This window comes from Lacerta agilis, chromosome 12, assembly GCF_009819535.1.
Source record: "Lacerta agilis isolate rLacAgi1 chromosome 12, rLacAgi1.pri, whole genome shotgun sequence".
Lineage (NCBI taxonomy): Eukaryota > Metazoa > Chordata > Lepidosauria > Squamata > Lacertidae > Lacerta > Lacerta agilis.
In genome coordinates, this window is record NC_046323.1 from 23,241,038 (window position 1) to 23,385,216 (window position 144,179).

The 144,179-nt window shown below is 41.4% G+C and overlaps 3 protein-coding genes, 1 long non-coding RNA gene and 1 other non-coding gene across 14 annotated transcripts; 2 read left to right on the forward strand and 3 right to left on the reverse strand.

Annotated features, from left to right (window-relative positions):
* Window positions 1-14,536: 14,536 nt before the first annotated feature.
* On the forward strand, window positions 14,537-46,848 carry FAM126A (family with sequence similarity 126 member A). 8 transcript variants are annotated; one of them, XR_004427658.1, is made up of 12 exons: window positions 14,537-14,684; window positions 27,024-27,103; window positions 28,353-28,454; window positions 29,394-29,573; window positions 31,825-31,905; window positions 33,219-33,334; window positions 33,544-33,639; window positions 36,165-36,281; window positions 37,618-37,705; window positions 38,983-39,142; window positions 40,782-40,948; window positions 44,743-44,841. XR_004427658.1 is itself a non-coding variant. In XM_033165277.1 (12 exons), the coding sequence occupies exons 2-11, from the start codon at window positions 27,053-27,055 to the stop codon at window positions 40,853-40,855; spliced, it is 1,065 nt and encodes a 354-aa protein (XP_033021168.1). In that variant the 5' UTR covers window positions 14,537-14,684; window positions 27,024-27,052; the 3' UTR covers window positions 40,856-40,857; window positions 45,900-46,006. The 8 variants fall into 8 exon arrangements, 7 of the variants coding, with proteins under 7 accessions (XP_033021168.1, XP_033021167.1, XP_033021162.1 ...); XM_033165277.1 differs by lacking the exon at window positions 44,743-44,841 and adding an exon at window positions 45,900-46,006 and having other exon boundaries at window positions 40,782-40,857; XM_033165276.1 differs by having other exon boundaries at window positions 40,782-40,857.
* LOC117055628 lies at window positions 39,744-72,272 on the reverse strand. Of its 3 annotated transcripts, XR_004427659.1 has the most exons (5): window positions 72,257-72,272; window positions 68,976-69,031; window positions 67,769-67,876; window positions 40,733-40,842; window positions 39,744-39,786 (listed from the first exon to the last, which is right to left on the reverse strand). It is a non-coding gene; the product is annotated as an uncharacterized LOC117055628 (long non-coding RNA). The 3 variants fall into 3 exon arrangements; XR_004427661.1 differs by lacking the exon at window positions 39,744-39,786 and having other exon boundaries at window positions 40,760-40,842; window positions 67,769-67,882; XR_004427660.1 differs by lacking the exons at window positions 39,744-39,786; window positions 40,733-40,842 and adding an exon at window positions 67,092-67,160.
* LOC117056221 lies at window positions 68,818-68,907 on the reverse strand. The gene has a single exon (XR_004427714.1). It is a non-coding gene; the product is annotated as a small nucleolar RNA SNORD93 (small nucleolar RNA).
* Window positions 72,273-72,551: 279 nt separating the features above from the next.
* On the forward strand, window positions 72,552-78,654 carry TOMM7 (translocase of outer mitochondrial membrane 7). Its single transcript, XM_033165278.1, has 3 exons — window positions 72,552-72,746; window positions 74,460-74,508; window positions 78,415-78,654. Exons 1-3 carry the CDS (start codon window positions 72,644-72,646, stop codon window positions 78,428-78,430), a joined length of 168 nt encoding a protein of 55 aa, XP_033021169.1. The 5' UTR covers window positions 72,552-72,643; the 3' UTR covers window positions 78,431-78,654.
* A 3,950-nt stretch (window positions 78,655-82,604) lies between these two features.
* On the reverse strand, window positions 82,605-84,908 carry IL6 (interleukin 6). The gene is made up of 3 exons (XM_033166228.1): window positions 84,774-84,908; window positions 84,115-84,252; window positions 82,605-83,072 (listed from the first exon to the last, which is right to left on the reverse strand). Exons 1-3 carry the CDS (start codon window positions 84,849-84,851, stop codon window positions 82,905-82,907), a joined length of 384 nt encoding a protein of 127 aa, XP_033022119.1. The 5' UTR covers window positions 84,852-84,908; the 3' UTR covers window positions 82,605-82,904.
* Window positions 84,909-144,179: the final 59,271 nt, after the last annotated feature.

Below are 144,179 nucleotides of genomic sequence, written 5' to 3' on the forward strand. Positions count from 1 at the left end.
GCTTCTTGGGAGGAAAGCAATGACAAACCTAGACAGCATCTTAAAAAGCAGAGACATCACCTTGCCGACTAAGGTCCGTATAGTTAAAGCTATGGTTTTCCCAGTAGTAATGTATGGAAGTGAGAGCTGGATCATAACGAAGGCTGATCGCAAAAGAATGGATGCTTTTGAATTATGGTGCTGGAGGAGACTCTTGAGAGTCCCATGGACTGCAAAAAGATCAAACTTATCCATCCTTAAAGAAATCAGCCCTGAGTGCTCACTGGAAGGACAGATCCTGAAGCTGAGGCTCCAGTCCTTTGGCCACCTCATGAGAAGAGAAGACTCCCTAGAAAAGACCCTGATGTTGGGAAAGATGGAGGGCACAAGGAGAAGGGGACGACAGAGGATGAGATGGTTGGACAGTGTTCTCGAAGCGACTAGCATGAGTTTGGCCAAACTGCGGGAGGCAGTGAAAGATAGGGGTGCCTGGCGTGCTCTGGTCCATGGGGTCACGAAGAGTCGGACACGACTGAACGACTGAACAACAACAAAATCCCACTGTGTTCAGTAGGACTTGCTCTTAGGTGCATGTAATTGTAGCCTATAGTTGAATGTTTAGGGTGCAACTGCTCCTTCAAAAAAGCAGAGCATTTAAAGTTAAAGGCATTTTATTCTGGAAACATACCCTCATTCAATTGTTTGTTTTATCAATAACCAGTGTTTTTTTCTGGGGGCACGCAGGGGTACGCATACCCCTAAACATTTTGTAAATCTTTGTACTTTTGTCCATTTACTGTATTTATTTTTCCTGATTTGAACCATAGCTGTCAACTTTTCCCTTTTCTTGCGAGGAATCCTATTCTGAATAAGGGAATTTCCCTTAAAAAAGGGAAAAGTTGACAGCTATGATTTGAACTATAAAACAGTGATTTTATTGAGTCAAAATGGGAGTACCCCTAAACATTTTTTTTAAAAGCACTCAATAACAAACTACAAACACGTATATACCAATGATCAGGGTAATGCCTTTGGATGGAAATTAGTTGGCAGCTCTCTCCTCTTGGCTCTGTTCAGTCTCAAGCTGGTCACACAGGCCTTCACACATGTGCAAGGTCTTAGAGACAAATATTCCTCAAGCTAAAAATAGGGACAAAAGGTTGGGGGAGGATTGCCCTTCAGTAAGCAGCACAGTGCCGGTGTTGGTGGGGGAAATAATATTCAGACAAAAGTGGCCAGAGTCTGTAAAAAGGAAATAATGGAGATAGCTCTGTGATTATACCATAGCCTACATTTAAAGCACTCATGCACCACTTCAACTGTCATGAATGGCTTCCCCACAAAGAAACCTGGGAACTGTAGTTTGATAAGGGTACTGACCTCACAGAGCTACAACCCCTAGTACCTTTAGTAAACAAACTATACTTCTCAGGACCTCCAAGTGATATTAAACTACTTCATATGCATAGTGCGAATGAGAGCTTTATCACTACATTAGTTAATCACTAGCATGTAGTGGCTAAATTGAATCATTAGTTAGTCACTATCATATGGTGGCTGTGTTCAGGGATTTCCCTGAATGTAAGATGTGGGAAACCCAGGATTGAGGCAGCGGCGTGCATGCAACCCTCACTCCCTGTGTCCCTGGGTACAAATAGTGTGAAGGACTGAAGAGGGTCTTTATGCACATTCAACGTGCTTTTTAAAACCCTTCAGATCTTCATGCTAATGATGCAAAGCATTGAAGAGCAGGTGTTTGAGGTATTGCTTGCTTGTATGCCCCTGGATTCATCCCCAGTCTTCCACATCACAAAATAAGTTGCGTTCAGTAAAGCTTACACCCACGTGTAGGACAATTGATACAGGACATGCATTTATGATTAGCTTAGAGCTGATCTATATACACACGACAGATCATATAGTAAATCTGCTCCTGAACTATGGGGGTGGGGAGAGAGCACTGTTTGTTGTAATTTTTCTTTGTGGGGGCAGTCCTCAAAGTGTTGGTTAGGACCTTTAAAGCACTAAATCAGGCTTCCTCAACCTCGGCCCTCCAGATGTTTTTGGCCTACAACTCCCATGATCCCTAGTTAGCAGGACCAGTGGTCAGAGATGATGGGAATTGTAGTCTCAAAACATCTGGCGGGCCAAGGTTGAGGAACCCTGCACTAAATGGTCTAGGATAGTTTAAGGACTTCCTCCTTTCATAGGAACTCTGCTCTTCCTCTGGTCTTCAGCTGAATTTCTGTTTCCTGAACATTTCAGTTTAAGATGAGTTTGCCCAGACAGGGTTTTTTTTATAAGTCTGGGTTTTTATATCACCTCTTAGGTTTCAGAAGCGTGTCTGTTCTCTTGCTCCTTGCCTTCCAACAGTCTGAAGAAATGCTTGCGTTCTGGAAGTCATTTTTGCAGGGGCTCCCAATGCGGCCCTGTTTTCTCTTTGCTCTTTTAGTTGATTTTGTTGCTGACATTCTGCTGCTTGTTTTAATCATTACACCTGTTTTATTACTTGGTGTTATGTACAAGTTGCTGTGAAGGGATTCTAATAGATGCTGGCACTCCCCACTTGATGCAACATGTTGACAGATAAGGAAGCTTCGGGAGATGAAAGGTTAGCATCTGAGAGCATTCTTGCTGGGTCCCAGCAGGAAGGAGGAGGAGGAGGGATAATGGAGCTACCAAGGAGAAATATAGATAAAGGAAGCCAGAGTGTTTTAGAGAACAAGGGGAGAGATTTATCCAGGGAGGAGGAAGTAAAGGGAAAAGAGGTGAGCTGCAAAAGGAATATGGGCTGCCTCAGCAGGGGCAAGAAGAGGAGAAAGAGGAAGAGTCTGTCTAGGGTTGTCATCCCTAGTGGTGAGCCAGAGAGAAAGGTGGAAAAGCAGGCAGGAGAGGACACTGTACCAAAAGAGCCAGGATAAGAACTGAGTAAGAGAAGGCAGGGCATAGAAACCAAAGCAGAGTGGAGTGCTGTGACAAAAGGTGGCAACGGAGCTCTCTGAGTCAGTTCCCCACCAGAGGGTGCTCTGAGTACAAGAAACCACCTGGGGTTCTGAGCATTTCTGGATCCAGAAGTGGGACCAGAAGCAGAGCTGACAATTAATTATATCTTTGTTAACCATTTTCAGCGTAAGGCAAAACAGAAAGGCAGAATGTAAGCAACTTTCGAATTCTGCTCCTGCTTCCTAGTGGTCTGTGGGGGATCAACTGAGGATGAAGGGGTTTTGTGGCTTTGTTCCCTCTTGTGGTGCACTGGGCGTAGAGGGTTAAACTTTCTCACCCAGCACACTGCAAGGGGTGAAGATCAGGCTCTCCCCTCTGTGCACATCATCTGAGGACTGGGAAGGGTGTGGCTGGGTGTGTGTGGCTTTGGCAAGGACAGGCCAGAGGCCTAGGAATCGGCCAGATTAGGCCTATGGGAGTTCCCCATGCCTAGTTTTGGTAAACATGGTCTGTCTTTTTATTCAACAAATGAATTCTTTATTTCCTTTCAGGTGCAGTTGTTTCTCTCATTGTGTTTCAAAAACACAGGAGGATTTGGAAAATCAACAATTCAAGCAATGGCAAGCGTGCATATAATTTTCTCCTCTGTAATATTTAGGGTGGCTTACTGGATACTTCTGGTGGTGAATGGAGAAATATAAAATGCCATGTCCAGGTAAATTAGGAGGGAGATAGAAAGAAGTAAGAAAACCAGGAGTCTAAACAAACACACAGCAAAGCAGGGGCTTCAGGCGTCCAGTATTTTATGGGAGGGATTTGGGCACATACTGGGAACTGTAGGTTTGCACAGTTAAAAGTGGATTAAATCACTGTTGCCCTGGTACAGCAAATCCACTTTAAAGTGGCATGGAAACACACTGAAAAGTGTGGAATGAAAAAATGCTGAACAGCAAGCCATATAAACACTCTGCTAGTGAATCAGGATGAACACTCATTGTTGCATAACCTGGCCACAAATAAATCTCAACGAATGCTCAATAAAGACAAGATATAATCTAACCTCTGTGTAAGTTTTGTGCAAGCAAATCAGGATGAATGCTCAATAACTAGCTTATCTGGATAAGCCCTGTATAAAAAATCTGGGACACTAAGACAAGTGTGAACAAACCTGACTTTGTCCATTGCACTATAAAGTCCAGCTGTTCCCTCCACAAACTCTCCCTTCCTCATCTGAAAGAAATAGAATTGCCAAACATCTCATGCAATAATACTAACATGCCTCCGGTGCTATCATGTATATGCAACACCATAAGTGAAATCTAATCTACCTAAATTGAAAGCGGCCATGTGATTGCCCGTAGATTGCTTGTTTCCCGCCTCCATTTTCTCTAACTTTCTCTGCCCATTCTTTGCACCAGGTAGGATATGCAAAGTGCTGCTTCTTGCAAAACCTCCTGAACAGGAAGTGGGAAGCAAGGATGCCACCCAAGTGAAACATGGTATTTCTGTGATGCTTTTGGCCAACCCTGCACTGCAGTGCTGGGTTACCCAAAAGGGCACCTTTTTTTCTAGAAGAAAACCACTGGTTACAGTCAACAAAAAAGAAACACAACTGTAAACAACAACCAAAGACGGGTGTTTGCAGGCTTTTTCAATGGTGTTTCAAATATACGCAATTTCACTTAAACGTGCGGTGTCTTGGAACGTAACCCACGGATAAATTGGGAGTTGCCTGTATACATCCTGGCAAAGTACCAGTTTCTATGCCATACCCTGCTCATCTATTGCAAGAAACATAATCAGTAGTTCTCAGGTTCAAGTTAAGGGACATTTACCAACTACTACGGTATGTATTGTGGATTCCATAAAGATGGTAGTGCAAGCACTTGTTGCCTGCCTATAGTGTTCGTGTATGCAATAAAGTTCCACCATATTCCATTAAAAAATGTCTTTGGAAGCTAGATGTCCTGTACCTGTGTCTTCCTTTATACAACTATTTCTTCCTGTTGTTGACCCAGCTTTGTTTTTGCTTTTGTATTTGCTTTTGAGCAACGCTTTGACACTGTTATATTCAGTTTCATGGTGTATTTTTTCACTTGCCATATAATATTAGAGCAGTAACATTTATAGCACTGGAATAAATAGACTTTGCTAGTATCAGATGCCTTGCAGCAGATTTCCTGCAAGGTTCCATTAATCTGAGAACAGCTATTGTTTCTGTTCTCTAGTGTTGCAAACATTATCCTTTAATTATATAAGATTCTGGCATGGGTTTGGTTTTGGGTTTTTTTGTTAAGTGTCGTTTAAATTACCCTGCCAGATTTGACTTGATCATAAATTTGAAGTTTTGCAAAGCAGAATTTGGCAAACATTAAGGCTGATAGTTATTTCAGGATTTTTGTCTGTCTGTCTTGTTAGGTTCAGTGAACGAATACAGTATAAACATATAAGCATGTTTTAAATATCTGGCAACGTAAGTGGGATTGTGACCCCCTTGAGACCTGTCAATGTAAACCAGTTAGAAATATACTGTTCGTTAATTTATTTATTATTAAATTTATATCCTACCTGTCCTCCAAGGAGCTCAAGGTGGCACAAGTGAGTCTCCCCTTCCCCATTTTATCCTCACAACAACCCTGTAAAGAAGTAGGTTAGGCTGAAATACAGTGATAGCCCAGGTCCTAGCCCAACACACTAACCATATACAGTATACTACATCACTGGCGTGATGTTGTTAAAGTTCTCAGTATTTGTTATGATAATTTTTCCATAAGCTTTGATGACATAAGCTTTGATGACATGTATCATTCAAACCATGGTTTGCTGATCTGGACATCAGGTAAAATGATGGCTTGACAAACTAGGAAGCGTTGTATAAAACCACGGAATGAGGAGAGTGTAATGTGGACACTATTACACAATATTGCATACATGAGCAGCAAGATGAATCAACAATAAACTGTTGTATGGACATATGGCCCTATGTCGGAATATGGGGAGATATGGCAACCTATGGGGGGTTATTTTGCACAAAAGCTCAACAACTTTGGGCAAAACTGGGGGGGGGGAATTGCTCCCCCCGCCCCCAAAAAGCATGCGTATTATGGAAGCATGCATAGAACTTACAACAGTACTATGCATGTTTACTCAGAAGTACATTCCTCTCTGTTCATGAGACTTACTCCTAGGTACACATGTTTAGGATTGCAGCCTTAGTCCCTATGCTACACCAGCTCTCATTGCCAGCTGTTTTTAAATGGGCAAAATTCCATTTTCACAGCCAGAAAAACAGCTTAACAGTGGACTGAAACTACAAGAAGAAACTAGATCTTCCAACCCTTTCCATCTATTGTCAAACTAACCTTAAAATACTTGTAAATGCTTCGGAAGGAACTGGTTGGACTGCTTTCCTTTTCTGGAATACTAAATCCACTGATATTTTAATCAGCATTGTTGGCTAGTGGAATACTGTAAAGTAAACATTGCCCCCTTCTGGAAATCTGAATCAGACCTCATAAGCATAGATGGAAGCATCATATACTACAGTAGTAAGCACCTCTGATTCGCTTTTAACTTTGGCCGGCCAAGGCTGTGTACCAGATATGTACACCATACATTTAAAGCACATTATTTTCCCTCAAGGATTCCAGGAACTGTAGTTTTTCCCTCACAGAGCTACAATTCCCAGTATCCTTAACAAACTATAGTTCCCAGGATTCCTTAGGGGAAGTCATGAATGGCATTCAGTTGCCTTTATTTGGAGTAAAGCCTTTGAAATTAGTGGACCTAATTTAGTGGTGTTAATTGATTTCATTGGGTCTACTTTGAGTAAAAAAATAGTTGAAAACCTCCCCATGTGTTTTAACTGTATGGTGTGTATGCAGCCTATGTCTCTGACTGACTCCGAAGCGCTTGCTGTTTGTGTTCATGCCCTGCTTGCCGACTTTCCCTAGCTCTCTTTAAGTTTTTGAGCTCACCTAATCACTGAGGGATCACCATTACGCTTTGACATGTAGAATTTTTGGCTTTGCCCTGCTGGTTCTTGGATCCTTGTGTTTTCTTTTTGTTGATTTTCAGATTGTTTATTTGAATTCTGTTCTTTTTTTTTACATATTTTTGTTCAAAGGTCATTGAAGTTGCTTGATAACTCTCAGGTGGATATCACCTGGAACTAGTGATCTGTTAATTTTTAATTTGTCAGTAATATCCAGATGATAACTTCGCTTTAATTTCCTGTGTAAACTCTCAACTTGTGGATGGCAAATAATGGTGGTAGGTTTCTTGGGTTGTGAGAAGGGACTGGAAGGTCTTCCCACTGAGTCTAGTTTTGCTGGATCCAAATTTGCAGCTCAATAACATCAAAACAGTTTGTAATAAATGTTGCAAAAACTACACAAACAGCTCCATCCTGATTCCCCAAACCTGCTCCTAGAAGAGCAGGCTGCAGAATGCCTTAAAACAGTGGTCCCCAAACTAAGGCCTGGGGGCTGGATGTGGCCCAAACATCTTATAAATCCAGCCCGCAGATGGTCCAGGAATCAGCATGTTTTTACATGAGTAGAATGTGTCCTTTAATTTAAAATGCATCTCTGGGTTATTTGTAGGGCCTGCCTGGTGTTTTTACATGAGTAGAATGTGTGCTTTTATTAAAAATGCATCTCTGGTTATTTGTGGGGCATAGGAATTCTTCCCCCCCCCCAATATAGTCTGGCCCCCCACAAGGTATGAGGGACTGTGGACCGGCCCCCTGCTGAAAAAGTTTGCTGACCCCTGCCTTAAAACATATCTTTCAACATTTTTCCGATGAAAAACAGGGACATCTTAAAGATAAGCGGGACGTTCCAGGATCACATGAGAAACTGGGACAGCTTCTGTAAATCAGGGATGTCCCTGGAAAATAGGGACACTTGGAGGGTCTGCCAGCAGTGCCAGCCACAAAATGGCTGCCATGGGGGCATGGCATAACAGAAAATGGCTGCCATGTTTAAAAGCACAGAAAGAGACACAACCACAAAATGGCACGGGCATGCCTATTATATTCACCTGTTTGGAAGGTAGGGTGGGTGTTGAATAAAATGTGATTGTGTTTAAGGGATCATATTCAACACAGGAAAAGCCAGGGATTGAAGAGGAAAAGCCGTCTCCTGTCCATTGCAGGTTTTTGAGGAGATAATCTGCTGAGCATGATAGGAGGTACCAGTGGGTGTACTGGTGCCTATGGGTGCCTTGTTGGCAGTTTCTGGGTGGCACTTCATTTCTTAATCACCCCAGACTCCCATCCTGGGGCAAGGGGTTGGTGGGAAACCAGAGAACATTATTGGAAATTTATGTAGTGGCTCAACACTGAGTAAAGAATGCTTGAAAGGGGTCCATCGTGGACCTGGTTGAAGCACCGCCAACTGCCTGAGGGCGTTAACAGCATCTTGGTGGAGGGATCTTAAATTAGGAAAATAGTGCAAGGGGAAAGGATAAATGTGGTTTTTTTTTCTTTGCTTTGTTTTGCGAATAGCAGTATAGTCTGAGCCAGATTTTTCTGATGCTTAGAAGGTAGTTCATCAGCAGTAGCCTACTTGAAAATTGATGGCATTCTCTTTGCACGACAGAGAAAAGGGAGCAGAGAAATCTGCTAGATATGTTCCAAAATTATTTCTTTCCCAGTGTACTTTCATTAAATATAACTCTGTACTTCTTGACCCTGGCTGGCTTCTGAAATTATTCACTATGAAGATCTGTTTTTTGTGTTGTTTTTTTTTTGCCATGGAAAAGCACTGAAGTTTTTTGTATCCTGTGTTGAAAAGCCCCAGCTGTTATGGCTGGAAAATTAAATAGTAGACTGTAACAATGAAAGGCAACACGTAGACCAATACAGGGGTTAATTAGTTGTTGAATTGGAAAATTAAATAAGCAAGAGCAAGACTATATTACATAATTATCCAGTAGTGCATACACTAACACTAAACTGTTGCATTAAAACTTTTATTGCCAAATAAAAGCGTTAGTTAAGCAGAAGTTTATGAAAGTTTGCACCTTTAGATACTGAAATTCTATGGAGGCTGTTGTAAGATGATAAACTGCTGTATAGATAAGGAGAGGTGAGTAATGAATGTTTAAAAAATAAACTACAGAAAACTGGCAATAGAAATGTGTATGATTTTTTTTGAAAAAATGCACATTACATGTATTCTATGGAAAATGAATACTGTATTTCCCCTTAATTTCTCTCTCTCTCTCTCTCTCTCACACACACACACACAGAGAGAGAGAGAGAGAGAGAGAGAGAGAGAGAGAGAGAGAGAGAGGAATGAGTTCCAAGAAGGAGACACCCAGGTCAGGAGAAAAGTTGTAGGCAAGTTACAACTTTTCTGCTCCTGTGTCATATATTAAATTGAACCAGTAATGACTCATCCAATCCTTGCTAATCCTCCCTACTGCAAGTTAGGTGCATGTAGAAAATTAATGAATACTATTTTAAATCTTTAGGGCATTTTCGTGTAAGATCAGTTATATAAAAACTCTTTTGGGTTATGTATACCCTTGGTTATAATATATGACAAGTTTTAAAATGTTAATATTGTATCAAAAGATTTAAATTAAAAATTGACTTTATTTTTTTTAAGGCCACCCACCTTTCAGGGGGTTTTTTTGTATGAAAAACCAAAATCACTATCATTATGTGTTAAAGAAATCCATGATGGGAGATGCCAGATGGTTCTTCTTGATGATTGATTTAGTAAGCCTATAATCATCTATTCCCCCCCCCCATTTTTAAAGATCCTAGGAAGAGATTTCATACATAGAACTGTCAGCTGGTAGGGGGAGGGCCCCTGAGTGGCCAAAACCAAGCATACAAAAATATCAAAGGAAGGATGATTAATCACATGACTTTCCTGTTAATTTTTTTTAGTAAACATTCAAAAGTCCGGCACAGTTTCCATTGCTAAGAACAAGATGATCCTAAGAGTGTTCAGCAGTAAACACCGTTGCTACTGAACAATTCAACTTTTAAGTACTCGTACAGCCATGTTCTACATATTGTTACAGCTCTGGGGTTACAGAGTTTGGGGGTGCAAAGGCACTCATAAGTGCTAGAATATAATTTAGATTATACAGTGGGTGGCACTGTGGTCTAAACCACTGAAACTAGGGCTTGCCGATCGGAAGGTCGGCGGTTCGAATCCCTGCGATGGGGTGAGCTCCCATTGCTCAGTCCTAGCTCCTGTCCACCTAGCAGTTCGAAAGCACATCAAGTGCAAGTAGATAAATAGGTACCACTCCAGCGGGAAGGTACAAGGCGTTTCTGTGCGCTGCTCTGGTTCGCCAGAAGCGGCTTAGTCATGCTGGCCATATGACCTGGAAGCTGTACACTGGCTCCCTCGGCCAATAAAGTGATAAAGCCAAATGCCTGCCTAATTACCGGCTTCCTGACATGTGCATGTTAGTTGCTGTTTATTTTATTGCATTTATATCTTTCTTCCAAGGAACTCAAGGAAGCATAGAGTGGAAACTGAGTGTTGGCTCTTAAAATCAAAAAGTTGGCAGAACACCTTTTAAAGTGATCCCAAATGAGAACGAAAAGGAACACAACTTTGGCAAGGGAAGGCAAGCAGACAATAAGGAATTAAAAAAGGGCTCAGAGAACATATGGATGAAAACATTACGACCAACAATAACAATCCTTTAAATATATTATTAGTAGGAGCCCAGTAGCAGAGGCAGTAGGATGGCAGTAGAATTAAAAGTGTGCTAAAGGAATAAAAGGAGATTGCAAAGAAATTGAATTATTTGCATTTGTTTTCATTGTGGAAAACAGGGCAGAAGCCTGTGCCTGAACTGATGCATCTGGAAGGAAATCTGAAAGACTTAGGCAAATAGTGGTGATGAGAGATGCCTTATTGATAACTCAAAACTAACAATTCACCAGGTCTAGATGGTATCTACCCAACAGTTCTTGAATAACCTTAGATGTGAAATTTTTGATCTTCTAACCAAAATATATATAACTTGTTCCTGATATTGACATCCATACTTGAATGTAACACAAATTCTTCAAAAGAGATTTGAGAGAGGGGTGGGAATTGAAGAAGAAGAGGAAGAGTTTGGATTTGATATCCCGCTTTTCACTACCCAAAGGAGTCTCAAAGCGGCTAACATTCTCCTTTCCCTTCCTCCCCCACAACAAACACTCTGTGAGGTGAGTGGGGCTGAGAGACTTCAGAGAAGTGTGACTAGCCCAAGGTCACCCAAGGTCAAATTGAGGAAAGTCAGCATGGGTTTCTGAAAAATAAGTCATGTCAGACCAATCTGATCTCATTTTTTTGACAGAATTACAAGCCTGGTAGATGAAGGGAACGCTGTGGATGTAGCCTATCTTGATTTCAGCAAGGCCTTTGACAAGGTGCCCCATGATGTTCTTGTAAAGAAGCTGGTAAAATGTGGGCTGGACAAGGCTACCATTCAGTGGATTTGTAACTGGCTGACTGACCGAACACAAAGGGTACTCATTAACAGGATGGGTGACACCTGGCTTGAGAGCAGTACATGTGAAAAGGATCTAGGAGTCTTGGTAGACCATAAACTTGACATGAGTCAACAGTGTGATGCAGCAGCTAAAAAAGCCAATGCAATTCTGGGCTGCATCAATAGGAGTATAGCATCTAGATCAAGGGAAGTAATAGTACCACTGTATTCCGCTCTGGTCAGACGTCACCTGGAATACTGTGTCCAGTTCTGGGCACCACAGTTCAAGAAGGATACTGACAATCTGGAACGTGTCCAGAGAAGGGCAACCAAAATGGTCAAAGGCCTGGAAACGATGCCTTATGAGGAACGGCTTAGGGAGCTGGGTATGTTTAGCCTGGAGAAGAGAAGGTTAAGGGGTGATATGATAGCCAGGTTCAAATATATAAAAGGATGTCATATAGAGGAGGGTGAAAGGTTGTTTTCTGCTGCTCCAGAGAGGTGGACACGGGGCAATGGATTCAAACTACAAGAAAGAAGATTCCACCTAAACATTAGGAAGAACTTCCTGACAGTAAGAGCTGTCCGACAGTGGAATTTGCTGCCAAGGAGTGTGGTGGAGTCTCCTTCTTTGGAGGTCTTTAAGCGGAGGCTTGACAGCCATCTGTCAGGAATGCTTTGATGGTGTTTCCTGCTTGGCAGGGGGTTGGACTGGATGGCCCTGGTGGTCTCTTCCAACTCTATGATTCTATGAAATCACAGGCTACTTACATTAACAAGTGTTCTGAGAAAACTGGTCGGAACCATGATTAAATATACAAATTGCCAAGCATATAGAAGAACAAGTATTGCTGAAGAACAGTGGAATGTCCTGTGTTCATGTCCTTGTGGGCTTTCAGTAGGGATATGGTTTGCCTCCATGATAACAGGAGGACTAGATAGGCTGACCCAATAGGGTTCTTCTTAGGTTCTTATGCATATAATAATCCCCTCTCCACTTTGTCCTCACACAAACCCTTTGGGTTAGGGTTAGGGTAAGGCTGAGGGATGGCGACAGACACAAGGTCACCAGCAAGCTTGATGGCTGAGTGTGAATTTGAACCTGGGTTTCTGCAGCCCTGGTGTGACATTGTAACTACTGCATGACGTGTGTCTTCTTGGGGGTTTGCCTTGATCCATCATTGCCACTGGAGGTCCAGGTGGCTTTGGTGGCTAGGAACATCTACCAGCTACCAGTTCATCAGCTACAGCTGTTCCTGGGCAGAGATAATTTCCCTGCAGTGATTGACAAGCTGGTACAGTGGTACCTCAGGTTACATACGCTTCAGGTTACATATGCTTCAGGTTACATACTCCACTTTGCTTCAGGATAAGAACAGAAATTGTGCTCTGGCGGCTCAGCAGCAGCGGGAGATCCCATTAGCTAAAGTGGTGCTTCAGGTTAAGAACAGTTTCAGGTTAAGAACGGACCTCCAGAACGAATTAAGTTCTTAACCCGAGGTACCACTGTAATCTGAATTGATTAATGAGACAGTTCAATTACTATGAATATTACGGCAAAGATGGTCCAGGAGCCACAACTTGTGGAGAATGCTGCTACTCGGTTACTGAATGGATTTGACAGTAACAGTCCTGAAAGTGCTGCATTGGATGCCAGTGTTCCACTAGGTGTTTGTGATGGCTTATAAAGCTAGAAATAGCTTGCATCTATAGATACTTAGAGACCTTCTTCCATACCAACCAGCCTCTTGAGTTAAGATAATGAGGAAGGCTTGTTAGTGGCTCCATATGGGAATGGCATCTGTTGTGCAGTAACCAGTGAAAGGGTCTTCTCTGCCATGGTACCCCAATTGTAGAACACCACCCTATTCCAACTGGTTTGACATCTACACTGTTGGGCTTCTCCTAGCAGCCTGAAACATAACTGTTAACCCAGGCATTCTGTATTTGGTTTTCTGTGGATTTGTTATTTGCTATCCTGGTTTCTATAATTTCTGCCCTTTGTGCATTTGTATTGTGGCAAAATATATACATACATATACATACATATACAGGTATTTGGGAAGAAGGGTGTGTTAGAAACATAAATGGATTGCTTGTAATTGACCAGTAAGGGTCAATTTAAGAAATCTCTGGTCAGTCTCTTTCCTTCAGTGATTTGTCTTCAGATTTTTCCTAGAGAGTTGCTGGCATGGTTAAAATGGCACGCAGTGTATTCTGAGTCTTCTTGAACCTTATCAGTTTCAGATGTTGAGCAAGTCATATGTGCTAGATACTCTCATGCCATCAAGCAATGGAATGAGTGGACAATATAAATTTTGTTATCAAAGTGCCAACAACCCTAAATCTGCATGCAGTTATAAAAAAATTGTATGAGGATGGTGTGTGCAGTCCAGAACTAGATGTGATAGTGCTGAGCTCTTGCATTTCATAAATAAAAGAACAAGCCTTTGAGAAATATAATTTACATTGGGAAAAGCCAGGGGATTGCCTTTACCCCTTTTGCTACCTGTTTGGGGAAGTGTGTTGTAGTGATCACTGGGTTGAAAGCTCATTTTTTGCCCATCGAATGGTGGCTGGGCTGGCAAATTGCTCTCTTGAGAGGCAAAGCACATGTTGTGGGAGTTCGGCTGTGCCGAATTTGTATAAAGTGGGGGCATTGTTTCTATTGCTGGGTCCCTGGAATTATCCGCTGTATTCTACTGTAGTGTATTCCGAATTGAGCCTCGTTATTCTGTGAAACGTGGAGCTGCGGATGAGATTCGTCACTTGCATAGGCGTCCCGACCGGCGGGCACAAAGCAGCCGGCGATCGAAAGGACGGAGACCTTCACCTCCTCTGACCTCCGAGGAACTCGATTGTAGTCTTTATTGTCAATCAGTCGATGACGGCACAAACGAAATCCCGCCCCTCGAGCTTTATCTCCGACCGCGCGCCTGTCATCTCACACCTCAGCTCTCTTCAGCGCTGGGTTGCGCCACCCCTTTGGGAAAGGAATAAAAAGGCGGGACCCATTGCATTCCCCGCCCTCCCGGAGATCGTCTATTGGCGTCGTAGATGGCTGCGGCGTCGCGATTGGTTTTGCTTGTTGAGCCACTCAGAAATCGGATTCGCTGGGCGGTGCGGGCATCTGCCTTGCTCTGTGCCCGCCCCCCCCCCGCGTCAAGCCAGCCAGTCAGTCTTTCTTTCTCCTTCCTGCACTTTTGATGGTCCTCCAAAGCGAGTAGCGTTTTGAGCGGCGAAGCGGGGCATCACTCCCGCGAGGGGTGAGCGGCGTCGGAGAGGCGCTTGAGGGTGGACGACGGGTGAGCCTGGGCAGCGGGCGCTCGAGCTGAGGGAACTTTTGGTTTCCCCTCTTTCCTTCCTTTCTTTCCTTGTCCCCCGCCCCCGCGACGAAAAGAGGAAAGAAAAGAATTTGAATGTCGACTGGTTCTTTTTCCGTTGGAAAAGGAGCGTTGGAACGGTTGGAAGGAGCGGGCAGTTCAGTTAACGGCTTGTCGGCATGGAGTGCAGGGGGCTTCCTTTCTCCTCGCGAGGTCGCAGGTTTGAACCACTCCCCCCTCCTTCTCGAGACAGACCCCCCGCCCGCCCTCTTCGTCTCCGCTCCTTCCCCCTTTCGTTTTTTTTTTGGGGGGGTGGGGGTGGGTGAAGGCAGGCAGGAGTGGGAGAGAGGAGCGTGAGGGAGCCGGCCGCCGGCCGCCGCCCTCTGGTCTCGACCTGAGGGGACAACGGAGGAAGCGCCGGCAACGGAGGAGCCGATGGGGGCGGCGGCGGGTCGCCGTGAGAAACTAGGGGGCGACCGCTTGGCATCTGGTGCCCCTCGATCTTGCTCGGGACTGTGGGGCGCGCGGGAGGGGGCGGGTATCCGTCCCGTGGCGGGGCGCGACGCCCGCTGGCTGCGGTCGGGGAGGGGGGTTGGCTGGGGATAGTTGGCTCTTCGCGCCTCCGGGGCTGTCCTCGGAGCTCTGCCTGCAATCCGCTCCTTTAATGACTCGAGAAGGAGCCCTATTAATATCAACGGGGCTGATCTCCGCGTAAACAAGCCTAGGATGGCGGGGCATGGTAGGGTCAACGTGCAGCGCCGCCGCCGCCTCCTTTTGCCCTGCACATTCCAGAGGGTGTTAGCTGTGCTCGAGCGAGAACAAAAAGGATTCTCGTGGCGCCTTTGAAGGCTGCCGGATAAAGTGGGGTTTTAGACCACGGGCACTTTGCACCGAAACACACCTTTTAAGGTGCCTGCCACAATACTCTTTTGTTGTTGCTGCTGCTGCTGTCTTTTTTGGCCGTTTCCACGCAGAGGCAACAAGAAAAAAACCAGTGTCCTCAGAACTTCCCGAGCGGGTGGCTTGAGTTAGTCTCTTGCAGCAAAAAACAACAATAACCCCAAACCCGGCAGTCTTGTGGCACTTGGAAGACGGGCACATTTATTGTAGAATAAGCTTTGGTGGAGGAGAGCCCACTTCCTCTACTGCTTGAAGGGTTATCCTTAGCTGGCATATCTAAATGGGGTTGCAGAAGAAGAAGAAGAAGGGTGTGATCATCGACGTAGTTTTACAGTGCTTTGCCCTCACAGAATCCATGCAGCCCCAAAGTAATGATGTGGGTTTAGATTTGGTTGATGGCATCTTCGGTTATTAAGGAAGAAAATGAAAGAGCTTTAGTATATAGGCAGTGAAAGCTAGCTGGCATTGAGGACATCTTCATTCGAAAGTTAAATTGTGTGCAACTTGCTGTTTTGCCAAGGAGGCCTAACAAAAATTGTGGAAATAACCACAAGGGTATTTTTCAAAGCCCAATTATTAATAAGTTAAAGGTAAAGGGACGCCTGACCATTAGGTCCAGTCACAGACAACTCTGGGGTTGCGGTGCTCATCTCTCTTTACTGGCCAATGGAGCCGGTGTACAGCTTCTGGGTCATGTGGCCAACATGACTAAGCCACTTCTGGTGAACCAAAGCAGCGCATGGAAAAGCCGTTTACCTTCCCGCTGGAGCAGTACCTATTTATCTACTTGCACTTTCTCTGATCGGCAAGCCCTAGGCTCTGTGCTTTAGACCACAGCACCACCTGCATCCCCATTAATAAAGTGGATAACTGTAAATGCATGCTGTAGAAATAGGTTCTATCTACCTTGTAATGGGACAGCATTCAGTATCAGTAAGACACAAGTTGCACTCCTGCCATACCATCTATTTCTTCACCATTAACAGACATTCTTGCTCTGACTGTCCCTACTGTTTTCACTAATACAGGTATATTTGTTTTCATCTTATTTTGCTTTTAGGGGTCACTACCGTGCACCTCAAAATCTTGCTATAAAAAGGGAAGTGTTTCTTTCCTGTCAGAACTTGACTTCTCAAATACTATTGAAAATTGTGCTCAAGAACTCTTATTTTTATTTAAGTACTTAAAACTTTACATGCTTTTTGAAGATCATAACTTAAAATCTGAGGTTGCTGTCTTCTGATTAGATAGGCTACCTTCCTGTAATCCTTTTATTTCATTTACCGGTAAATCTGCTTAAGTTGATTGTGATTGAAGGTAGCTGGGGAGTTGAGATCATTTGTCTCAGTAGATTTTTTTCCAATCTGCTTAACAGGTTCAGGCACATATTTAGTGTTGCAATCTTTAAACCTCTAACACAAACCTTTAAACCTCTAATGCAGAAATTAGTGTTCTTTTTTGTCTCCTTGTGCAATCTTGAAAATATGAATGCTTGCCCTGTGAATGCATTGTAGGGAATTTACACATCAAAAATGCAGATTGTTAATGCAGGCATGGGGATTTCTGCATTAGAATTTATATTGACTATGCAGATGAAATATCATATTTTGACACTCATTAAAAGGGTATAGTGGACAGACAGAATATAGTTATTTTAATGGCTGTTTGTCTTGGCACCCAAACTGCATATTCACTTGACATGCAGTCCAGACACACACAGAAAATGAAACAGCATTTATGGAGTACATTTCATTGAAGTAGAATTCACTATGATGTTGGCTATTTGCCTAACAGTAACTGATCGTGGTAGCCCTCTTATATACAAGGGGTTACTATAAATGGACCCTTTTTTTTCAAAGCCAGTGCAGTATTCCTTACAGAGAATAAGCTTATATAGAATAAGCTTCACTATAATATTTTACAGTTACCGGTACATGGGTAGTTCCTGCTTATCTGTTGCCTCTGGTACATATATCCCCACTGTGCAGTGGAGGAATTACTGATTACATTTTCATTCCACCTTTTTTCCAAAGAGTTCAGAGTGATGTGCATCAGGGATTGCCAGCATGGTGCCCACAGGCACCAATATGCCCATCCATCAGTGCCCCCCCCGATATACATAGTTCCCCCTCTCCCATTTTTCCCCACCAAGTTCAGTGGGAGAGAACTACCGGTATTTCTTGAAGCTTTGTCAATGAGCCATCGTTTAAAGCTGGGTCTCCCTGTCCTTAACATGGCACCCACATTATTGTACAATGCAATTTAAAAATAATAATAAACAAACAATACTTGAAAGAATGCCCCAGAGTCTTTGGAAATGGAATGCCTTTACAGTCCTCTTAGTAACCAAGTGTGTTTTTAAAGATCATGGCACAATGCAAGGTAGGTCATATGAGACACACCAGGGAATAAATATCCCCCAATCCTGATGTAATTACCACATTTGAATACTAAAATTAAAACCTTTTTTTAGTGGCAAAAAGGCCAATAGAGTCTCCAATTGCCACCAGCTGCAAAGTCAAAATATTGTATAGATGCATCTACAAATGTGCTCATATTATCACTGGAAACTCCAACACCACCACCCATCACCACATAATTGCACATATGTAATGCCCAACAGTAGCACCCATCAGCATAGGGTAGTTGTACAAATGCTATTATAATTGTCCCTTGCCAAGTCCACTTGGTCCCATGCACAGTGCACAAACATACTGTCTGGAAGTGTCCAGATTGCCTCCCTTGTCAGAAGCCACCATGGTTTAATGGGCAGGTGGACAGCAACTGACATTTGTAGTCACCAAGCTTTCTGAGTCATTCGCTCAAACAGGGGTTGAAATTGTCAAATGGAGCCAGCAACAGGAAAGGGTTGCAGCAGCTATAAACAACACCTTTGCCATGGAAAAAGCCACAGCCAGAGAGGAGGAGCTGTTAACTCAAGAGATGGCTAGCTATGTTAACTTAGCTATAGTTCCCTTTCAGAATTCTGCTGTGGGACCACTGATCACAAACAATGTTGAGACCATTGTATATGAAAAATCATTTGGAGTGTATTCAGTTGGAAGGAATAGTATTTTATTGGTTAAATTGGTTTTTTAAAAAACTTTTTTTCCTGACTGTATGGCTTGGCAGGGAAAAGTGTGAGAACAAATACATAGGCTTTTGTATTGTGTGTGGCACACTTTCACTTGCTTTCCAGAACTGTAGCCCTATGGGTTTGTTGTACTAAAAGAAATTTTAATTTTCTGTATACAGTACTTACTTGAAAGTAATCCCATGAAACCCAGTAGGGTTTAGTTCTGAGTAGATCTGCATAGGACTAGAAATTCTTCTCTAGCTCCACCCACCACTATCCCTGCTAACAGATTTTCCTAAGGGAATGTTACTTTTAACAGAAAAAAATTGCGCACACCTGTGAAACACCATCAAGGGTTGGTGCTAGAGAAGAATCCCTAGGGAGCTTAGCATCCCTCTTAAAATTGATGTTGCCCTACCAGTGTATCCCTGTTCTGCCTTCTCTTTTCCATCTATCTCTTGTCTGTCCCCAGCAGCCTCTTCCAGATCAAGGATGTTGCTACTGTAGTGGTTCTTTTGATTCTTCTAGTTGGTGTAGGATTTGAGAGTGATCCTATCTTTGACCAATAGGATAATGCAGTCCTGCAATCTCTTTATTCACTGTAGTATGTGAAGACAGTTATTAATGCATCCCCAAAACCCATTAGTGTCCTATGTGTTTCACTGGAGTGTGTTTAGTTTGTAATGTTTATTGCTGCAAACTTTATGATGCTACACAAGAGACTGAATATTTGTACAACTCTTGCAACTCTTACTATAGCTGATCTTGAAATACCGGTAGCTACCATCCTACTGTTTCTGTTCTCTGTTCTCTGTTCTCCAGAGTTACCTTCCTACTGACACCAACTCATGGAGGATGGGGCCTGCTCTCATTTTACTGCTTGTAAAACTAACAATATACCTTAAAGCAGTGACTTTGGCTGTATTTATACAGATTATTTTGTTTGTTTTGAACACAGTTCAATTTCTTTTATTGGTACTGAAAGTTGACTATTTGACAATGGTGTATATAATATATGTGGTTATTTTCCTTTGTGTTTATGTGGATTAAAACAAAATAAAATTGCTTTCAGGAAGACTCACCAGGGAGGTTTAAATATATCACAGGAGGGGAGGTTTAAATATATCACAGGAGAACTTCGCAGGGTTGCTTTTGGAAAGCATAGACCATAATGTTTCTGTAATTAGTTCTATATTGTCTTCAGTCATGCTTTGATCTTGCACTGAATTATTTTTCTTCATGAAAAGAACATACAGGTATTGCTAATTCAGTATGGTCTTAAATACACAACCAGAATATTACATGCAAGTTTCTTGCTCTATATTTATTATCTTAAAGCTTTAATCAGCTATTGTATTTAGTATTTTACATGCATGCCACAAATAATCCTTTAGTTATCAGTGACATTTTTTTTCTATGTAAGACTCAAATGATGTCATTTTTGCAGTTTGTATTCAATAATTTTATTATGCATAGATCTCATAATTACTATTGGAAATAACAGAATTAAAGGAACAAACTTTAAATATTATAATTAAATTAACACTAAAGTCAGTTGTCAAACATTTGCTCTGCTAGAAGTAATCTACATTCTGTTCAAAGCAGAAATGTAAATAAAACTATATAAACATAAAGCTGTGTAAGAACATTTAATCTTTATAGTGCATTGCAGCACATTTTATTGATATTTTAAATATTTAATGTGGACAAAAACAGATTTGACATACATGATTCTGGTACCATATATTTGTGAGCTTTTGCTTTCACATGATACTGTATTCCTGGTGGCTCAGTTAAATGCTAGTGTTTACTTTGCCGATTACATTTGCATAGTTGTTTCTGTACTACTTCTCTTAAGTATGTACTAGTAAGGTCTTGTACAAACATACGGATGTGTGAGGGTTTCCTCAATGATGCCAAACTGCACTGTGAGCAATGTGTATATATTAATGTAATGTTCACTATCCATAACTCTCATTTAAAATTGTGGACGAAGAGCAGATGTAACAATGATTTCCTTAAGTTCTTGTAATGCATTATAGTTTTCAAAAGCATGTGATGCATATTTTCATTGTTTTTTCTGTAGGAGGCTAATGTTTCATACCCTATTTAAAATTAATAGTTTCTTTAGAAGTGTCTATGTTGATGCATTTCTATTTGTGGAGGACTAGATGAATCCTATTTTCCCCTCCTGTAGCTGTTGAAGCTTAAGTTGGAGTGCATCCTGTGTGGTTTACCTGAGAGAAACTACTCTGCCTGATTACCTTTAAAAGCCAGAAGCAAGCTTGTTGCATTTTCTAGCTGGCATAGGGCTGTGTTGCAGAAACCTTGAGTATGGCACAAGCTGACTGCCCTGTAATTTTTTTCGACTTCTTTACACTTCATTCCTGTGTTCTGTATAAGGATTTCCCTCCTGTGTTGAAATAGAAGCACTGATAGCACTGGGACCAATCAGGGTCAGATTTAGGTTTGATGAGGCCCTAAGCTACTAAAGGTAATGGGGCTCTTTATATGTCGTGTCCTTTGTCAAGAACAAATTGTCACTGTTTTTTGTGTTGAATATATGCTATATGGTAATTTATGGACCCAATAGGTAACTAAAGCCATTTGCACATAACAAAATATGTATTTTAATAAAGTAATTATTGGACTGAAATACAATTGGAAATGTACATCTAGGTTGTTTTTTCCTTTTAATTTTTTGGGGGCCCCCAGAGAGTGGGGCCCTAAGCTATAGCTTGTTTAGCTTATACGTAAATCCGGCACTGGGACCAATCTGAGTGCATGGGAAAATGAGTTATTTGGCCTTATAAATCCTGAGCTAAGTTCTGTTCTGTTATTTCTTCATGACAAGTTTGTAGATGACTGACAAACGTATGATGAATGTTATTGTCTTGCAAATGACCAAGTAGAGAATATTTTCATATTACTTTCAGGTTCACAAATGATGAAAGCTACAATCCAATACACATGTGTTTATTTGGATGTAAACCCTGTTTAACTCAATAGGTCTTTTGATTTGACATGTATAGGATTGCATTGGAGTACAACTACATTTGGCCAAGTAGGTTACTAAGACTTTTTCTGGGTGAATAAGTTGTGAATCTGGATGGTTCAGTTTATTGCTAATTTCTCTCGTGGATAATTCGCCTTTCCTAAGCCATGTTCCTCACAAAATATGGTTCTGATCTTTGCCTAATTGTCTAATGGAGCTTCAGAGTCCATTAGGAATACAGATAGTTATAGTCATAAGTGAAAACTGAATCAATAGAAAAACCTTTCAAACTAGATGTATATGGGGAAATAGGCTTGATTATTCTTGAAAATGTATGCTGTAAATTGTACAAAATGACAGGGTGCTGACCACACCCAACTTCTGCTTTTTTGTTCTTGAATCAGCATTCTTAGGAGCTGTTTTATAAACAAGCCCTTTGTATGCCTCTGTAATGTGGTAACATTTAGATTATAAGGCAATTTTGCAAGCATATGAGGCAGTTGGCTTTCATATGTTTTCTTTGAGTGTCAGTCACTATTTTAAGGACAATAAATGATAATTCTTGTGCTCTGTGATGTGCGGTGTTTGTGAGAGCATTGTAGAGTATTAAATCAGGGTGGAGTTGGAATAGGTTTTCAGAAACTGTTACATGTTTGCTCATAGTTCAAGAATGTATGTGGTAAGATTCAAATCTCCGAAAAATGTCTCTTCAGTTTTGTGTTGCACTCTTTGAAAACTATCAGTTTTTCCTTTTTATACTAGTCATATCGTCTTTCTTAAAATATTCAACAGTTGGTGAGAATCTTTATATAATTTCATAGTAATATTTAATATGTAAAACAGTGATTCAAGATGAAGGTGAAATGCTTTTCTCCCCTGCAGTATTCACTTTCCTTATTACATTTAGCAAACTTCTAACCTAGTTAGGAGAATTATTGCCTATTTGCTGGCCAGTTTGAAACAATAGAACTGTTTTGGGAACTAAGCAGAGGTTATATGTCTCTTTCTTTTCTGCAAACCCTCTTTTTCCACTGTTGCACCTCATTATCACCTATGTAGTCTTCTGTAAGACTGTTGGTGATTTACTCCTCCCAAGAATCATAGAAGACTGCAAGTGGTCTTAAATTACTCTTTCAAAATAAACTTTACTATAAAGATTCAAATGACTGAAACATTCATGCAGCGCTTAAACTATAGAACTGGCCACCAACTTACATGGCTTTAAAAAGAGTGTTGGACAAGTTCATGGAGAAGAGCGTGAATGGCTTCTAGCCATGATGGCTATGCTATGCCTCCACAGCTTGAGGCAGTAACATTTCCAAATACCAGTTACTGGAGACTGCAGGAGGGTAGAATACTCTTGTGCTCAGACCCTGCTTAAAAGTTCCCCATAGGCATCTGGTTGGCAAGTGTGAAAACAGGATGCTGGACTAGATGGACTATTTGGAAATTATTTCCTAAGTGTATAAAGATGTCTGGAATAAACTCTAGCAGCATAAAAGCAGTAGTCTCAGTAGGCTAAGGCTCCTGTCGTCTTGTTGGTTTTGAATAATAAATTGGTGGTAATCATTACTATAGATTTATTCTGTGTTCCAATATTAATATGGCATAGTCAGCTTAGTGTGAGAAAACAGCCAAACATTAACTGAAACTGTGACAAGTAAACAGATTAACTGTCTACCGGTACATCATAAAGTTGTTTGATAAAGGCTTAGGGAGATAAAATAAGGTATCACATATCACTATGGTTTTTAAATTTAAAAAGTTGACCTTTTCATTAAAAATATCACATGCTTTGAATCTGCATGTAGTAGTCTGACTTGAAGCAACTAAAACCATGCTGTTTTGTAGCTTCCTGCTGTTGGCACTGAATGGATATTTGCTTCTGCATTGTATGAACTTCATTTTAATTGTGGATTGTTCATAAATAATTCATCTGATAAAATTAATAGTGCAATTTAACATAATGAAAGACAAGGCCTTTCACTTTATCTTGTTATATATGTCTTGCATCGGTACCAAATTAATGTAACATTATTTCAAAGTAAGTATTTTTTTAAAAAAATATTTATCTCAGATAAATTTCAGTGGAGTTATATTGGAGAGTCTCAGCTTGATCTTTCATCAATATTTGTTAATCTGTTTTTGTTACAGTTTCTACTATTAAGCAAACCAAACTTCTTTGATATAGAATAATGAGTATGCTTTTGTTAGCATTCTGAGGAACCAAGAATGTTTGCCTTCAAATTTGGTTGGCTTTTGTTCAGTTTCACAGCAGAGCTTATAGAGTGCTGTGGAACTATTTTTTGTGTATGTCTACTTTATATACATTTCCAGAATAGTGCAATGGGGTGGATTTGATAGGGCTTGACTTTATAAGGAAGGATAAATGTGGGGGGGAAATGTATTTTGGCTGACACACAGCTGTTACAATTGTAATTTGATAGATGACAAATCTTGTAATATAAATGAACATGCAACTGAATTTTTTTCAGCACGATTCCATGCATGAGATTATAATATATCATTATTTAAGATGGTGCTGCATTGGTTTAGTTTAAATAAATAATAGGAAAAGCTATGGAGTACCGGTAATCCAGAAAAAATAGTACCATAAATACACTAAAACTTGAGTACTGCCGAGCATATCAGCAGGGATAAGCAATTTCCTGTTCACATTCAGGACTTCCTATGGAGGTACAGTCTGCATGACTACCTATAATAACATAATATTTTTTTTAAAAAAATTCTTTCCAGTAGCACCTTAGAGACCAACTAAGTTTGTTCTTGGTATGAGCTTTCGTGTGCATGCACACTTCTTCAGATACACTGAAACAGAAGTCACCTACCTGTAACTGTACCTAATAACATGTACATGAAAATTGATTAGTTCTATTTTTCTCTCCTAATTGCTATAGACCTGAACTTGTGAAATTGACCAAAAGTAGTATGTTGACATCAAAATTGTACCACAAAAGCATTCTGCTTTAAATAATACTCTGTTATTTTCTTGAAAACGTCTTGGTTGGATGACTCATACTCTTTATAAACCACATTATAATGAGCTACTTGGAGAGACACATTTTCTCTTTCCTTCATCATTTGACAAAGGGACATGCATTATGGGTTTTTAAGTTGTTTTGAGCCTTTGTAACTATATACCAGAAGAAGAGTAGGGAATGTATAGAACATTCCAAGAAACTACTAGATAAGGTTGAAATAGTTTCAGTTCTCATATTTATTAAACACAATTGTCCATAATAGAAAAAGCATTCTAAAGAGTATTTAGTGTTCCTGAATGAGTCACATTTCTCTGCAGTTATAAATATACTCCAGACAAGAGTTCTTGGTTTCTTGTGCTTTCCTGAACAACTCAGAGCTAATGCATCTTAGGCTTCTGGAAATACATGCTGTCCTTTCTCCTCCCCCCCCCCCAACTCTGCAACTAGAACAAATGGACCCCTATTAGTTAGATACTTTTGTTGTTGCTATTTGTTGCTATGAATTCTATATTTTTCATGAACTGGGGTTGGCACTTATGGAAAAAATTAAGAAAGCAGCCTGTAAAGTCATCCGGCATGACTTTGGGGGTCAGCTGATGTCCATGTCCAGATCTACTACAAAGTTGATCCTGAGTCTGGTTTTATTTATTTCTTCAGTATTCCTAAAGCTCATTTCATTTACTGTCTAAGATATTATCAATGTTTGTACAAAGTAAAAAGGCCTTGATCAAGTGGCCTTCGTTACTCTTTACGGGTGTCTCCATTGAACCTAACAACCTGATTTCAAGCTTTCCTATGCAGCCAATGACAGCAAAGAGGAAAGTGTTAGGTTGTTTCTTCAGACAAGTTCTATTACTGTGGCTGTCTTCAGTTCCAAGGGAAACAAGGGAAACAATTTATATTCCACCTTCCAGATTTCATTACATGTCTTCATGAAAATAAAGTTAACCAAGAAGTAGTACTTAGATGAATGATTTTGCATGTTGAGTGCCCTGGGGCTGCTTAAATTTAAGCATATTCCCTCACCAAAAAGTCATAAGAACTGTAGTTTACCTCATAGGGAGCTACAGTTCCCAGCACCCATAACAAGCTATAGTTCCCAAGTTTCTTGTGGGGGACAGTGCTTTAAATGTATGGAGTGTGTTGTACCTTAAACTCAGCACTAAAATGATTGGTTGAACTGGGTTCCAAAAGCTTTAACAGAGGCTGGTAGTAGCCTGTTGTTTGGTAATTGTACTTACACTACACATCTTCTTTGAATCTTATGGGCTTCCCCCCACTAATTTCTATTGAGTAATTTCATACATGTGGACATTATATGGCTATAAATCTGTGTTTTTCACATGTAACCGATGATACTGAGAATCCTAGCATGTCCTTTTGGGGATAGAAATAAAAAAATGGTGGCAGTCTTCCTGTGAAGGTGTGTGCATGCTCTTCACAATAAGCACCCTCTGCTCACTCAGAGGTATTTATAGTTCTTTATTATACATATGTACAAGCAGCATAGTACAGCTTATGTGTCCGAATCATCAGGTTTAGATTCGGGGAGTGGTCTTCTCCGGCTTCTTCTCCAACATAAGAGGCGGGGAAGTCTCATGGGATGTCTCTGAACCCTGCGTTTTAATTCTCTCCTTTCCTGTGCCGAAGGCACAGGCACTGTCTCTCCATCTGTCCCTGAGCTTCCGGTGCAGTGTTGAGGGTCTGCTTCAGCATCAGAGAGCCTTGACACCTCCTGCTCCCTCCCCTTCTCCCTCCTCCGTCATTTCCTGACCATCTCCTTCTAACTGTTCCTGTTCTGACTCTTCTCCTCCCCCCTGACCCAAGGGCGTTCCTTGGCTGTCCCGTGACACTTCCCTTTCTGTCAACATAATTGAAAATATATTGTGTGAAATTTGGTGTGCTGATACGTGGCTACTCTTGCCAGTTTGAGGGGCAGAGTTGATGATGTGTCATGACTCTCCTCCCCAAAAAAAAGATTCTGGGGAAAAACTGAAATGAAAATATTACACCACTAATTCTACTTAAGCAGACTTAAGTAGAGAGGAATATATTCATTTCCATATCTTATAATATAGAAATTGAGACATGCTTCCATATACATCCATTCCAAAGGTTTCAGAGAAGATGTATATAGGCTGGACATCTGCTGGTCTTCAGTAAAATATAGGTTTCCCCCTCTTTGTTCTTAACACTCTAGCATTTAAGATGAAAAAGGGGTTGCATAGCTATGGAAACGAGAGTAAGTTGTTGCATCGTAAGGCTATATATCTACTGCTTAGTAGTTCCACTTTTGCAGAAAACAAGTGTATTGCATAATAGTTAAACATTTTGCTCCAAATCTTAAGGCTGAAGATTTCAGAACAGATGTTGGAAGATGTTGGCGGTGGACAAAGGGATCGTAGAAGAATGGTTATCGGAATACAAGGTATAGTTCCCAAAAATAAGTATTCATTTTCAAGAATTAAATGCTAGCAATTATCCATAGTAGTAGAGCCAGTATAGTGCAGAGCAGAGGTCCCAAACCTTTTTGAAATTGTGGACACGTTAGCTATTTTGAAAGTCTTATAGAATCCTTCAGAATGGCATCATGGGAGTCATTACTATCAGAAACCTAAGACCTTGTCTGCACTTAATACCTATGGTCAGAGATCTTTACAGGTTGTCAATCTGGGTACAGGGCCATGTTCAAGATGTTACTCATAGTACAGTATATAAAGCCCTTAACAAGTTCAGACTAGTTACTTACAATATAATCTTACCCTATATATGTCCACTCGACTACTTCGATCTGCGGAACTGGCACTGTTATAGGTGCCACATAATACCCGTTCTGCATTCGTAAGAAATCAATCTTTTAGTATGGCAGCACCTACACTTTGGATCTCACAGCCTATTGATACCAGGCAGGCACTCTCACTGTACTCTTTTTAGCTCCTGCTAAAATATTTTTTATTTAGACAATCCTACCCAGATAATGTGGCATGTTTATGTGCGGTTTGATTGCTTTTAGTTTATTGCTGAATTTTTAATTTTAAAAAAATGTTTATATACTGTAATAGTTTTAACTCCCTTCTGACAACACTTTTGTTGTTTTATTCTCTTTGTAGACCACTTTGTACCTCAATCAAGTGTCTTATAAAGTTTATGAAAAAGATAAACAATTAAAATCTCTCCTATCTAATTTACTCTTCTTTGCAGCATTGCCATTCATACTTTTCTTTTTGTCCCATATCACCACCAAAAGGCATGCATGCACCCTTTCTCTCTAGAACATTGTCCTTCAAACTCTCCCTCTATTCCCCATTTTCTACTTTCTCCCTTTTCTATGTAGATGAATGGCTAGAATGTACGTTAACCGGGTCTTTGGTGTGGACTGATTAAAATTTTGTGTCCTTTTAAATGAGTTTGTAGGAGGGAGGTTATCGGTCTGTTTCTTTCATTATATATTTTGTGTCCTCATTTTGTATTTTTATGTTGTGAACTGCCCTATGATCTTTGGCTGAAGGGTGGTATGCAAATTTAGTAAATCATTTTGTTATGAGGTACATTTCTCCCCAAGAAAGATACAGACTGGAAAAATAGGATGAATACCTCATATGAAGAAGGGAATAAATATCTTAGTTGCAAAGAAACTTATATATTGGCTTACTGTGTGTTAAAATGTTTTGTGTTAGACAGTGCCAGAAGCATCTATACCAAGCTATGCTAAAAATCTGAAAGACAAGAGTTCTCTGGTTTCATCTCTTTATAAAGTTATTCAGGATCCACAAAGTGAGGTAGGTAAATGTGTACAGAATTATAATTGGGGTTGGGAGAACTGTTGAGAATAAATTGTGCACTAAGTTCTTAAGAATTGGGCAGGGTGAGCAGAAATAAGAACAACAAAGAGCACTAAACCTTGTTCTCTTCTTTATGAGACTCTGCTTTGTTTTGACTTTTTGTAGATATTACCTATGTATATTTCAGCTTTTCTATGGTGCTGCTAAGACTGGAAATATGATTTTAAAGAGTACCCTTTTCAGCTGAGAGCTAAACTAGATGTGAAATTAAATGTATCAATAATTAGATTATTGGAATTGTGGGAGAGAGTTTTAACTGTTTTCTTTCCCTTTTGTATTTTTGACCAAAGACAGAAGTTCACAATGTGCCTATTTCTCTCTTCTGTGCTGATGAAATAGCATCTCTGATTGAATATGGCATAAGGGGAAAATGGGGCATACTAATTTAACATTTACAATACATTACTGTTTCTTTTAAGGGACCCAGGTGGCACTGTGGGTTAAACCACAGAGCCTAGGGCTTGCCGACCAAAAGGTCAGCAGTTCAAATTCCTGCGATGGGATGAGCTCCCATTGCTCGGTCCCAGCTCCTGCCCACCTAGCAGTTCGAAAGCATGTCAAAGTGCAAGTAGATAAATAGGTACTGCTTTGGTGGGAAGGTAAACGGCGTTTCTGTGCGCTGCTCTGGTTTGCCAGAAGCGGCTTTGTCATGCTGGCCACATGACCTGGAAGCTGTATGCTGGCTCCCTCGGCCAGTAATGCGAGATGAGCGCCGCAACTCCAGAGTCGGACACAAATGGACCTAATGGTCAGGGGTCCCTTTACCTTTACTGTTTCTTTTAAGAATTGATAAATTTTGCTTCTTTAAAAAGTGTAGAAATGCATACTGATGTGTTAATCCACTAACAAAATATTTAATGTTTGATTTTGTTTCAGCTGCTAGAACCAGTCTGTCATCAGCTGTTTGAATTTTATCGTAGTGGTGAGGAACTTCTGCTTCAGTTCACACTGCAGTTTCTTCCAGAACTGATATGGTGCTATCTTGCTGTTTCTGCCAGTAAGGACCTACAAAGCAGTGGCTGCATAGAAGCACTTCTCTTAGGAGTTTATAACTTGGTTTGTATTCACACTTGAGAAATTAATTATTCTCTCTTGGGATGAAGTGCAAATTACTGTGTGATGTCCCAGGGGTCCTCTTAACCAGTTAGATCTAAATCTCTGTGACATACTGCTATTAGCAGAAATGATCATGTGGTTTTGTCAGAAAACAAGCCAAAAATCTGGAATATTAACTTGCTCTGGTTTGGTATTCTCTGTATTGACATTAGATGGATTTAGCAATTGTATTCTGTAGCTTTAGCATAGTGGGATGAAGGAAGCTGTTTTAAAACAGTTGAGCTATGGGGCATTCATCAGTAGGCATTCTTCATATCACATGTTTACCTACTAAACTCATTGTGATAGTAGTAGGATAACAGGTTAACTCCTCCCTGGAGCGTGCCTCTGACTAAATATTTGGGAGAGTTGCATGATAAAATGGGCTGTGTATTACTCTAAAAGGAAAAGAGGGTTGGAAGTAGGTTTCCTGCTTCCTTCTATAGTCTCTCTCCACCCACCCCTCAGTATCTCCTGGTGTGGTATGTGAGATATTGGTGGGAAAATGGGGGGGGGGGCGGCAGCAGGAAGCAATCCAAAGTACATCTGATATTGGAGTGGGGGAAGAAAGTATGTGGAGGATCTGCTCTTTGCTGTAGAATTCCCAACACCCTTTTCATCTGCTTGAAAGTGAAAGACATTGGGAGGAAGAGCAAAGTGGGTGGGTGAGAGAGACTGCAAAGCATTATCTTGCTTTCTATTACAAGATAATGGAGCAATAGATGAACAATGTGCCTTTCCTATACTTTCCTTGGCTCTACTCTGTGTCTTTGGAGGGGGTGGGAGAGACAAACATGGCCTGTATTCTGGGAAGGCATTTCCATTTCTGTACTCTGGTTAATATGCATAAGCAAACAAGTAGGCATACTAATAAAAATAATGTCATTAGCTGATACAGTTAATGGCTATCTACCTGAGTTTATAACCATGGTAATTACTTTTTCTGTATTAAGCTCAGAATTGGTGTTTAACTGCATCAGTGGTGTTTAAATGTGTAATGTCTTGATTGTGATGGAGGCTTTAAGGAAAGTCTCATTTCTCTGTTTTCTATCTGTACTTAAAGCAGTAGTCTCATATAATAATAAACTAACAAATATATGTGACCAAAAAAAAAATCCTTCCAGTAGCACCTTAGAGACCAATTAAGTTTGTTCTTGGTATGAGCTTTCGTGTGCATGCACACTTCTTCAGATATTCTTCAGATAATATATGTGACATAGGCTTTCTTGGTCCAGAGTCTACTTTGCAAAATGCATTATGTTCATATTGTGGGTAAGTTTATATACCTCGAGAACAGAGAGATCAGAATAATCAAGGGTCTGTCAAGGGAGCCCCCAAAGTCAAGCAGTTTAAAAGATGGCTGAGTCACGGTGCTATGTAAAGCACAAGTGACTTTCAGAACCTATAAAAATGAATGTGACTATCAGCTATTAATGATAAATAGACCTAGCAAGATCAACATTGTAAATAAGATGCCTGAAGAGGGACAATTGTATTTTTTTGCTGCAACAGACTAAACATGTAAATGTTGTATGCAGCTGAGTGCAAAGGAATTTTATAAAGTTTGTAATTCAGTGTGTTATTCTACAGTATTCATTGTTTTGTGAGAAAATAAGTTAAAATGCACATTAAAATCATTGTGTTATGTTCAGGGACTGGGGAGACTATTTTCACCAGTTGGTCCTCCTCCAGCAACTCCTTGGACTCAAACCCTCTGGAGCACATTTGGTGGTGAGGGCAGTGATATATGGGGTGTATGTGACTGTGCAGAAATAGTTTTCTTTCTCTGTTCCTTGTGATAGAAATCTCTGCTGGATCAAGAGAACTTTCCATTAACTGGTGTATGCCATTAGATATGACCCATAAGATTTATTCAGGATTCTGAAGAAGCAAACGTATTGAGCAAGATTAGACTTGATTAGTAAATATCTCCACTTGAGTAAAACTTCTAATATGTCATCTGTCAGATGCTTTTTGATTAGGACATCCTAGATGTTAAGAATAAGAAGATGCTGGATTTCCACATTCATCCTCTTGTAAATTTAAATGTTCACGTGTGCATCCATTTAGTAGCTTTGGGCATAATTAAAGAGCTAATGAGTAATGGGAAGTTCATGCCCTACTGTGTTGCAGTTGCTCAAGTGATTTCTAATCTAAACAAACTTCCATATATTTTTCATTATATGACATAACTTTCTTTTATACCTTACAGGAAATAGTTGACAAACAGGGGCACAGTAGGGTATTAAGTTTTACAATTCCATCCTTATCCAAACCTTCCATATATCATGAAGTAAGTTTAATAGAGACACTTCTGCTTCCATATGTGTGTGTAGTTTTGTTGTAGCCTCCCTTGCATGAATGTCATCTTGCCTTGATTTTGTCATCTTAAGGATAAATATTTTTGTTTTAACAGTTTGCTGGTAGTGCAACTAGTTGCTGTATCTTACAAAGGCACAAGTGATTAGGGCAAGGATGAAGAGTACCTGGGTTTTGCAAGCTGATTAACTTATTGTCCTATGCCCTCCAGGTGTTTAAATTGTCTCCCATCAGCCCCAAGGGGAAATGGCCAGTGGTCAGGGATGATGAGAGCTCTACTACAAAGCATCGGGGGTGGGGGGATCAGTTTGGGAAAGATTGTTCTAAAAGTATCCTTAATGTGAAATATTTGAAGTAAAATATGATGGGCTTCAGTGTTCTGGAATATATAATGTTGAGTTTAAATTATCTGAGAAGTATCATGGCTAAAGTTCTAATAAGTTTCAGGTGTAACTATGTAGAACAGGCATAGGCAAACTCGGCCCTCCAGATGTTTTGAGACTACAATTCCCATCATCCCTGACCACTGGTCCTGTTAGCTAGGGATGATGGGAATTGTAGTCCCAAAACAGCTGGAGGGCCAAGTTTGCCTATGCCTGATGTAGAACCTAACTTATTTAAAATTATGAAATATTTTACATTAGTTTGGTCAGTGGAATAATAAATCTGAAGATAAAATGAGAATAAAATGTCTGTTGTTGGTTAGCATTTAAGTGCATGAAAACTGATAACCAAAAAATTTGATGTGTTTCAACCAAACGTTTAGCACTGAAGTATAAAGACACATGATAGCAACAGACTCTCTTGCAAAGTTAGGTCTGTTGCCAAATCCCTAGCTGCAAGGGAAACTGGGAACATAGCACAAGGTGGGCTGAAGGGAGGAGCTGAGCCTACCCTGCCCCCACGTTTTAGCTGGTTGTCTTCTGACGAGGCTCCAATATCAGAGGAAACTCCTGTTAAGAGGTCATTAGCTCTTCTTAAAAATAGTTTCACTTGGAATTGCATAGGGAAGAGTTCAGCTCCCCTTTCTAACCCGCCTGTGCCAGTAAACTGATCTTGTTACCACTCTTAAATTACTATTGAAGTGGCACAATGAATCTTCTGTACTATACTTTCCCCCTGTTTTACTTATGAAGATACTGCTTACCATGTAACCTTCAGTTAAATTTTATACTTTTATGTTTGTCAACAATCAGCTGTCTATTTTAGTTTCTTTGTGTTTTTCTTTCTAAAAAATATTCAGTACTGCTGTTCTTAGTGATGTATTCAAGTATCTGTTTTTCTTAGCCTTCCAGTATTGGTTCAATGGCTCTTACTGAGGGTGCTCTATCTCAGCATGGCTTATCCAGGGTTGTGTATAGCGGACCTCATTTGCAGAGAGAGATGTTAACAGCACAAAACAGGTAAAAATGCATGCTGTTGCTTTCAGTCTTAGACAAAAAACCAAACTTGGCCACTTATCCTTCCATGTTATCTTCATATTCCACACTTAACAGAACTTTTAATAGTATAGTTTAGATGTTAGTGGTATGTTCTTGATAACAGTCCATAATGTGTGTATATCAAGCCGTGTGTATTTTTCAATGAATCAGAATTCTTTATTTGTTCATAGGTTTGAAGTATTGACATTCCTTTTGTTGCGTTACAATGCTGCCTTAAGCTATATGCCTGCAGTTTCTCTTCAATCTTTATGTCAAATCTGCTCAAGGTAAGTTTTTTCTTTCTTCGTTGAACTGAGAATAGTATTTTTAAATTGTAGTCCTGTGGTGTCTGTTCCAATCTGTAGAGCTTGGTACAAGTTAAAACTCCAGTGGGTGATTTTTCATTTCTGGAAATGCATAAGCCAGCTGTTTTGCAGGTGTGTCACCATTCATAGGTGAAACACACAGGTCCCTTGGTACATGGAAAACAGTAATCTAAAAGAGGAGGGCAGATGCTTCAAAATGTACTTTTAGAACCCAGCCCTAAGCAGGATTGCTGTCTCTCCACATTTGGCCAGTGTGAAAGAAGAATGGGTATGCAAGAGAGCTCCCTGTTGGAAAGTTATATTATTGAGGGGTAGGCGACCCTGCTTGTCACATTTGGCCCATGAGGCTGATCCTAATAAGGATCTGGCCCATGGAGTCCAAACAATTCCCCACCCTGAGTCAGTCAGATGTACACTCAAATTCCTAAATTTAATTAATTGGTTTGTCAAACTATTGTATCCAAGGCAAAGCTCTTCAGGAATCCTGCTGGAATCTTTTATGAGCTGGCTTGCTAATTGAACTTGATTTAATAGAAATCTGACCAGATAAGAGCAATGTTTTGGTTTGTAGGAGACAACTCTGAAATGATAGAATTGGCTAGTTAGATGCACTCTTATTTGACCTAAAAAAAGAACATGCATTTCAGGATTCTTTATTCCTTTTCAACATAACTGCACAATATATTTCTTCTTTTTAACACATAATCAAGCAATCTAAAATAACAATACTAATACTAATTATATTGTATTGGACTACTTGCCCCCTTGCCCCATGCCCGTCTTGGCTGATTAGAGCATGTCCAGTCGAGGTGCGGGCCCCCCTGGGTGACATCATCAACTTGTCCCTTGGCACAGGGATTTTCCCACGGGAGCTGAAGGAGGCAGTGGTGCGTCCGCTCTTAAAGAAAACATCCCCAGATCCTTTAGATCTATCCAATTACTGCCCGGTTTCGAATCTTCCGTACCTGGGTAAGGTAATTGAGAGAGCGGTTGCTGAACAGCTTAGCGGATTTTTGGATGAAACATTGGCTCTGGATCCATTCCAGTCCGGCTTCCGCCCTGGTTATGGGACTGAGACAGCTTTGGTAGCGCTAATGGATGAACTCCGTAGACAGCTGGATCGAGGCGGATCGGGCCTGCTGATCCTTTTAGATTTATCAGCAGCCTTTGATATGGTCGACCACAATCTTTTGGACCACTGCCTTGCCAACGTGGGGATTCAGGGCACAGTCCGACTATGGCTGCACTCCTTTATCTCAGGTCGGGGACAGAGAGTGGCGCTAGGGAGGGAGTTGTCGCCGCGACACTCCTTGGTGTGTGGAGTTCCGCAGGGCGCAATTCTTTCCCCAATGCTTTTTAATACCTTTATGTGACCTCTTGCCCAGATTGTCTGGAGTTTCGGGCTGGGTTGTCATCAATATGCTGATGACACCCAGCTTTATTGATGGAAGGCTGCCCTGACTCGGTCCCGGACACACTGACCAGGTGCTTGGAGGCTGTGGCTGTATGGATGCATGGGAGCCGGTTGAAGTTAAATCCTTCGAAGACAGAGGTCCTCTGGCTGGGTTGAGACAACATGGGGTTGGGGGGCCAACTCCCATCTCTTGCAGGGGCGCAATTAGTGCCAGCGCCTTCTGTCAGTAGTTTGGGTGGAACCTTTGATGCCTCACTTTCCATGGAGGCGCAGGATACAACCATAGCAAAGGTGGCATTTTCCCATCTCCGCTGTATTAGGCAGTTGGCCCCCTACCTCTCTCGCCCTGATCTGGCCACAGTGATCCATGCGATGGTCACCTCCAAACTTGATTATTGTAACTCGCTCTACGTGGAGCTGCCCCTGAAGCTGCCCCAGAAACTCCAGCAGGTGCAGAATGCCACGGTGAGGCTCCTCATGTGTTCTTTGCCGCGGCACCACATTCATCCAGTGCTTTACCAGCTGCACTGGCTCCCGGTGGAGTACAGGGTCAGGGTTAAGGTGCTGGTTTTGACCTTTAAAGCCCTATGTGGCTTAGGACCCTCGTACCTAAGGGACCACCTCTCCTGGTATGTCCCGGGTAGGACCTTAAGGTCCTCAAATAATAACTTTTTGGAGGTCCCGAGCCACAAGGATGTTAGTTTGGCTTCAACCAGGGCCAGGGTCTTCTCAGTACTGGCCCCGATTTGGTGGAACGGTCTATTACAAGAAAGCAGGGCCCTGCGGGATTTGGCATCTTTCTGCAGGGCCTGCAAGATGGAGCTGTTCCACCTGGCCTTTGGGTTGGTTTCAGTTTAACCCTGATGTTTCATTTTTTTGGTGTGATTGGTGGGCTACTTAAAAATGAAGCTGCGGTCTAAATTAAATTTTAAATTGTATTTTAATCTGTATTTTAATGAATTGTTTTATGTTTTTGTTGTGATTTTATTGGTGTTAGCTGCCCTGAGCCCGGTTTGGCGGGGAAGGGCGGGGTATAAATAAAAAATTATTACAATTATTATTATTCTTTTAGGATCTGTGTTTGCGGATATCCTCGTCAACAAGTAAGGAAATACAAAGGCATAAACAGCAGGATTCCAATTTCCTCTGAATTCATGGTGCAGATGTTAACTGGGATTTATTATGCTTTGTAAGTTCAGGAAATGTTATGTCCTATATTTTAAAAAGAATAGTACATTACTGGTTGGACAGTGCACATAGTGCATAATGCTCATTTACATGACAGAGACCAGTGATCCTACGGGTGCTGTCACAAAAGATTTTGGTTTCTGAAAGTTATATCTTGTTGTTGTTGTTTAGTCGTTTAGTCATGTCCAACTCTTCATGACCCCATGGACCAGAGCACGCCAGGCACTCCTGTCTTCCACTGCCTCTCGCAGTTTGGTCAAACTCATGTTGGTAGCTTCGAAAACACTGTCCAACCATCTCGTCCTCTGTTGTCCCCTTCTCCTTGTGCCCTCAGTCTTTCCCGACATCGGGGTCTTTTCCAGGGAGTCTTCTCTTCTCATGAGGTGGCCATAGCATTGGAGCCTCAGCTTCAGGACCTGTCTTTCCAGTGAGCACTCAGGGCTGATTTCCTTAAGAATGGATAGGTTTGATCTTCTTGCAGTCCATGGGACTCTCAAGAGTCTCCTCCAGCACCATAATTCAAAAGCATCCATTCTTTTGCGATTAGCCTTCTTTATGATCCAGCTCTCACTTCCATACATCACTACTGGGAAAACCATAGCTTTAACTATACGGACCTTTGTCGGCAAGGTGATGTCTCTGCTTTTTAAGATGCTGTCTAGGTTTGTCATTGCTTTTCTCCCAAGAAACAGGCCTCTTTTATTTCGTGACTGCTGTCACCATCTACAGTGATCATGGATCCCAAGAAAGTAAAATCTCTCACTTACCTTTCTGTAAAACATAATGATTGACTCTAGAGGAATCTTAAGGCATATGTCAGTGTGCCTAGAATTGTTTTTCCCAGGAAGGGGTGCAGCTTGGAACAGTTCTGCTCAGGCTCTGCTTGCGGAGCTTCCCATGGGCATCTGATTGGCCACTGAGAACCAGGATGCCAGACTAGATGGACCACTGATCTGATCCAGCAGGGCTATTCTGATGTTCTTATGGAGCACCAGCCGAGTTTGAGTAAAGTTACCATCTGGGCATCCAGAAGCAGTGGCAGACCAAGCAGCACTTGCTTCTTTACACCAGGTTTATCCAATTCTGGTTCCTCCCATTATCTCTGACCATTGGCCATGCTGGCTGGGGATCACCAGACCGAGTCAAATGACTAGAAAATATCATAAATATCAGTGTTTCCAAATAGCTTTTATTATTTATTGAGTGCATATTGTTGTGCTTTTTATTTCTATTATGATAAATGATTCATCCAGATGGATCTATAATAAATAACATGTATGGCTGTGATGTTGAAATGTATGATCAGTTCTGATTTTGTGTCTCTGCTAACTTTCTAGTTATAATGGAGAATGGGATCTAGCTCGTAAAGCAATGGATGATATTTTATACAGAGCACAACTGGAGTTATATCCAGAACCACTGTTGGTAAGCGTCTTGTGTTAAATTCTTCTATAGCATTTGCACATTTTTTAAAAAACATTTATATCCTGATTTCCCAGCTCATATTTCCGTAACAATTAAAAAGCAAATCATAGGCAATGAGCTAATAATATCTTCCAGGAAAAGAGAAAATATTGGAGAAGAAAACAAATTGGACACTAGTCTGGCCATGTATTTGCTAAAAACGCAGGCAGAATAGGAGCAAGATGGATATCCTCAGAGAGGGAGCCCCATAACCTGGGAACTACTGTGGTAAAGGCAATCTTCCTTATTACCACCCTCCATACCTCTAATAGCAACAGGAGATACCTAAGTATCTTCTCCAGTGATCCAAGTGGATGGGTAGCTTTATGTAGGAGGAGCTTGTCCTTTAAATAGCCTGGTTCTTGGATAGATGGGGTTCAAAAACGTATGAGTAGCTTTTTTTAATTAGGAATGGAAATTGATTGGAAGCTCTAGATGTAAACTAGGACATGCATTGATTGGAAGCTCTAGATGTAAACTAGGACAAGCATAATCAAGGGCAGACATGCATTCTCCAGGAACATGTACAATTGGCTTACGCTATACAAACACACTCCGGCCCATGGCTGCCTAGCCTTCCAAGGGCAAAGCTGCCTCTAAAACAGGGCAGCCCAACTCCATTTCTTTGGGCCTGGGGGTATATTTGGAAATCTAAATCTGTCGTTGGCACCACAAAATTCTCATTTCACAAGACAGTCTGGTGATGCTCAGAACCCTTCCCTATAAAAGCACCTGAACACCCTCCAAAAATACAGTACAGAGACCAAAAAACAATCACCACCTCCTACATCAACCAAAAAAAAGGGCCCAAAACTATGTTAAGAACATTTGCAAATTGAGAGGGACAAGGGGCCTTGGTGGATGCCAATGAGGTGCTGTAGTGTCCATGGACACAATATTGGGGACCCAAAGCCTAAGACATAATAGTCTCTCAATTTTTAAGAGCACACAGTAAATAAATTGTCAGAAACAAAGACTTCTGTACACATGGAATGACAGTGGATGGTTAAAAGATAGCCAGGAGGGGAAAACATGATTATAAATGGACGCAAGTATTCTCATTCTGAATTGTTTACTAATCCTCTGAAGCCATAATTGAACAGATGGAACTGTTTTTTGTTTTGACTTTCATCATATCTATATTGATGCTTTCCTTGATACATATGAAATGTTGTTGCTTTAATTCAAAATCTGGTGTTAATGTTGAAAATTTATCACACTTTTTGTTGATTTCTTAGGTTGCTAATGCAATAAAAGCTTCATTGCCTCAGGGTGCCATAAAATCTAATAAAGAAGGTACAAAATGTATTCAGGTTGAAATTACACCTACTGCATCTAGAATATCAAGAAATGCAGTGACCAGCATGTCTATTCGGGGCCATAGATGGAAAAGGCATGGTAAGAAATGCAGTTAATGAAACTACAATTTGTTAACTAAATTCTAGAAGTCAAGGCTTCCAGAATGTCATTAAGTTGGCTGATTAATTAATTATGTTATTTAATTTCTTTTATACAAAGAGATACTATGACTTCCTCTATCAGTACTCTGATGCATAAATAACTCCATGCTTATTCAGTTTACTATTCATTATTCCTAAATTTTAATATATACATTGCAAAATTAGTGTGGGTGTGCACTTCAGCTGCCCGTATCCAGAATTTGATCATAACTGGAATTTTCATCTCAGGTTGAAAGCTTCTGTATATAATTTCATTAAGAAGCAAAATAATAGATTGAATTCCCAAGAGTAAATTAAACTGTATAAATTAAGATAACTAGAACTTCATTATTTTAAACAGTGAAGTTTATCAAATCAGTGATTTTTATTATAGTTATTTAGCTCTTAAAGTCCATGTAGGTTTTGTGTTAAGAATATGTTGCAAAGAAGTAGCATCCCCATGGAGTACAAGGCCTTTTACTTTCATTAGTTTATGGGATAGTCACTATGAAATAATTTAATCACAACTTTTGATCGTTAGAATGGATCTTGAATGTACCGGTACCCTTCTCCCCAGTTGGGTGATCTGAGGCTTATTTCATCCTGCAGAAAACAACACATTCCATTGAGAGTGAAAATTAGGCATACTTAGTATATAACAAGACAACAACTATAATCTGCAACATATTGAGGGGCAGTATCAAGATTTACTGGGATTTATCACTCACATAATGGATTTTCCAGATTTATATCCATTATGGATCAAAAAGTAGATTGATAAGCTTAGCCTACCACTTCAACAACCTTTGGACTGGGAACCTTTTTCCATTTTTATCTACGGATATAAAGTCGCTGGAGAACCTGTTAATAGTCCCAGTAATGTTTTCTGACTATCTTGGAGATCAGTAGAATATTTCACTTCAGTCCTATGGTTTAAAGCTTAATTTGTACAGGTTAGTGGTATCTGTTATGATGAATCTGATCATACAAACATGTTGCTGCCTTCTAAATTAACTGCAGCAGAATGCTTTTAAAAAAAACTACTAGTCATACCTCTAGATACGAATGCTGCGTGTTGCATTCGTCACGGGTTACGAATGCGCCGAACCCGGAAGTACCGGAACAGGTTACTTCCAGGTTCTCTGGTTCGCGCATGCACAGAAGCACCAAATCGCATCATGCACATGCGACGCTTCAGGTTGCGCGCTGCTCATATTGCGAACGGTGCTCATGTTGTGAACGGATCCCATTTGCAACCAGAGGTATGACTGTACTAAGAAATACATTTGATTACTGATTTGGCTAGCTGCTGCTTCTGTTTTGTCTCCTCCTTGTTAAGAAACTGTTAAGAAAGATTTGGAGTGTTGCCCAAATTTCACTTACTTATTTGTTTAAGGCATTTCTATACTGTTTAAACCTTAGCATTTCTAAATTCAGTAACTTCCTGAATAATGGTCCAAGGACACATAGCACTGCTTCCTTCAAACTAATACAATTTTGTATATTTTTATGAAACTAAATATATTGATAGTCCAGAAAAGTTAAATACCTTGCATTTTTTAGAAACCAAACCATTCTTTAATATTGCCTTCCTGCAGGAGTCATACTTGATGATACAGGTGCTGAAGTTCACGAGTCAATGGTTAGGACAAGTGTTTGCTGCAGCAGATAACAGTAAGGAAAGAGGCTTGATAGTATTAGTAAAGCAACTTGACTCCAATAAAGATGAACAGTTACTTTGTTAAGAAGAACAATTATTTGCCAGGTATGCAAGTGTTGCTGCAGACTCCTAAGAGTTAGTAAATTGCGAGCTTTCAATTCAGGAAGGTGATTTCATGATATTGTGTAAAATGGGGGGGGGGGATTCTTTGTCTCCTGGAAGAGAACTTTTATAACTAACCTGTGTTTAAAAATAATTAGAAGAAAAGATTGGGGGTTTCCAGGCATTGACCTTCTTACCACAAAGGAAAACAGTGTTTTGCTTCAAAGCTTTGATTCAGAGTAGAAAAGAGGCATTTCCCCGTTCCATTGTTGTCATCTCCAATTAACTACCTCCTTTGCTACTTGGTGTCATTAACCAGTGTGCATGCAGGTGGCATCTACTTGGTCTCACTAAGCCTGCTACACCAACCTATTGCAGCTGCCTAGAAGAACATAAACCCTACTGCTGCAACCTGATCACTTCACACAGGTGTGGGGTAAAATGATTTAGCAAAACCTGTACTGTGCGCATTAAAACAGTAACTCCCAGATTATCAGAGGGCCAGATCAATGCCATAAACTCTCTATATGGAAAGCATGCCACTAAGTGGGAGAGTTTTTCAGTGTTAGTAGAGGCATGGAATTTAGTTCCAGGTGTTTCTGTAGAGAACACTTCACATAGTTTTTAACTCAAAGATGGTAAACTTAGTTGGTCATTCATCAGGTTGCAATTTTAGAATCTAAAAGGCTTGGTCTTGGATTCTTCTCTGTGTGTATTTTACAACAATACCATTATTATTATCATTTCCTATTAAGTTAATTTGCATAAGAAAAGTACAGCTCTAGTGAGTTCTTAGTTTCTTGAGCATTGAGCTTGGGAAGCTATGCTCCATACTTAGTAGCTTGAGATAAATCAAATCAGATATTGGTGAGAGCAACATAGAACATGAATGCTTAGAAAAGGATGTTATTCTTGTAAACGATGGTATAATGACACAAAGTGTATATGTGGATGCCAAAAAGGTGGTTAATTTTTAGGCAAGCCAATTTTATTGCTGAATTGGCATGCTGTGGAGATACCAAGTTCTGTATAAGAATGAAGAACTGGGACATGGAACAAAATATTGGGGGTATATTCCCCAGCAAGCAGCCTGGAACAGGAGCCTAGTAGTCCTGTTCAGTCCTTGCAGGAGTGGGGCAAAGGAAAAGGACTCCTTTTTGTGGTTCTTTGCTTCTCTTTCCTCCTTCCCACACCTTTCTCTCCTCTATTGAGAAGGGGCTTCCAGCCTGCAACCTGAGCATTCTAGATATGGCAAGGATTTCTGATGAGCAGCAAAACGTATTTTTCCTAAAACATTCCTATGTAGTGCCATGGAGGCAGGGTTTTTCTTTTTAAATCTTTGAGTTCATGTTTCCCTAAATTAATCCCACTTAAGGATATAATTGTGAGCTGTTAGGGGTTTGAGCAGGATGGTGTCCTCTCATTGCCTACCTTCCATGTTCCACACAATCTGCCAGACATCTGGTTCCTTTTATACCCCCCTTTCTCCCCCATGTAAGCTCAATTGTCCTCAACATTCTGGGGACTTCTGAATCTCCTGTGGTATGCATTTGGGTTATTCTTGGAGTTTTAATTTTTTTATTTGTTTTAATAGTTTTATTGGCCTATAGGATTCTCCTAGTATATAGAAACCATACATTTATTTTTGATTGTCCTGTTTCACTTTGAAACTGATAGGCACTTTATTCCCTGAATTTGCTATAAAATGGAACAATTCTAATTTTTATTTTTAATCAATTGACCTCAAAACTACTTGGCTCCCAGCTCTTCAATATTTTCTAATCCTCTGTCTTCCTAAAAACACTTGCTGACTTGTAATAGTATTCTCTAAACCAGAAATCATCTGTACAACTTGTAACATAAAAATAGTGTCTTTCTTTTATACTTGTTGTTCTAACTGCTTGATTTTAGAAAAGGAAAAATATATTCTGAGACGGTAAATACATTATGGGTGACTTGGAGAATAGACTCATTGAAATAATGGACTTCACTAGGTCTACTCTGAGTATGACTTAGTGCCATTGGGTGAAAGCCAGCTATCTGAATCTTTAAGGTTAAGATTCCAGTTAATCAGTCAAAATGCTGTAGAAGGACAAAATGTAATTCTGTGTTTCTTTTCTTTAGTGATGCTAGTTCAGCTTTTTAAATGTGTTATTAAAATAAAAAAAACCCTGTGAATTACTGAATACTGTGACTAATGTTGCAAAGATGTGTTAAGCCTCTGTTTTTCTATATGATTTTCAGGGTGCTTAACTTGTAAAAATGCAGTTGATGATGCAGCTCTTTCCAGTACTGCCCATCTCCCTTCCTCTGATTGAACTTTCAAAATCCGATTGGACAGTGTCTATGTAGTCTGTAGTCTGTTCATTTTCAGTTTAGACTGAGCATTCCATTTTGTTACGAAGCTCATGACCTCCTTATGACCTTTAGATATTCAGGCCCTGTTTTGTTCCAATTTGGTTGAACCTATTGCTCTCATTTTTTTTCCTTTTAATGAAGCTGGTTCTACTAGTCACGTTGGCCCCTAATAATCATTCAACACTTTTAAAAAACTTTTTAGTTTTTGTCTGTATAACAACCAGCAGAACCTCTTAGTTATTTTAAGTTGCTCAGCAACACAAAGAGGCAGTAAGTTTTGCATGCCAATACATTAAAGTTCAGCATTTCAATTGTGCTACAAGTGTACTATGGTGCTGGTATTTGTTACTGCTTTTCCCCTTAGAAGTGATGTAAATGGCAACAGAAGACTTCCAAAATGTGTGATAGAAGTTGTGCAAATCAAGTGTTAAATGTGCATAAGGAAGCCTTCATAATTTAAGGCAATCATGACAGCAGTGCATCTAACTGTTTCTTCCTCAGTTTAATACCTTATTTTTCCTATAACAAATCAAGGTTGGCAGCATGAAGATCCACAACACAAAGGACTTGTAATATTTGGCTGAAAGATCACTTATTGGCAATTTTTAGGATTCATTTTTTACTGATGTTTTATAGTTTTCTTTGTAACATTTATCGTTTTGTTAAGCTGCCATGAGTGTTTCATAATAAAGGTGTGATACAAATGTTAGAAATTATTTTACTAAATTTCATTGAACTAAGGGTGAGAACACTGGGGAAGATTCTATGATCTTGTATACCGTCTGAATGCTCATGTACCTACCCAAAGAAACAGGGCTCAAATAGGGATCAGTCCACAAGGGGATGGGCCATATGTTGAAGCTCAGAGGGAGAAAATGGGGAGATGTCACATTTGCCTGGCTTCAGAAAGGTTCAAAATATTTTCTGTAAAAACATTTAGCATATTGACTCTCCATATGTAGGATAAATGCCAATTTTATGTAATGTAAAATTAATACAGAAATAATGTTGATTACAACTCTGAGAGTCAGATAATTTCCAATATATTACGGTGCAACCTACAAGGAAATTACTTTATTATGCTGTTTCTGGATTTATTATAGTTTACTTTTACATGAACTTTAGAGTGAATGTATTTATTTACGTATTTACTACAGTAGCAGCAGCTGACAGGTAAGACATGAGCTATAATTGAAATGTCATTAAGAGTTTCATTTTTAAATGTTCTAGTGGCAGCAGAATCACTTTACTCTCAGAAATAATGTATGCCCTTCCTACTAATATTGCTAAATAATAGGACAGTAAGCAAAACATCTGACTTCATAACATTCAGCCTTCTAGTTTTGTCAGATTTGTCTTTTTCGTCTTTTTTTATTTTGTCTCCATGTTTTTGTTTCAGCCATTCTTTTTTGTTTTGTCTTACCATTTTTTAATTCTAGAACAACCAGATAATGCTAATGACACTACTGAATCGGGCAGCTTTGTCATACCCGAGATTAGTGTTACAAATGTGACTGGAGAGAGAACCGGGAATGGGGAAAAAAGCAGAGCACCAACAGAGAATGATGCTCAGCATATACAGGGTGTGCAGGAAGCACCTACAGATCCTAGAGTTGACAGCAAAGGGATGCCAGAGATCAGGAGGCAAAAATCTGTAAGAAAAATTATGGAGGATGGAATAAGCTCACCTGGCAGAGTGCAGTTTTAGCAGAGCACTTTGTAGCTACACTCAGAAGGTATCGATTGAAAGGGTCACGGCTGCATGTTTGGAAGATTACAGTATACAATAAATATATTTGCATGTTACCTTGAATAAAACACAACTGCATGCTTTGCACATAGAAAGGATCTTTGTGCTGAATACATTGTTAGCATGCTGCTAGTTCTTAAGTTTTAGCTTGGGAAACCACACTGAGAGACTTCAAATTGGCGGGTAATTGAGTTGTTTTTAGATCAGTACTAATCTTTTAGCTATAAAACATCACTTAAGGAAAATTTTCTTCCAAATGTCCATAAACCATGTCAGTTCATCCTATTTTTTATTTTTATCATTTTTAATCTTTGCAGCCATGAGAGCTAATACTCCAGTGTGTAAGGTTTCTAGACTTCTCGTTAAACAACTTTGTACTGCAGAATGTGACCTTTCAGTCCTTGAAATATAAGCACTGTTGGGTTTGCTAAAATTTGAAAACCTGCAGGTGATGCCGTATTGGCTTTTATGGTGCCCTGATTATCTAGCGCCATGATTAATTCGCTATGCACATAGTATGTAGATGCCTTTGCACATATTTGGAATAAATATATTTCTATCTTTCTGTAATATATCTAACATCTTTCTAATCTTTTGCATGAATAATGAGTGCTTTTAAAAATTGCTACAAAATGAGATTATAAGCATGCTTCTAATAAATTTACTATTCCGATATAAATTCTACTGTACACTTTTTGTCAATTTGAGATAATTGGTAAGTTTTCTATCTTCTCTATCTTCTGCTTTGTGCTAAGAAATGCCAAAATCTTAACAGTACTGGATGCAATCACTTGCAAAACATGGTTGAGTAAATTCATGTTAATTGTCTTTTTTTTTTCTTTGCAGGTAATGAACTAGGCATTCCAGAAGAAGAACTGATAGAAGTGTCTGAAGTTGATGAGGGTTTTTACTCTAGGGCTCCTTCTACCACAAATCATTCTGCTTTCAGCAGCAACACCAGTAACAAGACTCAGCTAAGCAAAAGTCAGCGGAGGTCTGGAGGAAGCAAGGTGGGAGGAAAAGAAAAAGAAACTGTTGGTGAAGCCTACAAAGATCATCTGACTCGTAAACAAAACCAGCGAGCAATGAGTGAGAATTTAGAGCTTCTGTCTTTAAAGAGACTGACCCTGACTAGCAGCCAATCTCTGCCTAAGCCAGGCAGTAATAGTTTGGCTAGAACTAGCACTACTCTTTTTAGCAAATCCTTTGAGCAAGTCAGTGGTGGTGTAGTCCCAAATAATCACCACAGTGGCACAGAAGCAAACAGATTTTCAGTCTGTAGTCTGCAAGAGGAGAATCTGATTTTTGGAGCCGACAGAATAGAACTTCCTATTTCAAGCAAACAGCCAAATCAGCAACGACCACCTACCATCAGCATAACTTTGTCAGCAGACTAAGGAGCACCTGACAAATTTGACAGTATAAAAGAGATTCAGTTGCTAGTACTATAGCCCTGATACCCTTTTTTAAAAAAATCTTTTGAGATATCTTTAAAGATTTTCTTAGTTGAAAATAATGTCTAAATTGCAAGTTTTAAGGATTGCAGTGTTTAAAAAGAATGAGGTAGACAATTCTAAGTATTTTATAATAATGATGTCACAGTCTTTGAGCTTCTTAATTTGAGGATTGACATTTGTAATGGTACTACAATAAGGTTTGTACCGAAAATCTAGTACATGATGAACCTGTACCAGGGAAATTTTTAAAATATGGGTTGTGCTGCTTGTGCAAGCTTCAGTTACATGTTTTTGGTGAACAATGGGTTGCAATCCAGAATATATGTGCCATTTTACTACTCATAGCTAGCACTATTTGTCCGGTGCCCCCCAGAAGAGGATGATGCTTTTTTATATTCATCAAAGCAATTTTAGGAGTCCACTCAATGCAGTAGCTTGTAATGAAAAAAACGTATTTGGAAGTAAATCAGAATTCTGGATAGAGATCATTGTGTTAAGTTTGAAACATTGAAATCTATGTTTTCTGAAGTCACCTAACAAGCATTTTTCAAAATATAGTGTTTATATCTGATCCATAGAGGCGGAAATGAAGCTTAGTTTTCTTTTTAGGCACACTAGCCCTATTCTCATATTAGAACACATACAAAGATCAAGATTTGTGCTGAGCTGCCTCCTGTTGTGTTTGACCCAGTTGCTATTCACCTGTTGAATGCCACATGTGTATGCAGACTTAAATACATGGAGCTCAATTCTTGTATTGTCCTATCTGTACACCTTGATTGTGGTGGTACACAGATCAGTGTATTGTGCATGTACATCTCTACATAAGCTTGAAATGCAGTGCACAAGCAAGCATGAAGCAGGCTGGTGTGACCCTAATTCTTCCCATTTCATGTGCATTTCAAACATCAGCACAGGGCAGCTTTTTCCATGATAGGTTTTTCCAGGGCAGCTTTTTTACATGACAGGTGAATTCATAAAGCGACAAACTTTCCTTCCCTATTCAGAGCCTGTAAATCAACACAAGAAACATTGGTTTCCAGTTTCTACTGAGTTGTTAGGTTTGAACAAAATCATGCATCTTGAAGGTTTCAGAAGCTTTAATATTTCAATTAAACTAAAGTATGGAAGTAGATCAGCTGTTTATATCATCACTCATTTCTTGCATTAATCCAGTCTTATGAGTTGCATCTCATTAAAATGGTGAGCCTTATTTATATGGGTAGTGGGCTGTATTGGAACAGATGTACCTATTAAATATTTTGGAAGGGCAAATTAATATTTGTTTTTGTTTCCCTGAAACTATAAAACGACAAACCTGATATTGGTACAATGGTTTTTTAAAATGATCTTGTTACAGACTTCAAGGTAATTTTCATGGGGTTCTGTGAAAGTTATTTTTGTTCATGGGGGTATGTTGTGAAGCCTCCCACTTCTGCACTCCCCCCAAAACTATATTCAGATGGACTTTTTAGAGATTGTTGGTTGGATGTGAGCGTGGGGAGAAGGGAAGAATCAATGACACGCCACAGTGTAAGCAGGAGTGCCTTGTGTTTGTTTATGGAATCTGGCTCCAAGGTGTAATCTCCAAGTGTAACAATAGCTGTAGCTATGTGTCTTCCCATCCTCTCTAGTTAGTATTAAATTTCAGCTGAAGTATATTTCAACTCAGAACTGCATTAATAGTATATAATTTGGTTCTCTTGTGCTTCATTAGCTTTATGCTTTAAGTCACAAGCAACTGAAAACCTTGTGAACATAAGGGCTGGATATAAAGTAAGAATATTAGATCAAACTTAAGTCCCATTGATTTCAATGGGTATCGTCAGAAATTGTACCATCAATTCAAAGGGATTCTCTTAATTTCTAGAAATCTCAGTTCTCTAACCAGAATTAGCAGCTTTTATCTAACTGAACTTAGACAGTTTCAAAAAAAATATCCATCAACAATGAAATTTAAAAACCAGTGGGCCTATATTTTGTTTAATCACTGATTTACTTATCATAACAGTATTATACTTGACTTTTTACAAGCGAAAGCATCTACAGTTTTCACCATATTTTACTGGCTTTTAATATTTTATCTAGTATAGGTAGAAGAGAATAACTTTTCTACAGGAATATATAGCCATTGTAAATTAAAGTGAGCTAAACTTCTTCCTATAACTATTTAAAATGCCATAAGATACAATATTATGTTTTTTTTAAAATGTTTACAGTGATGTAGTTTTGGAACAGTAGTTGATACTTTTGTTTTAATGAAAATGTTATTTTTTTGCACATTTAAGTAATCTTGTTCTAGAATTACACCATAAACTGCCAGAATGGTTAAAATAACATATATCTACATACTTCACTTAGCAATCAGGCTTGTTGCTCAAAGTAACTTTGAAATAGGATATGTGCCAGTTTTCATATTTCCTCCATGCATACATCCTGATACAAGAGGAGATTTTCTGTAGATGTGCAGTTATATTTATGTATGATCCAAAGTACAGCTGGAGTGGACAGCTACATAACTTTCAGGCATACTCAAGTATGGACAAAATCAAAGGCAGACAGGCATTTTGATCAAAAACAATTCTTCATAAATATTGTTAGCCTTCAAAGGCAACCTGCACTTTTATAAGCCATGAAAGGGTGATTTGTATAATCCTACCTGTATGGAATACTGATCTGGAATATTTTAAATTCTCATAAATCTGACTTTTTCCCCCACTCTGGCCTTAAGATACAAGTATTTAAATTGCACAATCTGTAAAGTTATGATGGGGATATTCTCTTGAACTTTGTCCCAGCTTACTCAAAATGCCTACTATGATCTTGGACCTGGAAAAATTATCACATTACCATGAGGTAATGGCACCTTTAGACTTGTATAACAGAATTTTATTTAGTGAGTGGCAGTTTCCATTCTGAAATAGCATTGTGTTGCTCACTTTCACGGTTCAAACCAACTCTGGAATATAAGAGCTACTTTTGCTTTGTCAGTACTGAAACATTCTAAAACTAGGCTTCAAAAAGGTTTTCTAAATAATAAATGTTTTAGGGAGGTTGCTTCTGTGACTGGAAGAATGTTATCTACTATTTAAATTACAAAATATAAACATTTCATTCCTTACACACACACACACACAAAACTGCACTTGGTTCATTTATTAACTCATTGCTGAGTTTGAATTTTGATCAGTCAGTTGAACTAACACTTGTCCCATAGTGAGACAATTATAACATAGTTGGGTTGCCTTTGTTAGACTTTGCTGTGGTGGCAAATAGTTGTTTTCTTTAAAAGAAATTAACATTAATGAAAAAATTGAAGACCACAACTTGGGAAGAACAAGTACTGAAAGATTTTAGCAATCTTGAGGGAGCCAGTCTTTGATCAGATACATAAAATTTATGAATGTAACTTTCAGTGATGGGCACATATTTTTCATGTTTTGGTTTTTAAATGGGCTAGATTTCTTTCTCTGAATCTTTACTGCATCCTTTTGCATAGTTCCACTTTTGAAAACAATTGGCTCTATGTATATTTTAATAACTTGCTTATTACAGGGAAGACTTAACACCAGTTGATACATTGTTCCTTAACAATATGAGAAAGATTTAATTAAGTGTGCCACTTTCTCTTTTGTACTGTAGTTTGTGAATATTTTCTGTTTTGGTAACAAAATGCTTGTTTTGTATAGTTTAATAAATAAATTGTGTATCTAGAATTCACATTCCTAAAATAAGGAGTCTGTTGTCTTTTTTAATAAACCATTTGTTGATTGATGTGTTCTACTCAATGCAGTTGCCAGATCCACTAGGAATTGGGGGTTACAACTTTCAACCGAATTTTACCTCATCAGTTGTTACCACCGCTCTTGTAGTAGAATTTTATCCTCTGTGGTCAACCCAATTGGGTGATTCTAAGATGGCTAAATTGTGAGTAAACTTTTGAACTTTGATTTTCTGTTCCCTTTCCCCAAAGTTTTTAAATTCCTGCCTGGTGAGAACTGTAATTTAGCTTTTCCCTCCTGTGCAGCTGCATCCATTTTTTTTAGTTCATGCATTTGCATAAAATAAAACCAATGGGTAAAATAAATTCCAATCTTCATGGTTTTAAACACAAAAGAGACTATTATGAATGTAGGATTTCTTCTCAAAAACACTTCCTAATGTGGTAAAAATGGTTCCCTCTTACCCCAGTACTGGTACTTTCTTTGCAGTATTACTAGGCTAAAAAAGATTGTATGATTAGTGCACATGCTAATGGACAAATGTGATTATTACATGAACTTTTTGTTATGTAAACAGCTACTGCAGGGGCTGTGCAGTTTAATTCTCCCCCCACCCAGTCAGGATCCCAACTTAAAATCACCTCCCAGCTATTTGCAGCTTCTTGAGTTGAGTTGCTCCTAAAGTCAGAAGCTCTTGACCCTTTGGGTATTGGATGATGTAAGTCATAGATGAAACACCCTTCTGCATTGTTCTGAGGCCTGTTCCTTGGCTCAGTAGACCAAAGGCAAAACCACATCAAGGCACCAAAGGATGCATATTCTAGAAATGTTGTCAAATGGATGACCAATGTTTTATGTAAACTAAATTAAGAAGAGGTGCTTATTAAAAGGTGGCCTGTAATGGTGGTATTACAAGCAAAATGCGAAGGAGATCGTGAAAGATACAGGAAATTGAATGCAGATTTCCAAAGAATAGCAAGGAGAGACAAGAGGGCCTTTCTAAACGAGCAATGCAAAGAAATAGAGGAAAACAACAGAATGGGAAAAACCAGAGATTTATTCAAGAAAATTGGAGATATGAAAGGAACATTTCGTACAAAGATTACCACAATTAAGGACAAAAGTGGAAAGGACCTAACAGAAGCAGAAGACATCAAGAAGAGGTGGCAAGAATACACAGAGGAATTATACCAGAAAGATATGGAGGTCTCATACACCCCAGGAAATGTGGTTGCTGACCTTGAGCCAGACATCCTGGAGAGTGAAGTCAAATGGGCCTTAGAAAGCCTTGCTAACAACAAGGCCAGTGGAAGTGATGATATTCCAGCTGAACTATTTAAAATTTTAAAAGAGGATTCTGTTAAGGTGCTGCACTCAATATGCCAGCAAGTTTGGAAAACTCAGCAGTGGCCAGAGGATTGGAGAAGATCAGTCTACATCCCAATCCCAAAGAAGGGCAGTGCCAAAGAATGCTCCAACTACCGCACAATTGCACTCATTTCACACCGAGAACTCCCAGAAGTGCAAGCTGGATTTCGAAGGGGCAGAGGAACCAGAGACCAAATTGCAAACATGCGCTGGATTATGGAGAAAGCCAGAGAGTTCCAGAAAAACATCTACTTCTGCTTCATTGATTATGCAAAAGCATTTGACTGTGTCGACCACAGCAAACTATGGCAAGTTCTTAAAGAAATGGGAGTGCCGGATCACCTCATTTGCCTCCTGAGAAATCTCTATGTGGGACAAGAAGCTACAGTTAGAACTGGATATGGAACAACTGATTGGTTCAAAATTGGGAAGGGAGTACGACAAGGCTGTATATTGTCTCCCTGCTTATTTAACTTATATGCAGAATACATCATGCGAAAGGCTGGACTGGATGAATCCCCAACCGGAATTAAGATTGCCGGAAAAAATATCAACAACCTCAGATATGCTGATGATACTACCTTGATGGCAGAAAGTGAGGAAGAATTGAAGAACCTTTTAATGAGGGTGAAAGAAGAGAGCGCAAAATATGGTCTGAAGCTCAACATCAAAAAAACTAAGATCATGGCCACTGGTCCCATCACCTCCTAGCAAATAGAAGGGGAAGAAATGGAGGCAGTGAGAGATTTCACTTTCTTGGGTTCCATGATCACTGCAGATGGTGACAGCAGTCACGAAATCAGAAGACGCCTGCTTCTTGGGAGAAAAGCAATGACAAACCTAGACAGCATCTTAAAAAGCAAAGACATCACCTTGCCGACAAAAGTCCGTATAGTTAAAGCTATGGTTTTCCCAGTAGTAATGTACGGAAGTGAGAGCTGGACCATAAAGAAGGCTGATCGCCGTAGAATTGATGCTTTTGAATTATGGTGCTGGAGGAGACTCTTGAGAGTCCCGTGGACTGCAAGAAGATCAAACCTGTTGTTGTTGTTGTTCAGTCGTTCAGTCGTGTCCGACTCTTCGTGACCCCATGGACCAGAGCACGCCAGGCACGCCTATCCTTCACTGCCTCTCGCAGTTTGGCCAAACTCATGTTAGTAGCTTCAAGAACACTGTCCAACCATCTCATCCTCTGTCGTCCCCTTCTCCTTGTGCCCTCCATCTTTCCCAACATCAGGGTCTTTTCTAGGGATTCTTCTCTTCTCATGAGGTGGCCAAAGTACTGGAGCCTCAACTTCAGGATCTGTCCTTCTAGTGAGTACTCAGGGCTGATTTCTTTGAGAATGGATAGGTTTGATCTTCTTGCAGTCCACGGGACTGGATCAAACCTATCCATTCTCAAAGAAATCAGCCCTGAGTACTCACTAGAAGGACAGATCCTGAAGTTGAGGCTCCAGTACTTTGGCCACCTCATGAGAAGAGAAGAATCCCTAGAAAAGACCCTGATGTTGGGAAAGATGGAGGGCACAAGGAGAAGGGGACGACAGAGGATGAGATGGTTGGACAGTGTTCTTGAAGCTACTAACATGAGTTTGGCCAAACTGCGAGAGGCAGTGAAGGATAGGCGTGCCTGGCGTACTCTGGTCCATGGGGTCACGAAGAGTCGGACACGACTGAACGACTGAACAACAACAACAACAACAATGGTGGTATTAAATTTATATATTCCAACCGATCACATAGTATGTGTGGCCCCTTAATTTTAAGTGTGAGAGTTGCCCTAAAGCAGGCACTCCCAGCTCTCTATATAGACTGATCTACTCCCAGTATGAAACTGGCAGTGATCTATCCATTATCATTTTTTTAGAGTGGAGGGCCCACAGTTGTTGAGCTTTTTTATGGGGGAAAGCCCAGAGTTATTCTGGCAATTTTCTTTGTGTTCTTTCATTTCAATAGAAAGTTTTGGGTAAATGGGGAGAAACAACAACTCAAGAGTGGTCCTAGTTTCTTAAGGACATAATTGAAAATGCTAATCTATGTGAAGGTGGGTGACTTGTGTCAGGATTGCAGTGTTTTTACAACTGTAAATGTTCTATGTGGATAGTTGTGTGTATGCAGGAAGCAAACATTTGTGCAAATGTCCAGTCTGACAGGATTTGCTGATGTACAGTCTGGGTTTCATTCAGTACAGAGGGTTGGATTCACTTGTACTTACCGGTAAGTTCCCAATGAAATCAAAGGGACAAGTTAACCATCACTCAGGTTCCACTAAAACCTATGGGACACAAGTTCAGTTACTTTAATTCCGAACCCAAATCAGAGGAACTAAGTTGGTCTGGAAGCTACTGAAAAATGTATCGGCTGAACATGTTCCAGTTGGTCTATCCAGGGAAATCATGTGGGAGAAAGAAACCAAGAGCAGGCATGCAGTGGTAGGAAAGCCATCCAGCTTCATGTTCATGTACCCTTTCACCAAATGGTTTCATAAATGGGAACAAAACTTGTGTAATTCCATCTCTAAGAAAGGGCAGGTGCACATGGAAGCCCATTCACATGGATACCTATTTCTATAACACCTTGCATGAGAAGTTGCACTGGATGGAGAAGAGGGGCATGGGCCAGGCAAACTGCTATACTTGCCAGAAAATAGTGTATGAGCTTCCATGTGGATTTAAACACCAAATGGGAGTCCAATTTACTGTATCTCACGTAACAGCACTGATTTCTTAAAAGAATGAGATGGGTGATGAACAGTTTAAATTCTCTTTCTTTATAGATGAGTAATGTGTATGGTGTTCAGTTTCATTTTGTGGAAAGCACCCCCCCCCCAATTTTCCTCTTTCAGAAAGCATCCCCAAACAACAGTGGAATGCCGAGTAATCAGATGTGATTAGATCTCATCCTATATTTATTCCAAAATGTGTTCCTGTAACATCACAAGCCACTTTAACTGATAGAGTATTGGTACTCCACAGCTCAAATTCCTGGCCTGAACTATGCACTTCTTGAGCACATGCGTTTTGCTTTGTGGTAATCCTGCTTTTGCGTCAAAGCCAGGATTAGAATGAACAAACAGGTGAGGAAGAAAGCAAAGCAAAGGGAAATTAAAATTAGAACAAGATCTTCTAATGTGCAAAACATAAGCCATCTGGGGATTTTAACTTGGTTTTAGATTCTTAGCTATTGGGGAGCTGCCCAGGATATTAGTGATTGCTAAGGATTGTAGAACACTGTAAATCTCTACACCAAATTGCACTAGAGGGGATTATTTAAAATTGTTCTAACAATTTAGATAAAGTTGTCATTAAGTGTCTAATTAAACTAATTCTTGGATGTTGTGCAGAATGGACTCCTTTTCATTAGTGCATAAGTACTTCAGTATTCATGAAACCTGAGTGTGTACAAGCTAGCCTACTTTAAAAGGGGGAAATGAATATTCACTACACTGCTCACTTCGGCCTCACACTCTGCCTATACCTGGCATGTGGCTATCGGAAAGTTGCCATAAGGGAATGTAGGCTTCAAGCTCATAAGGGTCCTCACCCAATATAATCCTCCCACGTTCTAGTCAAATTTCACAACATTCCTACTGCTTATAGCCACTCCAAAACCCGAGATGGGAATTTTCCTGTTCCCCCAGCTCAAGCCTCATAAATGACTTCCAGAAGTTAAAATAGTGGTTGCTGCTATTACTGCCCCTTCCATGTTGCTGTTTGTTCTTTTTGTGCTTAATTGCTAATTAGAGCCTATATGCTGCCAATTTATTCCTGTATGTATAGGCACAAATACATGAGCCAAAATGCACTGCCCAGTTTCACTGCTGACAATAGGGCCTACAGTATAGCAGGCCTGACTACCCTATGGCTGCCCAAATACTGTTGGCCTCCAGCTCCCATAAGCCCCAGGCAATAAGGCCAATGGTCACAGATGACAGGAATTATACTTCATCTGGTGGGCCTTGCTTAGTCACCCCAGCCTACAGAGTTCCTTACAGCTGGAGCAGAAAGTGTTGGGTTAGTATGACGAAAGCGAGGAGCTACAGAGAGCATGTGTTTTTTCTGCACTGTTTATAAGCTTTCCATCCACCTGCTTTCTCCTATCTCCCTTCTCCTGGATCCACATCATAACAGCAAGAGACTTCCTTAGTCCAAGGTAGAAAAATTGCTTTTTCCTACAATGCTTTCTGAGTGATGCATTCCGATGAGGGGTAGGACTTCCAAGACCCCCAGCACTTATGTCCACTTCTAAAGAAAGTGTCCATTAGATTGGCTTTTTAAATATGTATTCAAAGAGAATACAGCAATCCATCATATATTTTGAAAAACTAAAATTAACATTTGAAACCACCAGATTTGAAATCACTGGATTAAAAGATTCCAAACAGGTGCTTTCCCCATTAAAATAGATTTTGTTGTAACCGTCATACAAGGATAGCTTTGGCATTTTGTTTAAAACCATACTGAACACTGCAGCACAATGTTTTGATGCCATATGGAAACATCAAAATGCACAGTAGCTGCCAGCTCTTAAGCTGAATAGATGGGAACTTTTCATGTTGGCTTGAGAAGATTCCCAGTGGATTAATCTATGTAGCATCAAATCACTTCACAGTACCAACGCATTGTACTATAGGAGGTCACATGAGAGAGAAAATACTTTCTTTTTGACTGTGTGGAACTCTCTCGTTGCCAATATTGTCACAAAACTCAGTATGCCATTTCTTTATGCATGTTTCAGACACTATTCATTTTGTCCAAAACCATTTTTCTTTTGCAGCACATGATGGACTTGAGTCAAACAATGCTGTGTGCAATAAATCCCCCACCCCCACCTTGTATGCCTGGTATATAACGTGTCTTAAGAACACTGGTTATGACTAATTTCTACGGCACATGAGCTGGTGAATAAATGAAACTTGTGTACTTTTTAACACTAATATCCCTTTTAACAAGCAAGGATGTTTGCTGCACTATAATTATTGGGATCTGATTATCATAATAATATATTAACAGCTAGAGAATCTTTAATTTCTTAAATTACAAAATATGTGGAACAGACAGCACTGGGCTGAAATCTAATCCATTTGTATAAACAGAAACCATTGCTTTTTTGTGTGGTGCGAAAACTTGTTACAATGACTAATTATGGTTTGCAATTACTTTTTGAGCACTGTAATTTTGGTCTTAGATAAGGGCATAAAGGGAATTTTCTGCATATTCATATGCTGATGGTATCTGCATTTCTTATAATATAATCTCAGTTATCTGGAACTTCCTTATCTAAATTTTCCCTGTGGGGAAGTGGGGATACTCAAATGAGCCTCTCACATCCCCTTCCTTCCCCAACTGCTGCTCAACAGCCCTGCTGGCAGTCAGATCTTACTATCTAGTAGCTGCTGCCACAACCTCTTTTTTTTTTTTGTCACCTACAGCCCTAGAAACAAGAGAGAGAAAATGACTTTTAGAAGACATCTGAAGGCAGCCCCGTTTAGGGAAGTTTTTAATGTTTGATGTTTTATTGTGTTTTAATGTCCTGTTGGAAGCTGTCCAGAGTGGCTGGGGAGGCCCGGCCAGATGGGTGGGGTATAATAATAATAATAATAATAATAATAATAATAATAATAATTTATCACCCAAGTAATTGTTAAAGCCAAGAATCCTGGACCAGCACACACCATGGCTCCAACAAATCCTTTGCAATTTGCACAGAGCATAAAGCCAGTTCTCCAGCCCTCTGTTTCTTCCTGAGAATAAGGCAAAATTCTGGTTTTACCACTTTGGCCTTTGACTTCCAATAGTGTGGAACCAAAGAGATCTATACATGTGAGGATTCCTAAAGCCTGAGGGGGCAATCACACAATGACTCCACTAGCTCAACTGTGGAACATTACTAGAAATAAAAGGTGGGGGAAAGCAGGCAACAGGTCAAACAGAATACAAAATAAATTGAGCACTGGCTCCACAACTAAACTACTCTTGGTATGGCCAGCCCACCCATGAAATGGGTGGAAGCAGCTGTTTTGGGTGGAGGAATCCTGCTGAGTGGTGACCCTGCAGCTGCACAACCCTGGTAAGCAATACTTTGGTGGGGGAGGGGCAGGGGAGGCAGCACCTTCCCATTTCTCCTCAGGCAGCAAAATGGGATGGGCTGCCCCTGAATTCTGACCTGTTCACTTTTGTATACTATATCTAGTCTGAATAGGCCATGAGGAGAATGAACTTCCTGGTGGTTTGGAAGACTTGGCCTAGATCCCTTGTAATGAGATGGGGAACAAAGCTGCAAGGGAACCTTGGCTTTTAAATGCTCTCTCTGCTGTCAATGGAGGGTGTGCCCTCTGGCTTAGAGAACTGGTGAGCCCAGGAAACCAGAGTCTGTGTCACTTCCCGCTACAAGGAGATAATACTTATGGCTGAAATCCTACATGTTACGGATTTAAAATGTTTTCTTGGAGAGGGGGACCAAAGTTATTTTAACCACTTTATCTAAAGCCCAGGTGTGTTCTCACAAGGCAGAGGAGTGCTGTAGCTGGGGGAGTTTGCAATTTCCCCACTCCCTGTCTGTCTCATCTTTCTGGTTTACACCCCCCCCCCCACTGCTATTTGCCCTTCAAAGCAAAATATACAGATACGCATACGTCTTCCTCCACAGAGCTAAGTGACTGGGGGATATTTCAACCATGAAAATGCTGTGTGCAGAAGGATTGGCTGTGTCCTGCTGTGCATTCTGAAATAGTCTTAAGGCTTGAGAAAGTACAAATGTTATAGATAGAGATGTCTTATTTGACACTTGAAACTTCTGCAGAGGATGTCTGCTTACACACTGCAAGAGGAAATGCATCTTCCCCAAAAAGAGAGGGGACAAATTTGCGTACATGGAAATTTATAAATAATTACTATTGCTTAAATCGAAATACATATTACATCTCACCATATTAGAGAAGACTAATCAGGTCTGCCTATGAGGCCCCTGCTCTCCTTTCTTTTACAAATTATATATAGTGGCTCTCTCACAGTAGATCTTCAAGCAGATCTTGCACAGTCATCTGTTGAGGATGCCCTAGCCCTGAATTTCCTTAAATTGAACAGGGATTGGACTAGGACAGCCTACTGACCATACATAAAATGAATGAGGACTCAGAACGAAAGGTGCTCTTCGATCTGCCAAGTTTGAGACTACAATGAATCCATAGGGAAAACTGCTGTAGTCACTCCATGACTTCTGAAGTGTATGTACCGTGCTAACATGGGGTGGGAAGTTATCATCTCGGTTTGGGTAGAGGGGTGATGATAAAGCAGTCCTGACATGCTTGCCTGTAATCAGGATTATCATTCCTAGTGTCAGACTTATAGTAGGAGTAATCTGTCTTTCTGCCAGACAGATTCTAATTAGTCAAGAAGATTTTTGCATTTTCCTTCTGAATTACATTCTTGAACACATGCTTGCTTTTTTGTTTTCCAATATAATAATGCCAGCTTTCTGTGCATGCACACAAAAGCTCATACAAAGAACAAACTTGGTTGGTCTCTAAGGTGCTACTGGAAGGATTTTTTAAAAAAATTATTTTGTTTTGACAATGGCTTGTTTAGTCTTTCCTCCAAATCTGTTTATTTCTGAAAGAGTTTAGGCCAGTGTTTTTCAACCACTGTTCCGCGGCACACTAGTGTGCCGCGAGATGTTGCCTAGTGTGCCGTGGGAAAAATTGTGTTTATTTGATTCCTATTCAAGAGAATTACTTTGTATATAGTCAATATAGGCACAGAGTTAAATTTTTTAACATTTTCTAATGGTGGTGTGCCTCGTGATTTTTTTCATGAAACAAGTGTGCCTTTGCCCAAAAAAGGTTGAAAAACACTGGTTTAGGCTACTACAAGATTTTCCCAGTGCATACTGTTGCACATATGAAGTTGGTGCAGGTCCAGCTTGCTCATTCATTTCAAGAGAGGGGCAACTCTTCACATAGAGAAGAATTCACCTACAGCTCCCCCTCCCTCCACTTACATGAAATAAATAGTAAATAGACAATATCAAAAGCAGCCAAGGAACACTGCGCTGGGGTGCAACCGCCCTGCATTCTATTAACCAATTCTATAATTCTTACAAGAATCCGGGCAACATCTTCCCTCCAACTTCTTACAGAGCCCTCCCTCAGAGAAGAGCTTTGCCATTTTTTTTTAAAAAAAATTAAACTATGCACCATTCATTGTGGTGCTGTTGAAAGTTAAAACAGCAGAAGTACATTAAACCCCTCTGTAAAACCAACAGGACCAATGTCCAACAACGCTGCCCTGAGAAACAATTTATAATAATTGTTTTAAAAGTCATGTGTAACTTATACATTCAGTTCTTGTACAGGATGTTGGTAGTTTGTACAGTACATCCAATGATGAGGGTCAAAATGCCAACCTTGTTTTTACTCCCAGTTTGAGTCCTTTCTTGATTTCAAAGATGGACAGATGGGGATGCACAAAGGCACTTTCTTCTTACATTGTTTTCCTTCACTTGTTCCTTTCCAAGATCCATCCCTAAAATGTCCCAAGTTACTGTTTTCTTTCTGGAGCCACTTAATATGTGTTCTTCTTTCCGTAATATATGAATTATACATTGTGAAGGAATCCTCCATTTCAGAGAATCATAGAATTGTAGAGTTGAAGTGTGTTGAACCAAAAGTGAACTGTTCCAGAAGCTCTGCAACACCATCGTGGTAGTCAAGATAACCTCACAATTAATTACTAGTTGTTGTAACGATCTCATATATGTTTATATTCACTTGTTTTGATAAAAGCTAATTTGATTACTTTGATGTTATCCTTATTTGTGGGCCTGGAGTGCTGGGCTCTGAGCCCAGAAAAGGAACTATCTTTATTTGCCACCTATGCCCTCATCTGGTCAGATGAAGTGATGTGAAGTCCTGGACAAAGTGACTGTTGTGTATAAAGAATGTGTGAATGTTTGCTTGGCTGGGGACAAGCCATCTCTTTGCTGCAGTGTCTGTCCCATGCCTGTAAAGCATGGGAGACCTGGTTGGCTGATTTGCTGTAAGTTTACACTTTTCTTTTTTAATACAGCACTAGAATTTATCACTCCTTCTTTGATATCCCTGCATCCACTCACACAGGTCCTCCTTTGGCCCTGTGGTTCAGAACAGGAAAGGACAACGAGGGTCATCTAGTCCAACCCTCTGCAACACAGGAATCTCAACTAGATCAAATTCAACTTAAAGCTAAAGAACCACAAGGAAGGAGGGCAAGATTGTCCTTCAACAGTTTGTACTTGTACAGCATATCTGGTCACTGTCCTCCCCACTATGGTGTGATGTATTTTATTTCTATTTCAATAGTCTTCTGGCATTTTAAAAGACTAGCACTTTTATTATGGCATAAGCTTTTATGGATGATGTTCTGTCTCTACTGCCAGAGACAGTATGCCTTGGTGAATCACAAGTGAGGAGTGCAGTATTGAACACAGGTCCTGCTTGCAGGCTTCCCATAGGCATTTAGTTGGCCAGTAAGAAGAGGATGCTGGATTAAATGGGCCTTTTGGTCCAGTGCAGCAGGGCTTTTCTTATGTTCTTATATCTTAGGAATGATAAATATTCTGTTTCAACTATTGATAACAAGGGCTGTATAAAGTAACTGGAGGACTAGTTACATAGTGGAGATCACCCTGATAAGGTGGGTGGAGGGAAGTACTCTTAATTGAAAATCTCAATGTTCACTGGATAGGAGCATATTCCATCCTTGGGCATATTGACTACATATGTAGTTACTTACATATGTTGCTTGTCCCTGTCACCACAACTACCAACAATCAGCCACCAGAGGTTAAGCATGTAGATTGGGTACAAGGTGGAGAAACAACGTAAGTAAACTTTATGGCAGAGGTGGGGAGCCCGTGGCCCTCCAGATGCTGTTAACACTACAACTCCCATTGGCCTACCCCTGCCTTATGGGTAAAAGACAGGAAAACTCAGCATGAGGTTGCTGTCTAATTCCAACCTTTGTCAACTTTCTGCTCAGTGCTAATGTGCCTGATACCAAATGTTGTAGTGCCATTCATTTTTGAAATCATGGAATAAATATCATGCTTCACTCCATGGCCAGGATGTGGAGTTCCAAGCTTATAATGGGCATTTTTCCAGTTTCCTCTCACACTACAGGCACTTGCACCCCTGAAAAGCTGCTTCTGGAATATTACACAAATGGCTGCTATTGGAAATACTGGTTAATAGTCATTCCTCCCCCGCCCCTCACTGTCCTGTCCAATAAAAGAAGTACTTTCAACTCACACAGAACTTTTTGGCTCCTGGCCCAACACAAGCTAATACATGAAATTACTAGGAAAAAGCTATAGTCAAGAGGTCACTGTAATAAATGGGAAGTTGCTTCACTGCTCAAAGCCTGCTGAAAAAGCATTTATATATGCAGAAGCACAGAAGGTTCAACAGTCATTTTGCCAGATTTCTGTATGCTTAAGACTTTGTAATATGATTGCAATTATTTTGCTAATTTTGTTTGCTAAGTATGCACACTCAAAAGCTTTGATGTTTATTTTTTCATAGTTCATCCTTCACCCTATGGGCTCAGGGCAGATTACGTATATAATAAAATTACAGAAAATGCTGTAAAATTCACAATGAAAAGATAATCAGAAATGGAAAACAAACTATTATTTATGCCAGATGTGGAAAAGCTGTATTATTGTGACTAAATTCTAAGGGAGGACCAGTTGGATTTTCCATACGATAATGATTGCATAGTAAGGTGACGGAGTTTACCCTGAGTGGACTAGAAAGTGCTGGATATACAGTGAGGGGGGGGGGAGAGTATTTGATCCCCTGCTAAATTTGCCCATTTGCCCTCTGACAAAGAAATGACCATAATTTTAATGGTAGGTTTATTGGGACGTGGGAGGACTGTGGTCTAAACCAGTGTTTTTCAACCTTTTTTGGGCAAAGGCACACTTGTTTCATGAAAAAAATCACGAGGCACACCACCATTAGAAAATGTTAAAAAATTTAACTCTGTGCCTATATTGACTATATATAAAGTAATTCTCTTGAATTTTTCAATTTTTCCCACGGCACACCAGGCAACATCTCACGGCACACTAGTGTGCTGCGGAACAGTGATTGAAAAACACTGGTCTAAACCACAGAGCCTAGGGCTTGCCGATCAGAAGGTGGTTTGAATCCCCACAACGGGGTGAGCTCCCATTGTTTGGTCCCAGCTCCTGCCCACCTAGCAGTTCGAAAGCACATCAAAGTGCAAGTAGATGAATAGGTACCGCTCCGGTGGGAAGGTAAACGGCGTTTCTGTGCGGTGCTCTGGTTCGCCAGAAGCGGCTTAATCATGCTGGCCACATGACCCGGAAGCTGTCTGCGGACAAACGCCGGCTCCATCGGCCTATAGAGCGAGATGAGCGCCGCAACCCCAGAGTCGTCTGCGACTGGACCTAATGGTCAGGGGTACCTTTACCTTTTATTGTACCTGTGAGAGAATAACAACAGGAAAAACCCCAGAACCCCAGAAGACAAAAGTCAGAGATTGATGTGCATTATAATGAGTGAAATAAGTATTTGATCCCCTATCAACCAGCCAGATGTCAGGCTACCTGGTATCTTCACTGTATGTTACGAACTGAGATTAGAAGCACCTGCTGTAAGCGAGAGGTTTTATCTGTAATCCCAGCTTGTTACAGTACCTGTACAAAAGACACCTGTTGAAAGAAGCAATCAATCCAGCAGATTCCAAAGTAGCCACCAAAGAGCTGTACAAGGATGTCAGGGACAAGATTGTACACCTGCACAAGGCTGGACTGGGCTACAAGACTATTGCCAAGCAGCTTGGTGAGAAGGTGACAACAGTTGGTGCAATAATTCACAAATGGAAGAAACACAAAATAACTGTCAACCTCTTTCGATCTTTGGCTCCATGCATGATCTCAGCTCGTATAGTTGCAATGATCATGAGAACTGTGATGAAGCAGCCCAGAACTACACGGGGGGAACTTGTCAATGATCTCAGGGCAGCTGGGACTATAGTCACTGTGGCGTTCACCCAAACTTCGGATTGGCATAGAAGGAGTTAAAAAGAATAACCAGTAAGAACCTTTAGGGGGCGGAGTTATGTGGGCTATATAAACCCCTCCCGGGGAAGGAAGGGGGTGGTTAGTCTTTTGGTTCTTTAGTCTGTTCTTTAGTCTTGAGTCTTTGGGGCTTGTTGTGGATATTGAGAGGTTGGAAGAAGGGTGGCAAGGGAAGGAGTAGGAACAGGGGTGGGAGAAATCGTTGGGCACTGTTGTTAACAAGAATACAACCAAGAAAGTATTGTTTATTCAGAAACCACATGCTTATGTACTAAACTTCAAATAAAACAGTTTTGTTCCAATATTCTCCTTGACTGAACTGAGTGAAGTAAATACCAGACAGACTGGTTGGTGGCAGCGGGTAATTAATAAAGTGGTGAGTGCAGGTATCAATGGACCGTTAAACGTCTGGGGGTCCTGTGCAGGTTGAGCGAACCGCCACAGTCACCATGAAAACAGTTGGTAACACACTACACCATGAAGGATTTGAGATCTTGCGGAGCCCGCAAGGTCCCCTTGCTCAAGACAGCACATGTACAGGCCCGTCTGCAGTTTGCCAATGCACATCTGAATGACCCAGAGGAGAACTGGGTGAAAGTGTTGTGGGCAGATGAGACCAAAATCAAGCTCTTTGGCATCAACTCAACTTGCCATGTTTGGAGAAGGAGGAATGGTGCCTACAACCCCAAGAACACTACCCCCACCGTCAAACATGGAGGGGGACATATTATGCTTTGGGGATGTTTTTCTGCTAAGGGGACAGGACACCTTCACCGCATTGAAGGAACGATGGACAGGACCATCTATCGTCAAATCTTGGGTGAGCACCTCCTTCCTTCAGCCAGGGGATTGAAAATGGCTCAAGGATGGGTATTCCAGCATGACAATGACCCAAAACACACAGCCAAGGCAACAAAGAAGTGGCTCAAGAAGAAGCACATTAAGGTCCTGGATTGGCCTAGCCAGTCTCCAGACCTTAATCCCATCAAAACTCTGTGGAGGGAGATGAAGGTCTCAAAATCTTACTGACTTGGAGAGGATCTGCAAAGAGGAGTGGGACAAAATACCTCCTGAGATGTGTGCAAACCAGGTGGCCACCTACCAGAAATGTCTGATCTCTGTAATTGCCAACAAGGGTTTTTGCCACCAAGTACTAAGTCATCTTTTGCAAAGGGATCAAATACTTATTTCACTCATTATAATGCACATCAATCTCTGACTTTTGTCTTCTGGATTTCTGGGGGTTTTCCTGTTGTTATTCTGTCTCTCACAGGTACAATAAACCTACCATTAAAATTATGGACTGGTCATTTCTTCGTCAGAGGGCAAATGGGCAAATTTAGCAGGGGATCATATACCCCCCCCGCCACTGTATGTATAGGCTAAGTAGGCTGAAGCCTTGTTGTTGTTGCTTCTAAATCTAGAGGGCCTCTCCAGCCCACCCACCTCCCAATGGACAGTCTCCCTCTCCCCAAATTGCAAACCCAAGACTTCATGCGAGGGCAGGGCAACTCGGGCCCCGCAACTATGAGACACAGGGCCAGCCACTGGGGCCCAATTTGAAACTCTAGGGCCCAACTTGAAATTTTTTTTGTGGGGCTCTAGTTCACAGCCAAAGTCTGCAAAATCTTAGAGATATAAATCCATGTGCTAGGTCATTTTCACAAGGTCAACAAAGCCATTCAGAAATCAGGCCTGTTATTGAGTTCTTGTGCAAGTTTGTACAGTTCACTTCTGGATTTTTAAAGGAAAATTAGAGAAGATTTTGACGAGCTTGAGAAACAAGCAAAAGCCACCTTGCCAAATGATAACCACAAAAAAGGAGATAAAGAGTGAGGGAATGGCAAAGAAATGACAGAAGTGCACCTGATGCCTTAGATACACTTTCTTTAAGAGATAAGTTTAGGATAAAATCCTTTATTCCTTATTAGATGCACTTGAAGCCAATTTAAAAAGAAGTACTGTGTACAGTGATGTTGCACAATTGTTTTCCATTCTTGCTATCCTGATAGCATCTAAGCAATAAATTCAGCAAGGTGTTGAACTGTTGATGGAAGCATACCCAGAAGATGTTGACCTGAAACTTATTGATGAACTTCTGCACTTTCACCTGTAAGTGAGACAAAGCCATAGGCTTACAGCAGAGCACTCTTGTCTCATACAGACCTTTATAAAATTATATACAAGGAAAAAAATCAGATGGCCTTTCCTACTGTGGAAGCAATTTTGCGGCTATTTGTTAGCTTTATGGTCACTAACAGCTCGGGAGAGAGGTGTTTTTTAAGACTCAAAAGAATTAAAAATGAGTTAAGGACCATTATGTCTCGAGAGAGGTTTCTGCATTCTGTACATTGAAAGTGACAAACTTTCTGATGTCCTTTAGAGGAGAAATTGTGAAATGCAGAATTTTAAGTACCTGTCATCATCGGTGGCTTCACTCAATTTTGTTTATAACACTCTTCCATTTTCTTCTAGTCATGAGGGTTGGGGATTGGGAGGGGCCTCACAAGCGGAGTGGCCTAGAGCCTCTCTTCATCTAAATCCGGCCCTGGCTAGAAACTAAAGATTCCAATTCCCAAACATTCACTGTTAGTTGTTGGTTTTGCAGGAAACAGATATTGCATTGGACCAGTTTCTGCTGGTTTGAAAGTTCTGTTACTTCAACTATTCACTATTTTTCAAATGTATAACAAATGTTATTTTATACTAGGAGCTGCCACCTGTGCTCACTTTGCTCACCACTGCCCACCAAACTGCCACTCTCCCAAACCTGCTACCTCTGCCACCCCAATTACACCTGACCAACTACCCTCTCTTTACACCTTGCCCAACTCTTCTTCCTCTTACAGCTTCCCCCAATGACCCATCCCTTTACACCTCACTACCCCTGCTGGGAAGAGAGGGGAATGACAGGGAGAAAGTTTGTGGTGCATGTGGTAGAGTGGAGCTGTGCTGTTGTTTATCTGGATGGGGATGCTTGTGGTAGTGGTGAGCTCAGAGCTGTGCAGATACCACAGATTGGGCCATTTTCCACCACAGCCCCAGTCTCACGACTGCTTCATTCCTGCCATTTGAGCAGCTGTGATGTTGTTGCAAGGATGAGAGCTCTGCAAACCAAATGTCCAGCTACTATTTATGTCTTTGCAGTGTTCTTACAACATAAAGACGCTAAACAATAGAAATCATTTGTTTCAAATCATAAAGGATATATTAATCAATCACAGTTATAGCTATCATAAGACATTATGAATACTGCATTTCTAAATGAAAATATAAAAAGATATAATGCAAATCCCCCTCTTCTTGCATGATCAAAAATGTTTCAGATGAGGGGTTAGGTGTGATCATGTTGTTACAATTATGCACATGTAACAAAACAATGAAAACTTGAAATACAGTATTTGTAAAAATGATCTTTTTCAAGAAATCGGCAGACTGTGGCAGAAGTTAAAGTCTTTTTTGTTAAACACTGCCATCTAGTGCCAGTTACAGGTAGTTAGCCGTGTTGGTCTGCCATAGTCAAAATAAAATAAAATAAAAAATTCCTTCCAGTAGCACCTTAGAGACCAACTAAGTTTGTTCTTGGTATGAGCTTTCATGTGCATGCACACTTTTTCACATACCTACTAGATACTGCCATCTAGTGGTTAAAGATAAAACTACGCTTTTAAAACAGCAATACAGTATTCTACCATTTCCTCTGGTTAAGTACAGAGTTTAGTAAATGTTTATGCATTTTTGTCTTCTGAATTCATTGAAATATTTATGTATTTGATATAAATTTATTATTAAATATTTTATTTAAAAATCAGAACTTCAAAAAAAAATCGCACTTCAAACATTTCTTTCAAATACCATCTTCCCCTGGCTCCTCTTGCTATATTGTGCTGTCTTAAATCTTATTCCTGAAAATCTCTCCCAGCAAATTCCTTTGGTCTTAAAAATGTTTCAAATTATGTAAATTCCAACTGCTGACACATCTTTGAAAAACTACTTCTAGTTTATCCTACATACCACAATCCTTTTCCACGACATTGCCATAAATGTGTAACCTTCTTTAGGCTGCAATCCTATACCCTCTTACCTGGTAGGAAGTCCCATTAAACGATTAGACTGCGTAGAATTGCACTGTTGGTAACCAAACTCTGAAGAACTTCTCTTTGATATCCTGCTGACTATCTCCTCCGACTTTCTAAAACTCCAGAATAAAATATTTTTTTAAAGTTTACTCAAATTAGCAACTTAACTTAGTAAAACAAAATTTCCTGCTTGATCATTTTTCACTTGTTGCAAATGTACTCCTTTTACTATGAGATACTGACCATCCTCTAGTCTCACACTCCAAATTTACACTCTGCTTTTATAATCTTTTTTATGTTAACTATTGCCCCTTTCCTTAGCTCAGAAAGGGCAGAGATTTGCTGGTAGTACAGAAGGAGGTCCAGAGGTAGCTCAAGCAAACTCCATTGAAGACAGGGAGAGGGAAATTATTTCCAGAAGCAGAATAAAGTAATAAAGTAGAATAAAGTAGCTAGCCAGACTGTTAAGGAAGCTGTGTCTTTTCAAATCATGTTAGCAGAAGGCTTAGTGTCTTTGGGCACAGGGAACGTAAAATTGTATTATCTTGAGGAGCAGTTTCTGCAAAGATGCACATTGGCACATAGAACCAGCCAGGTCACTATGGAATAAAGGAGTTGTATGATAGAAAATTATTTATTTTATTAAATTTATATCTCACCCTTCCTTCCAAAGGAACCCAGGAATATAAAAGCAAAGGCAAAACTTAGTATTAGGAGATATTTGCTTCCTGAATTAGATCCTTTTAGCTCAAATATACTCTGTAGGTTTTGCTTTTTGAAAGACAGAGGAAGTGACACATGATAAACCTTTCACAGCAGGGGAAGCCAGTATGGTTCCTGGTTGCTAAGAGCTGTAGTCCAGCAACATCAGCAGGTCACCACATTAGGTACCTCTGCTTTGCACTTTATGAAACTGTGATATTGCCCCTAGGTGACTAATAGTTAACCTAGATGTACTTAGCTAGGTTTTCTAGAAGGACAAGTGTCTATAAATCTAGTAAACAGAATGAAAATAACTGTAAAGGTAAATTTAAACATACTTTATCCGTCTATCTGGCCTCAGAAAATCCTTTGAGCCATCAGATCTGTGTATAACACTTTACAGAAGTATCCACAATCAGTTCATAGTTTTCATCTTTGGCCAGATTCTATTCACAATGACATAAACTGAAAATGAAATACATCATACTTGGCAAGAACATTGCAATATACCTTAGATGGAAGTAAGACAAGGCAATGTTGTAAGTCTGCATCTTTTATTATAGAATCTACAAAAAGAAAAAGGAAATCTAGGATTAACATTTGAAAAGGTATTTTGTTGGTCCCACCTTTATGCAACTTAATCTTCACATACAATCCTCATTCTTTGAAACTTCAGTGATTAAATTAATCTTTTTTTAGAGTTGAATTCGTATTTTTGTCTTAGCTTCAATTACCATTTTAATAAATTATTATCAGCTTCCTGAAAATCCTCACTATTTTTAAATTTTATTTATTAGACCTTCTTTTATACAACCTCTGTAGCACAACTTTTATATCAACATCTGTAGCACAACTTGTACAGCACTGTCTTGAATAAAAGTTGTAAGCAGTCAAAAATTTGAGCCAACATCGAATGTTACACTAATAAGTAAGCAACTGCCACCAACATGAGCTGCTACTACAGTATGTAGTTAGTAAATTGCAATGATATTTTTCTAGAAATAGAGGTGCCAGAACTCAACTTCCCTTGTTCTCTTAAATGGTAATGGCACCCTCCTGAGACGTGCTAGAACCCACACAAGAGGTGCCAGAACTGAGTTCCTCCTGAAAAAGAGCCCTGGTAATTTGACATTTCTACATATACCTTGTCAAGGAAAAAGCTAAGTTAAGACATCACATTCCCCTTTCTTTTCCTCCTTTCCTCCCACTCTAAATTAGTAACTCAGCAATTTATACTGCAAACTCCTTGCACTAGAATTTGAAGTATAAGAAGCTGTGCACACCAAGACCACAGTGCTGTAAACAATAGCGTTCTCTCTCAGCTAAATGTTATCCTCCCAGCATGGCAAATCTTAAGCATTTTGCAATTTGCTGCTTCTTAGAGGATCACATTTTTCTATTGCTTCAACTGTCACATTGGAGGCTGTTTGAGAAGTTTCCAAATTACCCCAGCTTTGGAATTCAACCGTGCTGAAGGTAGGAAGAGACAAAAACCTGCTAGCTAGTGGATGGGCTCTGCTTGGTTTGTGAATGCTCTTTATGCTACAAATATTTGTTAGTCTGGACACAATTGTTCTGGGTTTGTTCAGCATCCCAAACCTAATGTCCAACTGACAAAATAGGGTACCGGTAGATTGTGGGTCAACAAGTCACTCTACCAAGCTGGGTTCTAAACAGTGAGGCACACAAGCCTCTAGCAGGGTCTTAAGAGTTCTCCCACCTCCTTCACAAAGCTGGAAAGGTACCGGTACTCAATAAGCCTTAGGAATAAGGAGGGACTCTAGGACCCTGGCAAGAGCCCTTATGCCTCCTGCCCTTAGCCTAGCCTAGCACCTCATTTACCCAGCTTTGGGAAGGCAGTGGAAGGGCTGCCTCCAACATTCTGTATCAGTGTATGTAGAGGAGCAGAATTTAAAATAGTAATAAATTTTCTGAAATTGGCAGATTAGCTCATTTATATATTTCATAACTGAGATTCAACTGCACTTCAATTTGGTTTACATTCATGCCAATGCAAAACTGATAAAATATAATTGTTCTAATCGAGATGTATATCAGGAAATGCTGATGCGGCACCTGTGGGCACACATGCTTTCCCTGGTGCCTCCCTTGCTGAAATTAGGCTAAAACCCCCAAATTCTACTGGAGTTATCGGTACCGGTTTTAGTGCTTGGCTGCAGTGTTTGTGTGATGCCCCAAAGAGTTTCTCCAGCTTGTTAAGTATAGCCCCAAAAGATAGGCAACAATTCATACAATTTCAGTGAAGGGTAGGCTAAGAAGAAACCCAAGACAGGCAATCTCCATACTGCATCTGAAACGCTCCAGAAAAATCTCTACAAACTGGGTGAACCGATGATACAATGGCAAATCATGTTCAATGCAGGTAAGAGCAAAATGACACGTACTGGCCAAATCTATGCACTAATGGCATCTGAATTCACTGCAGATAAATTCATGGAGGATGGACAAATTCATGTAGATAAATTCATGGCTATTAGCCAGTGGTTTTATACTACCTCCATGGTCAGAGGCAATATGTCTCTGAATATGAGTTGTTAAACACGCCAAATGGGGAGACTGTTGAAATACTCATGTTCTGCTTGTAGGGATACCCTTTGACATCTGGGAACAAGATGCTGGAGTAGATAGATGCCTTATGAGGAATGGTTGAATGAAATGGGTATGTTTAGCTTGAAAAGATGAGACTGAGAGGAGATAGGATAGCCATCTTCAAATATCTTAAACACTGTTGCATGGAGCGAGCTTGTTTTCTCCTGCTCCAGAGCCTAGGACCCAAACCAATGGGTTCAAGTTAACAAGAAAGAAGATTCCAACTAAACATCAGGAAGAACTTTCTGACAGGAACAGTGGAACAGACTCTCATGAGAGGTAATGGACTCTCCTTCCTTGGAGGTTTTCAAGCAGAGTTTGGATGTCTATCGCATATATGATCTAGTTGTGATTCCTGCATTGCAGGGGGTTGGAGTAGATGACCCACAGGATCCCTTCCAACTCTACAATACTGATTTCATGATCCATCCAACAAAGGAAGCATGCTTTTTTCTTATTCAATCATTTTCCCATATGCAAATTTAATAAAAAATCATAGGGCAGATCTACAAGGTTTGGTTTACTTGAACATCAGCTGGGTGGGGGGGGGAGAGAGATGACAAAAGTTTTAAAAACTGTGCATAGTGTAGAGAAAGTGGCTATTATTTTTTCAAAGGTTTTTTAAAAAATTAAATTTCTTGGTAGAAGGTTCAAGATATGTAAATGAAAATATTTCTCCATCCAAACGTAATTGGCTACTACACCATTTGGCGAAGGCCAATAGCCAGGAAATGTTTTAAGCAGCAACAGAAAAATACATGACAGAACATCCACTTTCGAAGGCAGCACCTGTCAGTGCTAAATCCGGACAAACAGGGTTGGGCCAGAACACAGAATTTGCATGCAAAAGGAAATGCTGTTGACTTCCATGCGGGCTTTGGAAGCAAAACTTAACTTCCACTCTTGGCGTTTGTCAGGGAGCCTGCGGAACTCACATCCTCTGCCTTCTCCCTCTTAACCTCAAGTGTAAGTGGCCTACCACTAGGGTCGGTCCACGTGCTAACAACTTTTCCGCGAGAAAACGTAACGTGCGAGCCGGCCCTTAAAAAACACTTCTGTGATGTTAGAGAGGGGGGAAACTCCGTTTTAGATCATGTGTGAAGAAGAACAAGGGTGTAGCGAGGTGCGTGTGTGTGTAATGCTCGGAAACGGGGTGGAGGGGGGTATTTGCCACGACTTACTCCGGCGGAGATAAGCTTAGCCGGGAAGAGCAACGAAATGGACCCACTGCGACGGAAAAGGTGGGGGAAAAACCGACTCCTGCATGTAGGAATTTCCATCCAATATTGAGTACAGAGCTGCAGCGGAGCCGATTTCAACACATTCTTCTTCGCTTCGCGCCCTACGCGGCAAGCTCGGCTCTAGGTTTCCTCAGCACCGGCTGCCGTTCCCGCCTTTCCCAACCGGCCTGAGGCGGCGTCGCCGCTGCCCGACAACAAATCTTCGCCGAGTAGGCCTCCCCTCCGCGCGCATGCGCCGTAGCGCCAGGAAGCAAAAGGCAGTCCTTTCTTTAACCATCCTCGCCTCTCCCCTTTCGCTGCGTCCGAGACGACGACGCGGCCGCCGCCATGCCGAAGCTGAGCAAAGAGTCCAAGCAGCGCCTGCAGCACTTGTTCAAGGGCGGGCAGTTTGCCATCCGGTGGGGCTTCATCCCGGTAGTACTCTATCTAGGTCAGTCCTGAGCTGGGAAGAGCAAGTAGGTTGCCGCGGGCGGCTTGGTCACGGAAGACTCGGTATACTCTGGCTTGAGGGCGAGCGAGAAGGCAGGCGACGGGGGCGGGGCGGGGCAGCGCAGTTTCCCGAACCGTTAACGGTCTTCCCGTCAACGGCTGGTTCGAAAGCGCACGGCACGTCTTCTTGGAACGCGGCGGCGATAGTGACGCAACCGGGAGGAGCGCGCGTGATGGGGCGGGTCACGTGGCCGATTCACCTCAGTTCCTCGTGATTAGCGGGGAGAGCTCCCTGTGGGGCTGAAGCGGCTCGTTGCCCTTGTCCAGCTGCTTCCGTTCCCTGAAACCCAAATTCTCCTCTTCACAGAGCTCACTTTAGTACTGCTAGTTTCGGATATAACCTAGAGAAAAGGCAAGCAGGCTGTATCGTGAAAGCCCTCCTGGTTTTCCTTTCCTTTCCTAGTACTCGTTAGAAGGCGAGCTTGTGTGAATACGGTGATAGAAGGAACTCCTGTGACCTTCAGTGTTTCCCAAACTCGGGTCTCCAGCTGTTTTCGGACTAGAATTCTCATCATCCCTGACCTCACTGGTCTTGCCCGCTAGGGATGATGGGAGTTGTAGTCACAAAAACAGCTGGAGACCCGAGTTTGGAAAACACTTCTTCAGACTGACTGTGGGCGACACAACTGTTGGATGCTCTTGTGCGCTGAAAGCTATAACACCTTGCAAGAAGAAATAATATCCAGCAGTAAGCTGGGCTAGATTTGTCTCTGGTGTGCTAGCTTTCTGCTTGAGTGAGCTGAATGGAGGAATGGGTGAATAATCACTGACAATCTCCCCACCCCAGTTTGCAAGACTGACTGAAGTTGCTTATAAATAATAGTTTTAGCTTTCAGAATTATGTATTTCACAATTATGTGAACTCCTAAATGTGTTTAGGCATGACACAAAGGTAAACATGGTTAAAATTGCTCACAGGTGTGTTCTTTCATTTGTGGTATCAGGAGTTTGCTTAGAAGTCACCAGATTTCTGAAAACTAGAGGCCAATTTTTAGAAGGTTCTTAGTCAGAAATTCCCAGGCCATGCTCAATTAGTTCAGCAATGATTCTGTCCTATGAAGTGTCATTGACAACTTCTTTTTCATTTGCTGGGAAATAAATTATTCCATTATCCATGGGCCTGTTGTGCAGGACATTTCTTACTGAATTCCATTAACAATGCAGTAAAGTCCTATTTATTAGTAAGATCAGAGGCTGTCCTTCTCTATCTGGTGGATTTGGTGGGCAACATACATCATGCCACAAAAACTGTTTTAGATGTCAGAGATACTTTAGAAGAGTATTCTTTCTTCCCAGGCAGATTATCAGTGCAATTCTAACTATGTCTACTTGGAAGTAAATCCTAATACATTTAGTGGGGTTTACACTCAGGTAAGTATGGGGTTAGGTTGCAGCCCAAGTCACCTGCTGGTGCAGAGGAGTGGGGTTTTCAATGTGTGTTGCTGACCATGCAATAGAATGGACCCCTTTCTTTGCACTTCTGCTTGATGGCTTGTCGGGGTGGGAAGTGCAGGAGACACTAACAAAGTGCAGTGTTATCTATTACATTACTGTGGCTAGTCATGTGTGCATTAATTCTAGAAATATTTATTATATGTAAAAGAGCAATAATATAGTCATGATATAAACTGACAGATATATTGTTTGTAACTAGGTTTTAAGAGAGGTGCGGATCCTGGAATGCCTGAGCCAACCGTTCTAAGGTATGTTTTCACTAGTTACCGTAATACCTCTGCAGAAATAATGCCTGCTGAAGGAGAAAATAGAGCATGTACTTTGTGATTAACTCGGAGGGGAGAGTTTGAAACTTATGCTACAACCCTACACTCATTTACCTAAGAGTAAGTCCCATTCCATTTATATATCTAGGATTGCACTTAAAGAAATATCACATAAATTATATTTTAACTGTTGCTGTATTCTCATGTAAGGTATAGGTCAGGATTTGGTGCCAACATTTTTTTTAATTTAAGTGACACACCATAAGAAGGAAATGTTCTATCTTTTGGTTGCTGACTTAAGTATATCATCAAGAGATATGACCTGATTGTGTCAAGTCCTCTTTCTCTTGGAATGAGCTTGCTTCAGTAACATTACAATCCAAGAACTGGTAACCATGGAATAATTTAAACACCGACAGCATACACTGCTTGAAACTGAATTTTTAAAAAGGCATCGGATACATCTAAAGAAGTGTGCATGCACACGAAAGCTCATACCAAGAAGAAACTTAGTTGGAAGGATTTTTTATTTTATTTTGTTTTGACTATGGTAGACCAACACGGCTACCTACCTGTAACTTTAAAAAGGCAGTTTATGTTGGTTGTTGTTTGATCGATGTACAAGGCATAGGCCTTCTGTTTCATTTTGTTGTTGCCTGATGGCACTAATAAGGCCTCGTGGAAAATATGAGGTGGTTACATGTTAACAGTTGGAATGAGGTGGAGAGTAGGAGCCTAATAAAACTAGACTGGAAAACAAACTGTTAGGCTTCAGAGTGGATTAGTGGGAGAAACTTTTTTTTTTTTTTGCTATTGCTGAGGCATGAATAAGCATAAAGTATAAAGTCCATTGATTTCAGTGGGTTTGTTTTGAGTATGATTTAGTTGTATATAACCAGTCAAAATCTACCCTTCCAGGTATTGGTGGACTCCCATCATTCCTGGGGCTGATATGAGTTAAAGTCCAACAACATCTGAAAGGTGACAGGTTCTCCACCTGTTTCCTATGTGATCTCAGAAGTGGTTAAAAATTTGCTGTTGTTGTTTTTTTAAATTCAGAACAAACCAGATTGGCAGAAGGACTTTCCTTTCTTATAAAATTCTAGAAGTAATAGAAAAAACCATTGAAGCTTTTCATTAATTTCTCCTTGCATTTATGGCGCTTCTGCATGGTGACACTTTATTGTATGGATGCTACTGAGACTTGGCATTAATGTAACATTTTATCATTTAATAATCTACACTCTGCTGTCTGACTGCTGTTTAGACTCTTGTAATTAAACTGTCATGTAAAATCCCATTGTCTGTTTAAAAAACCTGCAGGTGATCAATTTATTCAATTTTATGTCTTGTCATCTGCCTGTGAGTTTCTGCATTTATGAGATTTAAAAGATAAAATGCATCCTCTTCTTAATACAAGACTTTCTTGTAGTATCCAGTATGTTTAGGATATACAATTAAATGAGACTTGTTCTGTTAAGTGAAGTGCATGATGCCCAAATTGGCTTTGTTGGATTGAAAAATAATAATGATACATTAGACCCTTGTTTCTTAATTAAGTGAGATATTAATCTTGGCCATGGCAACTGCTTGCTGTCTCATGTTTTGGCTCAGGGTCTGCATTGACAGTTAGCCAACACTTTGGGGGCTCATGCTGGCCATGGGCATGACAACAGTGCTTGCACAATGTATTCTACACGTTGCACGTGCAGCATACATACAGACACCCCCAATACACATGTACTTGCCATACATACAGCATCCAGCAACTTACAGTGCACACACTAACCACACCTGCACTTACATAATGTGTACATGCAAACTCCCCTCCCCACACTCACTGCATATACAGCATATCCCCCCCCCCATACAGCACATACATTCACCAGGCACGGAGGCATTCAGCACTCACACACACATACCGACACAGATACACATAACCAGTGTGTTTCCAGCATTCCCCACTCAAGTGCTTTAGAGCTTCTTCCGACACTTTGGGATCACCGTTTTTTGTGACTGGGACCAAAGTGCTATTAATTTCTGCACTAAAACGTGGGGTTTCCATTACTGTGGCCTGAACCAACATGTAGTATTAATTCCTTTATTTATTTATTTATTTATTTATTTGTTATTGTGATGTGTCACACATATTTGAAATGGTCAGCATATTTAAGAAGTCTTTGTTGTAGTAATGAAATGAGTTGGGCAGGTAAGGAAAGAATGTGCTCCCCTTTAACTGTTTTATATTTTTGTCAGTCCTTGGAATCTTGAAGGCTGCGACCAATGGATGGGCAGAGAGAGGAAAAATGATGTGATCATAGCATTTACTACTTTGGGGGATAGTTTAGTAATTGGGATGGACACTTGACAGTGAACTCTTATGTTTACTCAAAAACTAGGACTCAATGGGACTTACTCCTAGGTAAGATGGCAGCCTGAATACACAATATCATAAATTTTCTCGGAATTAAAATGAGTGTAAATGAGATGAAGCATTGAGAAGATGCTACCAATTTCTTGTTGGTGGCTTGAACCATATTATTTAGTACCCAAATAATCTTGCTGACTTTTAAAAGCAAAACTGTCTTTCTAGCTATTATTTGGCCTTTCCTGCCAGTCAACTGAGCTGACTATCATAACTTCAGTCACTTATTATGTTACATGTTTCATTTTCGTTTTCTTCCTAGAATGAGTGATAATAGAAACAATAATATCTGGAGTTTTATTTCTAGAGTGCATGATGGAATGTCATGTTCCCTTGAGAATAAGAGTTGGGATTGCGAAATTTTTTGGAGAGCAGTGTAATGTGGATAAGCCTTAATATTACTTGTCTGTGTCAATATAGGTTAGTTTCAAGATCAGTCATGAGATTACAATTTCTTTAAGCTACTTTAGAAATGTACTGAAAGAATGTGACGGTATACTAAGAAAGAAAGAGAAAAACTAGAAGGCAGATAAAATACCCCCAAATGCATTCTACAGTCACATGAGTGTTAATTCCATTTTAGATGGTTGGGTGCATTTAGCGCTTTAAATATGATGGTGTTCCTTATGGCCACCTCAGTATCAGTTATGTGTTGATGATTGAATTCAAACCTGAATCCAAGCCTAAACCCCACCTCTGCCACTGGCTTATTCGGTAGCCTAGACTGACTATCCCTCAGCTGCAGGGACGTGGGTGGCACTGTGGGTTAAACCACAGAGCCTAGGGCTTGCTGATCAGAAGGTTGGCTGTTTGAATCCCTGCGATGGGGTGAGCTCCCGTTGCTCAGACCCAGCTCCTGCCAACTTAGCAGTTCGAAAGCATGCCAAAGTGGAAGTAGATAAATAGGTACCGCTCCGGTGGGAAGGTAAACGGCGTTTCTGTGTGCTGCTCTGGTTCGCCAGAAGCGGCTTAGTCATGCTGGCCACATGACCCGGAAGCTGTACACCGGCTCCCTCGGCCAATAAAGTGAGATGAGCCCTGCAACCCCAGAGTCGTCCGCGACTGGACCTAATGGTCAGGGGTCCCTTTACCTTTAGGCTGACTATCCCTCAGCTGCAGGTGATTATCAGAGTGGAACTGAATAAAGTATCCCATGTCTCTTCTAATGATTCTAAATTTCCTCTGTTCTGTTAATTAATATGGCTCACTTACATCTGCGTTGGCTGACCTTCCACTGTTGAATACGTTATTGAATGTGTAAAGCTGCAGCTCTGTACTCAATTATATAAGCATTACATCATTGAAATCAACAGGACTTGCTTCTCATTAGACATGTATAGAACTGTGCTGTAAGTGAAAAAGTTGTACTCTTTAGTATTTCTTGAAAGAGCTGTTCTGCTGGTAACAGCATCATAAGAGTTGTGATCAACTTAGTTTTTTTCTTCTTTCTCCACCTCTCTTAGTCTGCTTTGGGGATGAAGGAGTTAACCACAGCATTCTGGAAGCCGCTGCTGAGCAGGAAAAAAAGATGGAGATGCATACATTCCAAAGGCTAGGAAAAACAACACTGAGCTATGCCACTGGCAAGCAGACTTCCTTGACAACATGGAATATGCTTACAACATAATGGAATTTCCATTGGGTCTAATTTATTTGTGTTATGCTTTCATTTTTTCCCTTTAGAATAAATATTTTGTCTGAAATTCTTTAATGAGGAAATCTAATTTTTGCAGTTCATGACACATGTTAGGACTCATTTCCCTTTACATCCAACTGCTGGATTTCATAGAATTGTTGGAAGGGATCCTAAGGGCCATCTCGTTCAACCCCCCTGCAGTGCAAGAATCACAGCCCAAAAATCCCAGACAGATGGCCATCCAACTTCTGTTTTAAAAAATCCCACGAGGGAGAGTCTGCTATCTTCCGAGGTACTTTGTTCCACTGTCTTAACATCTCCTACAGTCAGGAAGTTCTTCCTAATGTTTAGTCAGAATCTCATTTCTTGTAATTTGAATGCATTAGTTTGAGTCCTACCCTTTGGAGCAGCAGAAACAAGCTTGCTCCATCTTATGTGTGACAGCCCTTCAGTTTTACTGTGTTCAGGCTAAACATAGTCTTATTATTTCAACCTCAGACACTGGGTTGTTCATTCATGGGTTGGACAAAGTAATATCTTTGGTGACACTACAGAGGAAAAATGCTGCATATGCATAATCAATAAGCATTATCTTCAACAATGCCCTAGTTTCCACATAACTACAATAATAGTACAGACAGTTGAACCTTGACAAACCTTAGGCATGTCTGGGAGCCAGAGCCTGCAGCTATGAAGCTACAGAAACATGGAAGGTACTATTATTATTTTTACAAACCTAGCTATCCTGGCAAGAGTGGGGTGGTGACGTATCTTGTTGTTACTTGTGGCTTGGAGAAAACACTGTGCTTCCAAAAGAGTCCTGCCTACTTGTGAGGAAGCCATTCCTAAGTGGTAAGGAATGTACCAACCAATAAGCCACTGTTTAGTTTTCCATTAGAATGTGTTTGGCGTAGTATAGGGGGCACTCCTATGTGTTCATCCTTTGCACACACAGAGAAAGAAGATCAATAATTGCTTTACCAGCGTCCAACATTTCAAAAGCTCACTGGGTCAGCCCTTCAGTCTACACCAGTGGCTAAGCAAAAGCTTGGAAGGTCAGGAAGATTTGATCAGACCCGTTAGTCTTGGCAGTGACAAGTATACAGCGTTGATGTGAGTGAAGCCCAGTGCCCTAATGGGGGATGCAGAGCACTGCTCCCCAGTCAGTGTATTGACAATTTGTTGAACAGAGATGGGGCTAAAAAAACACCCTGCCTTCCCCCAAAGAATAAAGGGGGTAACTAGCTGAGGAACCAGTTGTCAGAATCTGCTAAGATTTTGATAAGGTCTGAATAGGTAAATGCCCGTACCTATCCACCACTTTCATGATGGCCTCTTGCTGCTGGCTTGCCAACAAGCAAGATTCCATTAGGTCTAGTGTTCCCAGCATGGTGTCTTCAGACACACCCTTTATCACTCAACAAGGCCCTTTGTTCCTGGTTTTAGTTTGGGATGGGGTGGGTGGGAGTGCCTTTTGGGGGTGGGGTGTTTCCTGTCTTTTTGTTTTCTGTTTTATTTTTGGAGGGATGTAGGTGATTTGCCAGTTGTTTGTGAGAGGATCTAAGCATAAACCTTTTGGGATATTTCTTTATGCCCCACATGACAGCTTCCTAAATTTCCAAAAGTGACCCTAGGCCTAAAAAGGTTGGGGACCTTACTATGTCCACACTCATACTTGACATCCAATAAAGATTGGTATGTCAGTACATTTAACTCCATGATACATGTTCTTTCGGTTCCCAGAAAAGTCCAGGATGCAAAAGTTAAGAGTTGGTGTATGTAGCCAGATGGCAGTTCTGAGCGAGTCAGACTATTTATTTCCTTTTTGCTATGCCTGAAGAGTGCCCAATAAAGCAGAAAGATGGTGAGAGGAAGCTGCATCAACTTTGTAGTGCAGTTAAGAGAATGAATTGTGAAATATTTGGTCCAAGCTTCACTTCAGCTGTGGATTTGCTGAGTGGCTTTGGATAAGGAGCTGTTTCTTGGCTTCAGCTGCCCACTTATACGTTGGGTATTGTAATACAGCATTGCCTTACGGGGCTTTTCCAAGTTTTACTATGATAATGCATTTGGATTTAAGTATTTAGAAAAAAGTACTACATCAAGAGACCTAATGAAGAAGCAGGACAAAGATTTGGTTCAGTGGTACTTACTCCCAAAAGTGCACAGAGAATTGCAGTCTTAAGTATTATTAATTCACTCTTAACTGCTAATGTCTGTTAGGTAGGCTTGTTACTTATATAACAGACATATCAATTATCAAAGTACATACAGGCACTTCTTTCCAACATGCAGCGGCCACCCAAACAAAACCCACTGCTGTCTTCGAAGAATATCATCTTCCCCCTTTGGGAAAAGAAAAGCAGTCTTCCATCATGCCTTTATTGTGGCCATCAGAAAAGGAAACATCAGCCAGGCTCCCTTCCATTGTTCCTACATTCAGCTTCTGAGAGCCTGTTACCACCCTCCATCTGCCATTGTGCAGACTACCAGAGGGATGTGGAGAAGCAGCTACCCCTGAATTGAAGCAATTTGTACAATGGAGCGTAATGAGTGTCTAACTCTCCAACCAGTACCTGAATGGGAGTGCTGTTTCAAATCTCAGTAGCAGCAGCATGGCTGGTTTGGAAAACCATGAAGGGGTGGATAGGTGGTCTGCAAACTGGAACATGCAAAGGAGAAGCAAAATAAGGTAATTTGAACAAATTGCTACTTTTTTACTACAGTATTTCTTTTGTTGATGTAGTTTTCCTTTTTTATTATTTGCTGACAGGACGTGGGTGGTGCTGTGGTCTAAACCACTGAGCCTAGGGCTTGCCGATCAGAAGGTCGGTGGTTCGAATCCCCGCGATGGGGTGAGCTTCCATTGTTCATTCCCAGCTTCTGCCCACCTAGCAGTTCGAAAGCACGTCAAAGTGCAAGTAGATAAATAGGTACCCCTCTGGTGGGAAGGTAAACAGCGTTTTCGTGCACTGCTCTGGTTCGCCAGAAGCAGCTTAGTCATGCTGGCCACATGACACAGAAGCTGTCTGCGGACAAACACCAGCTCCCTTGGCCTATAGAGCGAGATGAGCACGCAATCCCAGTCATCCACGACTGGACCTAACAGTCAGGGGTACCTTTACCTTTAATGTGATATATGTGGTTTGCTACACACACAAAAAAATTCAAATTTAATCTTCCTCAAATAAAAGCAAACATGAAAATATGACACCAACTAAGTTTGTTCTTGGTATGAGCTTTCGTGTGCATGCACACTTCTTCAGATACATGCACACGAAAGCCATACCAAGCACAAACTTAGTTGGTCTCTAAGGTGCTACTGGAAGGATTTTTTTTTATTTTTTGTTTTGTTTTGACTATGGCAGACCAACACAGCTACCTACCTGTAATAAAAATATGAAGAGCCCTTGCAGTTTCAAATGTATCTGGTCATCTGGTCTCCAATATTAATTTTAACTATTAGTTCAAAAAAAAAATATATAGGGAGCCCATCCCCTTGAAAAACAGCCCACTGAAGATTCTGTATGTTCACTGGCCCCAGAATGTAAAATGTCTGTTGTGAAGAATGGAATAGAGTACCAGTATATTGGAAGAACAGAAGCTGACAGAAGCATTCTGTACTTTAACATTTTGTTGCAGCTCCCATTAGTAACATTCAGACTGGCTGATGCATATAAATTACATCTCATGTTTAACTTTTTCTAGCTCACTTTTGGAATGAACAAATGTTGAAAACATTTTGATCTACTAAAAGTAATGGACATTTGCAGTAAATCTGATATGAACATGATATTAACCCATAATACAGATGCAGCGCAATGAAGTAGTTTTTAATAATTTATTTGGTTTATTCTCTATAAGGCCCCAGGGTGGCTTACAACAGTACAGTATAAAATATTAAATATTAAAATCAGTTAAAGCAGCAATAAAACAGATTGTCTTTTACTGTAAACCCATACAAATTGTTTTTGTTTTCCAAAAAAATATATTAAATATACTTTAAAAAAAAACCATGGTATAATTTAGCTGTATATTCTTGATCCATAATTTTCAAGTAAAATATTCAGTGAATACTGAAATGGCATGGTGCCGACTCCCTGTTAAAACTGGCTGTGAGTCTTGGGAGTGAAAATGCATACACAATTTTAATAAATATATTAAATATCATAAATAACTGCAAATAGCATATTCCCAATTAAAGAAACAACATAGTGAGTTCTCAAAAAGGAGAACAAAATGAGCCTCTGCTTCAACTGCAGATGTTTTGAGAACTGATGTGCCCAATTTTTAAAAGGCACTAGAACTCCTGGCCTCTCATAAGACACGTAGAGCCCTTGTAGTTTTCTGCATAAATAAAGTAAAATCTTGAAGTATGAAGTGTTTGATAACTGTAACAGTCCAGCCTCTGTGTTCTCGAAGCTTTGCGGCAAGAATTTTCTGAGCAGCTGGATCCGGCAAGGTCACAGTTTCAGGATTGTCCATCTGTTAAGGGGAGGAAATAATAAAAGTTGCTGCTTACGATGCTCTTTTATATCAGACAAATGGATTTTACTCATCTTCAGGCAAGATGCTAGTTGGAAGTATTCACAGATTGCAGAACCCTTTGTAACATGCAATGCTATATGTTTAAGTTATCTAGGAGTTCTCTAAGACGAGGCATTGATTGTGGATCCACTCTGGGAACTGTAGTTGTCCAAGGGGAATAGGGGTCTCCTAACAACTCTTAGCACCTTTAACAAGCTACAGTTCCCAGGTTTCTTGGGGGTAAGCCATGACTGTGGAGGTTTTCTATAATCAAGCGGTAGATGAATTTTATTGAATAAATAAATTATAATGCTTTTAAGCGCATAATGCAGATCACTCAAAGGAACAGTTATGCATACACTCTTCTCATTCAGAACCCAAAATATTACTGGATACAGTTTCTCTCTGAGTATTCTCTATCTTAAACCAAACCATTCACACAGCCAACTTTTGTAAGGGGCAGGTTCTGCATTATATGGCCTTGTTAGAGCCCCTAACCCTTTTTCCTATATAGGAATTATTTTGGGTAATGGTAGTAACTCACTGTTTCAAAAGCTAAAGACCTACTTAAATTGTATTTTAAAATACATCTATAGGACTTTACACATAGATGGGTCCTAATTCTACATGGAGGGGGAAATTGAAAAGTCTTTTTTCCCCTTTGTCTATCAACCTAATACATAGTACCCCCTCCTTATTAATAAGGCTTATTGTTATAACTGTCATAAGCATATCTAACAATGGTTTTTTAGGTTATGTATTTGTTTGTTTTTCCATTGTAAACCGCCCTGTGATCCTTGATTGAAGGGTGGTACAGAAATTTAATAAATTAAATAAAAAGAAGTAAAACACCAAATGGGAAAAAATGTTTCCATTTACTGCCTATAGTGTTATGTGTCCTTAACCAGAGTGCATTGTGTGTTGTCTTCCAGAACTTCATAATCTTCTCACTCCATCTCTTTATCTCCCAGTTATGTAGGAGTAATGTAATAGAACTTACCATTGATCTCAAGGTATTTGCCAGGTGCTGTGTGCTTGGCCGAAAAGTTTCTGCAGTCTCAACAGAAGCCTCTTCTAAATATTCAAAGAACGTCCCGAAAGCATAAAGACCACTTGAAAGTCTTCCCAGACATGTTTCCTAAAACAGGAGAATAAAGAAGAAGTTGTTACGAAAATTTATGAGTCAGAAATATTACACTCATTACATTCCTTAACAAATATTTTATGGTGCAATGAAAGTGCATAACTGATGGTAAGCAGTCAAAATACTCTGAGATGAACAAAATATTACGAATAGCTTTGGAAATAATATGGTTGACTATATACACCAAACATTAATAATTCCTACTTAATTCTTGCTTTCATGCTACACAAATGCACAATCTGTATCAATCCAGACTATTAAGCGCTGTTGCTTATGTACAGTATTTAGCATCAGCAGGCTTAGGGAAACCTCAACATTTGCAAACATATTAAAAATGCTTAGTTCTAAAAAGGGTAACTCCAAAAAGAGCACAATGAGGTCTGAGCATGTTCAGTAACCATAAAATGAATGTTCCTTGACTGTTGGGGATGGGATGGAGTGGCAGGAATCCCGAACAGCAGAATTCAATCAGCATTTTGTTGTTGGTCCCACTGGTTACATGTTAATAAACTTGCCTTTTCAAATCCAGTGTCATAGCATTTATCTTCTTGAGTGATCTTTGGAAGGTTGAGATTATTCAGGGCCAGTTCCATCTTGCCTTGACAGGCAGCCTCCTTCTTACATAGCTAGTAAAACACAACAAGGTTTAATCAGACTTTACCCCCATGACCACTTTAATGTTATATTCCAGACCATCCGTATACCCCATGGAAGATGTAAACCCCTCTCTCCATCACTGACATTTATTAGGTGGTCCAAAATTGCTTTTCCTGTGGTCTTCTGACCCCTGCAGCTATCCCTAATCTGAAGATGCAGCAGTATTAGCATTGCTTGGTCAATTTTAAATTGTAATTGTAATGTATACTGAGAAAAGGGGGTGCTGAATGTCAATTTGCAACTGTAACTGCCACTATTTAAACATTTCTTATAAAAACTGACTCGGGTGTGCCCCTGTATTCTGAACTTCCCTGCAAAATATTGGGTTCTTTACTATGTTTAGCCAGGGTACCAAATTTCCCAACCCCGGAAAGCAAAACAAAAAACAAAGACATCAAATCTCAAATCATTCATTTTTCTATAAACCTTAACTTCTTTAGTGAATATTAATATTATTAAGTAATAAGTGAATAAGGAAAGAGAGAATAGGAATGTATTGTGCACTATTCTATTTTTATATATAGAAAAGCACATACTGCTACTAAAGCAAATCTGTATTCCTAAATAAAGAGTGACCAATAGAAGAAGATACATCATGCTGAATGATTCTCCTAGAAATACCCAGCACTTCGCCATCACTCAAACTCTGCCTATCAGCCCATACCTAACCATGTCGCCTCAGAAGTAATTCCCAGGCACACAAAAGTGCTAGCTTGGCACCCCAACCGTACATGGCCCTGGCACAGAAATTTGTGGGTGCCTGGCCCCTTCGTGGGGAATTTTTGTGGGTGCTTGGGTACCCAGGGCCCCAGCAGCACCTATGGCGGCACGTAAGACTGCAACTTAAGTTTGTATATATACAAGGAATGTAGGGTTTAGAGGGTTACTGTATGGAGGTTACTGTATGGAGGTTCTGAAAGTATTGGCATGCATGCATGTGCATTTTTTAAAAAAAATACTTTAAACAGATTTATGACACAGCAAAATGTCTCAGTGGTGTTCTGAAAACCAAAAATACAAAGAATGCACAAAAGAATAACAGTTGAAATAACAGCAGAATGCCAGAAGATTTTTTTAAAAAAAATTCATTCAGAAAAGTCTTGAGTAAATGAAAAGGTCATAATCACACTGAAAGAGTAGATTGTTGGAGGAAATGTATAATAGGCTGATGAGATAGCAGTACTAACTGCACCTTCTGGACCAAACTCAAGGGCAGCCCCGTATAGGGTGCATTACAGTAATCAGTTCCTCAGATTTTCCCTGCCCAGGAATGGCCATAACTGGCCAATCAGCTGAAACTGGTGGAAGGCACTCTTAGACACAAGTGACAAAAGTAGCTCTACAAATTTGTTGCTTCAAGGAAGCACAACCCTGGTCCAGAGCAGGTAATGAATGACCAACTTCCTGACATGGGAACCACTTACCCACATGGTTTACCTGTTGCTTTATCATTGTACACAAGCTGTGTTTTAAATATAGTTCTATTAAATGCTTCCTATGTGCATACTGGCCTTTCCTGGTTTTGCTCTTAAGTTTTCTGCTGTACATTGCGGTATCCTCAGTGTTGGATGGGGGTACAAATCCCCCCTCAGCTATGAAGCCCAGCAGGAGATAACTAGTCACTTCTAGGTGTAACTTACTTCACAGGGTTATTATGGGGCACAGGAACCAGCTCTTAAGGGCTGAGGTTCCTTTGCCCTGCCCCCCCCCAAATATCTGATGTAGCCGCTTCCCATAGTTGATGGACATTCCATTCAAATGGTTGGAGAACCTTGTAGCCCACCTTCAGCCCCTTGGAGGAAAGGTGGGATATAAATGTAATTTTAAAATTCTTTAGAAATTCTTGGGGGCACTTCAAACCAAATTGTTATTGGACACTTACGTTGTTGGGAGTTACCTAATAATAATAATAATAATAATAATAATAATAATAATACTGTAATAATAAGCACTGCTCAGTCCTGTATGCTGCCTTTCCTGGGTTCCTGTGCTTTTTGGCCTGCTAGAATACACTTCGCTGCTGCTGTTCGTTTGCAATAAATGCTTTTTCTTATCTCAACTGTCCTTCTGCAAAGAGATCTTCTGTCTCTAGCTGGCGTCCTGGGAGCGCAAACGCCCCAAGGCGTTGTTGCGAGGCTCTGTCAGCCCTTGAACCATTAGAAAGATGAACTCCCTTCTCCAGGCTTAGGAGCAGAAGGAGCTACCGCACTAAGCTTGAAAAGTCGCAACACCTCAGCTAAGAGAAGGAAACGAGATGGCCAAGTCCTCGCCCCCAAGAAAGGCCGCGTGCTCGTTTCTCCTGGCGCTGCGCGCTCGCTCTCACCTCTTGAGTCAACCCGGCCGCTCTTCCCTGCAGCCAACGCGCCAAGTCCACGCATTTCTGCAGCTGGAGGCGCTCAGGTGGCACCGTCCTGGCAGAGGAGTCGTCGCTGAATTCGGACTCCCCGGAGGAATCCCCGACAGGCATAGCCTCTGCCCTCAGGAGCAGCAGCAGGAGAGCGACGGCAGCCCCAAAAACGCCTGATGGGAGAAAAATGAGGAAGTTAGGCAAGCTGAACCAAGGAGGTTCCCGCCGGCTGCAGCTGCGCGCCAGGCTGCCCGGCCAAGTTAGAGACGCTCCCTTGCAGAACGGGAGGAGCCCGCAAAGGCGGCTGCCAACTCACATCCCAGCGGAGCCTGCATGGCCTTCTTTTCTTAGGCTTGACCCTCTTTGCTGCCTCGAGAAGCTTTGTAGCTTTGGGGCTGTAGAGCTGAATGAGTTGTAGGGCATTTCTGAACCTATTTATTGGATGGGTCTGACTGCACTTGGGGAAATCCAACCTTGAGTAAAGAACTACCGCGTTTTTTTGTGGTGGTTTCTTTTTTTAAAAAAAGTAGTATAATGAACCATGGGGGCATCTGCTGGGAAATACTGGAGTAAGGCGTGAGGTCACTGGGAACTCAAGATGCCTTTTAGTCTACTTCGGTTAGGCTAATATTCTTGAGAGGCATGTGCAAGGGAGACTGATGACCCCTCATTCATCTCCTCTGTGTGTGTGTTGGAGCCAAAAATAAGATCTCATGAAGGAGTGAGAGTAGTAATTTGAGATAACAAACAAAAAGCAATTCAGCTTTTTCTTTGGAAAAGCTGTGTTATGGAACAATCCTGACTATGGGGAAATCATAGTCCAAACTGCGTCCAAAGTGTTCCACAGCAGCGGGGAACAATCAAACCCACCCCAAGCAGTTCCTATGACTGTGCACACATGTCATGTATGATAAGGATGCATGGCAAAGCACATGGCACAATGCAAAAAGCGGGTAGGAGCCTTTGTTGCAAGCACAGAAAGGGCTGTCCTGCAGTACAGAGAACAGAGTAATGGTACACAGCACATGCACAGCCCATTGGGGACTTGCCCCAGGTGCAATGATAGCTCCATCAGTATTTGATCAATGCCTTGGCCACCTATGAAGCCCAGGGCATCTTATGTGAGTGCCATGATGCTTGAGAATGCACATTATGACTCCAAGACCCTGCAGGCTTCCTGCCTCCTGCACCTGCTAGAGAGCTGGCTCACAGGCCACCAGTGGCTCCTGGGGAGATTTCTTTAGATGGATGGGATAGAGCTGTCCAGGGCCTGCGGGTCATTCTGCTCTCCTCCACTGATACTACAAATTACTAATAAGTATGCAGAGATAGCAGTCCCTTCTCCTTCTAAAACACCTCTCCAGTCTCCACCCAACACTTCTCAGCCTCCAGGCCCTTGTCCAGGGTCCAAACAAACTCATAGATCCACCCCGAAAATAATCTTAGTAAATAGCGTTCCTGGAATATGTCAACATCACTCTGGTCTCTCGCTGTACTTAATGCTTGCTTTTATGATCAGTCACCAAGGTTGAGGGAGCCTTTGTAGGCTGTTCTTCTCTGTTACCCTGCGGTCATATTACCTGTCCTCACTTCAGCCTCCGATTTGTTCACGTGCTTAAAGTGTGAATCGGGCTGAAGGGAGTTGAAAGAAGATCATATGTTGCCCTTCCATGAATCAAGGTATGTAGTCAGCAAGGATAAATGGCTGAAGCACACTCAGTTTTCTTTCTGTAGATAGAGGTCTCTGAATCTTAGTGGCTTAAGAAATCTCTCTGTTAAGACATTTTAAGGACATCTTCAACGCAAAATGCTATAAAAGTGGTTAAAACAAAAAGCAATGGACATCAAACAGAAAAATAAAACAAAACCAAAGGGTTTTTTTCTAATATGCTTACTATCTAAAGCGTTGTTCACAGCAAGTGCCATGTCAGCTTGCTTGCAGATGATTAAAGTCTTGGTAAAATACTTTATGGTAACCCATCACTAACTTTATACATTGTTAGATACAGCGTACAGACAGAGAAAAGTGATTTCTTGCAGCATCTTATTGCAGAAAGAAGCACTCTGGTTTCATGCCCATGACCTGCTCCATGTACACATACAGAAAGTCATGGAATCACACGTTTGCGCTAGGCTAGTAGATAGTTACCAACAACCATCATGACCACCTCTATCAAGGTTATTTCTGTATAATGCAACAGGAGTTTTGTGGCTGTTGCATGGCAAGATCTTTGGTTCCTCTGCTTTGTTGCCACACAATACAAACTAATTGGGAAATTTTAATGGAAGAACCTGTTCTTCTCCCTTCTACTCCCCCTTTTTTGCTTTCAGCTGAAACTATTTTTTAAAATGACATCTACAGGCCTCCTAGATAGTATATAACTAGACATTTGCCTAAAGTACTGTACCACACAAATTGCCTGTGACGTACTGGGGAACTCTGGGTGCATTGCAAAACCCTTAGTCAGTGCAGCTTTTCAGATTTTTATGCTTACTTCCTGGAGAAAAAATGATATGTCATGTTGCCATTTGGCTTTGTAGGACATAATCGTGTTTTTCTATGTGGAAAGTATTCAAATCAAGCCTTCTGCTCTTATGAAAAAGCAGAACAGTAAACAAACAATCAAAAAGCCAACAGAGTTATAAAACATCTTCTGCATTACATACTGGAATTGCCACAAAACCAGTGCCAAGGATTAAAAATTGACAATGGCCCTTAAAAAAAAAATCTTTATATGATAAATTGCCTTGAACAATCTTATCAAATCCTACACAGGAAAATAGGATGGCAATGCTAGTGGCATTATGATCTCTCTCTACTCTTTTTTATTGTGTTTTTTTATTAAAGATTTTCTTGATTCACAAAAGTATGTGCAATGTCTCTCATATTTTTCCCAAGTAACATTTTTATAAATCAGTTTCATTTGTTGAGACATTAGGAAGAAAAAGGGATCTCTTTCTACTCTTAAGTCACAAATGTTGGGTACACACATGACATAGACCATACAGTTGCTATGAGACAGCACAGCCAGGAGCCCCACCAAGCCACAAAGGTGAAGAGGCGCTATTTGTGTGATCGAATGTAATCACAGCAGTAGATATACACTTGCTCCAATTACTGCAATGAAGGCGGTTCTTATTTAAATGGATGACATTTCATATGACTTTTTGCTTTCGTTTCTAATTACTTGTTTTCATGGCTGTTATATTATTGATAGTTGCTTTGGTCTGCCAGGAAATACAGTTGCAAATCAGTCAAATCATTTAAAGAGAGCTTTTGTAGCATGCAATTATAGCACTGGAACAGACTTCAAAAGCAATCTAGTCCAACCCTGTGTGCAGAGAATCCCAGTGGGTAGAGCTGAGAGAGATCAACACCCACACACCAGCTTCATCCAACCAGGCCTCTGTAATACAAACCAGGTCATCTTGCTCAACCAGGATTAAGTCCTGGATAGCTGTGCTTTTACCATTCACTGGCCTGCTGTTGACAATCATAGAATTGTAGAGTTGGAAGGGACCCTGAGGATCATCTAGCCCAGGGGTAGTCAACCTTTCTATACCTAGCGCCCACTAATGCATCTTCCTTGATGGTAATATTTCCTTACCGCCCACCAGTGCTCGATGGAAGGAGGATTCAGCTTGTGCCGTAGAACCCCCCACCGCCCACCTAAAATCCTGAAATGCCCACTAGTGGGCGGTAGGGACCAGGCTGACAATCCCTGATCTAGCCCAACCCAATTAAAAGCTATTTAAAACAGGGGGATGGTATGGGGCCAGCCAGCACCCTATTGTGGATCAATTCTATGATTGACAACAGCAGGCCACTCATTGGTAAAACCACAGCCATTCAGGACTTAATCCTGATTCTTTGATGGTGGTAGAACTGTCTCTCCCCTCCATAGCTCCCTCTGCCTCTACAACTCTGATGGCTCCTCCCCAGGTCTCATCACCTCCTCAATACCTATGAAAAAACATCTCTCCTCCCTGCACCTGTACCAATAAAAATAAAATGCAGATTTGAGTTTAGGTGCAGGCAGGTGAGGGCAGGGGGACAGGCCCACCCCCACCCACCCCTGCAGAGCATTATAAATGTAGCCTTCCAACTTAACTTAAGGTTGTCTCCCACCCACCACCGCACTCCCCATGGGACCCCATTGCACACAAATCATGTGCTTTGGGGGGGGGGAGGTCAGTATTGAGGAAAACATTGAATCGGGGTTCTAATGTTGAATTCTAATGGTATGCCCCCTGCTGCTGCTTCAAAGGGCACTTCCAGACTGCTGCTATTTAAAGGCAGGATTCAATCATACACTGGCAAATCCAGCTGTCTGTCACAATCCTGGTTGATTAGAGGGTATTGTGCAAAAAGTCTGCTCCCCAAAAATATTGGATTTATTGCAATAAGGAAAGTGAAGGGGAGATGCAGCTGAAACCACGGGGTGACATTTGCTTTGCGCAATGTCATCTAATCTCCGCTCAAACAAATCAAGATGAATGCTCAATAAACACACTGCCTGGAAGTGACTTTACTGTCTTCTTACATTTTCTAGTCTTCAGTAGAAAGTAAACTTGGTTGTTGCTTCAAGTGCCCAGCCTAAAAATATCCTAAGAATTGCCATTGACGCTTGTTTTGGGGAAGTTCAGATTTTTCTCTCTCTCCTGATAATAGTTCCGAAAATGATTTCCCCCTAAGTAAGGAGGGGTCATTGGCCCATTCAAAAAAATAATAATGAAAGAGATACAAAACCGTGATGATGAAAGGTGAAAGAAAACAGCCTGAGTTTCTCTGGACTTGGTTTTTTTTTAAATCAGTGATCCAGATTAAGAGGTGAAGGGAGTCTTTCTCAGACTTAATGCTGGTCCACACTTCTGCATGTCCTGGAAAGCGCAAGTCCAAGTGGTGTTGCCTTTGTCCCAACACTTTCCCCTGGAAAACCTGCTCCTTAGCACTAAATTGGAACAAATGGCAATCTGCAGAGAAACCAGGAGCCACTTCCTTTTTAGTGCCACAGAGCTCTGTGAACCTGCACAGCAAGCAGTTAGCATTCTCTCTCCCTCTCCCTCTCTCCAATTACAAGGGATGTTGGAGGTTTTTGCCCAATCCCAGCTCTCTTGCCATCCTGCAGCCCTTTTACAACTTCATTTACAGGGCTTGTTGGCCAAACATGGAAAAGAAAGAAAGGCAGCAATGCTCATCAACTTCGTGGGAACCTGGCTTCCTTAAATATCTTATTGGCGGAGGTGAAGGGACCTGGGCCCCTAGAAGCTGGTGCCTGTTGTAGCGTGGGGATAGTGATTCAGCAAGTGACTTCAGCTCTCTGACATAGCAGGCAGGAGACAGCTTCTTCATGTAACACTCTTTATTCAAGTAAACAAGACTGGGGAACTGAGGAGAGGGAAGCTACATTTATAAGGACAGTAGACTGGCTAGAAAGGATACATTTTGGAGGGAACAATCTCAAGCAACCACAAAGCTGCCTTTTGGTGGGAACCAATAAGACTGAGGATCCAAATGCAGCAACTTGAATGAACCATTAGTAGCTGTTTCTTCTGGAACAGGAAGGCAGTTACTTTCCCCTAATGTGAATACAGACAATAGTAATACAGATATGATAACCCTTGAATCAATACACAACAGTGCCTATGTCATCTTCAGAGGTAGCCCTAGGTATAACACGTTGCAGTAATCTAACCTAGAGGTTTCCATAGCACAGACAACTGGAGTTACCTTAACTGTTAGGCTAGCCCTGTCCAGGCAGGGGCACAGCTGGATCACCAGCCAAAGCTGATGGAAGGCACTCTGTGCCGCCTGAGCCTCGAGCCACAGCAATGGACCCAGAAGTACCCCCAAGCCATATACCCTCTCCTTCAGAGGGAGTATATAACCCCACCAAGAGCAAGCAACCTCCCATCCATCTGGTCTAGGGAACCACCCACTAACCGTGCCTCGGTCTTTTCTGGATTGAGCTAGTTTGTTGGCTCTCATCCAGTCCATTACTGAGGCAAAACAACAGTCCAGCACATCACTGCCTCACCTGCAGGTGTAAAGGAGAAGCAGAGCTGAGTGTCATCACATATTGCTGACAACATACTCCAAAACTCCAGATGGCCCTACTCAGCCATTTCATATAGATGTTAAACAGCACGGGGAGAAATATTGAACCCTGAGGAAACCCCACATTGAAGGCTGCATGGGGAGCGCTCCACAAGCTTCACCCTCTGGAAATGACCATCCAAGTAGGACTGGAATCACTGCAAAGAGGTGCCACCCACCCTTAACTAGGACAGCCGCTCCAGAAGGATACCATAGTTGATGGCATCAAAAGCTGCTGAGATGTCTAGGAGAATTAACAAGGACACATCCTCCCTGTCTCTATTCCAACAGAAGTCCTTTGTTGGACGACCAAAACAATTTTCTGTGCAAAAACCAGGCCTAAACCCTGACTGAAATGGATCTAGAAAATCAGTTTCCTCCAAGACTATGAGGATCCAGAATGCAAGTGGTTGTCCTGACTGATCCAAGCACCTTGAGCCTTACTAACTTCCAACCTTATGGCCACTGTGTGTGGTGGGGTTATTGTTTTTGTTTGTTATTATGGCATGTATTTTTGTGCATGCACACGAAAGCTCATACCAAGAACTAACTTAGTTGGTCTCTAAGGTGCTACTGGAAGGAATTTTTTATTTTATTTTGTTTTGACAAGTTTTACAGTTAGCTTTCCTGGAGATTTGTATATTTTATTTAAGAGATCTGAATAGAGCCAATGTGCCATGGATGCAGGCTTCTTGTTTATGCTCCAGAGTTATTAAAGAGACAGAAACCACACCCAAGAATAAAAATCCATTATAAATATGTGATCTTCTCTCATCTTTGAGGATCTGTCCTGGGCCACCAAAATGCCTAATGGACTTTTGAATTTATTTATTTTTGCTACAACATAGCCTGCTGAAATTGAGAATTTCACACTGACTAAACCACCCATGTCTGGCGCAATGTTAAACTTCCTCACAATGCTTAAAGTTATTAAATTCCAAAAAACAAACAAACCAACAAAACAAAACTTTTTCAAATTCTACCAAATTTATTACATAAGTCAGAGTTTCAAGTCCTGGCCTCTTTCAAAACAGAGAGTGAAGGTGAAAATACACATCAGGGTTTTAGAGAAGTAGGGATACTCTGAACGCCCTTCCCTTCCACTGTGAAAAGTTTAAGCAGACCAGTTTCTTTCAAGACTTGAATTCTGTGATAAGGAAAGTTTACTATATTTGAAGCAGATCTGGCTGTTTGTGGCATTGGCTGGCTGTCCTCCCCATAAGGTTACCAAGAAAGATTATCAGCATCTCCAGAGTACTTAAAAACAGGATAAACCTATGAAAATTGGTGCATTTTTTTTAAGGGTCAGGGTAGGGAGTATATGTCCCATCGCAAGTGGTGCTGTGGTCTAAACCACTGAGCCTCTTCGGCTTGCTAATCAGAAGGTCAGCGGTTTGAATCCCTGTGACTGAGTGAGCTCCTGTTGCTCTGTCCCAGCTTCTGTCAACCTACCAGTTCGAAAGCATGCCAGTGCAAGTAGATAAATAGGTACTGCTGCGGTGGGAAGGTAAATGGGATTTCTGAGCGCTCTGGTTTCCATCACAGTGTTCCGTTGTGCTAGAAGCGGTTTAGTCATGCTGGCCACATGACCCGGAAAACTGTCTGTGGACAAATGCCGGCTCCATTGGCCTGAAAGCGAGATGAGCGCTGCACCCCATAGTCGCCTTTGTCTGGACTTAGCCATCCAGGGATCCTTTACCTTTACCTTTTTACCTTTATATGTCCCATGTGAAGCACGAGAGGAGGAGTAAAAGCTCGTCCAGGCATCCTGGCATCCTTTTTTATGGTGTGATGATTTGTGATTATAATAGTATCAAGGCAATTATATGTAATCCTGTTTTCAATACACTTGAAAACCTACAAAACCTTTGGGGTGGGTATTTTACTAGTCCTGTAGCTTCTTGATGAAAACCTGTAGCTTTTCATAACACACAACTTTCATGGCCTTTTTGTCCCACTTTTGTTGCTTTGGACCACATCGGCGAAGCCAAGAGGGGAGTCTTGTTTTCCAGAACCTCCCTCCATACACACCGTCCAGGCTTGAGCCTTGGGGAGGTCACTTCAGTGCTGCTAACATCCCTCCAGTTTGACTTCATCCCTGGAGCAGTGGCAGAGAGCAGGCGGGGGCAGGGCTGGCATGTGTCCCTGGGGGATTCTGTGGGTTTCTCTCTTTCTCTCCCTAGCGTCTTACAGAGTAAAAAGGAATGGAAATGAGCAAACCAATCCACTGCCCTACCAAAGCCATTTCTGTGGGAGGGAGGTGCTGGAGATAGAGGCTAGACCTGCAGGTGGTGATTGTTTTGATTGGCTAAGCAGAGGAGATGGGAAGAAGCATTTAGTAAGCCTCTTGGTTGGTGGAAATGTATTAATAATGACTGTAGGCAACAGGAAAAAGACTGAGGGGCCCAGAATCTTGGGAGGGCTATGCCCCACTTTTCCTAACAGAGGAGCCTCCACTGTCCACCACACACCTTGACAGGTTATGTACTCTTATTAATAAGATAACAGATGAATCACTATGTCCTGAATTGAACACCTGCTGCATTGCAAAACTTACGGTAATAAGATAAGAATTTATTTATAGGAGAGGCATACAAAGAACAATGCAATAAATAATGAACTAAATCCTGTATATAATCATTTCCACAGATCACTTCTCTATGAAGGGATATGTGAACTTTTTCAATGTGCTCATTAAACCTAGCTTGAAAGCCAAGCACGGACACTTGGCCAGCAGAAATTGAATATGAATTCGTTCTCTTCTATCATCCCAGTTTTAGTTGTCCATACCAATACTTCTTTGGAAGTCTTCAATAGAGAAGACTCAATAGAGAGCAAATATGTCTATGATGCTATCAGAGTTGGATTACCCAGGGAATAAAGCAAATGAACCCATTTTACAGCATTTCTAATAAAGTGGTGCTGCCCTCACCCCTGATCTCAACCCCAAGGCACATTTGGGTGACTGCTATGCCCACCAGCATTTTTATAACAGGCTCCACCAATTGCCCATCTTTGGGGGGTTGGGTGGGGAGAACTTTAAGGTCTATTTTAAGTTTCTAAACAACAATCTGTATATGCCAGAGGTGTGTGTTCTACAACTGATGCTATTCCTGAGAAGACCATTCAGCAGGTCAGAGACCACTGAGCTTCTTTTGAAACTGGAACTATCAGCAAGGCCTCCCCAGAAGAGTTTAAGCCATGGGTAGATTGATACAGGGAAAACTAGGTCCCAATTCATTTAGGGCTTTGTACATCAAATGCAAAAACATTTGACTGTGTCGACCACAGCAAACTATGGCAAGTTCTTAAAGAAATGGGAGTGCCTGATCACCTCATCCGTCTCCTGAGAAATCTTTATGTGGGACAAGAAGCTACAGTTAGAACTGGATATGGAATAACTGATTGGTTCAAAATTGGGAAAGGAGTACGACAAAGCTGTATATTGTCTCCCTGCCTATTTAACTTATATGCAGAATTCATCATGCGAAAGGCTGGGCTGGATGAATCCCAAACCGGAATTAAGATTGCTGGAAAAAATATCAACAACCTCAGATATGCTGATGATACAACCTTTATGGCAGAAAGTGAGGAGGAATTAAAGAACCTTTTAATGAGGGTGAAAGAGGAGAGCGCAAAATATGGTCTGAAGCTCAACATAAAAAAACTAAGATCATGGCCATTGGTCCCATCACCTCCTGGCAAATAGAAGGGGAAGAAATGGAGGCAGTGAGAGATATCACTTTCTTGGGTTCCATGATCACTGCAGATGGTGACAGCAGTCACGAAATTAGAAGACGCCTGCTTCTTGGGAGAAAAACAATGACAAACCTAGACAGCATCTTAAAAAGCAAAGACATCACCTTGCCGACAAAGGTCCGTATAGTTAAAGCTATGGTTTTCCCAGTAGTAATGTACGGAAGTGAGAGCTGGACCATAAAGAAGGCTGATCGCCGAAGAATTGATGCTTTTGAATTATGGTGCTGGAGGAGACTCTTGAGAGTCCCATGGACTGCAAGAAGATCAAACCTATCCATTCTTAAAGAAATCAGCCCTGAGTGCTCACTAGAAGGACAGATCCTGAAGTTGAGGCTCCAGTACTTTGGCCACCTCATGAGAAGAGAAGACTCCCTAGAAAAGACCCTGATGTTGGGAAAGATGGAGGGCACAAGGAGAAGGGGACGGCAGAGGATGAGATGGTTGGACAGTGTTCTTGAAGCTACTAACATGAGTTTGGCCAAACTGCGAGAGGCAGTGAAGGATAGGCGTGCCTGGCGTGCTCTGGTCCATGGGGTCACGAAGAGTCGGACACGACTGAACGACTGAAGAACAACAACAACATCAAATCAGAACCAAGACCGTGAATTGACAGACAGTGAGTAAGTGCAAATAAGAACTGCTGCCTTCTAGAACAGGGATGTGCAACCTGGTGCCTTCTAGATGTCCTGCAGGGAACAAGGTTGTTCTGGAGGATACTCCCATCATCCCTGACCATTGGGCCATGCTAGCTGAGACTCATGAGAGTTGTAGTCCAGAAGATTTAGAGGGCACTAGGTTGTTTACCCGTTTTGACATGCTGCTCCTGCCCGCATGGTCTCTTTCTTTAAAAGTCCTGGAAATTATAGTACCCACTTCAGCTACCGGTACTTGGAACCATCAAGCTGCTAACCTTACTTTGCAGGTCTAAAGCACTTTTACCTCCTTCCTGTCCCTCGGGCCTGTAGCCATTGCACAATGTGGGATTTTTCAAAAAAGAAAAAGAAAAAGGATGCAATCATGGGAATATATACACTCCAGCCCCAAATAAATAAACAAACAATTTAAAATTATTCTGAAATTATGTTTTCAGACTGATGGCAAAATCAGGACAATGTGTGTTGCGGGCAGGGGTAGGGGGAACCACAGGAAAAGAAAGTGCGTCCCAAGTATCTCATTCCTAAAGTTGCTCTTGCACATAAATTAATGGCATGCCTATGCTTGTCTCATGTATCTTCTATATGCATCCACCAGAATATTAGTTGCAGTAATTGAAACCAGAGTCTTGAGTTAGCAAGGAGACAGTCAGTTTCCTTGTTTAGCATTCCACTGTATCCAGAACCATCATCCCGTTCAGGGACGTCTTTACCATTGGGAGTAGTTGCGCGGTGAGCCAGGGCGCCAAGCAGTGGAGGGCGCAGGCGGAGAGTCAAGGTAAGCGAGGCGGAGCAGGGGCTTGGTGCCGGAGCGCCTCCAGCACCCTTTGGAGGCACTAGGGCAAGGCTCTGTTCCGCTCTGCAGTGCCAGGGTCATCCCTCATCCCGCTTTGCGTTTCCTCATTTAGCACCTGATTGATCGGTGGGAGAACAATGAGAACTGAGTCTACCGAAACCTCCTTGTCTTGTTAACTCTATCATAACCTGGATGAAATGTAACAAGTCAATGTCAGAGTATTTCCAAAACCTGTCGACTTTAGGAAAAAGCCTCAAAACTTTGGAAATTCATATAAAATCACTAGTTCCACCGATTTGCTTCATTCCAATGCCATTTAATAACTTTGGCCAAGGACTTAAAACCCCATCAGTTCCCACCATGATCCCTCAGGTGTGCAGTCACGTAGTCAAGCTCTCCTGGGCAGCCCCGTTGCCACTGCGGAGGGCTCCTTCGGCTCACTGGGTCTCGTCTGGTGAATGGAGCTTGGACTACAGGGCACATACCAAACTTTCTGTGGGATGGCCACCCCTGGAGCCCCTTTCCAGTGACTGCCACAGAGAAGCCCGTTTGTTTATTTCTTGGAGTATTTTAATCATAGTATCACAGAACTGGACAGTTGGAAGGGACCCCCGAGGGTCCTCTAGACCAACCCCCTCCAGTACAGGAATCACAGCACAAGCATCTCTCACAAAACAAATTTGCTCCATCTTCCCTGTGAACAGCCCTTCAGATACAACAGAATAACAGAACCATTCACAAAGTTGGAAGGGAACTACCAGGGTCATCTAGTCCAACCAGCTGCAATGCAAGGAATCTTTTGCCCAACATGGGGCTTGAAACCACAACCCTGAGATTAAGAGTCTCATGCTTTACTGACTGAGGTATATCTAAGTTCAGATTCCCCCCCCCCCTCATTTTGGTGCTAGGTTAAGCTATGCCACTTTGCTTGGACAATTTAAGACCAGGAGTGACTTGTCAGATTTTGGCTTGCCCACATGCATCTGAGACTATATAAGTGTGTATATAGGTGCATTGTTAATAAATGAGCAACTAAAAGGAGTTTGTTTATGTTTCCTGTTTTCTTTTCCCAAGCAGAGATGATGGTGTCAGCTCCCTAATAAAAGGTCAACAACTTTGGAATTGGGGGGGGGGGGAGCGCTGGAGGGATCTTTGCACCACAGCGCCAGATATGCTTAAGACGGCCCTGATCCCCTTTTCTTTATAATTCTTTGTAGGGGATAACTGGCCTTCCTATTATTATTATTTATTGGATTTATATACCACCCTATACCTGGAGGTTTCAGGGCGGTTCACAGTTTCTATTCCATGGAACTGATTTCCCATTTCTTTTTCACAAGGCTTGCCAAGTGCATAAACTTTCAGTTGTTGTTTTCTTAATAAAGGAAACTTCTGACAACTTGAATGCTGACCAATACATTGGTGAATGTTGTCAAATGCTTTCTCTTAGGATGTCTTAATCTGAAGACTATATATATATATATATATATATATATATATATATATATATCCCTTTCTTTCACCCTTGTGTGTTCTTCCCTTCTATGATTGCATGCAGCACTAGGCCATGGTTTTACAAAGCACAGGTTAACGAATAAACAAATCATGGCTTCTTGTTTCTCCAATTCATGATTTGTTTTGCAGAACATGGTGAACATCAGGCGTGGTGTGGTCAAACCAATAATGGTTAAGGAAGGTTGATGGGTTCACACATGGGAAAGGAGTGGAGCAAGGGGAAAGCTGCTCGGACCTATGCATTTTAGGCTCGGGACAAGCGGAAGTGTGGATGAACCCCTAGTGCTCTCTTTGCTTCAGCAATCTATTTAAGTGGGTTGAGTTGGTTCCTGTTACTTTTATTAGACAACCAAGAGTGAGAAACCCATGAGCTACTGCAGATCACCAAGTGCTCTAAACAGCAGACACTTATCTTCCATCTTTCTGCTGTGGATTCTCAATATGAGGCTGCTTTTCGTATCTTGTCTGAGTAGCGTACAAGTTTTTGTTAAGATCAGCCAAGGGGTATCGAAGAGAAGACGATCTGGAGTAAAGTAATAACTGTGGGTGTAAGCCAGAGACAGAACTACTTATGGGAAAGGTGTGTTAAGAATAGAGTACAATCCTAAATGATTCTAGATGACTGATTCTGAAATAACAGGGAAGAATCTGAGAATGCATCCTAAGCATGCCATTGTTTGGCTTTCTCAGAAAGTACATATATTTAGGTGAGCCATGGTGGAGGTTGCTTAGCAACCTGCTGTGTCAGGGAACGCTACTTACAAAACAGAGTTTGACAGCCTTATGCTTCATGCACTTTTCAATCCACAATATTTCACACAACGCTGACTGCACTTTCATATGTTCCGATCTTCAGAGATGACATACAACATCAAACTGTATTAATGGAATGGTGCTGTTATCTCTGTCACATGTGACATTGCCCCCCAGTTCCACTGGACTGGGAAGAATGAATTCAAGAACGGATGGCATCACGGTCTGCCTGTTCTCATTATAATTTGTCACAGGCTGTTATCCATAAAGTGAGGATTTCTTTCACGTGTCAAAAAGAAAGAGAAGTTGTGGGAGAAACGGGTGTGTTTGCACAGGCCGAGAGAGCTACAGATTCAATTACAACCTTCCCTGGCTGATTTTCACTGCAGGCCCAATTTAAACATGACAAGGTTGGGCAAGAAGAAATTACCCATGCTGCCTTTCATGTACCAGAGTCTCATTTCAACTAGGCCCTCGGCTGGTATGTGTACATTTTAGCACAGCTGGGAAACATGGCCCAGACAGGTGCTGCAATAGTGTGCTGTCACTACACACAAAACAGTCATTTTTAAAATGCTGGACAAGAGCAATGCTGCACAGGTAAACTCCCCTTGTCCTCCTGCATCACATTTAAATTATATCATGACCATTATTTGTTATGTCATGTTAAAAAAAGGCAGAAGAAAGGAGTTGTAACTGGCACTAAAAGCAACAACAGCCAATTAGATTGTCCAAGTCATATTTATCAGTCTTCATCCTTTAGCTGCACTCTGCAACAAAAAAAATATTTGGGTCCATGGTGCAAATATATCACAGTATCTTGAAGAAACCATATAGAGCAGGGCTGGCTACTCTGTGAACCTCTAGATGTTGTTGGGCTCCAACTCCCATCATGTTGGCTGGGGTTGATGGGAGTTGGAGTCCTGCAACATCCAGAAGGTCACAGAGTACTAGCTGGCTTTGCTATATAAGACATGAACTCTCAGGGTCAACAGGTTAAGGAACTTCAGAGGTTTCTGGTTTGCTAATTAGCAACTCCACAGGGCTGCTTTCCAGCTTGGGGAATTGGTGCATTTGGGCAAGTCACAGGGTTTGCCTATCATTCGTGAGAGTACAGTATGACAACAACCTCAGGCAGCTGATGTTGGGTGTTATGAAAGGGAAGCAAATTGTTTTCTAATTCATTCCTCTTTTCAGGAATAGGAAGAGGCACTTGTGGGATTTTCTGTTTCAGGTGTCAAAGTTACATCACCGGCTTTGGGCACCTAGACTGAGTAGCAAAATTTATTGGGCTGGTCCTGTTTGAGAGAAAATTTAAAATCTTTCGGAGACAGCTCCTTTTTGGATATAATGACAGTAACAATATTGGGAATCTGCAGTAAAAGGAGAGATGGTTCCGACATTTACATTAGAAAACAAAACAAAAAATGAATCTAATGAGGACTAAAATTCACATTATTGCCTGTTAGTACAGGCAGGCGAGTTTTCCTGTGAAAGTATTAAGCAGCTTTGTCATAACTGCCATAATGATATGCTGCATAAAATCAATTTCATGCAGCAACCACATTCATGGGGAGGGGGGAAACAGTGTGTGTGTAGGGTGGGGGAGCCAAGAGTTGTTGTTTTCTCTGAAAAGTGTTCAAGAAATGCTGTACCAGGTGGGAAAATAATGAATATGCCCGAGGGTTATTCTTTTGCAGGTGTTTCTGAACAATTCCACCTCATTTCCTTCTCAACTCCCTGTCCTTTGTCTTTTGCCCTTCAGGCAGGGAACCTGTGATCAAACAAAAGGTCATGCATAAAGCATCTTTCTGTTAAACTTAGCTAAAACCAGTCTTGCAAAAAGAGATTTTAACTACACTGTTGGGTCATTATTTCTCCCTTTCCAATAAGCCACCTTTTGTTAACTGGGCAAATCAATGCAGAATTTGAAATAAGAACCCCTTCCTCACTTTAGGACTTCTGCAGATATGTTAACTTCCAGTATCACAACAGGCAAAGTATCCAGACTACATTAAAAAAAATGTAATTAGTCTTACAAAGGGATCCAATATTTTGTTTTGTGACTCATCCCCCAAAAGCTACTTTGTACCCTCATGGTTTGGTCCTAACAAGAGCCCTTGGCAGCTTGCAATTAAATTTACATTTACAATAAAATGTGAGAGCATAGAACAGAAATATCAAAATATTAAACACAGGAGTCTGTGATGAAACCATAAATATCACAGCCAGGTGGGAGGATTCAGCAGAGACCCAAACCCTGGCTAAACAGAAGCATCTTTGTATTATGTTTCAAAACTTCACATATTCAAAAAATAATGTGAGAACTAAACATCTCTGGGGTTCATTCCACAATTGAGGAGGCCACAAATGAAAAGGTTCACTCTTGTGTCCACTTAAATTCCATCTCTGAACATGGAACAGGGGGGGGGGGGGAAAGGCAGGTTTAAATGGGACTGGAAGAATGGGTCCTCAGATATCCTGGCTCTAAACTATGTAGAGCTTGTTGTTGTTGTTCAGTCGTTCAGTCGTGTCCGACTCTTCGTGACCCCATGGACCAGAGCACGCCAGGCACGCCTATCCTTCACTGCCTCTCGCAGTTTGGCCAAACTCATGTAGAGCTTAGTGTAATTAAAAGCATGTGTGTTTCTCTCTTTGCATTTCCCTTGTTGTTGGCTCCAAAGCTCTAAAGTCTTGTCTACTTCAGTGTCTGATATGCTCTGGTGCCATTCTCTTCTTCTTCTACAATTCCTGTTCTGGACTCTGAGTCCAAGACTCTTCAATTGCTTTAAAAAATTGCAAAATAAATACATTCTGTAATTAGGAATAAATAAATAAATAATCTAACTTTCCAGATTTATGTAAAATTCTAACCTTAGTCTGACTAAGTGCTCTTGGGTACGGCATTCTTCCTGGAGTCAGTTATACTTTAGGTGACCAAGGCTGCAATCCAAACTTCCCTTGTGCTGGGATGAGGTAGGTGCTGGATTGAGCAAAATTGTCCCTCTGTTTCCTTCTGCTGGTTTAGCTAACCTCCTTTCAGCACAGATCTCCCCCTTATGCCCACCAAATGGGGTATTCCCAGGGCAGACAATGAGCTGGCCTGGAATCTGCTGGATACTGAGTCACTCTCAAAGCCTTCACTGGCCAGCACTGGGCCTGATCCTGGCCAGATTGCTGCACCAGCCTGGAACTGGCACAGGGATAAGGTCCGAACTGCCTGTTTTCCTGTTGCCACAGCTGTGTATGATAGTAACTCTGCTGCTACTCTGCAGCATTTACCTGGGAGTAAGTCCCACTGAATTCAGTGCGACTTACTTCTCTGTAGTCACGGTTAGGATTGCATTGTAAGTCTGGCTCCAACCCAATATTAATAGAAAGGGCTGATTTCTCAACTAGGTTTTCTTTGTTTTTAGTGTTCTCAGTGTAGAGAAAGATATCTGAACTAACAACGAATGCTCAATGATGGATGCTCTGACCTCTGATTTATATGCCCAGCAATATGAAATGTATCTTGGCAGCTGACAAACACCTTTCGCCATCTTCGTGCCATTTTTGGCTCCGGTGATCTTTAATTATGAAAAGCAGGAGGATGATAATAGACATTAGCATCTGTGCGACAGTCCATATCAGAGCAAAGCAGAAATGTCTCATGCGCTGATGTGTTGGTAGATAATTAATATCACAACTTTCATTTGTGTATCTCTTCCAATATTTGAGACATCTGTTAGAAGCAAAAATGTGGCACAAATGGCAAAGCTTTATTGTGATCTGTAAGTGATAACATCTAATTAAATCTGTCTGATCCTATTACGCAGCCAGTTGCACTATCTTATTAACTATCACATACCTGGATTTTATTTGAGGCCTGTTTCCAATGCCCATTACTACGTAATTTCTGACTCTTCAACCTTTGCTTTGCATGAAACTACAGTAAACAATATACATGGGAATCCAGTGCTTAAAAACCCATTCCTTTGTGTCTAGTTACAGTTTTAATTTATTCTCTAAACTCTTGGCTGAAAGATGCTTTTTAAAAGGTAAACATTTTGTTGTAGGCTCGGGGTAAAGAGTTAGATGGCTTTGCGAGGGATTAAGTACGTGAAAACCATCTCTGGAAGGTGTACATTTTGAACACAGAGAACTATCTCCACACAGTTCACATCTGTGACAGAATTCTGAGGTTTCTCTAAGCATTTGTTAAGACAGTCTCAGGAACACCCATGTATAACTTATTTTACAAGTGAAATGGCCTGTAGCATTGTTTAAATGTTGGTCTTCCTTAGCCACATGGTCCCTTCTCCGCTCAAAAATGATCAGGCAGAGCAATCCAAACTACAGGAATCTATAACTGTTGGTAGTCTGTCAGTGGAAATACTATTGCATCTAAAACCTGCTCAGTGGTGGCTGTGAGGGGCTATAGCCTGGGGAAAGCCCATAAGCTCAGTGGTGCCAAGCACATGGCCACACATTCTAAGCAGCTCAGGGTCAAATTAACTGTGTACCTCTGTATGAAATGTCCTGGCTACTGAGGGTCCTTTTTTAGTGTCCTGCTATGCCACCTTCTGAGTTGTGGTTGGTAGAGACACATGAGACAGTGTTTTCTGCTCTAACTTCCAAACTGTAGAACTTCCTGCTCTGGGAGATCCATCTAATTTCCTTGCCTCTGAGTTTCTGCTGGCAATTGCAAATGTTTTCATTTAGGAAGATTTCTAGCCTGTGTAATTGTCTTTATATTGCTTTCTGGGTTCTCTGAATTTATAGTTTTTGCCCCACCTTATATATTTATTCATATTTCGTTGTTCTTACAGTTTATTGTTTTCTCTTATGTTATCTGTCGTGAGTGCTCTATGAGTGGAAAGGGCAGGATATATATTTTTATTAAATCAATAATAATGTTAATGTTATACTATTTTATTTTGTTTTATATAAAAGAAGGGGCTGCCTCCCCCCCCCAAATACTATTAAGTGTGATAAACTCCTAAACTCTGCTTGCCTCATTTGTTTCCTTCTGCTTTCAACTTCCAGGAACGAAAGAAGAATATATATAAAAAAACCAGTAGTCAATGTAGGCAGGATATAATTCTGAAAACAGGATATTTATTGTGAAATTGTGCCATGCTAACTGTATTGCATATGCCAATGGAAAAATATGAATGAAACATGGCAACCGGGGTTTTGAAATTCTGAAATATCCTGAACATGAATAGAGTTAAGAATGGTTTCAGTACTTTAATTCCCTCACTCCCTTCAGATTTCTGAATACGAGAAGCAGTAGAATCAAAGCAACACAGACGTCACTGGAGGAGAAGGAGACAGGATGTCAAATGACCGAAGGCTTTTGATGTAACCGAAATGTAATCTATTTCTCTCTCTCAAGACATAGTTTAAATTTCAGTCATCCTAACTGTAAACCCTTGAGGTGACTTAAGTTTTTGTTCCTCTTTTTCCACTTTCTCTTTCAAATCTTAACTCTTTGCAGTATTTTTTTCCTGTATGAAATTAATGGCACCACAATTCAAAACCAGAAGGAAAGCAGGTAGATTTGTGTGAGGCAGTTGTTGGCACCCCTCTGTCTCAGGAGGCAATGGAGGAGTGCACCTTTGCGGGTGACGTCAAGCAGGGGCGGAGGAAGCAGGTTGCGGTGGGGGCGGACCGCCCCAGGTGTCTTCGCTGAGGGGGGTGACATTTGGCACGCCGCCCACCCGCAACTCCCAAGCCTACCCCGAGCCGTCGGAGAAAGGGGGGAAGCTGCAACACTTTGCCAGCGGCATTCCCCCCTTCCCCTTTGTTTTCACAGCTCGGGGGAGGCTGAAACATCTGTTTGTGCTGGCAGGAGGCTCTATAGCCAGATGTCTTGGGGGGAAAGCTTTATTTAGGAGCAAGGAGAAGATCCAGCTGTAAACAATGACCAAGCAGATGACCAGTGGGACTACAAGTCTCTCTGTTTTCTCTGGACCCTAACTGGGTTAACAGCTCCCTACTGAGCTCACCCTAGTGCAGTTCCTTAGCTCCAGCACTAGGTGCTGGCCACGAACACAGAGACTGGTTGTGGAATAGCACAGAATGTGACCCCATGATTCTGTGCTGCACATGGGGCATGCAGGGTTACCAGTTTCCTGGATTTTTTCCTTATCTCTACCTGGTTATGAAAAGAGGGGATTGGGAAACAAAAACAAACAAAACCGAACTCATAACTTTCCCCATGTTTCTTTGTTAGTGTGCTGTAGTGGTCATCTACTTATTATTAAGCTCTCTCTCTCTGTGTGTGTGTGTTTAAACTGACCATGGAATATATTGAGCCAGAATGGCAGCCATGCTCATCTGGTTGCATTCTGGTCAAGTTTCTGCCACCGTTTTGCATTACGAAAACAAGGCAACTTCGTAGAGAAAATTGCCTTTATATAATGATAGGTGGTTGTAGATTGGAAATACAGTAGGAATGGATTGCACTTTTCTCTGCATGCCTGTTATTGTGTTCTGCTCCTAAGTATTGCTGCAACAGTGGCAAAAGTCTTCAATTTTCCGTTGCTGATTCTACGTGATTCATGTCCCAGTATCTGTAGTTTGTGAGACAGGGGCTGTCATTCATCATATGTGAGCCATTTATCTGGCAGAACAAGCCCTGCATTTTAAAGGTTCGGCATGTTCTCTTGTATTTAGCTTGACTCATCATTTTCCCATTCAAAATAATGTTCTGCTCCCATGAGAAATAACAAAAATACATATTTTAGTAAAGTCACTGTATTCTGTCTAATGTAACAGCAGTGATTTAAGATTTTGAATCAGTTATTTGGATCAGTCGGAAGTAAAAAAGAAAAGAAAGAAAACCTCATTGAAATTAAGCATTCTTCATATTTTGCGTGTCCTCTTGTTTTTTTCAGAGCTGTTGGTGACTAGCTCAATTTGAACTCTCCTGTTTTGAAAAATCAGTATGAAAACAGAGGAGAAAGAATGGGTGCATGGGAAGGCTGAACAGAACAAGCATGCCTAAAAGTAATACTGAAACTATGGAGGAGGGCAGAAAGAAACACATCAGCAAGACAACTAGGATAAAGATGATGTTCAACAAGTATAATGATCAGTCCATAAGCAGCTGTTACTAATGATAAGTACCGGTAAATCAGGAATTTCAGTGTTCAGAACCAGTATACCTTTAAGTGCCAGATGCCTGGAAACAAAAGGGGAAAAAAGGGATTGCCTTGCTGCCCTTATGCCCTCCTTGTGGTTATCAGGGAAAAACAACAATGCACTTAAACAATGCTGCAATCCAAATCCCTGCTCTGCTATGGGGCGGGGATGAGTGGGTAGGATGAGGTAGGGGGGTGCCTCTGCCCAGACCAAAAACAGTTCTGCCAGCCTTTGCCTGTGGTGGCAGCAGCTGGTAGAGCTACGGTACCTACCAGGATTCCCAATGTTGTGTTTTGCTGGCAGTTTCAGAGAGGGGAAGAGGCAAGGCAACAGTGGCAGGAGTGGTGGGTTGGCTCCACTGAGAAGCCCACACAGCACCCAGCTCCCCACTGCCTTGACCCTTGTTCTCTTGGTAGCCAGCAGCCATGCACAGCATTGGGAAACAAGGTGGGCAATGCTACCATGCCTCACCTACCCCCAGCCGCTGCTGCTAGCCTGTGGAGTCACTTCATCCGGCACGGAGCTCCCAATTCCACCCACCCAAAGTGCAAGCGGGTGGAAGTATTTCTGGTGGGATTTTAAGGCACAAAGACTTAAAACAGGGAGGAACTGAGCTGGCCTGGGACCCACCTTCCACCTTAAGCAGCGTGAATGGCAGGGCCGTGGGCGCGGCAGTAGCTATGCTGCTCCATCAATCCTCATTGCTGCCCAACCAGGGTTAGCACTGCTCTGTGTGTCAACTCAAATCAGTTGACTCCCAAGGTTACTCAAACTGTCTGCCAACATTTTCACAATTAGTTTGCTTATTTTACTTTGAGTATTGTATAAATCTATACTAGCTTTCCTCTACAATGCATTAAAAACTTTTATACCCCTTGAAGGTGCCTCTTATCACCATGCAAGTGATGCCAGCTCATGTGAGGGTAACCCAGGAGACCAAAGGCCCATATTAACCTGCAGCTTTCATTAACAACATAAATTATGCCAATAATGCATTTAATGCTATTGACCTAGTAATGCAGTATATGTTGCATTGTTGAGAGGGTTTTTTTTTTCTTTTTACCCTTTTCCTGACTATGCTAGAAATATACCAGTGTTCTCTTTCCAAAGAATTTGGTTTAAAGAAAATAATTGTTCTGAGGAATAGTGTTTATCAGCAGATAAACCATTCTCTAAATTCTTGAAGTTAAGCCAAAAAAGTCCCACATGTCAACTTGCTCTGGAAGGATTCGATAACCGATGTGGAAATTGTTAATATTTCGTATGCCATTAAAACTTGGAAGATATTTAAAACAGCTAAATTTCATTTAAGATGAGAAAATTATATCCCTCCCCAATCTGTATTGACACTACCATATATAAAGTCATTTGAGAACCATATTTTACCCTTCGTTGTACAATTTGTCACTCATTAAAGCAGCATTCTTAATCCTACATGCCTGAGAGTAAGCACCATTTAATTCAGTGGAACTTCTGAGTGCACATTGCTAGGTTTGCACCTTAATACAGAAATATCTTTCTCCCATATTTTAATTTTATCAGGCAAATTCAACTGACCAAAAGGTAAAGCAGTAACTCTTGACTGATATATTCATACTTTATAGCTGGCTTAACAATTACGCTGAAAAAAATGTAATCACAAATCTAGTGCTGGAATCTAGTTTGGAATCTAGTTTGGAAGGATCTTGGATCATAACAGAGTTTGTCTTAGCATTCACAATGTCAAATCTACCGTCAGAAAATCTTCTCCAATTAAGGGTGCAATTCTAGAGTTACACTGAGTCTCGGGGCCATAAGATCTGGGATTTTGTGTTTGTGTGTTTCCCATTTTCCTCTTGGACTGAACACACATCTGATATGCTGGTAATTCCACTGGTTTATCAGCATCAGGTTCCGCATAATGTTGAATATAGGGTTACAATCCCCACCCCAGACTTGGGAGACCTACAGGTAGGTATCATAGCTGTCAACTTTTTCCTTTTTTAAAAGGGAAATTCCCTTATTCCAAATAGGGAAAAGTTGACAGCTATGGTAGGTATAGGGAGGTTTGTCTTTTGTTTGATTTTGTTTCTGAAGAGGCACATCCGATGCATTTTGACCTTCTACTGTTCACTGTAAAGAGCCTGAAGGGGCAATTAATTTTCTACAATTTAAAGATATGTAATGCATGCTGTTCTCCACAGTGCATGTGTACCTAATTGTAGTAACTAGGCATAAATCTCCCCTTCATGGATCACTGCCTTGTCGTGGCGAAGGGGCTTGAATTACTCAGGGAAACTATGGACAGGTCAAGATGGACAGGTCATAGTGGAGAGTTTGGACCAAACGTGATCCACCTGGAGTAGGAACTGGCAAGCCACTCCAGTATCCCTGCCAAGAAAACTCCATGGACAAAGACAACAGGCATATAAAAGATATGACGCTGGAAGATGAGCCCCTCAGGTCGGAAGGCGTCCAACATGCTACTGGGGAAGAGCGGAGGACAAGTACAAGTAGATCCAGAGCTGATGAAGCGGCTGGACGTTCAGTTGCGGATATGCCTGGAAGCGAAAGGAAAGTCCAATGCTGTAAAGAAAAGTATTGCATAGGAACCTGGAATGTAAGAACCATGAACCTCGGAAAGCTGGATGTGGTAAAAAATGAGATGGCAAGAATAAACATTGACATCCTAGGCATCAGTGAACTAAAATGGACAGGAATGGGCGAATTCAGTTCGGATGACTATCATATCTACTACTGTGGGCAGGAATCCCGTAAAAGAAATGGAGTGGCCCTCATAGTCAACAAAAGAGTGGCAAAAGCTGTACTGGGATGCAATTTCAAAAATGATAGAATGATCTCGATACGAATCCAAGGCAGACCTTTTAACATCACAGTAATCCAAGTTTATGCGCCAACTACCAGTGCTGAAGAAACTGAAATTGATCAATTCTATGAAGACTTACAACACCTTATAGAAATGACACCAAAGAAGGATGTTCTTCTCATTATAGGGGATTGGAATGCTAAAGTAGGGAGTCAAGAGATAAAAGGAACAACTGGCAAGTTTGGCCTTGGAGTTCAAAATGAAGCAGGGCAAAGGCTAATAGAGTTCTGTCAAGAGAACAAGCTAGTCATCACAAACACTCTTTTCCAACAACACAAGAGACGACTCTACACGTGGACATCACCAGATGGGCAACATCGAAATCAGATTGATTATATTCTCTGCAGCCAAAGATGGAGAAGCTCTATACACTCAGCAAAAACAAGACCTGGAGCTGACTGTGGCTCAGATCATCAGCTTCTTATAGCAAAATTCCAGCTTAAACTGAAGAAAGTAGGAAAAACCACTGGGCCAGTAAGATACAATCTAAATCAAATTCCTTATGAATACACAGTTGAAGTGAAGAACAGGTTTAAGGATTTAGATTTGGTGGATAGAGTGCCTGAAGAACTGTGGATGGAGGCTCGTAACATTATACAGGAGACAGCAACAAAAACCATCCCAATGAAAAAGAAATGCAAGAAAGCAAAGTGGCTGTCCAATGAGGCCTTACAAATAGCGGGGGAGAGAAGGCAAGCAAAATGTGAGGGAGATCGTGAAAGATACAGGAAATTGAATGCAGATTTCCAAAGAATAGCAAGGAGAGACAAGAGGGCCTTTCTAAACGAGCAATGCAAAGAAATAGAGGAAAATAACAGAATGGGAAAAACCAGAGATTTGTTCAAGAAAATTGGAGATATGAAAGGAACATTTCGTACAAAGATTACCACAATTAAGGACAAAAGTGGAAAGGACCTAACAGAAGCAGAAGACATCAAGAAGAGGTGGCAAGAATACACAGAGGAATTATACCAGAAAGATATGGAGGTCTCATACATCCCAGGTAATGTGGTTGCTGACCTTGAGCCAGACATCCTGGAGAGTGAAGTCAAATGGGCCTTAGAAAGCCTTGCTAACAACAAGGCCAGTGGAAGTGATGATATTCCAGCTGAACTATTTAAAATTTTAAAAGATGATGCTGTTAAGGTGCTACACTCAATATGCCAGCAAGTTTGGAAAACTCAGCAATGGCCAGAGGATTGGAGAAGATCAGTCTACATCCCAATCCCAAAGAAGGGCAGTGCCAAAGAATGCTCCAACTACCGCACAATTGCACTCATTTCACACGCTAGCAAGGTTATGCTTAAAATTCTACAAGGCAGGCTTAAGCAGTATGTGGACCGAGAACTCCCAGAAGTGCAAGCTGGATTTCGAAGGGGCAGAGGAACCAGAGACCAAATTGCAAACATGCGCTGGATTATGGAGAAAGCTAGAGAGTTCCAGAAAAACATCTACTTCTGCTTCATTGACTATGCCAAAGCATTTGACTGTGTCGACCACAGCAAACTATGGCAAGTTCTTAAAGAAATGGGAGTGCCGGATCACATCATTTGTCTCCTGAGAAATCTCTATGTGGGACAAGAAGCTACAGTTAGAACTGGATATGGAACAACTGATTGGTTCAAAATTGGGAAAGGAGTACGACAAGGCTGTATATTGTCTCCCTGCTTATTTAACTTATATGCAGAATTCATAATGCGAAAGGCTGGACTGGATGAATCCCAAACAGGAATTAAGATTGCCGGAAAAAATATCAACAACCTCAGATACGCTGATGATACAACCTTGATGGCAGAAAGTGAGGAGGAATTAAAGAACCTTTTAATGAGGGTGAAAGAGGAGAGCGCAAAATATGGTTTGAAGCTCAACATCAAAAAAACTAAGATCATGGCCACTGGTCCCATCACCTCCTGGCAAATAGAAGGGGAAGAAATGGAGGCAGTGAGAGATTTCACTTTCTTGGGTTCCATGATCACTGCAGATGGTGACAGCAGTCACGAAATTAGAAGACGCCTGCTTCTTGGGAGAAAAGCAATGACAAACCTAGACAGCATCTTAAAAAGCAAAGACATCACCTTGCCGACAAAGGTCCGTATAGTTAAAGCTATGGTTTTCCCAGTAGTAATGTACGGAAGTGAGAGCTGGACCATCAAGAAGGCTGATCGCCGAAGAATTGATGCTTTTGAATTATGGTGCTGGAGGAGACTCTTGAGAGTCCCATGGACTGCAAGAAGATCAAACCTATCCATTCTCAAAGAAATCAGCCCTGAGTGCTCACTAGAAGGACAGATCCTGAAGCTGAGGCTCCAGTACTTTGGCCACCTCATGAGAAGAGAAGACTCCCTAGAAAAGACCCTGATGCTGGGAAAGATGGAGGGCACAAGGAGAAGGGGACGACAGAGGATGAGATGGTTGGACAGTGTTCTCGAAGCGACTGGCATGAGTTTGGCCAAACTGCGGGAGGCAGTGGAGGATAGGCGTGCCTGGCGTGCTCTGGTCCATGGGGTCACGAAGAGTCGGACACGACTGAACGACTGAACAACAACAACAACAAGGCATAAATCTAGAAGTCTTTTAGCTACAAATGCATGTAGATACCTCCCCCATAAACCTGCCGTGTCACAGAGAAAGAGAGAGGATTTAAAGCCATAATGTACTTCTACAGCCAAACCATGAAACAACTCTTGCTAAAGATTTGTGAAGATTGTTGTATTTGTCCAACAAATGAGAACTACAAAGATAGAGAGACACACACACACAAAAACTTTGTTGGAACATGTGAAGTTTAGACATCAAGGATTCAGATGAGAAGAGAGGGGCCATTCAGACACTAAGGGATAGGTAAAAGGACCCCTGACCATTAGGTCCAGTCGTGGACGACTCTGGGGTTGCGACGCTCATCTTGCGTTACTGGCCGAGGGAGCCGCCGTATAGCTTCCAGGTGATGTGACCAGCATGACTAAGCCGCTTCTGGCGAACCAGTGCAGCGCACGGAAATGCCGTTTACCTTCCCGCTGGAGTGGTACCTATTTATCTACTTGCACTTTGATGTGCTTTCGAACTGCTAGGTGGGCAGGAGCAGGGACCGAGCAACGGGAGCTCACCCCATCGCGGGGATACAAACCTCCGATATTTTGATCACTAAGGGATAACTTGTATAATTAAGTTGTGATATGTTGGCAGACACATTTTCTCAGGAGAATTCAGACCAAAGGAATGCCTTAGGTATACTGAGAATACAAATGAATGAATACAGATGAGTACCAGTATTTTACAAATGGGAAAATGTCATAGTCAGCATATAGTTTTATAAGAATAGAATAAGAACTCTGCTAGGTTAGGACAAAGGCCTCTCTAGTTCAGCATTCTGTTCCCTTAGCGGCCAGGCAGTTGTCTGCTATTCATAGGCATGCTACAAAAACATAAGAAGAGCCAGCTGGGTCAGCCAAAAGCCCATTTAGTCAAGCATCCTCTTCTTACAGTGGCCAACCAGATGCCTGTGGGAAACCTGCAAGCAGGAACTGAGCACAAGAGCCCTCTCTCCTCATGTGGTTTCCAGCAACTGGTTTCCAGAAGCATTTCTGCCTCCAACTGTGGAGGGAGAGCATAGACATCATGGCTAGTAGCCGTTGATAGGCTTCTCCATGAATTTGTCTCATCCTCTTTCAAAGACATCCAAGTTGGTGGCCATCACTACTATGTGTAGTAGTTTAACTATGTGCTGTGTGAAGAAGTATTGAAGAAGAGTTTGTGTGTGTTTTGAATGGAGGAATGACAATGAAGAAGGATGCTCTGATGGTGAGTTCTACACTCATAGAAACAGAAAGTGGTTAAATGAACATAAAGCTGTTGGGAGCAATTACACTGCTGTCAGATACACCCTAAGACAATTTTCTCATTGTCAAAAATTCAAGTACAGTTTAAATGTAATTATAATTTTCAGATGGGAGACTATAGTTTAAATATAGGTTAGATGTGATTATCTAGTTGGTACATTGACTGAACTCTTCTCAGATTGAGGCAAGACTTGGCAATGAATACAGTACTGGAAGAAAATGTTTTGTGGTTGTTAAAGCAACAAGATACAGTTTCACCAAACTGGTGTGCAGCACTCCATCAGCATTTTCCCCCTACAATGTTTTAGATTATGGGTTTTATCTGAAGAGGATTTTCTATTAGGGTTGTCAGAATCAATGAATAATTCTAATAAGGGAGGTTGTCTAGTTGGGGAAAGTTTCAGAGGATAGTTTCAGAAAAGGTTTAGGAAACAGAACATTATTGTAAAGAAATAATGTAACAGTTAATCAAAGACGTATATCTTGTAATATGACATTGTGATGCTTGAGGTTGAAAAACCATAGCATACTCTGAGCATAGTGTACAAAATCTCAAAAATCATTTGAAATCTCATAATCTTGGAGAATTTTCATATGAGATTATAACATTAGATTCAACATTCAGATACCATACAGGAAGTCTTAGGCACTTTTTATATGTACGTGACTGCGCATGTGTGCAGCATGCCGAACCCGGAAGTTATCCAAGAGCATCACAAAAAGGGGTGGAACAGGGCGGGGGCAGAATGGATTATTTGTAAGCCTTTTTAATGGTGTTTCAATTATACGTGATTTCACTTAAACATGTGGTGCCTTGGAACGTAACCCCCACATAAATTGGGAGTTGGGAGTTGAACTGTAATAAGGTCAGTACACCCATTATTAGTTGCACTAAGAACAAGTAAGACCTGCAAAAAAAAATTATCCTCTCCTCATAGTAGAAGCTTTTCTGTTCGGGGTTGCAGCCAACTACACACTACTTCAATAACTATAAACTGTTACTAGCTGCAGCAGAGGATTCCATTCCACACACTTTCTGCTTTTCATTTTGCTTTTCCAACTGATAACCAATTGACCACAGTAAAGATGGATGGATGGATTGATTGATTGCTACCCAGCACTCCATGGCAACTCAGCATGCAAAGTCTTCATTGTGTTTTGGTGAATCCTAGGGAGCACACACTGGTGAGCTCCCTCTTCCATTGATGGTCTGGGCAGACAGCAGTGTGCCAAGTAGCACTGAGCTTCTAGGTCTACTTGTTCCATTCACATGCTTCTTTGGATCCAACTTATATCCTATGTTGAGGTGTTGTTATGGGTGCCACACACCCCTGTGTTATGAGTTTCAGACTCCCCTGGGTTATGAGTTTCTGGGTGCCAGACACTGAACCCCTGATGAGGAAATCGCCTGGGGTGATGGGCCATTAGGAGAACAAAAGGAAGGTGATGAGCCAGTTGTTGTTGTTGTTGTTGTTCAGTCGTTCAGTCGTGTCCGACTCTTCGTGACCCCATGGACCAGAGCACGCCAGGCACGCCTATCCTTCACTGCCTCCCGCAGTTTGGCCAAACTCATGTTAGTAGCTTCGAGAACACTGTCCAACCATCTCATCCTCTGTTGTCCCCTTCTCCTTGTGCCCTCCATCTTTCCCAACATCAGGGTCTTTTCCAGGGAGTCTTCTCTTCTCATGAGGTGGCCAAAGTACTGGAGCCTCAACTTCAGGATCTGTCCTTCTAGTGAGCACTCAGGGCCGATTTCCTTGAGAATGGATAGGTTTGATCTTCTTGCAGTCCATGGGACTCTCAAGAGTCTCCTCCAGCACCATAATTCAAAAGCATCAATTCTTCGGCAATCAGCCTTCTTGATGGTCCAGCTCTCACTTCCGTACATTACTACTGGGAAAACCATAGCTTTAACTATACGGACCTTTGTCAGCAAGGTGATGTCTTTGTTTTTTAAGATGCTGTCTAGGTTTGTCATTGCTTTTCTCCCAAGAAGCAAGCGTCTTCTAATTTCGTGACTGCTGTCACCATCTGCAGTGATCATGGAACCCAAGAAAGTGAAATCTCTCACTGCCTCCATTTCTTCCCCTTCTATTTGCCAGGAGGTGATGGGACCAGTGGCCATGATCTTAGTTTTTTTGCTGTTGAGCTTCAGACCATATTTTGCGCTTTCTTCTTTCACCCTCATTAAAAGGTTCTTCAATTTCTCCTCACTTTCTGCCATCAAAGTTGTATCATCAGCATATCTGAGGTTGTTGATATTTTTTCCGGCAATCTTAATTGAGCCAGTAGCAAAGCCAAAGAGAGGGGGCTCTGTTCCAGATGACAAATCATCTCGGAGGTAGTTAGAAGACAAAGGCAGCCTTTGAAGGAGAGTTTTTAAGCTTGACCATGATATGACCTAGAGGGGAAAGGGTTTCAGGCTGTTAAAGGCAGAAAGCCTGAGAGACAGTCAGAGCATGATGGCTGATTTCTGTTTGATTCCAAGGCTGCAGCTATGAGAGAAACAATACCCTTTTGGGGTGTTAATGCTGTGAAACCCAACCATTGTAGGCTCAGGATGTATATATGTGTAAATAAACCATATATCATAAAGACATTGCAGTCTCCACTGTGCCTCATTCCCAAAAGGAAACATGAACCCTGGAACTCCTGGAATCTTATAATGTTCGATGATTGAAATGGCATGCAACAATACTTAATATGGTGCCAGATATGACCCATTGTCACAGGCATTATCTGCTTATGTAAAAGGATTTCCCTTTTTTAATAGTAAGGGTGGTTATTACTTGTTCTGCAGAATTTCGCTCAGTGGCAATGAAGGGTGTAGGGGACTTTCACATGATTGTACTTCCTAGAGCATTCATGTGTGGCACAGCTGTACTTGCAGTTTAAGAGGTATTTGGCAAAAGTCAGTCTGTCCAAAGCGACTAAGTCAGGTGATGCATTTTTCTAAGCGGCAGCAGCAATGGATAGAATTGATTAGTTGCCTCAAGAATACTTTTGAATCTAGAATATATCACAGCAGTTGACTGATTCTTCTCTTGATGTGCCCTAGACATGCCCCAACATAAAATCTAGTTTGCTTCTCCTGAGTAAAAAAAATCCCCTATATGAATAGTGAGAAAACCAATTAACTTGAAAACTGAAAAGTCAGATGTCATGCAAGAGAGTCTGCAATGAGTCAGCACCATTTGTCGTAGAATGACTTGGATTGCAGCATACATGCAAATGAAGGACTTCTTAGGTTTCTTAAAGATCTTAGTAAACAGTTATGTTTCTTCACATTGCGCCTTGGTTTTACTTTCTAAGTGTATTATGCAAAGGCACTCCCCACCACAAAATACCCAGAAACATCTTGTGACGATATTGTAGTAAGTCTTGAGGGCTTTCCTCCCACTTGGTTGCATACTTTGACATAGTTTCTATTAAATATACTGTTGCTCCAACATTGCCTACGTGTGTTAGCTGCTGGTTGTGAACTTCTTCTTTTTTATGTCTGAATTCAGAGTACATCTGACACGGATCCCCATCCTATTGCACCACAATACAAAGCTAAAATATCTTCTGCAGTGGTCAGCTCCTGGTACTATGTAGAAGGAACTGCAAATCATGCTCTGTGTGATGACCACTGTTGTTCATGTACTGGTAACCTCAAGGCTGGGTTACTGCAAGTCTGCCCTTGAGTTTGATCTGGAAGGTGCAGCTGGTATAAAATCCAGTGGCTCAGCTGCTCACTCTGGCAGAACATCACCAATTAGCTGCTGCGCTAAGATCAAGGGGCTGGTTTTGGTGTACTGTATGATTGCATCTAACATGCATTTACGGTAACTTGTGCGATTTCAACTACATGCAGCTGAAGTCCAGCTGGTTGAAATCCCACAAGTTAAATGCAGAGCTGGCATGAGAAGAGAGCCTTCCTTGGAAGGTCTGGGATGCTCCCATGAGATCTAATGGGAACTTGGGAGGCCCCATGGCAGGCATCCCCAAATTTGGCCCTCCAGATGTTTTGGGACTACAATTCCCAAATTCCCATCATCCCTGACCACTGGTCCTGTTAGCTAGGGATGATGGGAGTTGTAGGCCCAAAACATCTGGAGGGCCGAGTTTGGGGGTGCCTGCCCCATAGGATCTTAATTCTGGGGCTGGTGTACTGGTGTGCGACGAACCTCCCTGCCAACTTCCCCTCTGTTACTAAGTGTATTATTTCTGAGGTGTTCGGGGTCACTTTTTCTATCCACCCCACCTTGATCTCTGAGATCCCTCTGTGTGGATAATCCCCTTTTATTATAACTAGGGCTAACTCAGTAACAGGGTCCTCTTGTCCAGCTGTTGTGGCCTGTTATATATATATATATTGCTCTGGGCTCCTGGGTTGAGAATACCTCTCAGCTCTATCAGTTCTGGGGCTCTCTCTCTTTTAGATTCCCCCACTGCGTCAGTTAGCTAAACCCTTTTAGTAACTGTGTAGCCTTACTGAGGTTTCTGCCCTTTTGCCTCTCCTGAGTGAAACTCCAAGACACAAACTATCACCCTGCAGGTCAGTTTTGTCTTTTCCCTGAGTTCCCCTCCTCATGAGCAACCATATATCACTGGACCAAATAAATGCCTCTTTTCTCTTGGCTCAACAAAAACAAATCTTTATTTATTTCAGAACATCGTGCTTCACGTATTTCGACAGTTCATCAGCTTAGTTACATCTAAAATATCAACTCTTTCAGTATAACCGACTAATCTTCATCCTATCCTAGCCTAACCACCACTATCCTGGCCCCACACCCCTCTTCTCCCTGTCTCCACACACACCCTCCCTCTTCTCCAACTGCCAAAACGGCCCTTCCCTCCTTTTAAACCGGGGATCGCCCCGCCCCCAAAGGATGAACTGTCCGTCAAGACAAAGGTGGCTTAACTCTTTCTGCGCTGGGATGTCATACCTCCTCCATCTTAGGGCCAATCCATCACATGGTGCCAGAAGCCTCAGGATGCTCACATGGGGAGTTCATAGAATCATGGAATCACAGAGTTGGAAGAGACCACAAGGGCCATCCAGTCCAACCCCCTGCCAAGCAGGAAACACCATCAAAGCATTCCTGACAGATGGCTGTCAAGCCTCTGCTTAAAGACCTCCAAAGAAGGAGACTCCACCACACTCCTTGGCAGCAAATTCCACTGCCAAACAGCTCTCACTGTCAGGAAGTTCTTCCTAATGTTTAGGTGGAATCTTCTTTCTTGTAGTTTGAATCCATTACTCCGTGTCTGCTTATCTGAAACAGCAGAAAACAACCTTTCTCCCTCCTCTATATGACATCCTTTTATATATTTGAACATGGCTATCATCACCCCTTAACCTTCTCTTCTCCACCAGGCTAAACATACCCAGCTCCCTAAGCCGTTCCTCATAAGGCATCGTTTCCAGGCCTTTGACCATTTTGGTTGCCCTCCTCTGGACACGTTCCAGCTTGTCAGTATCCTTCTTGAACTGTGGTGCCCAGAACTGGACACAGTATTCCAGGTGAGGTCTGACCAGAGCGGAATACAGTGGTACTATTACTTCCCTTGATCTAGATGCTATACTCCTATTGGTGTAACCCAGAATTGCATTGGCTTTTTTAGCTTCTGCATCACACTGAGTTGGTTCCAAGGCTTTGAGAATACCTATTTTTGCATATACATGAAACCCTTGGAACTGAACTCCTGCATAAAACGTGATCATACTGTATAGAGCTTGGGACCAGGATAACTCAGAGGTAATCTCACCCCTTATATAACCAATCAGTCACTGTGCTCTGCCAGGTGAGGTCCTCCTGCAGATACCATCTTATCAGAAGTTCTGTTCCTTACACTGTAGGAACTGGGCCTTTAGTGTTATTGTACCTAGCCTTTGGAATGTCCTCCCCTTGAATATTAGACACCATCTCTGCTCTCTTTTTGGCACACACTGAAGACTTTCATCTTTCAACAAGCCTTTTAATCTGTTATCTTGAATCTGCACTGGAATTTTTTTTTTAAATATCCTTTTATTGTTTCATTACTTGTTTGTTGGCCTGGGCTCCTTTGGGAGAAAAGGGTGGGGTATAAAATGAATGAATCAATATTGTACAACAAAGCAGTAAATGCTGGATACTGTTGATCGTGGTAATATATTGGATATGATGGGAATGAGACCAGGAGAACATGGTACATATATATCAAGGTGTTTCATGGAAGAGGCTAATGAACGCTGAATTACACCAGTCACAAATTGAATGTAGCAGAAGGCAGGATCAAATGGCAACTAAAGCCTTTTGTAAATTGGTAATGAGCTGTATTGAAATGAAACACATAGAATATATGTAGAGAGGATGTTGTTTTAAGCTTTGCAGCTCTATTCCTAGTTCCATCAGCTAAAATCACAGAGGCTAGAGATTTGCCTCCCCCACACTGCTTCAAAAGCTGCCTCCACAGTGCACCTTTATATTGCTGAGTGTAGTGAAGGTCATATGGAGGAGGAGGAGGAGTGAAAACCAGAAATGTTGCAGTGCTTTTGTGCTTTTTGCTATCAAAAGTGCTGCTTGTAGGAAGTATTCCTTTCTTTTATACCTTTGTTTTCATTCACAAATTAAATGTGATAGATTAATCACATAGATCGAACAACTACCACAGCCATCTTATTACTGTACTTGCTAATCTTATTATAAAAAAGCATTTGTCATATCATCTTGTTTTGTCTTTCTTAATCAGATGGCAAAAGAACTGTCACAGTTTAAAATGCAAGAGGAGTGGAATTGGAGTGTTGCTGTCTCCCACCTACTGAAACCTCTTGATTTACATAAGGTGGTATTTTCAGCATTCTGGGAATCATCAGCAAAATGATTACAGTTTTTGCTGACGACACAGAGAAATTTAATATAAATGCCCTGACTATTTTTATCCCTGAAAATCACATATTATTATTACTACTACCAATAATATAGTATATCGCACCACTTTCTGCAAAGCATTCATGTGGATTAAAATCTGCTTCATTTTTCCAGGTTCAGGAGACTGGATCCTCTCTAGAATGGGCTCATCTCCAAAGGACAAATAATGGAGAGGAGGAAAAAAGAGCTCCCTCTCAAATAATAATAATAAGAATAATAATTTATTTATACCCCGCCCATCTGGCCGGGTCTCCCCAGCCACTCTGGGCGGCCTCCAACAAATACCAAAATACAATACAAAATCACAAATTAAAAACTTCCCTAAACAGGGCTGCCTTCAGGTATTTTCTAAATGACAGGTAGTTGTTTATCTCTCTGACCCCTGATGGGAGGGCGTTCCACAGGGCGGGCGCCATTACCGAGAAGGCCCTCTGGTTCCCTGTAGCTTTGCTTCTCGCAGTGAGGGAACCGCCAGAAGGCCCTCGGTGCTGGATCTCAGTGTCCGGGCTGAATGATGGGGGTGGAGACGCTCCTTCAGGTATACAGGACAGAGGCCGTTTAGGGCTTTAAAGGTCAACACCAACACTTTGAATTGTGCTCGGAAACGTACTGGGAGCCAATGCAGATCTCTCAGGACCGGTGTTATGTGGTCCCGGCGGCCACTCCCAGTCACCAGTCTAGCTGCCGCATTCTGGATTAATTGCAGTTTCCGGGTCACCTTCAAAGGTAGCCCCACATAGAGCGCATTGCATTGTCTTAGCTCAGTGGTTCCCAAACCTTTTTTTTTTTTTTTTTTTGCTTCACAGGCCACTTGAAAAATACTGAGGGTCTTTGTGGACCACATGACTTTTGTGGTAATTGTGATATACTTTGCTAGAAAATGTATGATTTGTAATTATATTTTTTATTGTTTCTTTCATTTTGCAAATATTGTGATTTATTGTATTTACAATCCGAATTCGATAGACTTCAAATTGTATAAAATATAAGAAAAAAGAAAAGGAATAAAAATATAGCCAGAAGTCAATACGATTTTTTAAATGCAACGGATGTGCTGCCTCCCGTGCTGTACAGTGTAGTTCATATATGGACAATCCACAGGTTCAGAGGCTTCCAGTCCAGCCTGCATAACCGCTCCAGTCACCCTCACTGCTAAATTCCCCAGTTCCAAAATGCATTCCGCCAGCCCACCCAACCACTGTTTGGCAATCCATGGTGGGGTGGGTGGGATTCAAGGGGCTACATGTGCAAAGGATCTTTGTTGGCCTATCCTTCTCATTGCAGACTCCTGTAACCCCACCCCCAATGTTTTTGAAGGTTGGAAGACCCTTTGGAAAGGAAACCAGCAGAATTCAAAGGTCTGTGGTTGGAAAGACCCCCCCAATGGAGACAATTTCCAGTCATACTCAGAGCCCTGTGAATTTAATCATGGTAGGTGGTCTTGGCTCACCTCACCCCTAAATGCATGGCCACTGTGACTACCTCACAGAGTTTCTTGTAGGGGCAGAGGTTGATGTTACATATAAATAATCTGTGCATGCCCTGTTTGCATTTTGCTTGTAAAGGCACACATTCTTCCCTGCACTGCAAAGGGTAGACTCCTCCACAGGGATAGGGAACTTCTCTAGGATCTGTATAAAAATAAGCAGTACTTTCTTTTCTAAAAAAAATGTTTAGGGGCACTCTCATTTTGACTCAAATCACCATTTTATAGTTCAAATTGGGGAAAATAAACACAGTAAATGGACAAAAGTACATAGATTCACAAAATATTTAGGGGTATGCATCCCCCTGCATCCCCCCAGAAAAAAAGCACTGAAAATAAGAATAAGATGCATTTAAGTAGCTTATCTTTAAAAGGCATTGCCTTTCCCTGATCCTTATGCAGAGGGCTTTCCTCTTAGCCCCACATCTCTGTGTCTTTTTGAAGTTTATTCCCGCTTCTGTATTGCACCTGAGAAAACGGGGTGGAAATGCAGGAAGAAGAGACCCTTGGCAGTTCTCATGAGAGGTATGTCCAAAGGTATCATATTTGCAAGTTGGGAGTTAGTGGCTTGCAAAAAATTAAGTCTGATTCTGAACAATCAGGAACTGCAAATGGGCAGTTGGGTGAATCATCCTTCCCCTGCCTTTTCCTCCTGAAAGAAAGAAAAGACCTTGAAGGCAACCCTATTAATTCTGAAACAAATAGCATTTATGCTTCTAAGCCGTAGGGCTATTACTGAATGTGCCAATTCCAAGTAAAGAGAAAATGCAGCAGCACAAAAGAAGCTCCTAGCAGTAGCCAATTTGTTAAGAGTATTACTTAGAAACAACAATTGCTCACATCTATGCAACAAACTTCTCCTCCCACAGGCTCAATCACTCTTTACAAAACTTCATGCCATAATTTTCACGCCTGCTTCGCAGTGCACAGTATGAATCTCTGTTGCTAAGTCTCTCTGCATTGTTCAGAACCCCTGTAGACTACTCAAAGAAACAAAAGTCCAAGATGAAATGTGTACAGTATTACACAAGAGCTGCATTGCTCCTAGTGAACTACAGCCACCTTCTGGGAGAATGCATAGCAGCAATTTATTTTAAGAACCTGATTCAACTTTCAGAGAAGTCATTGCTGTGCTGGGCTTTCGAAGGTCCTACGGTCACCCCTGAAATGTCAAGGGGGGGGGGGAAACAGGCCCCATGAATGGTCAGCTTCAGGTGTTAAAGGAGCCTGGAACGCTTACGTGTTGGTGAAGCACAAGAATGCTGAGGTAGCTTCATGAAACAAATGTAGTCAAACTGTGACATTTGTGGTTTTGTTGCCAAAATGGCACCATCCAGGCCCAAAAGAGGAGGTAGCCACAGTCTCAGGGAAACCCCATAGTTTGCAGAAGTGCAAAAAAAAAAAAATCCTTAGGAAAAAAATCCCTAAAGGGGAAAATCCCCTCAAATAGTCTAATGAGGGCCAAACTTGATCAATGTTCATGGAATCCTGACTGGCTGTTAGGGAAAGGAGGAGAACCGGGGAACTGGAAAACGGGCTGGTGAGAGGAGGGAATGGAATGGTGTGGCCTGCAAAAAGGCATGGCTGGCTGGCATACTATAGAGAAGCATGCCATACTTCGACATTTTGTTGCAGGTTCCACTTCTAGATTGCCAGGAGAAATCATAGAATCATAGAGTTGGCAGAGACCACAAGGGCCATCCAGTCCAACCCCCTGCCAAGCAGGAAACACCATCAAAGCATTCCTGACAGATGGCTGTCAAGCCTCTGCTTAAAGACCTCCAAAGAAGGAGACTCCACCACACTAAGACAGTTTTTGCCAGGCCATCTTTGTTAGTTGTGCTCACTGTGGTGGTGCCTTCCAGATGTTTTGGACTGGGTGGGGCTGATAAAAATTATAGTCTAAAAATATCTGGCAGACACCTGGTTGACAAAGGCAGAGTGACACAGACAAGTGAAGAAGATAATTTCACAGCACATCATGAGTTAGCTCACTCTCCATCTACCATCCCCATCCATCCCCATTGCTGGATCCCTGTGGTTACTTGAAGGGAAAGCACTTTTCACATACAAATTAGAACTGAATCATAAAATGGAAATTTAAAATAAGGCTACTATATGTATTAAAAGTTAATTCCATAAAAATCAATAGGATAACGTGGATGGTTATTCTATCAAGATTTCTGTTTCTGTTTATTGTAGTACCTCCATTGGTGGATTAAGGAGAACTAAAAAGTTGGTAGAAGACCCTGGGCAGCTTTATCTGGCACTATAAATAGCCCAGATTTTATGTCAACTCTGTGCAAGCCCCCAAACAGAAGGTAGGTTTAGTGAACCCTGATTTAAGTATACATGAGTAGGCAGCAAAGTTAAGGTGGGTGAGGACCTGGTTATCTCATAATGATGATGAAGATAAACAATAGTTTACTGAAACCCCCATGAGAAACATTGATTTGGGCAGCAAGAAATGAGAGAGGAGAAGCCATGAAACGAAACATGATATTGTCACAATTACTGAAGTATGGGATGAGTATAAAAATAAATTAAGTCCAGATATTACCTCTCTAGCTTTTATAATAAGACGTAATAGAATGCTTAGAAGAAGCTGGGTGTCAGATTTCATTAACTGGGAAAAGAAGGGGGTTTCAATATTTGGAGATTGAAGAGACAAGACAAGAAAACTTTCAGAATGCAGGATAGTTGCCACTATGACAAAAATATTTCTCTTTTTGTTGTTGCTGGAAATACTGGGCCCAACTTATGGTTAGGAAACAAAACAATGGGGATCTTGTTAAAAAACAAAACAAAACAAAACAAAACAAAAAAACCCAGTAAGATATTGGTGGATTTGAGGAGGAAAAATACAGTTAGTAGAGTAAGATTGGAAAGGGAACTGGGTTGGTCAGTCTCAGAACAACAACAGAACAGGAGCTGGAGTCAGGTTGAAAGATTGTCATTAAGTTTATCCATTCCTGCAGCACAATAGAAATTATTATTGTGGTGGTATTGCAGTGGTGCAAGATTAATTAAATTCACTCAGTGACTGACTTCAAATGTTGGAAATATGCAGCATGGAATGCACATGTATTACATGTGTAGTGGAAATGTACAATTGTAACTAGTTACTAGAGATAGATAGTATGATCTATTTCAGACATGATTGGGGTCACATTAAGTCTCACCCCAATGTTGATCCTGGTCAGAGTGACTGAAGATGAGGTGGCCATGAATTAGAAACCATCAGTCTGAGTATTGTTGGTAGCAGCTACGAGAGTGCGGGGAAGAAAATGGAAATGTCCCAAGCCCTTTCTGACTAGGAATGGTTAACAAAATATTTGAAATTGGCTGAGATGCATAAATCAACAAACTAGATTCAAAGGAGAGAAGGAAGATTGCAGGACGGTAACTTTGTTGAAAGATGGTATTGCTTTGTTCCTTTTTGGAATGCAATGTAAGGCTTGAAAGAAATGTTTCTGTAATAAATACAGTATAATATTCTGTATCGACTTGTATCAGAACAAATCTGTTTGGGATTGGAGTGTTACTGTGAAATATACATTCCCCACCCCCGTTAGAAATGACAGTATGAAAATAAGGCACTTGATTAAGCAGGTCTAGTATCGGAATACTTGCTCTGATGCTACTTCGGCCTAACACTTTCCTGTTCATTTGCCCCTAGGCAAATAATTGCAATGGGGTGCTGAGTAGGTCAGGGCAGCAAGTTGGTTGGGGCTTTGGAAGCATCCGTGCCCCATTGTGTGACAGAGCTGGTGTATATCTGAGTGTGTTCTTGAGAGAAAAAGGGAACAAGTGACTCTCTGGAAGGAAGGAAGGAAGATAGTATGCGATAGACCAGTACCAATGAAAGCTGCCGTCACCTGTATCAACATGACATGTGGTTGTGAATTATATATTAAAAATACAGACTAAAATGGAAAATGTCTATTGCTTGGTTGGGACTAAATAGGTCTTTCCCCTCACAGACAAAGCAGAAGAAAGACAGCTGACACAGTAAAGAAATCTGTAGCTGATGCACTGTGGTAAGTCCCTAGAATGAGGTTTCTGGCTGTCCCTCCCTGGTCTTTTAATGAGTGCATCATAATTATGCAGATGCTTGACTAGGGGATTGCCCTGAGGAAAGCTCTAATATAAGTAATTCTCAGTCAGATTAACTGCGGTTTAAATTTGGCTCAGCTTTTCAGTGGTCAATGGATTCCTTTGGTTTTAGGTTTGTAGTCAAAAGGCAATGGTAAACTATGCCAGAGAAACTGTATCCCCACGGCACTTCTCTAACAATGTGAGTGTGAGACGCTGTTCATGGACCTCTCTCTCTCTCTCTTTCTCTCTCTCTCTCTCTCTGTGTGTGTGTGTGTGTGTGTAGATTAATACTGGGGCCACAACAGCGAGGTGGGAAGGTTATACCCTTTCCTTCTGCACTTTTTTCTGGTTTAATTCACTCCTCCCCAAAGTCTCCTATTACGTCAATGGAATTAAACACGGGGGTACCATAATGATACTCAAAGTGAGTAGAGCAGGGATGGGGGAACCTATTCTTCTCCAGATGTTGCTGATCTACAGCTCTCATAATCCCTTGCCACTGGCTATACTGTCTGAGGCTGATGGAAGCTGCAGTCCAACAACATTTGGGGGTCGCTGGTTGGAGTAGAGCTTTTCCAGTAAAGAGGGAAGATGGAGGTGGACATGCTGAGGCTAAGCCACTTGAGAATATATTTTATCACCAAAAGTCACCATTAATTAATCCCTACCCTCCACCTGGAGTTTGCTTTTTCTGGATTGTACCCTGCAATCCAGTTGTACTTTTTGCAAAGTGACCTTTGGTAATTTTCCTTTCCTCTAAAGCTCTCTTGTCAGCTATAGCTGGAGTTGTGGTTAACTAGTGCAAGACCACAAGCCTTATTTGCATAGCTAGTTTTCTGGGCAATTTAAAACAAAACAAAACAAAACAGAAGTGATTTTGCCTGCAGGTCAACCTGCATTGGTTGTGGGAAATGCCCATCGGAGCTGCTGCTAGCAGTTTTTAGCAGATTTCATGGTTCTTCTCCACCTAGCTAAATGCTAGTGTCAAGGTTAGTATTAAATTTGTACATAGTTATATACCCTTGCAAACAATTCCTTGGTTAAGATGACATCCTGAAGTCACTTCACATCCAGTGGTACCTTGGTTTTCGAACGTCTCCATTGACAAACGTTTCAATTTTCGAATGCTGTAAACCCAGAAGTAAATGCTTCGGTTTTTGAACAATTTTTGGAAGTCGAACATGCCACGTGGCTTTCGTATTGAGTTTTCCATATTGAGATTTTTTGTTTTTGAACGTTTCGGAACTCAAACGGTCTTTTGGAACGGATTACATTCGAAAACTGAGATACCACTGTATAAATACTTGTTGAAAAGTGCATCTAGGCTTCCTTCCAGTTTGACACAAAACCAGTTGCAGTTGAATGTGACAGGTTTTCTTTTTAAAATCCCACTGTCCGTCCGTCCCCTAGGCCCTCAAGGCAGCATACCTGGCTCTCCCCAAACTTTATTCCCACACAAACTCTCTGAGAAAGATAAGACAGAAACATAGTGACTAGCTCAAAAGCAATCAGTAAGTTTCATGGTTGAACCTGGGTCATCCTGCTATAAAATCCAACAAAAGGTAGCCACTACATCACACTGGCTCTCAGTCTGTGGTTTGATGGTGGACTTCAGTCCTATATAGACCTTCTTCCACATATTCCCCAAACACATACAAAGGAGAACAGGGACCACAACTCTTGGGCCTGCTGCCAACATCCACATGGGAACATACCGGTACCTGTTCAGACCATCTTGCTCGCCTAATACAGCGCCCACATAACTCCCAGGGCAAAGTGTCTGCAGAGAGCACACACTACCTCTCTGGGACATAGGAACTTAAGAAGCTGCCTTACACCATGTTAGGCTGTTGGTGGATCTAACTCAGTATTGCCTTTGCTGACTGGCAGCCCAAACTGGAGTGCCAGAAACTGAACCTGGAGCTTTCCGCATGCAAAGCAATTTGCTCTACCACTGAGCTATGGACCTTCCCATAATGGTTGATAGAAGGTCTATAAAGTGGAAGCTATGTTCATAGAGCTGCACCTGTGTTTGCTCCCTGTAACAGGCATGGCATTCTGAAGGTGGTGGGGATGCTGTGGTGGGTGCGCAATGCACAGGCTAAGGCCCCCCAGTGCAATCCTCCTCCACCACCACCACCCCTACAGCTGTTGAGTAGGGCTAGGCAACATATTGATATATCGCCCATAACTGGTTTCAAGTCCATATCATGATATAGGCTTCATAATTTTTGACCTGGCAATATATTGCGATTCATGATGTGTGTGTGCGCGTGCTATACAAAAATCACAGTGTGAGGAAAAACCCGTCATGCCCAGCCAATGCCTTTATATAGCTCTACCCTTATTTCAGAGATTGTGATATATCAGTATATAGCATGATGTTTAGCTGGTAATATATTGCAATGTTGAAAACCAGATATCACCCAGCCCTACTGTTGAGCATGTATGCAGAAGCTAAAGAGCTGTAATGTACACAGGGAGGAGGCTGACTGAGGCCAAAATTTGACACTACCCCATCCCAGCTCTCATGCTGCCTTCCCAAAGCCAGCTAAATGAAGCGCTGGGCTTTGGGATGGAGGTGCAAGGCTTTGGTAGGCTCTCCCACCTCCTTTCCCAAGCTGGGCAAGTGCTAACTGGGCTTCGGGAAGCAGGAGGGAGGACTCTAGGACCCTGTCAGAGACTCACACCTCCTTCTCAGAGCCCAGTTTCTTGCTTATATGGCTTTGAGAAGGCAACACGATGGCTGGGGGGAGGGGGGGGTTCAAAGGTTGCTGAGGGCCACTAAAAAAGGCCTTACTTTTAAGTAAGGGTGCATACAAGATAAACCGCTTTGAGAATATACTTTGGGAGGGAGAATCTCACCTTCATTGGTTTTGGCAGGCAGTTCAGAACCTGGCCTGTTTTCCCCCCCTGCATATGAGAACAGATAATAAAGAAATATATTGGTACAAAGGTAACTTCCAGAGGTTGGGCAACTTACACGTTCCTTTTGATGCAAATGGCTATTTAGTGAAGCAGTGCTATTTACAAAGTTTCCTTTTGATCTTAAAAAATAAAAATCCAAAACTTGGAAGAAACGAAAACTGATTGCTCCCAAAGGAAATGCTTTCTTTTTCTTGCTTTTTATATGATGCGGACATTTTTAAAGAGACTATGAAAGGCTGGTTAACCTATTTATCAACCTAATTTATCCTATATAAATTATTCTGTAAGCTATTTACTTTAAGAACTTTTCCGTCCTGACCCTTCCGCTGTAATCACAGTGCTCAGGTGTCTTAACAGAATCTGCAAAATAGATTTAACCCCCCCTACCAACATTAAATAATGAACTAAGGTATATTGGTTATACCAAATGGAGTGTGTAGAAATGGAAAATATTGATGGGGTTTTCCCCCAAAGAGTATAGGGCCTAAAATGCCCCCCCCAGAGCATAGAGTCTAAAATTGTAGGTGTGTTCAGTTTGTTCTATAAGGTAAAGGTAAAGGTACCCCTGACCGTTAGGTCTAGTCACGGACTCTGAGGTTGCGCACTCACCTCGCTCTATAGGCTGAGGGAGCCGGCGTTTGTCCGCAGAGAGCTTCCAGGTCATGTGGCCAGCATGACTAAGCCACTTCTGGTGAACCAGAGCAGTGCACGGAAATGCTGTTTACCTTACCACCAGAGCGGTACCTATTTATCTACTTGCACTTTGACATGCTTTCAAACTGCTAGGTGGGCAGGAGCTGGGACTGAACAACAGGAGCTCACCCTGTCGCGGGGATTCGAACCACTGACCTTCTGATCGGCAAGCCCTAGGCTCTGTGGTTTAGGCCACCCGCATCCCTTGTTTGTTCTATAGGTGGAGTCAGAAATAATGGTTTGTAGGAGGTATTCCTTTCTTTCCTGTCAACTAGAATGGGTGGGGATGCAGGTGGTCTAAACCACTGAGCCTCTTGGGCTTGCTAGTCAGAAGGTCGGCGGTTTGAATCCCCGCGACCGGGTGAGCTCCCATTGCTCTGTCCCAGCTCCTGCCAACCTGGCAGTCTGAAAGCACATCAGTGCAAGTAGATAAAAAGGTACTGCTGTGGCGGGAAGGTAAACAGCATTTCTGTGTGCTCTGGTTCCCGTCACAGTGTTTCATTGCGGCAGAAGCAGTTTAGTCATGCTGGCCACATGACCCGGAAAGCTGTCTGTGGACAAACGCCAGCTCCCTCAGCCTGAAGGCGAGATGAGCGCCGCAACCACATAGTTGCCTTTGAGTGGACTTAACCATCCAGGGGTCCTTTATCTTTTTTACCTTTAGAACGGGTGTATGTGAAATGTGTCAGCGGAGGAGGCTTGCTACCATGAAATACCTCACCCCTAATCGCAGTCACTACCTTAGTCCCACTTAAAAGGGGAAAGGGAATACTAGGTTGCCCTGCGATTCTCCATTATTTACTAGAAATTGCATTGACTGTAGAAATTAACACTGCAATTGCTTGAGAACTGTGTACAGTAATATGACACACTGTTCAGAGACATAGTAAAACACTGGCATTATGTTCACTGAACAAATAAGCTGTGGGTCTATAAAGCTTTAGGTCATAATAATTTCATTCTGTATTCCACCACAGACGGAAGGATTGCCTTTCTAGGTTAACTCTTATTCACATTCATTTCTCCATAAAACTGTTAAGGCGGTAGAATGCTGGAAGATATCATTGTGATATTCTCTCCAGATCAGTGAGCTACTTCAGAGGAAATTAATTAAAGTTAATTATGTTAAATAATATTCTCTTTCTCTCTCTCTCTCTCTCTCTCTCTCTGTGTGTGTGTGTGTGTGTGAAGCACACAGATAAAAGAATAATGCTATGCACAGAGAGCTATAAAGGAAAATGAGGACCTAAAGACATGGAGCAGAAAGTATTTCTTCTGGGTGCTGTATGTATTCATTATGGCTTGGGATCCTCTGGCGCTCTGAATATTGCTGGACTACAGCCAGCTCTCATCACCCCCCACCACTGACCATCCTGCCTTTTGCTGATGGGACCAGAGGGTTATTGGTTCTCCACATCTGGTGCTAATATTTGCATTAGAACTCTGGCCATCCATGCTACTAGAGAATGAAGCTCAAATCAAAGGGCATTCTCTTACTCAAAATAAAATAAAAATAAAATAGTGTTTAGCTAACACTAATATAACTTTTAGGATCAACTTCAAATAACTGTTAACACACATACTACAGATTCAGAATAGGATTTTGTTCCAGTTTTGCACACCAGGTGGTGCCAGCGTACTCACTGGTACTTCTTTGGCTGGCAAAGAAGCTTAAAAAAAAGAAAGAAAGCTGTAGAAGCCAGTTACAGTACTGTGAGGCTGCTGGTAAAAAAAAAAAAAGCAAGCTTAACATTTGCTGTCCATGTGCTATATTCTTTATGACATTAAGATGCATGGAATACAGAGTTGTTGCAGCATTATTTGGGACATAAATGGCAATTACTCTTATTAAATGCTATGTTCTGAAAGGCTTAATTTAAAAAACAACAACCTACTATTCTTTAAAAGCCAATTCACACAACCAACCCTGCATAGCAAGAATGCGTGTTGTATAAGCTTATCTGGCCTTGAGTTGCAGTAAAGTGTACGGTTTCTTGTTGCAAATACTGAAGTCAAGTTATAGAATGGCTAAAAAGAGCAAGGTTTAAAAAAAGATGGTGGGAATAACTTTTATAAAAAGACTGGAGGCATTTCTATTGAGTATAGTCGACAAAGATATTCCAAAGCAATCAAGAGAACTATTCCTGTATGCAACGGCTGTGGCCCGAATCCTAGTGGCTAAAGGATGGAAAGAACAGGAGGTTCCAAAAATAACAGATTGGCAAACTAAGTTACAGGAATTTGCCGAAATGGCATTACTGGCAAACAATCTTGGGGGAAATTCAAAACAAAAATTCAAGGAAAAGTGGGATGCATACAGGATATATGTGCAAAAATATAGTAAAATTTCATTGACTAATTGAGCGTCCGAGTGATTAAGGAAAGATACGGAGTTTGATAACAAAATTAAGGATGCATAATATTGCTAGAATGTATTAGACAATTATTTATAGGAGTGTTTATTGAATTGAGCACATTCATTTTTTAGAAATAAGTCCATACATTAGGAATTAGCAGGAAGTTGAAACTGAAGTTTATTAAGACATAACAAAATGCGAGAAATTTTTTCTTTTTCTTTTTTTCCTTTTGTGATGGGGGGAGAATCCTCTCCCCCCCCCTTTCTTTCTTTCTTTCTTTCTTTCTTTCTTTCTTTCTTTCTGGGATGATAACAAGCAAATAAATTAGGCAATAGGGGGTTTAAAATGGTTTATTATGCATGAAAAAATAGTACCAAATATGATATAACAATAACACAATAACAAACAAAACAATTGTTGTATGTATATGTACTTTTGGTTATAAGTTTATGTTATTTTCTGTATTATTAAATAATATGAATAAAAATTTAAATAAAAAGACCATCATAAAAAGTTGACAATATACACAAACTACTTTATTTATTTACAGAAGATGCAGGAACATGGGACTTGTGTGTTCAATTAGTCTGGTGATCTTTGCTGGGCAACCTCAACGTTCCTATTTCCCTTTTTTAAGGTTTCTTATATTTAAACCAGACTTCAGTTTGGCAGCCATGAAAAATCGAGGGCATCTTCAAATAAAGGACTGTACTCCGACAGCTATCCAATATAGAGGACTATGCTCTATAAAGCAGAACACAAGGGTGTACGGTGCCACTGACAGTGGTATCACAGGTGCCATTTGCAATCAGATATTAAGTGACTAGCTAAAAAAGGTGGTAAATTTGGGGTGGATAGTGAACCTGCCCTTTCTGCAGTCTGAAAGCCAGGCTTTGATCCTGCTCCATTCTCAGGAAAGCATTGTGCTGAAAGCTGTGGTTGACTTGTTTGTTAACCACTGAATCCAGGCCTTTTCTTTAAAAAAGAACACACACACATACCCCCCCCTTTTTTTTACTTGAGTAATTACTTTTGTGTGCCTCACTGCCTGGGACAGGAAACAAATTACAAATTAGGCCTAAGGTAAGCAACGCAGCAGGCCAATGACATACACAGTTCAAGCATCAACAAGACTTCCTGATGCCCCCTTCTTTCTCTATTGTCTTATTATCGTTCCCACCCTTAACGCGGAGCTTCCAAAGCTGCTGGAATAAATCAAGGTATAAGGTTGCAGCAATCTTAGAAATGTCTCTTCCCTGTGAGAGCTGGGCTCCTCGACCAGTTCAAGCATGCTTGTTTGCTTCAGGTCATGGATTCTGCACTTCTCTTTAAAATTAATATCTGCAGGGATTTATACAAAGCTGTTTTGGGAATTCCCCCGATTGTAAAGGTTTTCAACGTTCATACTGATCTGAAGCCACTACCCATGCGATAAACCTCTTGAATATTATTTTTGCTCACTGGTAACAAAATGCTTTGACTTTCCCCTCTATATTATAAATAACCTCTTGAAATGCGATTCTACTTCAAGGAATTGCTCCGCCCCCCCCCAAAAGAAATGGAAGTATTAAGTCGAGTCCAATTCAGTGGGCTTTTATGTATTGTTCAACCCCTATTTCAAAAGTTTTTCAAGATGCAGAGAGCTGCAGCTTTGGCACATGTCACAGCACTTACAAGAGCATTTGCCATACCAATGAGATTGACTCATGCAGGCTGTGCCATATGAAAAGAAGAGAAAGCAAGCTGCAAGCTTTAATCCACTAATCAGTGTAATTAATCAGCTATGGCTATGATCCAAAGGTGTGTTAAGATGAGGCAGTGCAGAGCCACACATGGAGCCAAAGCTGTTTTGTTGAGCTGTTGTAGCATTTCCCCCAAGGCAACGAATAAGCTACCATTCAGTTTGTTGAAATATCTTGTCTTTTCAGCAGGGGAAGCTCTTTATAACAGAAACAGTAAGCAAGTACAATTCTGGCTGCACACATGTCACCTTTATGGATCACCACCTGAAGCTTTACTCACTCAAGCAGGAGGAGGTGGAAACCTCAAATTGATTATTTCCTCACAAGACAGCAGGCACTCCTTGAAATGTTTGTTGTTGCTTGGCTTCTGGGAACGAACATGGCTGCTTTACTTGCTTATAACTCTTCAGAAACTGAGGCTTGCAGCAGGGCCTTCTTGGTGTTGGTACCAATTCTGTCCACAGAGAGCAAGGCTGATGCAAGAGGCCAACTGAGGCAGGTGACCTATGTTCCTGCATGCAGCTGCTGTGCACTACCCTCCTCCTCCTCCCCTGTTGCTGCTGCTGCATCAACAACAGTGGCTGCATGGCAGTACCAAACATGTACAGGGCCATGCACCAAACAATGACTCATTCTGACAATGGACCCTAGGAGATGTTGGGTCTAAAGCAGTGTTTCCCAACCGGGGGCAATATGGTCCCCTGGGCCCCACACAGGATATTCCAAGGGGGCACAGGTGAAAATCGCCATGGCACAAGACTAGGGGACCACAGAGGGAAGTGAGAAGTGAAGTAAAAGGTTGAGAAACGTTGGTCTAAAGAAAGGAAGGCATTGGGGTCAAAGTGGATTTGAAGAGTGCCTGTGCTAATACTGGTTTGCTGTAGTGGGAACAAATTTCACAGTAGTACACTGTTGAACTATAGCAGGCACGTCCAACAGGTAGATTGTGATCTACCGGTAGATCACTGGATATCTGTGATAGATCACTGGTAGATCACTGGCTCCCCCCAAAGAAGCTCAACAACTTTGGCTCCCCTAAAAATAGCTCATTTTTTTTTTGCGCTGCATCCCCCAAAATGGGGCTTTCCTTCTCCGTAAACAAAGCTCAGCAACAACTTTGATCTGAATGCCTAAAAAACGGGCCTTCCTCCTACCCAAAAAAGCTCAACAACTTTGACCTGAACCCCAAAAAAGTGGGTAGATCACTGCCAGTTTTTAACTCTGTAAGTAGATCGCAGTCTCTTGGGAGTTGGCCACCCCTGAACAGTTAAACCACAGAACAAAACGTGGGTGACCTGGTGTTGCTGGACAGCCCTGTAGGAGCACTGCCACACTGCAAGCAAAGCAGGAGCAGTACTTCTAGAGGGTTAAATTGTGTTTTTAATATTTTGTTGGAAGCCACCCAGAGTGACTGGGGAAACACAGTCAGATGGGCAGGGTATAAATACTAAATAATTGTTGTTGTTGTTGTTGTCATGCAGCTGATATTGTTTATTTCCTGTTGGGTAGGTAGGTACTTTTATTATTTTATGTTTTGTTTTCTCTCTGTTACATCATTGCTTTTGTATTGCTTATATATGAATGTCACTTGATTTACAGTGCAATCCTATACAAGTTTGTCTACTCAGAAGTACGGTAATAATTTTCATCTGAGCATATTCCTTTATAAGTGTACATTGACTATTAACCTTAATGCTATATTTGTAAGCTGGTTTTTTGTAAGGTTCTTTGATAAGAGAAAGCAGGAGATAAATTATTAGAATAATAAAATAAGATGAGAAGAAAGAAAGAAAGAAAGAAAGAAAGAAAGAAAGAAAGGGTTGCCCATAACTTCCAAGGTGCAACACTTTGCTGATGGGGCAATGAGTAATTGTCTGGAGTCAACTGATATCAACAAGCTCAGTCTGAATTAAATCAAGGATGATTGATGTTTTATTCACAAGCACTGAGAGACCACCAAATATTCTGAGACACTGAAGCAGGCAATGCTATTTAATGAACACCGTGTGCCCCCAATAAATATTGATGACTCCTTTCTAAAAAGAATTCCACATATGCTTTCTTCAGGATGAAAGCCATTGTTTCAGTTACCGGTATTTTCCTTCTTTTTTAATATCTTGAGCTGGTAATGATATAGAACTCATTTTGAACTTCTGGGAATCAAAGAGCGCATGAGAAATCTGGGCATAGAAGGTAACAACATGAGAATCTCCCACCTTTCAGAGCTGTGAAACTATATATGAAATCTGTCCACCCTGGAAAGTTTTCAGAGACAGGGAAGGGCACTCAGTAATAGGGGCCCTGATCCAGAAACTGTAGTGGCTAACAGTGCAGTCCCAAAACAGGCCCATTCTGACACACTGTGGCGTTCAGTGGAGCTTACTCCCAGCTAAGTGTGAGACTCCAGAATAAGGCTGCAGTCCTACAATAATTAGGTAAAGGGTAAAGGGACCCCTGACCATTAGGTCCAGTAGCGGATGACTCGGGGGTTGCAAAGATCATCTCGCTTTACTAGTTGAGGGAGCCGGCGTACAGCTTCTGGGTCATGTGGCCAGCATGACTAAGCAGCTTCTGGAGAACCAGAGCAGCACACGGAAATGCTGTTTACCTTCCCGCCAAAGCGTTACCTATTTATCTACTTGCACTTTGATGTGCTTTCGAACTGCTAGGTTGGCAGGAGCAGGGACCGAGCAACGGGAGCTCACCCTGTCGTGGGGATTCAAACCGCCGACCTGCTGATCAGCAAGCCCTAGGCTCAGTGGTTTAGACCACAGCAAACCCGCGTCCCTCCTACAATATTTATGCGGGTGTAATTCCTGTTGAAATTAGGGTAATTTACAGCTCTGACCTATGCATATTAACACAGAAGCAAGCCCATTTTAAACCAACAGCAAGTTGTTTTATTTTTTAAAGGTTTATAAACCATTCACATAAAATATCAAAGCAGGTGCAAAAAACTGAAATAAGCACCAAAAATAGCAGTAAGAAAGAAGAAGAAGCAATTAAAAATATCAGTTAGAAGAAGCTTGGGTAACTAAATAAAGAGTAGTAGATGAAATTGGACAAATAAATGAATGGATGGATGGATGAAAAGAAGTGACTTGGGAAACTGATAAGGAAACTGCACCAGTTTCTCACCAATTTTTGCCACTCCCAGTCGCCGCTTGCCCCCAACAGCCAGGGAAAGGCAATCCTGTTTGTGTGGGGTCCTGATCTGGACATGTTCCTGATCAGAGTCCCAAGCAGAAGCAGTTTTAGGGTAGCACAACCGGTGTGGCCACATTGGGCGCCATGCTGCAGGGGGCGCCACAACAAAGCTGTAGAACGGAGCACATGGCACAGGATGCTGCTGAAATTTGGGAGCCCAAAGTCCACCACTGTCCCAAGTGGCTGCTTTTCCTTCAAAATAAAAGTGGCAAATTTAAATATGCTTTTAAAAGATGTATGCGTAAGGAAACATAGTTCAGACCGAACTTTAGCTGTACCAGGCTGTTTTTTAAATAGAGCATTAATAAAACATGGACTAGAATGGTACAGGTAAGAGATTTCAGTAAAAACTTATTTAATATTTTTGCTTGTGAGAAAGCTATCATTGTCTGTTTATATAAGTAGTACATAAACATGAGAAGTGGTGTATCTCTGCTCAGCTTGGAGGGTTCCACTTAGGCTGTCAGATCACATAAAGTCAGTCAGCAGAAACCCTGGGAAGCTTGCCAGAAAGGCAAAGCTGTGCTAGGAATATATAACACAATTTCTAAATAATTCTCACTAGGCTGACCTGGCGACCTGAAATCAGCAGGATCATGATCAACAGACCTATTGTGCAGACTACTTTTTTTGTGCAAGTGGTGCTTAAATATGTTTCTTGTGTTTGTAAAGGCTAGAATTAACATTCTGTTAATAAATTGCTCTCTTATTTCGATCCTGCATTAACATTCACTGATAATATATTCCAGATTAAGGCAGCAACCGTGAACAAGTAAGTCCTACTGAACACAGTAAAATGTACTTCTGTTCTGAGTGAGCATGCACAGGTTTGAGATAACATGATCATGACTTGTCCAAGGTATCTCAGTGAACCTGTGCTTCAGATGAGTGGTATTTTGTTCTGCTATTTATGTATGATTGCTTGGAAATTAGTCCAATGGCATAGGATTGTGATGTGTGACACATGCGTACTAGTTTTTTTTTTGTGTGTGTGTGTGTAGAAAGATGATAGATCGATAGAGATAGATAGATAGATAGATAGATAGATAGATAGATAGATAGACAGATAGATACTACATCCCAGCAACATTGGTCAAAATTCACCAGCTAGGCTACTTCATTGGTTCTGAGAGCACACTAATACATAATGCAGCAAAAGTCTATTTTTTTTGCATGTGAAATAAACATGCTCTAACCTTATGGTAAACCTGTGTCCCTCCAGATGTTGTTGGACTACAATTCCCATCATCCCTGATCATTGGCCGTGCTGGTTAGGGCTGATATGAGTTGGAGTCCAACAACATCTGGAAGACACAGGTTCTCAATCCCTGCTCTGTAGTATAAGGCCTACACCCACATTTTGGCTTTTGTTGCTCAGCAATGCCTCTTTCCTCTAAATAACAGCGGACAAAAAAAAAGTGAGTAGGGTGCTCTTGCCTGTAGCTCTGCTCCCACCCTTTAGTCATATCTCCCTCATAAGTACCTGGTGTGTGATGCTGCTTGTGGGCTTAGAGCAGGTGTGAAGAATCTCTGGCCCTCCAGTTGCTGCTGAACTACAACTCCCATCAACCTTGGCATGCATAGCCAAGAGGTTGATGGAAGTTGTAGTTCAGCTACATCTGGAGGGCCAGAAGTTCCCCACACCTGGCTTAGCCTTAGAGCCTTGTGTGAGCCACTCCATGACTGCAGGCTAAGTAGATGGGAGAGCTACCCGTAGCTTCATCCTTGGCCATATTTGCTTTATCCCACCTGGCCAGGTCTCATAATTCCTAAGGTCGTAATTGCTTGTTAAGTGAAAATTGGACTGAAACCCCAGCCTGTTCATTGCATCCTTAATTGTGCTTTCTCTGTCCTAGGTCTTTGAATTAGATTGTTTAAAACTATTAATTAGCCAGCATTGGCTAGCTTAGCTAGACATTGTTTTTGTCCAAAGATGTGTGTGCCTTTTTTTAGCTGCCTTGAAATCTAGCAATCTTTTAAAAGAGGCAATGACAGTAAGCAGCAGCTCCTCCTGTGACATCTAAAGCATGTGATTTTGCTAAGTGTAACTATCACTGACTTCTTCAATAGCTGGGATTGTCCATTAGCACCAATGCCACTAACCCTAAATTACCCAATCAAAATGCAGATCACACCAAGGACCCAGCAACTGGCAATCTGTGAGCTAAGACAATTTTGTCTGGTCTTGGGACTGGTGGCAAAAGTTCAGCTTTTAGAAAGGCTTCCTGACTTTGCACATTATAGATAAAAACAAAAGAAAAGAAAACAGGGAACACAACTGCTCCATAAAAACTTGGTGTAGATTTACACAACTTGTAACTGGAGAATCTGGATACAGTATTACACAACTCACTAGCCTTAACTTGTGGCTTGCAGTGTGCTTAACAACTCAATTGTTTTAGCATTCCCCGCAGGCAAGCAAAAAAATGTGGACATTTACCAAGTCCCTGTTGGGTCACCATACATGGCTGATAGGTCACGAGTTATGCAAGCCTGAGTTAGATATTCTCTTAATAGCCTGATTGCCTGACCTCTCTAATTGCTAACCTCACCGGGGTTGTTGTCTCTGTGGCACAAAGTCACATTCTAACCCCAGTTACCTGGGAGTAAGCCCCGTTGAATTAAATAGGACTTACTTTTGAGTAAGACATGGTATGGGTTGCACTATTAGGGACACGGACCAAACAAGCACATGAAGGTTGGATTGAAATTTATAGTATGATCACCAAAGCCTATTTACAACTAGGTAGCTCTGCAAATCTAGGAGATGAACAAGTAGCTAAACTTTAAAAGAGTGTGTGAGTTCTCTGGGCCATTGCCCATGTGAATGTAACTGACCCAAGACAGTATGGTTTTTGTCGGGCATCAATTTATCTGATCCCAGAGGCCGGAAGATGTTGGTCTTTTATCTTTCCCCACACCCTTTTGGTGAAATGTTTAATTATCTGCCACCCTATGTATAATTTTTAACATAATACTAAACATACCTCTGGTGCATAATTGTGCAAATATGATGATAAAAGACTTAGGAAAATGCTTTCTGGCATTTGAGTGTCCTGTAGAATAATTAAAACAAGGTTCTTTTGCAAGCTGTGCTTCTGCTGTTAGGAAATTTGGGTTTAGCAAAATCATTAATCCAGAATCAGGCAAAGAGACAAAACCTTCATCTTTCTTCAGAAATGGCAGTTCCATAGAAAAGAGGTGTGTGCAAAAGGAGGAAGCCTAATATTCTGAAATGTGCCACTACAAGGTCACATGTTTGTCCATCCACCTGCATATTTGACCTATTTGGCTCCCTTTGTTTAAATTCAGTCAGAGCAAGCAGTAAAGAGCTCTTAATGTTTCGGTCTACTGCAGGTGTTGAGAAGCAAGAACAGGGGCAGAAGCACATGTTGGCAGAAAGTTCTTTATCCTCCCTTCCCTTCCCTTCCCTTTCCCTTTTGAGGCTCTAGCCAAGGCTCTCTGATCCTTATCAGCAGCTTGCAGAGCCCTTCGGATGAAGTCATCCAGGAAGTTTGTTTTAATCAACCCCGTATCATTGTCACTACATCCTAGACATTTGTGTAGTAGAACTCTGCCTGCCACAGTGATCTAACTTATGACACCAGCCAGAACATCTGTTTAAAAACTTACTGCATCCAGGCACATGTGCCTTTGACTGAGTTGCTTATTCCCTCTCACAATAATGTTGCAAAGCATCAGCCATATAGAAGAGAATATAAGCAATGAACATTTAACAGAACATTGTATGTATTATAGCCTTTGGTTTAACATATTCCATGCACACTTTAGGGAAGGCACTATATTACTCACATACTTTGCATTAAGAAGGTTTCACGTTCAATTCTGGGCACCACCAATTAAAAGGATCAGGTGATGAAAAAGACCTCTGAGAACCTGCAAAGTTTCTGCCAGTCAAGAGTAAGCACTGGGCTGGAGGGACAAGAGGTCTGGCCTGCAATATAAGGCAGCTTCCTACATTCCACATTCTGTAAAGGTGCCCTTTACATGTTTGCATAATTATAATAGGTAAAAAAAGGTAAAGGTAAAGGACCCCTGGATGGTTAAGTCCAGACAAAGGCGACAATGGGGTGCAGTGGTCATCTCGCTGTTCAGGCCAAGGGAGCCGGCATTGTCCGCAAACAGCTTTCCGGATCATGTGGCCAGCTCGACTAAACCGCTTCTGGCGCAACGGGACACTGTGATGAGTGCCAGAGTGCACGGAAAAGCTGTTTATCTTCCCACCACAGCGGTACCTATTTATCTATTTGCCCTGCTGTGCTTTCGAACTACTAGGTTGACAGGAGCTGGGACAGTGGATTTGAACCGCTGATCTTCCAATCAGCAAGCCCGAGAAGCTCAGGCACCTTTTCACAATTATAATATTTGGCTGTTATCCTTATTAAGATATTACTCCCCCACCCATGGGTTAGTGTGATCAGTACCAATGCCCCTTTCTGATAAATAAACTGAAGCCCTTCAGATTCTTCTCATGGACATTATTTATATCTGGAAGCATCATCAGGAACAACTCAAACTCTGGATCAGCACAGAAGGGAAGCAGCGATTGAAAGCTGGTTTGCTTGTTAAATTATGCCTTAGCATGAACATACAAGCATGAGTTGTTCTCAGAGATGAGATTGTGGCCACTGTACTCCTCCCCTGTCTTTCTACTGTTGCACTGCAGAGAGTGAAGCCATGGTTTGGTTTCGTGTGGTGTGTCTTCCAAAGCCAGGGTAGTGGTTTGTCTTCTCCAGACAAACCATGGAGTATACCCCCAAGAGCAAACCTTGGTTACCTCTTGTGATCTGGAGCAAGACAAACCATGAGTTTGGATTTGGATGAGATGATAAGCTAAGCCACAGCAGCACAGCAACATGAAGACTAGGGGAGGAGCTCTTCTCTTCAGAAGCTCACATTTATGCTAAGCTATAGTTTGGCCTAGTGCTAAGTACAAACCAGCTGATATTTTAATACTACTCTTAAGTCTGAAATATAATTTGCATGGTACTTTTTTCTCAGCAGTAAAGTTATGTGACAGCTGAGAAATTTCAACTTCATCTAAAGTGAGTGACATTTTATGGCCGCAATGAATTCCATATTTTATTTCACAGCAGTGAAAGAGACTTCCATGCTGGGTATAGATAACTAGAAGTGCCTCTTATCTCATAAAATAATAAGTAAAATGTCAAGGAACTTAACAATCAACACATCATTTTCCTCCTTACTTTCCTGCTACTGCATAACGTTAAGCAATGCATCATTAAATCAAATAAATGTAAATGTCTGAGAGGAAAATCTTAGTAAGGTTTGACAGTCCCATGATAGTTGATCATGTGGGGCTTAAATATGTAATCCTCCATATTTAAGGAGGATTGCCTCTGTAGGACATCAAATGAAAGCAAGTAAATGAAAATAATAAAATATATATAATATGACATTAGGTTGACCCAGATTCAGTCATGGTTTCAGTAGACTTTAGTTGGCCAGGTGCTCTAAATTGTAGATGTTTAGAATTGTGTTCTGTTTCAATATTTTGGGGCTCTTGTTTTGCCTTGGAGTATTTTTGTTATGCATATTGCTGATTTTAAATTGTTGTGTGAATTAATTTTCTTAACACTGTTGTATACCATTTTGTAGAAATAAAGCATTACTTAACATCCCATTGTTTTCAGCGGGTTTCCTCTATGCACGACTAAGTCTGGATCCACTCCACAAACAATACTTGTTTTTATGACCGTAACTGCGTTTTACTTATCTTAACAAAATAAAAAAATTCTTCCAGTAGCACCTTAGAGACCAACTAAGTTTGTTCTTGGTATGAGCTTTTGTGTGCACTGCGCTCCAAAGGTAGCCGGCGTGATGGTGGAGGATGATGAGGCCGGTGGCGAAGTAACCCAGGCGGAGGCCTTAACCTCCAGAGAGCAGGAGGATGAAGGGGCAGAAACGCCCACATGGGGCGGCAGCTTCAGGTGAGGAACCAGCTTGTCCGTGTCTCCGTCTCCTTGTTCCTTGAAGAGGTGCACCGGGCAGTGTGTGCCTCTCTTGGCCAGCTCCTGCAGGTTCCTGGCTTCCGAGGTGCCCAGCTCACATGAGCGCGC

Excerpts from the sequence above, each read along its gene's own strand:
- FAM126A (XM_033165271.1), top strand. The coding sequence starts at position 27,053 with ATGTTGGCGGTGGACAAAGGGATCGTAGAAGAATGGTTATCGGAATAC. Across the intron at positions 29,574-31,824 it reads TCTTAGGAGTTTATAACTTG|GAAATAGTTGACAAACAGGG; the intron begins GTTTGTATTCAC and ends TATACCTTACAG. Across the intron at positions 33,640-36,164 it reads TTATGTCAAATCTGCTCAAG|GATCTGTGTTTGCGGATATC; the intron begins GTAAGTTTTTTC and ends TTATTCTTTTAG.
- TOMM7 (XM_033165278.1), top strand. The coding sequence starts at position 72,644 with ATGCCGAAGCTGAGCAAAGAGTCCAAGCAGCGCCTGCAGCACTTGTTC. Across the intron at positions 72,747-74,459 it reads CCCGGTAGTACTCTATCTAG|GTTTTAAGAGAGGTGCGGAT; the intron begins GTCAGTCCTGAG and ends GTTTGTAACTAG.
- IL6 (XM_033166228.1), bottom strand. The coding sequence starts at position 84,851 with ATGGAACTGGCCCTGAATAATCTCAACCTTCCAAAGATCACTCAAGAA. Across the intron at positions 84,253-84,773 it reads ATGACACTGGATTTGAAAAG|GAAACATGTCTGGGAAGACT; the intron begins GCAAGTTTATTA and ends CTCCTGTTTTAG. Across the intron at positions 83,073-84,114 it reads CAAATACCTTGAGATCAATG|ATGGACAATCCTGAAACTGT; the intron begins GTAAGTTCTATT and ends TCCCCTTAACAG.